The sequence below is a fragment of the Apis cerana genome, linkage group LG14, assembly GCF_029169275.1.
Source record: "Apis cerana isolate GH-2021 linkage group LG14, AcerK_1.0, whole genome shotgun sequence".
In the NCBI taxonomy this organism is placed as follows: Eukaryota; Metazoa; Arthropoda; class Insecta; order Hymenoptera; family Apidae; genus Apis; species Apis cerana.
This window is the reverse complement of record NC_083865.1, coordinates 6,710,190-6,854,368: the sequence shown is the minus strand read 5'-3', so window position 1 is coordinate 6,854,368 and position 144,179 is coordinate 6,710,190. Positions and strand designations below refer to the sequence as shown.

Below are 144,179 nucleotides of genomic sequence, written 5' to 3'. Positions count from 1 at the left end.
TTCCCTTGATTTTTCACGACGGTTGAGAAAGATGGACAGTTAAGACAATCGAAAATATCGAGGTGTGCCGCATAATTATTATTGCGGAATGGTGTTTGAAATTATTCCGTGAAAGATATTAACGTTTAAAATATTATAAAGGATATATTTCTGTAGCGAAATGCTATTATAAAGTATACTATTTATAATATTACCAAGAATTTCATTTAGAATAGCGAGAAATATTACCTCGAATAATCACGCTGATGCGAAGATGTAAAACTAAATGACAAACACCCTCCTCGAAAATTTTAATATTTGAATCTTACGAACAAACCTCGATAAGTTACTTCCATAATTTATTATCGTTCGAAATAACAATAATCGGAAATAATTGTAAATTTGCCAATCATTTCAATAAGTTTAATTACTCGATGTAATTTTACAATAAATTAAAAAAAGAAAGAGAACACATTTCCCTTTCCATCTCTCTCCAATGGCCAAACAATCAAACGCCCGATTTCTCGACACGCTGTACCGTTTTCATCCATCCTATCAACAGATTGTCCGCCACTAATTATCGAGAGCGCAAGTTCGCCAAGGATCTGGTTTTAACTGAAAGACGGAACCGCAAGAATATATCGCGGCACGTTAATGAAGGCGGAAGAAGGAAGATATCCAAGCTATTCAGGAAGCGGAGCACTCAAGAAAGTTAAGTTTACAATCAGGTACGTTGAGAGGAAAGGTAAACCTACCACCGTCCCTACAAGTTAAAACCGGCGGGCACGGCTAATGGCTCCGGGCATCAAATGACACGCGACAAAATAAAATGTCTCTTATAAAGAAGAGTTCTTATTTCGAGGAAGACATAATCACGCACATGGAGGGAAACATTTCCTCCCCTTTTTTTTTCTCTCTTTTAAAGGATCTATCCTGTAATGGAAAACCGCAAAATGGGAACGCCGTTCAATTTATGGGAACAATTAAAGCGAACGTTTTAAATATTGACTCGTTTTTGAAAGAGAGTCTCTTTTCTTTCCATTTCTTTCCTTCGAGTTTCTCAACTCGGAGCGAGCGAGATAACGTTTTATTAATCTCAAATTATTCAAGGAACAAAATTGTTCAAAATCGATTCAGAATTTTTCGTTAATTATAACTGGATTTAATTATCAATTGAATTTATTTCGATATTAATCCTTTTCTTTGATTTCTTTTTTTTTTTAGATCATAGGGATCATAGATCATTGGAAAGTACGTACAATGATTTTGTAGTAAGTACAATCTAGAAATTTCTTTTTTCCTGATGAAAATGAGAGATTATTGAATTCTGTAATTTGTCAATATCTGATTCACTTACCCTATGTTAAGCGGATCAATATAAAAATATAAAAGGAAAAGATTATCAACGATACATTCCTAAAAAAAAATTTTTATAATCGATTCCTCGCGACCTGAAATCAATTCTCCTCTTTCATTTGTTCGAAACAATTTAAGATACGCTAAACCTAAAAATAAAAATTACTCCCTTTGCTCGTATCGTCTATTACAATCCCTCGCGTGACCACCGAGACCGAGATCTTGAAAACGCTTCAGCCAAGACTATCCGAAAGATAAAAATAATTTATAGAAGAGAAATGAAGGGTGGGGGGGAGAAAAAAAGATAGAACGATGCAGCGACTTCTAGGGAAATTTATCACCCGAGTGAGATCTCTCTGCCTTAAAGAGGCGAGTATCTTGGAAAATGAGAAGCGACGTTCAAGAGAAAAAAAAGAAAAGAGAATAGAAAAGAAAAGGGAAAAAACGAGAGAGAGAAGAAGAGAGAGAAAGAAGAAGAACGATGGCGGAACGTGCATAACGTCGAAAATGACACACTTTGGCAACTTTTCGTTTCGAATCCACCGGTAGATCATTAAACGAGTAAGGAAGAAGTTTCTCTCCCCTCTATTAGTGAATGGCGAAGGGTGAAACGGTTGAAAGGCGAAGGAACATCCCGTCGATGGGGGAAGGAGGGGAGGAGGGGAAGGGTTTTCGAGACGACTTCTTGACCTTGCAACTCCTCGCCCTCGACGAGCTCGTGCTCGTTTCCGCCGATGTGAAATTACCGTGCAAACGCAATTGAAAATGCTCGCGTAAATATGATTCGAGGAGGAGCCCTGGGTAAAGAAACTGGGGGAGAAACGTTCGGGAGAAACGAGGGAGACGTGGAAATATCAGAACCAACTTTAGATTTTTGACTACCAGAGTTCTCCTTTTGAAAATATATATCGCCGATCGTGAAACAAGAATCTGAGGAAATTGTTCCAAATAATAATAATAATAATAATGATAACAATAATAATCGACACTGGGGATTAATTTCGAAACGATCGAAGATCGTAAAGAAATATTTATTTATTTGATGAATTGGAGTATTCGTAAAAAGTATTCCGAGTATTATTATCGTGAGAAAATTTAGCTGGTAACGAAATAAGTTTTTTTTAAAAATTAAACATCAATTACAAAACAACGTGTAAAATTTTGATGGTAAAATTGCTTTCGATTCGAAGGTAAAAAAAAAAGAAAAAGAGAAAAAATGATTCGAGTATAAATTAAAATTCGCGATATTAATAAATCCACTCGGATGTGTTACGCGGCTCGAATAAACGAGGAGATTAAATACATCCGCGAACGTGACGTTACGGAGCAACATCGGCCAACAATTTAATCTTCAATTGCAGGGGATATGATTTAATACGATACTTGGAAAGTAAGATGATAACTTGGCGAGTTGGGCGCTGTTTAATCGTCCAACAGAGTTCAGTAGTTGCGCACCGTGATAGTCAGACTGTTCGAGTTTCCAACAATTGAAACGGTATTAATAACAACTTCTAAACTGGTTAATGACGAACTTACTATTCATACTTGCAGCTATTCGTGCTTTGTCTCTCTCGAGAAAAAATCCTCTATCTTTTTGGCGATGATGGCGACAATTGTGGATACGCGAAATCTCGATTAATAATACAATTTTGTTCGTAACTTTTGTATATAAACTTGGCAGTCTTCCGTGGAATTTTATAAAATTTATAACATTCCGAGCGGAACGTTATTTAAAGCTTTATTAATCCTTTTGAGATATCGCAATTTTCTCGATATTTTAAATAAGAATTCCAAGATGTCTACGCAATGACACGATTGAGGTCACTAGGAAACCTTATGGATTTTTCTACATTCTACGTTTAATCTAAGATACATGACTTACTAAACTGCACTAATTGCAAAATCGATGTTGAAATAATTTTAGAGAAAAGTAGCTGATTTCTATCCTACCGATATTGTATTCTCTTCAAACAATCTCAAAGAATATTCCTCACGAAACGCCTTCTTCCCTTTGTATAATAAAATATCCCATCGATAAATCTTCACAAGAAATCTACTCGAGATACTCAATCATGGACTAACCGAATGATTCAATCCCTAATTCTTTCCTGTCTACTTTCTATCCTATCCTAAATTTTCAAGCAATTTTGAAGAATTTTACACTCCGCGATATTAAAAATATAATTGCATCAACGAATTTTTACATCCATCCCCAATTATCTACGAATTATGCGTTGCATATTTTCCACTCTCGAATTTTCGAATAATAAATAAATTCGAATAAAAGAAAACTATCGCCAAACTATTAATTAATAACATTCGCGGCGTTATTAAACGCGAGGATAAATTGAAGTAGTAACTTACCGTGATGGTCAGACGGTAGCCAGTGGATCGGTGGAAGAATCGTCGCGATTACCCGCACGACCGGTCGATCGCGTAGCGATTCATTACAAAACGGGTCACATCGCCTCTTCGTTTCACTGTGTTCATTCTTTCCTTTCCTTTTTCTTCCTTTTTCCTTTTTTTTTTCTGTTTTTCGAAGCACGATGACCCCACTTCTCTCTCTCTCTCTCTCTCTCTCTCTCTCTCTCTCTCTCTCTCTGTTTCTCGTATGGCATACTCGACTGGAAAGTCGAGGTGTCACGTGCAACACCGAGTCGACAACTCTGGCGGCCCCCACGTGACGTGTCATGTGCGTACCCGCATGAAACAGGAGCAGGTGCCATTGTCGGCAACGTCCAATTAAAAATGAATGAGCCAATGGGATCGGAGTCGGCCCCCCTCAACCGATCACAGCCTCGTTTAAAACGTGATAGGAGGATGATTGTAACCTGATAAAACGCGGCTTCCATCCGCGAATGGAGGAGGAAGAAGAGGAAGGGAAAAGAGTGGCGAGAAGGGACGATCGAAACGAATCTTTGATTTTTCGATCTCTCTCGTTTTTCTTCTTCTTCTTTTTTATTTGGAAAAGAAAAATTGGAATTTTCCTTTTTTTTTTTTCGTCTCGAAATTATAGATAAAAAGAACATATCGATCTTAGGAAATCGTATAATTACAGGGAATTAATAAAATTGTATAAAATTATATATATATATATCATAATCCTGTCTCACCGGGAAGATGAAATTTACACAAATCCATAAAAATGTTTCTTTCTTTCTCACTTTAAAAGATGAGAGCTCGAGCAAAAATGTTTATCCACTTACGAACGAAGAGCACTTGGAGACTGTGTCTGTCTAACTCTGTTAAAAAAAGAAAGGGAAAACAAAATAAAAACCCGACGATTGTTGCGACACATAAAACAGATACTCGAAATCTTAAATAGATCGTACATAGATCGTTCGGAATCCACCCAAAAGAAAAGGAAAAAAAAAAAGACGAAAATCTCGTTTCCCGAAAGGAGAAAGGCTGTGATAGATCTCGAACTTATGGATCTCGCGAAAACGAGGAACTCGACGAGTCGAAGAGGCTGGGGGAGATGAGGGGGGAAAGAGAGAGAGAGAGAGAGAGAGAGGAGGGGCGGGAGAAGAAATATAGGGAACAAATATACGGAATAATCCTCCTCTTCGAAAGACACTCCCTATCGAATTAACCTATTTTACGAATTGATTCAAAGTTACGTACGGGCCCAAGTCGTGTGCGAGGGGGTGGGGTAGGGCGGACGTCTAACACGCGCAAACTTTTGGGGGTGAGAAAAACTTTGCATCCAAAGAGGGAGCTCGTGATAAGGGGTTGTTGACTGTGCGGATGCGGACGTTAGACTGAAGCGGTGCGCTAGGATCACGTCGAGGATCGTGTTGGACGGTCATTGGCGATCGGGAGTGGCTCTTGCTCCGCGCCCCGACCGCGCATGCGCCCGAAAACCACCCCACTAACGGCTCAGCCGTTTTCCACCTTTCGCCTTTTCCCTCTCTCTCTCTCTCCCTCTCTCCCTCTTTCTCCCTCTTCCTCTATCTCTCTCTCTCTCGTATCCCTTCCTGGAGCCACCAACACACTATTCAGAGGCGCCCTCACGAGCGAAGGGTAGGGTGGATAGAGGTGATACGGTGACGAGACACCTATATGCTCGGTATATATCGGGAAGAGGGAAGAAGGAAAAGGAAACGTTGAGGAGGCAGTGGAAAAGGACGCGCGCAACCGAGAGCCTCCAACCCCTTCCTCCCCCTCCTCCTCCGTCTTCTTCTTACTTCTCTCGTAACCGTCGTCGGAAGAATGGTCGAGAGGCTCTACTACTACTACTACTACTACTACTACTACTACTACTTTCAGACTGAGGGAGAGGAATTCGCTCTCGAGAGACATATATCTGTACGATTGTTACGTAGTCTTGGTAGTCTTGGTCCTCGATAATTGACGGGCGTATTGGAAAGTGCGATGAGAATTATTGCATTTTTATTACCGTAAGTATTGTTATAGTCACGCCGTGGATCAAGCCTCGCGAAATGTTCCTCACGCGAATTGTGACGAAACAGGAGGAACCTGAAACAGGAAGAGGTTCAACGTTACATTGTTATTGCTTCTTTAACGTGCGTATACGTGTGCGAGAGAGGGGCGAGGAGGGAGAAGAGGAAGAAAGCATAGGGGGTTCGAGTTAATTACAATATTTTGTTGTGCAGAAACTTGACTTGGGGAGGAAATTCGAGATTATTAATGCCATTTCTTTCCTTTCCTCTTCTTCTCTTCCCCTTCCTTCTTTTCTAATCCGAGAAGATATCTCCTATCTTCTGATAGCGGAGCTGAAACCGATTCGAGCGTGATGTTAAAATACACGTGCGAAAGGGGAGGGGGGAGGAGACGGATAGAGAGAGAGAGAAAGAGAGAGAGAAGGAGAGTAATAATTGGTTCTGGTACTTCCCTCCAGGTTCTATTTACTATTTATTCCTGTAAATCTTTGATTGCGCCGGATGGGGATAGGTGGATAGACGATATCGGTTCCAGAGAGGGGATTGGAAAGAAGAGGTGAGGTGCGCGCGCGTTTTCGAGGCCCTCCTCCTTTCTACGATCGTACGTCGTCGTAGGAGAAAGATAAAAGGACCCCCCTTTGGTCGCACCTTCCTCTTCCTCCTTCCAGACTGCTGGCCGGAGAGGGGGGAGGGAGAGGGTAAGGAGTTCCACACACCACGGAAGAAATTTTCTTGCCGTTAAAAAAAAAAGGCGTGGGGTGCATCCATCGTGACGCAAAGCGTATGTCCTCATAAAACTTGTTTAGAATGGATTAACAATGCTGAGAATTTCGCTCGTTTCTCCCCTCCTCCCCCCGATATATTTTTTTTTCGTTCGAATTTCGTGGAGAAATGGAAAAGGGATGAGGGATTTTCTTTTTTTTTTTTTTTTTCCTAAGTCCTTGAACAGAAGGACGAACAACTAACTTCTCGTCCAACTAATAAGCGAGAAACGACACGTGACACGGCATCGTGACTATCGGGTAACGTTGTATTTTTGGGGGATAATAATAGTACACACCGTGATTATGATCGCGTGTCGTATATAATTGAATACAAGATGAATAGATGTTTTTAATAGACTGTCACATGATATATGTATATATACGCGAAAATAGTAGGTTCATCTTATGGATAGACATACGAGACGCGATATCAAAATAATTTATTTTCGAAAATACACGAGAGGGGAGCGTGATTGGCCCGTTATTTATTCGCAGAAGATAATTTCAAGGATCTGGCGGAAAATTCTGGTGGTTCGCCATTCCAAAGAAAAAGATATCGAAACGCAGATCGAAAACCCTTAACTACCATTAAACCATTGATAGAACAATCATCATTCTCCGTATACGTGGAAAAGTATTCGAGATCTCTCACCATCGAAACGACTCAACGATCAGTCAAGTAAAGTAATCGCGATAACCAAAACCCCGTAAAAATTATTTATCATTAAAGCACAAGAGCGCAAGACAGTGTTCCGAATTACGCGTAATAACGTTAATAATCGTATTATCGGATCGAAATCATACGTCGTTCGTGTGCCATTTGAACATTGAATGAACAGACATATCACGTACTGTCCGGCCGTATGATTTAGGCACTCCATGTACGAAGAGGGAGAGGGAGGGGAGAGAGAGAGAGAGAGAGATCCGGTGTACAAATTCTCACACAGTGACGCGTGTCCCAGGTATATACACGCGTCCGTCTCCCGGCCGCAGAAGCGTGATTTGTCAACCAATGAAAGGGGGATGAGGGCTAGTTAGAGCCGTATTCATTACAAATTACAGGCCGGTGGACCGGTTTTATGATACCGCAGGAACGCGAGGCGTACGTACGTACACGCGGGCTAAAGGCTTGTTTTGCGGTGGTGGCCCCTTTTAATCCGCCACAAACGTTCATTTTCCGGCCAATTATTGCTAATTTTCGTTAGAGGCAAGAAGGATTTTCAACCTTCAGCCCGGCCTGAAATCTGAACCCCTCTCCCAACCCGATCCGGCCAATCCTCTGTTTCTCGACATCCATTCACCAACGATGATCCTGCTGTTCTCGACAGCTCGAAGAAACTCTCGATTTTGATTATAATTGACAATGGACGGGTTCTCTTCGCTTAGCAATCATCGAATAGGTTTCGAATTCGCTCGAGTTTCATTTCGTGCCGTAGATAGTGAAAATTATTGTAAGATATTGTAAGATTTTCGAAAATTAATTCTAGGATCGGAGACACGAGAGGATCAAACTCGTCGAATTCATCCCTCTCGCCTTCCTCCCATTCATTCCGATCAACCCTCTCTTTAATTAAAATTAAAGAAACCTCGGACAGGTTTCATTGAATTAAGAGAAGTCAATCTGGCACACACTTCGACAGCTTCTCTTTTACACTTTGATTACAAGAATAGTTTGATTAGAGATTCGCATCGCTACTATTTTTATCAGTTTTAATCAATTTTATAATCGATACTTTCCAATAAAAAAAAAAATCTTCCAATATCGCCATCATCCTCTCTTTTCTTATATACGTATAATATCGAACGTGTAAATAATGCACCGAGCGTTAAAATAATTTAAAAGATAGCAAATAGTTTCGATAACGAGGGACAGAATCGAGGAAACTGGCCGCAGAGAATTTCTACGAGAGAGTTTCTTCAATTTTTATTCCTGCAGTAAGAAAAAAGAATACGATATATTAAATTCTTGAGCACAAGTTTTCACGAGCGTTGAAAAAAGAAGGAGAAGAAGAAGAAAAGAAAAAACGGATAGTATTCTTTGCACGATGTTTGATCTCCGCGTGCCGTTCCTATAATTTTATTGGATCCCCATTTTACGACTATGTGTAACCGTGTGACACGAGATTGTTACCCCGGATACGAGATTGACACGTTTTACTGTCTCACGTGCAAATATGACCGATATATATATATATATACGTTTAAGTGGAGCCAAGCATAATCTACTTTTCGATTTCGTTACCGCGTATCGCTTCGTTTGTCCCTCCCATTCCACGACCGTTTGTTTTCATGGAATATGAAAATTCGATGGGGAACACGGATTTTTATCCGTCTCCTTTCCTCCTCTTCTCCTCTTTTTTCTCAAACGGGTTGTTTACTTTCGCGTTATCAGCTCGATCCTGTGCAAATGGTAAAAATGGTAACGTTCATAAGGAAGATAATTTCGTTCAACTTTGGTTCAAATTTGAAAAGCTGAAGACCTCGCCTCTTTTTTTTTCGATCTAAATTTTCGATCGAAAAATATTCCATTAAATTTTATTACGATTAAAATAACAATGCGCATAAAATGTATCCTGAAATTAGATTACCTTGCTGGATCGCCAATAGAATATTATTATCTATTTCTACGAAGCAGAAAGTGTTTACTGTTCTTATCGCTGGTTCCATTTATCCCTTTCGTATCACGCAATAATATGTAATATATAGTTCCACGTGAAGTAATAAGAACAAGAAAAAATTTTGTTTCGGGGAAGAGTTGTTCCGAAAATTAATTCAAAGAAATTAATCAATCGCGAATTTATCGGCTGAGTGAGTTAACGGCCGATTACCCGATTTGAACCGGTTGATAATTCATTAATATCGCAACGAAACGTTGATAACCGGTTCCGACACTGTTCCTCGCAAATAGACCACCCTCCCTCGAAAAGCGTCCATCTACGGTTCATCCGCTAAACCGTCTGTCGCATTTAAACAGGGCCAAAAGCGTCAAGTGGCGTTAAGTCACGTCGAAATTATGCGGCATGGCAGTTTCGACAATTTTCCACCCGTTTAAACCGCAATATCTTCCCGACATCCACAACCCCCTTCCTTCCTTCCTTCCTTCCTTCCTTCCTTTCTTTCTTCCTTCCTCCTCTTCGGAGCAGCAGACAGGCTTGAAAATCTTCCACCCACGATCGGCCAACTTCTCCTCCCCCTACCTCATACCGCGTGAAAAGGATGGTGGCGACGCGTGTACGAACGTCGATTCGAGTATTTTTCATCGTCGTCGTCGTCGTCGTCGTCGCGAAGCAGATTTGGAAATTATGCAAATCTTACGAGGAGAAGCGGAGGAGGAACCCATGCGGAGCTATTCATCCCCCGGATGACTCTTTTCCCGACCCTCCAGTTTTTTTATTTTCACGCCACCCTTTGTTGCCCGCCACCCCTTTCGCGATCTTTCCTCCAATTGGATCGATGCGCTTGGTTTACGCGTCAATCCTTTTTTTTTCTTTTTGTAAATTGGAAATGCGACTTTCTCGTTCGATTTATTTATTTATTTATTTATTTGTTTCGAATTGTTTATTCATTCTTCGTCACGATACTCTTAATACTGTTCTATATCTGTTTTTAAAGAATCTTTTCCCCAATTTTTTTTTTCTTTTCTCAAGCGATCAAAGGGAAATTCCACATTTCTGGAAAATTTTCGCGTGTCTTTTTGATCGAATCAAAGTATCCTTTATCGTTCAAATGGGCAAATTACTTTTATACGATAGCCACGATAACAAGTTACGATTTATAATTACGAGCTTCATCGCTCTTTAATAAACAATGAATAAATGACGATATTCTGAAATTGCGTATTTCGATTAATAAGTAATTGACAAATATTGTCTACTGTAAATTTCACTAATTATTGAAATGATTTAATTTATCATGTATCGGGATTAATAATCAAGAAACAACAAACTCGATGAAACTAAATTTGTTTGAAAACCCAATCAACCGGAACGCGATGTACATATGTTTTATATATGTATTTTGAAACGTTCTCTATTTCGTACATGTTTTTTTTTTTTTAAATATTTATCACGTTTTGAAGCACGTTTGATCCCGTTCATTATTATAATAAACCGATAAAAATTAACACTCTCCTGGAATACTCGATAGATCCAACTATCCAATCTGTCGTTCTTCAACGACAACAAGATAATTCGTATTCGATGAAAATAGAAAACGAAACTTAATTATCCCTCCAAATGTATTTTTTAACGGACGATATTCGATATTTACGCGAGTTTTTTTTCATCATTTTTTCCAACCAAAAACTTTATGCAAAAATAAATACAACGATACAACGATAAATAAAAATTGTATATATTCAGAAATATATATTTTTGCTAAACTAAAATCGTGAAAAATTTTATTTTCATCGACAAAAGTTAAAAGAAGACTGAATAATTGTACTTTTTTTTTTTTTCCTATATTATTTATACCGTGCGCATTTTAAATAAATTCATGTTTATTTGAAACGCACGAGTAACAATAAAATTCGATCCATCGTTGTATTTTGTTTAATGCGGAACGCGATCACGGGCACGATTGATGATTCGATGACTCGGAAAACTCGGATCATCGTCGTCCAAGAAATTATCTCGTAGATAAACGAGAATGGACGAATTTGAAATGACACGGTGGGAGGGGAAAAAAAAAACGACACGAAGGAGAAGTGTGAAACGAGTATATATACCGTATACCGTAAAAGTTGCACAGTAAATTAAACTACGAAAATAGTGGGTACACGCGTCTGTCTAATGGCTTGACAAACAATACTTTATTGTGCAGTTCGTTGCACGATGTTATCCTCCTCGTGTGTGCAACCTCCGAACTTCTTTCACGACTATAATTTTCCCCAACAGCCGTTTCAACGTTTTTATCATAACACGATCAACGACGATATTTTAATAACATCAGTCTGTTCAAACAAAAAAGGAAAATTTTCCACCACTACTAATATCATCCTCGCCGTTAGTATCTTTCTATGTAAAAAATTTGGAAGCAATCTTTTCCTTTTTTTTTTTTTTTGCGTGAAATTAGACAAAAGATTTGCCCAAAATTATTTATTCAAAATTTTCCTAATAATTATTATTCAGCTCGATAACATATAGGTACAACACATTTCGATAATTTCATTTGAATTTCCGTATTTTGTACGGAAAAATTACCAAAACCGAGTCTACAGTGTTTTCTTTTTAATCAGAGTAAAATAATAATAATCATCCGATAATAAAAAAAGAATCTATTTAAAAAAAAGAAAGAATAGAAAATAATAGTCACATTTTTCATTCGACTATTGATTCGGGCAACGTTGATCACTGATAAATTTCAACGTCACCGTCACTGCTCTCCCTTTTCCTTTTTACGATTCTCTACACGCACGCACACGCACACGCATACACACAAAAGGAACACGTATATCATGGAAACACGACATACTCGTTAGCATAACGATTCAACTCGAAACTCGGATGAGCCGCACGTGCATTCGACCCTCATAAGCCAATGCATATTTATATATTTCGAAGTTGCACGGTACAATACACGTTATTAAGTAATAATCCTGTTAAATGTAACGTTAAACAGCATTAACACCCTGAACCCCACCGGCCGGATAAAACCGTACTACCGGAAACTATGTTCTTGCTCGATGGCAAACGATTCGGCATGCGAGTGTTACGGTTGATACGATCGATGATAAGTGAGAACTCACGGTTCGTTTAACGTGTAACTAACGCGGCTAACGATTCCTCCACTCGTGGAAATTTTGGAATCGCGCGCGAATTACGTAACCGGTGGATTTCTTGAATCTCAGTTTTTTCCAGATATTTTATACCATATCCGTAATCATTTAACATTCATGTGATAATTTTTTAACAGTCTTTGTATTTGATAATAATAATAACTCTTGAAAGAATATTCCAACGTATTTTGAGCTGATATTAATTTTTCATAAAGAAGATATACGAGTTTTAGTTTTCAACGAGCCAAGATTAATTATTTCGTTCCTCGACAACGATCATTTCGATGATGCTTTAAAAAAATTGATTAATTTTCTTAAAGTATCTTTCAAAATGTTCGACTCGATCTCAATTTCTGAATGGCTCATTTGTTTAAACGAACGATCTATCTTAGTTACAAAAACGAAGGAATTTGAAAATAATAAACCAAATTAAAAACATTCCCCCAACTTAACCATTGAATGAGAAGAAAAAAAGGGGGAAAGGGGAAAAGAAAAAGATATTGCAAAGAACGTTACTTAATCCACGAAACACTGATTGAACGAGGGATTTGAGTAATATAAATAAATTACAATCGGTATGATCGCTCGATACGAGGCATCGACACGAAGATGGACGGTATAAAGTGAGAAAATGGGGAACTAAAAATGGTTGACGTTATCGCGAGGCGATCCACCTATATCGGATCTCGTCTTGTCGATACAATGCGTCCCGATTTAACGAACAGCCGGACTCCGACGAGCAAGATGTTGCCGGCGATAATGCAGATGTTCAATCAACGACAAACACGACATTTCGATAACGCGCCACGGAGGGGTGCTCTGGCTCTGCAGAGAAACAAAAAAAAAAAAAAAAAGGAAAAAACAGGGGTATAGAATTGTGAACAAAAATATTACGTAACATCGTTAAACCGATGTGTTGTTATGTGTCACGAAACGTAATGGAAGTGAAGAAAGAAAGAAAGAAAGAGAGGGGAAAAAATGGTTGGAAAACGGTAAAAATGGTACTTACGTGAAAATTAGGAATTAATTACTTCTTCTTTCGCGTACGTATGAATTTTACAGTCGAGAGAGAAATTTAAAAATTAATAATTGTTTAATTATTTACACTTGGCGTAAATTTCATCGCGTAAAAGTTTTATCCTTCCACGTTTTTGAAATGTTGAAATGTGTAATACACGCGCATTTCAAAGAAAGAGACTTCTCCTAGTTTCTTTCGTCCTTTTTTTTTTTTTTTTGGTAATTTAGATAAATAGTATCAGTATTTGTTAAAACGAGTGATCGATACCGATAATTCTCGTCAGGTTTCGACTAATTCGCACGTTAAATTTGCTTTCTTGGAGATAAATATAAACGAATTGAAATGAACGCGTGTGTATAAATAAATACGGAGAAATTTCGCTCTCTTTTGAGAAAGATAAAAGGAAAAACGGAATCGATGTTGGACCTCCTTCCCTCCCCCTTTCCCCTTCCTTTCTTTGACACGTGGATACACGAGAAGGGAGAAGGAAAAGCAAATCGAGAAAACGAGGCTCTGAAAAGGTTGGCAAGATCAGACGAGGAAGATAAGGCAGGGCTCGTTGGGGTGCTTTGTGGTTTTTAACCATTCATCGCTATGATTGAAGGTTCCCCACAAATCGAGGATCAAACTAGTTCTCTATATTCGACGAAACGGGAAAATGAGAGAACCGTTTCGTTCGGCCCAATCGAGAGGATCAAAGGAGACAAATTATTATTATTATTGTTATTATTATTTTTCACGAACTGGGTGTCACCCAGTTTTCATTTGACATAACGTTGAAGATGATACTACTATTAATCCAACTCCTGATTTCAAGTAATAGAATCCTGAAATCGATGTAAATTGGCAATTATGTACATTGCGATCAATTAGAAAATTCTGTATGAAAATTTAATATTTTTAATCAACGATAACGCGAATTAACGAAACAATTTTCGTATGGAATGTAAAGTATAGAAATTATCAAGAAGAAAATATTCGTTAAAATTGTAGAAAATTCTATATATATATATATGCAATTTTCACGATATGAGGAAAGGATAGTGAAAAAGAAAACTTGTGGCTTTCAGCTGGTGGCGAAAAGATCGAAAAATAAACTTCATCAATCTTTTCGCTTGGAAACCTGTCTTTTGAACGTAAAAAGAAGGAAATATGTCCTTTGAAGTTACGAAATTGGAATATTTCTTTTTTAAGGATTTCCCGCGTGATCGATGACACTGTGCAACCGTGAATGGAAGAGCAATTATTCTTTAAGCTACTTACGATCATTAGCGATTCTTTAATTCTTCCTCTTCCACCCCGTTCCATCTGATAAAATTTCGCAATATTTAAGAATTATTATTATTTCCTTCTTTCTTCGCTCCCCTTCCAATGGCTAATATTTTTCTAATTTCGAAACTGAAACCGTGTTTCGTCAATTTCTATTTAATTTCCACTTAATTTATAATTTCTTTTTGTCCAAACTTTCACATTCAATAATTTCGATTCAATAACGAGTATTTGGCATAACGATTATTCGGATGAAAATTGAGCAATTTTTGCGAAGATAAAACACTTTAAAAAAACAGGGAATGCATAAAAAGGAATTCTTAATTAAAAAGCGACTCAATTAACGAAGCTTAAACTAATTTTCATAAAAGTGAATCTTTGTAAAATCTTTATAAAAGCAACAACTTTCTTTCTATCCGTCCTGAAATTAACTAATTTTAAGAAAAACGAATCTCTGCAACAAAAGAACAACAATTTTCTTACATCCTTGTTGAAACAAACTTTTAATTAACGCGATCATTCGGCCGGAATGCCAAGATCATCTTCTAAAATCAAATAACCACAAGTTTCGATTCATTGCAACAATATTCGTGCACATTCTTCCAAATTTTACAATTTCAAATCACATCTCTATTAATTTAATTACAAACCTTCCAAAATCAATCGTATAAATATAAATAATTCATACGACGATAATTTCCTTATCATCCATCCTTTCTTTTAGAGAGCAAGATTTTCGTTCGATCGAAAATCATTTTTTTTTTTTTTTTTTTTTCTTTAAATCAAAACTCGCGGAAGAGACTAACATCGATCGACATATCCGAAGTAATACGTCGTTATTTCGGTCTACTCGAGGCATATTGAGTGCTCGAATTTCCGTGACCTCCCCAACGGATATGTCCACTATCGCCTACGGGTTACTCGCCACTTATCGTGCCCTATTTATCATCACTGGCATATTTCAGGCGTAGGCCAGGTAATATTTAGTAGGTGCGGTTGCGTATACGCGGCCCGTATTTGCGTTGCACTTGAGTCGAGCCACGATTCTGCTCGCGTAATGACCACCTCGATTCGCCACAGATGGATTTATGTCCAATTATATTTCCTTCCTTGCGCCAAGACGAGCCCTCCCCTCCCCCCCTCCTCATAAATTGACAACCGATTATGTTTGCAAATGGTACGACAAACACGTACGTTATTCGCTCTTTGGTGTCTAATATTTGAAATAGAAATAGAAAATAACACTGTTCGCGATTAAATGAAGAAAGAATGTTAAAATTTTTGATAACAAAGGTGATCAGCGAGACGAGACGAGGAATAAAAATATAGAGAGTCGTCGAGTCATTGATTAGAGAATATTAAAAATATCTATCGAATTGTTATTATTTTATAGTAAAAACAATTGTACGATCCTATGGGCAAAACAATTCCAAGTACCTCGTTGTCAAATTGATCAAAATATTATCCATAGTTGGGATGAAATATTGCAAGAGATCGGATAATAAGAAGAAATTTGCAAGTTTTTCGAAAGAAGTTGAATTTTTTTTCTTTTTTTTTTTTTTATCTTATCCCTGTAGTGAAGCTACAACAACTTGATATCGAGCTATCGGAAACTTAATGAGAGGTCTTCTTCTTCTTCTTCTTCTTCTTCTTCTGCCCCTCCCCTCCCCCTTTTTTTTCTCCATCGAGCTAATTGAATTAGCTTTCTTGACATTTCTACGCCGTGAATACTTGGCTTCGCAACTTCCTCGAACGTAGACGCGACTAACTTTAGTTGTGATGACATATACAGTGACGTTTCAATTAAGACTTCACTTTCATTTACCCCCCGACGATTTGGTGCGTCACCCAGAAGATATTAGTTCATCGAAGCCCTTAAAATATCCCGTTTCAAGCTGTGTACACTCGAGGCACGCGATAAAACGTGGACAAACGAGTTCTGCATTACCGAATCCAATAAGGAAAGAAAAATGGTGGACACTCGATTATCGGGGTCATCAATAATCATTAGGAAAGCTTGCGGGGACGTCAATCGAAACGAGAGTTTTTCATACAAATTCTCTAATTGTTAACTCATTTAATTCTCATTCATCTTGTAATTATATATATCGATCTGAATTGAATTGTCATTTTTTTATCTACATTTAGATTTTCCGAAATTTGTCCACATTTTATTTCGACAGTTCTAAATAAAATTTCTTACCTTTCTTCCTAGGAAAAATACCCCAAAAATCAAAATATTAACGCGAATATCTTTTATAATCGTTATCTAATCTTTCTTTTTATTGCCTTGTATTGTAACGCTATTTAAAGATATATTAAAATATACATATATATATATAATTTTGAATAAATTTTAAAAAAAAGACAAAAAATATTTCAATTACTTTGTTTCAAAGGACACAATTAATTTCCTGAAACTGTATGCCGTAACAACACGTAATTGAATGTGGAATTAAAAGCTGTTAGCGCGGCACACAAAATGATCAATCTACACTTTCAATAAGAGTGATTAAAGCAATTGGACGCCACCTTTATAATATTGATTGACAGTAATTGCCAAACAACCGATGTAACTCGATAATTTATATACTCAAAATAAATTCCTCCTCCGGCGAAATTGAGTTAAAACTTTCTCACCAATTATTCCCAATAATTTGGATATCCGATCCAAGAAAAACATCTACGCGTGAATTCGTAATCGATCGTAATTAATCCAATTTCTTACGATGCGGAAAGATCAAATTCGACAGATAGATTCGATCGGTGAAATTATTGAGAAGCTGCAACTGATTCTGTATAAAAAAAAAAATTCAATAATAATATATTATGCTACAAATGGTTCAAGCATCGATTGAACTTGATTAATTTATACGAGAATAATTTTTACGATCTGCTCGATCTTTTCTTTTTTTTTTTTTTTTACGAGAAGAGCGAAAAAGATAAAATAATTGGTCACAAATGTTGAAATTAGCGCACGAGAAAACACGAATTACAGAAACGATTCATTGATTTCTCTCGTTAAACTCGTCCATTCTTTTGATCGTTAATATGAAAATTTATAATTAGGACACGAGCGGATACGAGAAATCCAAAATTGTGCGCAAATTCGTTTTCAACGGATGTGATTAAATAAATAAATACGATATTAAGTTTGCTTCGTTCGGGATAAACGGGACACCGAGATTTGGAACCGGTAAAAATGAATAAAAAAAGAGAGAAGGGGAAAACGAGTGAGAAAAATTCGGCAAAATCTGTCGTATTCTTTTCGACTTAATCGATACTTAAAATCGCGGATTATCGAGAAGACAGAAAGGAAGAGGAGGGAAAAAATTCATTCCAACGTTTCCAAATTATCAGTGAATTTTAAGTGAACGAAACATGGCGGGAGAATGGAAAAATAAAAATGGGAGGGGAAGAGAGAGGGAAGGGAATGGAATGGAAAGAAATTCGATCGCGTCCCGCGTGTTGTCCGTGTCAATTGCAAAGCCATGGGTGGGCAGATTATTGGCTCGGCACCGTGAATTCGTGAAATCAAGAGTGACGCGCCGGTGACGATGTCCCGCGGAGAAATTAGGAGTTCGTCGCCAGTCGCTAAGCGGAATTTATCGTTTCTGCGGGATCAACCGGATACCGTGGGATCCTCCCCCCTGTAAAAGGATTCTTCAATTTATGCAAGGGGTGTGTCGAACGAGCAGCTGATGACTCGAACGTTCGGGAACCTCTCTCTCTCTCTCTTTCTGTTTCGATCGATAAATTTGTAAGTCGATGACTGCGCTCGATGGATGCGGGAATGGGGGACCAGAATTGGTCAGAATTTTATTTTCTTTTCAATTTGTTAAACGGTGAGGCGACATTTTGAAATTCCATTTGCCGGTCGAATGTAAAATTAGATAGGGGTAGGAATATCTCGGTAACAAGTTGTACATACTCGTCGATTTGTATATTTGTATAAATATAATATCGAGATATTAAAAATAAAGGGAGGTATATCGAAATATTTGCTCGAAAATCTTTTTTAAAGATATCGCGAAACGTTATTAGAGTAATTTTGATATTTAATCCGCGCGTGGAGGAAGATTAATCTACGTAGCATATGGCGCTCTTTCGTTAGTTATCTACCGGTCTGACGTAAGTCAAATAGAGACAGATGTTTGTCACCGAATATGGTGAAAACTGATAGTCAAAAGTGGAAACGTTTTTTTCTTTTTTCTTTTTCAAACTTTGATATCAAAAAAAAAAATTTGTTTGACCACTCGTTGCGACACGTTTCTCGCGTATACATTCTATAATTTACAGACCAAGTAATGGTAATTTCTTGATACACGCTTTTTGAACACTCTTCTTCGCGATTTATGTCATCTGAAATAAATAATGTCGATTATATATGAATGAGATTTTGATCGACAATGCGTATATTCATCCTCGACGAATATCAAGTCAGTTTTTCATTTTTGGAGGGGGGGAGGGAGGGGAGGGATCACGATTAATGAGTCGATATAAAATATAATCTATTTCGATTATTCAATCGTTAATTGGCCGAGTAACTATTGTATTATTGTGTAAAGAGACGGACGTGTATAGTCTATTAAATAATTGATTCAAAACGAGGAACAGTTTAAATAATAGAGTACAATATTACACGTATTATTATTACGGTAAAAGGTTAAAAATTTATAACGGAATTCAATTAATAAAATTCATTCCCCCGAATTGCAAGAGTTCGCAGACTGCAATCAATTTTTCATTTATTTACCGGTTATTATGTTTATGAAATTCTAGCGAAATTCTCTTTGCAAGGATAAAAATTTAAAAATAAAAAAAAAAAAGAGGAGAGACGCGTATTCATGATTTTTCTGTTTCCATTATCTTGTTCTTTGTATGTTTTTTTTTCCTAACAATATTGTGATTAATAACATCGTGTTTTTTTTCTTTTTATTAATAATTATACCTACTATTGTCATATAAGAAATTAAGAAAATTGAACACGAAAATTAAAAATTGAAATTGAATTTTTTTGTATTCAGAATATAATTAAAATGACGTACATTTTTACGATGCATTTAACGCAAATTTTATTAAACCATCTCTCTCATTTTTCTCTGTTATATTATATTTTATATAATATTAATTCCTGTTCTATAAAAGAAAAATTGAATTGATTAAAATTTAACCATCGTCTTTCAAAATTTAAAATATATATATATATATATATATATATAACAAAATATCAATCAAAAATTTTAATTAGTCTCAAAAATTGATAATAAAGATCTCTGCAAAATACGATGACGAGTTTTATAGAACACGTTGCTCCATCTACTGAGACACAAATGTATTAAACCGAAGGAATTCAAGGAAATCAATGAGAAACACTCTTGATATTTCGCAAGTGAATTTAAATTGACAAAAAAATAAAATTGTACACATTGTTTAACGTATTTTTAGATATATCCAATAGAATTAAATCTACAAATTTTTACGAATTTTTTTCCAGAATAATTATTCATCCAAATAAAATATTAGTAAATTTTTTTCTATGATTTCTCGCTATATATTTAAATTTAGTTACAATTCCCTTCGTTTTTGTAGCACTGTTGCCTCGTTCCATTCTCAATCGATAATATCACATGCGACACGTGAATGGTAACAAAATCTATACTCGGTGTCATAAAAATGGAACATCTATTATATACCCGATCTATGCTTTTACATTTAAAAACTTGTTTTACCGTAAGAACATAGATACCAATCTGCATTGAATGTTTTTATTAATTCTCTAATTATCATGTATTATCGTGAAACGATCATTATTAACTATTTCTTCTCGGAAGAAAAATTATTAAAAAAAAAAAAAGAAAAAAAAGAGACAGATCTCAAAATTGTCAAACACGTTTCTTATGTAAAGAAAAATTTTCGTTCTTTCTTACTGCTCATATTATAAATGAATAATGAAAAATAAAAAAAATAATAATTACAGAAATAATATTTAATCAACAGTACGTTAGTTTATTACCGATTGTGAGAAATAAAATATAATTGAACAATGAATAAAAATGAAAGAAAAAAAAAAGAAAAAGAACTTATGAGACGTATACATTATATTTTCAATCTATACGATTAACAAAGAAACTATTGATTTCTGAAAGCAAGGAATGCGGTTATACAAGATTTTTTTACAAATATGCAGATGACGTTTCACCATCATCTTGAGTACCGCTCTCTAGAAAACAAGTACTTTGAAGCACTCGATCTAAATCCATCGTGTGCTTACACGACTCATTAAATGTAATCAAAAACAAAGTGCAAAGCATAGTGGAAATATCTTACGAACGTTTGCTCTGTCCAACAAGTTTGAAACCTTGATCGCGATCTAATTTGTTATATATTTTCTTAAAAAACGTTGTGTAAATAAACGTTGCAAACGTTTAATTTCTCTTAGGTGAAATTCATGTAATTAATGGTTACTTTATTATGTGTCCTCCTGATTACATGCAATAACCGCAGAAAACTTTCGCACTTTTATTATATAGAATTATATTCCCATTTCCATGAATAGTAATTAAATTTCTTTGAATTTTTCAGAAACATTACCATTCCTTCCTTTGACCACAAACCACCACTTTGCGTGTAAACGATTGAAGCGATGATTTAGACGCAAAGGAATACGTTAGAAAAAATATATTTAAAATCTGACATTGTTTATTATTTAACCATCTAATTTAATTACCACTGAAAATTAGAATTTATCAAATTAGAAAATTTATTTTCCGCTAAACTCCTGTTTATATTAATGTGTTTCGAATAATTTAAAAAATAAAAAAATAATTTTGTAAAAACTGTATAACATGAAACAAACGTTTGCATTATGTTCAGAACTGTTTTTATTATATCCAAATTTCCAAATTAATAGGAAGGAATTTCATCCTTCAACAAAGTCGTTAGAATAAACAATAAATAACTTGTGATTATAATAATAAAAATTCGCGATGGAAGCTCGTTTGATTGGTAAAATGTTCGATAAAAGATCGTTAATAATTTAAAAATATTGAAAAGAGGAAAATCTAAGGATTAATTTACGTACGTATCTATTATTAAAAAGTCATTTGTTACACGGAGAAAACTAATATTCACGTGAAACTATCAAATTTGATAAAAAAAAGGGAAAAAAATCAAGTTGCAGTAATAGAAACTTGCAGCACACGCACAGAAGACTTCGCCAATTATCTTTTTATAAACACGATCATATTTTCTCATTCTCTTTAAAAAAAAAAAAAAAAGAAATATCAATAAAAACATTTATCGTGGCCCGTTAAGCTTTCACGTATTCCTGTCTGCATGCATACTTGTCCATAAATTACAAACTGATTTAACAATATTCTCATAGGATGGACAAATTAATCGTAAGAAATATTTCGATATTCCTGATATACGTATATTTAAATCTACTTGAAATCTATTTTAAAATAATTCATCAGTATCAAATATCTACTCTATGAATATCTTCCATTTTCCCCAATTTTCTTTCTTCGACGAAACTTGTATACTTTCAAAAATCCTCCAATACAATTTTTACGCTTGCAACAATTTTGCAACGCGTAAACGACGCGTTTCGCTGCAATAAATTCGAAAAATGACTTGCAAACAAGGTTTGCAAATGAATTTGTAAAAAAATTCGATCGAGTCGAAGCGAACATTCCTCGAGCACGTTGTTCCTTTATGGAACGAGGGAAAAAAAGAAAAATCCTATGACGAATGACGGAACATCGGTTAAAAATCTTGTCGAAGAGGAACGAAAGGGGAACGCACTGGATGCATCGAATCCAATCGCCGATCGCGTTTCTTTTTCTTTCCTTTTCTTTTCTTTTTCCCTCTTTTTGCACCACTTTTTTCCTCGTACGCAAAGGTTGACGCGCTGCTCGGTATGCGGAATTAGATAAGAAAATTGTCCACGATTTTAACAACAGTCGTATAGCCTAATAACTACTGCTATCGAGTAAATTCACACGTGAGCTGTGCGTTTATCGAGTTTCGCCGATAAATCAATCCTAGAAAGTTTAATCACTTTATACCGATAAACAAGATGATACGATGCACGAGTACATCGTAAGGAACAAATCGTTTAATAATGCTTCTCACATGACGAGTGGATAAATCAAATTTTCACGGGCAAATCGAAATATCATAACTGCGCCAGTTGCATAATAACATAAGCATGCGTGGATTTGAATCGAAGGGACGATATTTTCTTCGTTTTCATCTTTTATACAGGAAGAGAAAACTTTTCCGAGTTATATTCAGAATTTTATTGTCTGAAAGTAATTAAGAGGAGCATCGCGAATCGTTAAAATCTCGAGGAAATTTTTAGATATCGGCGATTTGTCATCGATATGAATCATGGTTTGGAAGACCCGACGTCGAAACAAACATAAAAATTGGCACGTGAAAATTCCTGTAGACAGATAATAAATCATGATAATGTCGAGTGATATCGCATTATTCCTTGCCGCAAAAATATTATACTATAATATACTTTGTAAGAACAAAGAAATATCATGGATTAAATTAATGTTTAATGTTAACTTTATTTCGTTTCCTATCGCGTTTCTCGTCCCTGGACACTTTACTCCGCATGTGTAATCGGACGAATTAATGTACACAGTTATAGAAAATATGACGAAGTGGCAAGTGGAAAATGCAACTGTAACAGGTTAACGGTAGATAAAACAGTGGATCGCACAATTCTCCGTTTCATTATGCAAATTGAATCGCCACTATGAAATATCGCGGGGGAACGAGACCTGTGACAGGTGCGTATTAAACGCTTTAACGTTATAGAGAATCCGTTTAAACCCGATGAGTTCTGGTATATCTAAGAAATAAAATAAGATTTGATCGAACGTACGACCAGGATGTGCACTCGAAGCAGTTTGTCTCATTCAGATTCGATGCAGGACACGTAAAGTGGTTCGACGACTTTTTCGTATATACGGTGTCGAACCAGGTTACAACAATCGAGGGAATAACACGAAATTGCAAAAGAAAAAAAAAGAACATCTCACCATTGGAATAACAAATATACAACAGAACCTTAAAGTTCCCTTTCCAATTATCCAAATCCAAATTTGTTGTTGTAATTAAACTAAGTTATCGAAAAAGAGTTGCAAAGTTAAAAAATTGCAACGAATCTCGACGATAATATCCGATAATATCCGACTACGAGTGAGCATTGCGTAACACGAATTCGAAATTCCCGCCAGTAATTTAATTAGATTCAAAAGTACCGATTATTAAATCAAAAAAATCGCAACGGCTCTCCGATAAAAATAAACGAATATTAGAAAAAGATATCTAAATTAACAGTTCACATCAGAGCGAGAAAAAACTTCGGTCAATAGACTTCTCACGAAGTAAAACGGTGCCTCTTCACTGGAAAAGTCCTCATCGTACTGCAAAATATACACCGCTATATTCTACGCATTTGCCTTTCCAGTTCCTTCACTTCGAAACAAAATTAAATAGAGAGACAAATAATTCTCCAAATCGATCATAAATCAAAAATTAAAGCATTATATACACACACATATCTCCTTCTTCCTAGTAATAATTCGATTAACCAAAATCGTATGAAGACGACGACGCGATTGAAAATTAATTATGGGAATTTTTCGAAAACAGAAAACGTGCATCTCCTGTCGATCGTACGATCGGATAAAAGCATAAACGTAAGCGGAAGAAGTATAACGGAGCAGCGCATCGTGCAAAGAGGAAAGGAATAAAATGGCGGAAGGAGGGGGGCACCAGCGTGATTCCCGTGTAGCATCGGTCGAAGACAGAGGCAGCGCTCGCGTGCCCTGCTCGCCGATCCTTTCTGAATCGTCTCGAGCGTACAGTACCGGTTAGACAGCCACGGTGAGGCAAAGTGCCGTCGACTTACCTCCCAAACTTGGTTCCCCTGTTCTCCTCTTTCCCCGTCTTTTCGCGTCGACCACTCGTCTCGAATTCCGTGATCGGTCATGCTCACGTGAGTCTTCTTCTTCCTCTTATTCTTCTTCTTCTACGAGCCGGAGGGAGCCTCGTGTTTCGATCCATGGTCCGGGTAAGCGACAACCTGAAACATTGTTAATCGTTTTAGCTATGAACTGCCAATAGTTGTATATAGAAAGATTATTTCCTTTCGATCGGGTAAATTGGAGAGTGTTGAAGATCTTGCGAGAATTTTTATCTGCAAAGGGATTTTGGATCTGTCTAATCTTTGAAACCGCGTGTTCTTTTAAGTTTTTAAATGGAAAGGATTTAAGAATGGAAGGAATATTGTATTTCCATAATCAGGTATTAATATTTTTCAATTATCGCACAGTTTGTATGGAGAGTGAATTGTATATACATTTTTTCAATTTCTTTTTCTGCAAGAGAATGAGATTATGAGGTAGAAAAAAATTATTCATCCACGAATCGACGAATTGACAATTCTGCTTAGGAAATTTTTGTTCGAGGAGGAGGAAGCTTCAAATTTAATTATTCCCGGCATTCATATTTTCCGATGCATTCTCCAAGATATACTCCAAAACATTGTACGTGTACAAATAAGTAAACAATCGGGATCCGGTCTTGCAGAGTGCACGTGATCTGCTTAAAATAATGCGAGTTCTGTCGTGTTACATATACAGCATTCCCACTGTTGCATTATGCACAAGGCTCGATCTATCGCATACAAACGCGTATAGACACACACACGCACACACACGTACACACACGATTTGTGATGTTTGCATTTCAACCGGCTACATGACAATTAAGTCACTTGGCGATGCGGTTGTATCACGGAACGTGTTTCGGTATTCATTCATCTGGTTTATTTGTAATTCTAACGCTTTCATTAAATGTAATAATCGTCTAAATATTATAGCATGACGAATGCTCTTGGAAAAAAACGCCTTTTAGCACGCCACGTAACAATATCTCGCGTTTATTCGAAAACACACGTCAATTAAAAGCGAGCTACAAACTGAAACGTTTGCTCGTGTCATCAACCGTGAAGAAATTTCGTAATTTCTTTGTATATCTTATTCGTTTATTTATTTATTTTGTTCGTTTTTTTATTTCATTATCTCACAACATCTCGTTATTATATTATTATTTATCGCTAATGCGTTAATGATTTGTATAATGGATCGAGGAAAGTATTTCGAATGTTATATATTTTTATTTTAGTTTGTTAGTTCGATCTTTTGTTACGATCATTCTTAGGGAAAATATTTAATATTTTAATATGCAATATACTTTTTTTTGTTTTAAGATTGGATAATAACATTTTGATAAATTTTATGAACAGACTAGAAGATATTTCTGTTTGGAAAGAAATATCTATTTTGATGAGTATTTGATAAAAAATTTTAAAACTTAAGATAAGCTTCGAAATCGGTAAGACAATCGTTGGGATTACTTGTAACCAAAACGATTGATAAAACGAATCACGATTCGTAAAAATATTAATTTATCGAGTGATAATAAATGAAGAAATATACGAATACGTGAAATATTATACAATTTTATTTGTTTTCTCTATAAAAAAAACGAGTTCGATCAAAATATTTGAAATGCACTCGATGTAATGTAATTTATTTTGCAAGCTACACAATAGATGTATCGATATACCAACTATCCATTACTATTATTAAATCAGCCGTATCATTGATCAATGATCGTTGAAATAACATCGGTCGACAAAGTGGATCATTTTTAAACCACACCATTACACGTACGCTCCAATCGTCGAAATTAAAAAGATATGAATCGGAATATTCTACGCTCAATTTAGATACAATATCACAGTTCACGATATATAAAAAAGAAAAAGAAAAAAATAAATCAACGTAGGCCGTTTTTCTCGACGAATTTTTAAATTTTATATTATTTGAAAGATAATCTGTTTTATTTAAATAATTGTATTGAAGTGAATTAATTAATAAATTATTTACTACGATTACTTAATTAATTTCGATAAAAATAATACGCAATTCGATTTCCTAATATGCACATAGTTTACTTAATGTGATAATATTTGTTTGATATTTAACCCGAATTTTATTCGAGGAATTTACAAATAATGCGTTTGTTTCGAATAAATTCTTCAATTTTAATTACTAACAAACGAGCAACGTAACATCGATTGAAATAAATTACTTATCGATGCAATAATTAACTCAGCCTAGTACAGAATAATTACAATTTTTATCAATATCAATTTCAAACAATTATTCTTGAATCATCGTTTCGAGATATGAATCGGTCTGGATCGAACAAACTCGCATCATCGTTTCAAAAATCTGCTAAATACTTAAATATTATTTCCACGAATAAGTTCATCAATTTTAATTATTCGTCGATCGAAATAAATCGCTTACCTCCCTGATATAAAAATCATAATTTTTATCGATATCGATCTCAAATAATTGATATCCTCGAATCATCCGGATCGTTTCAAAATCTTCTAAATATTTATCAGATTCGAAACGATTCGAGACAAGGCACATCGTGTTGTTACTCGTCCTCTCGCTCCCTCTTTTTCTCTCTAAAGCAAACATTAAACACGTTGCAAGGAAACAGGCTGTACCTTGAACCAACGATCTTAAACGAAAGGTCAAGTACGATCTTTGGCCAGAGACGAGGAGAGGAGGGAGAGAGGAAGGAATATATCGCGGAATATTATATAGAGAAAGGTGGAAAGACTGGGCAAGGCTCGCTGTTGCAAGGAGTGTTCCTGCACCAGCATTCGATATCTACGCGCGTTACAAAAATGGGAATAACCAATGGAACCAGTTATAAATCGGGCGCACAACTTTGCGTGAATCATCAGGGAATAAATGTGCTTTCCAAACACCACACCCTGGACTCGCTCATTTCAGAAATGCATCCGTTGTTTCGCATGCATTAGGGTCGTAACCTAGAATTTCGTCCGTTGAGTTGAGCAAACGAAGGAAAAATGAATATATTTTTAATCGTTTCTAATTTTCGTTCGAGAAAGTGGATCGTTATCTTAAGAATTTCATCTTTTACGCGTAAACGGAGAAAAAAGAATATTTGGAAAATAAGAAGTATTGATATTACTCGAGATTCGCTTGCGTATAAAAAGGAAGAAAAGCAATCGGAAAAATCGAAGGAAAATAGTTCTGGTATTATTCAAAAGAGATAATGAAATATCGTTGAACTTAATTCGATGACGATAATTACTTTGCTATCGAAATAAAAATTTGGAATTTTTTAATTCTCATTCGCTGACCGAGAAAGTCCATCATCGTAAGAAATATATCCGTTATTTAACAACGATTAAAATTCCTGTAATCTGGAATTATCTCGACTTTCGCGCGTAAAAAACAAAAAAAAAGTCGAAAAATTGAAAAAAAGCGAAAATAGGAATTATATTAATACAATTATCGTTGGAGAAGTTAACGAGATTTTTCTTGGATTTAATTCATAATCGTATTAACAATCTGCGTGATAAAATAATTTAACCACAGCCAAGATATTTGTATAATATTTAATAACTCGTAATTTGTAATACTCTTGGTTGCACGAGTCCATTATGGCACTTCACATTTTTTCAAGATTGACACGACGCGTATAAAGATACCGTTAACTCGCACGTGTTGCACCATTACAGGACTAAAATAATCACGTTTAAGCAATAATCGCGTTAGCTAATAAATTAACAAATGACAAACGTGATGCAAATAAACTCGCTTGAAATCCTTTCCAGAAGATTTTTCGTGAAAAAAGAAATGAAATAGAGATATTATTTACGATTGAAAAGAATATTTTAACGAAAAGATAATTAAAAAAAAAAATAAGGAATAAATTTACTGGAAACGATAAGTTTTATGCATTAAGCATTATGTGAAATTTTCGCGTTTGAATGAACGGTTATTTACCGAGTAAACAGTACTGTATACAGAGATGAATGATCGTTTACGATGGAACGATGACCGTTACGTCTCTTTTGTAAGAATGTGATTATTCATCATTGATTACGTGAAAATTATTGCAGAAAGCATACGCGCAAATCATGATTAGAAACGGGAGAATTTATTACGTAAGGGAAAGCATGGAATTGGTTCGATACACGTCGAATTATTTTTTTGACAAGTGTAGAAACATTTTCTTTTCTTCTTTTATATTCACTACATGCCTTTCTCCTCCAATACTTTCCCTGAAAAATTGATTTCGATCGAAATTTATATTACGATATCTTTATTGGATCTCTTTCAATCCGTAATTAAATTTTATTAAACGATCTTTATAATTTCAGGTTTGCCCGATAATTGGCTAAATTTTATAATTATGTATATCGTGCAAAGATTCCAAGAAATGTTCGATTAACATCGTAAAAAAATTATTTTTTTACACGAGAGAAATTGTTCGTTTCATTAATTTCAATAATCTATCAATGCACGCGTACTTTCAAAAATTATAGTAATAATTGATCGTAAGCGATCGATTTAAAAAAAAAAAATGTATATCTCGTACGTTATTCTTATGGAAATATCTGCATTGCAACGTTACATTTGCAACTCTTGCAAAAAAAAAAGATTTCGCAATTTTATGCGACATTCCCTAAGCGAAAAAAAAGGAAAAATGATAAATCTAATTAGGTGCAACACACCGCGACGTTGCATCCTATTACGTTAATTCTTTTTTTTTTCTTTTTTTTGCATTCAGGAAACGCGTTTCCACTTCCTCCATGATCGACACCTAAATCAGATATTCGCGTGATTTGGAAAAATAACGTGTCGCGTGTAGCGATTTAATAAGATCATCGAAACACAAATGCAAATGAGATGAGAATCATCATCGTTCACGGATTATAAATCCATTAGGATTATATATGCATCTTTTTCTCTAATTCTTTCTAGCAGATGCGTTGAATTAAAACGAAATATACGTTTTAATATATACCAGTGTTTCGTAACAGAAAAGTCACTTTCGCAGCAGAATTTCTTTCACTGCCAGGTTTCCTTCTAATTGTCGTTAATTACACGCTCATTTCGAGAAGTAACTGACAAGGAAGAAAGCACATTTTCTTGGAATTCAAGTTTAATCTTGCCTCGTCCAATTTTTCCATCGTTGATTTAATTATTATTATTATTATCATTATTATCATTATTATTATTTACACCACATTAAAATATTTTATTTTTCTCGGAGTTAAAATTGATTCCAATGATTAACGCAGTTGATTAATTCCATTTTTTTTTAAATATCTAAACTATCATCAAAAAACTTGATCAAAAGTTAGGTTAGGAATTACATAACATAACATCGAGAGATCGTTTCGCGATAAATTTATCGAAATTACTGTTTGCGTGTAGAAGAAATTTAAAATTTTTGATAATATATGTTAATTTAAAACTTTTGTCGAAATATCTGTCGTTCTTTTTATTCGAGGCGGATAAACGAAGAACGAAAGAAATATAGTAATTGTCTCATGTGGATTATTTTAATGTCATAAATTATCGGTGTATAATAAACGTGGGTAAAATCTCTTCAACTTTTTCTAAACTAATTAGAAAGAAAGTGAATCGTTCTATACGATTTGTTGGGTGGTTTCGATTCACAAGATCGTGACGAATGTCTGAATAACGATCTAATAACTTTCACCAATTCTGACTATCGCTTTTTATTGCTCTCTTTCCTTTCTTACTTCACGTCGCTTGGTACAGAGAGATACCAATTTCTCTGACTGTTCTATCTCTTCATAATAAACAAAAACCGGACGAAATATCGTTAAATAACGCACGGTGAATAAAAAGTGTACAGTGCATAAATCATCGGTATATTAGAAATCCTAAATTGAATATTTTATTAAATGTAGAAATTATTACGTGATTTTAGAAAAGTAATGGGAAGGAATGTTAAATGAAACTTTAAAAAAAATTAATACGTATAAATGTATTTTAATAATCAATAAAATAAAACCGATTTCTTCGAGTAAAAGCATATAACTTTTACTCGTCGTGGGGTGTACCGTGAAGTGTAAAATTTCTAATAAGAATCCAAGCGATCAACTTCACGGTTGACAAAGAACAATAACGAACGAATACCCAAGTATTTTTTTTTTTATAGCCTTATAAAATCTATAAATCGGAATAAAGATCGATTAATTCAGAGTAATTCGAACTCGATTGAAAACGAAACGTGAAAGGTAAACGTATTTTTAATCTTCGCATCGTGCGAAATGATGAAAAACGAACGGTTCAATCTTGGAAAATTTCTTTCACAAAAAAAAAAAAAAGAAAGAAAAAAAAATCTAAAACAAAAGTGAAATTCAAACGCGATGCTCGTTCAGGCATTTCTACTCTCGCGATTTACATGAACACACGATCGTATAATCCTGTCAATGAAAAAGGAATGCACATTCCGTTCGGAATTTATTATTCGTATGGAAAAATGCATTGTCCCCTTTAACAATGATCGTTATTTGAAATTCATGCGTTTTCTTCTTTTTTTCAAGGGGACAAAGGACTGCCTCTACTCGAGATTGTCATAACAAATTAATATTTGAATAAATCTACGTTTAATAAGGTGGATAATTATTATTTTTATTCGTGATATTAATATTTGACGGATATATATATAAAAAAAAAAAGAGAAACGAAACAAAGAGAAATAAGATGCGAGGAAAAAATTTTTTCCATTTTACTATTCTCGCGCTAAATAACCGGATAGATCAATGATCTATGAAACGTCGTTTCGTCGTTCGGCTCTGAATCTTCCCGTGGCTCGTCCACGCGGTTTGACTTTCTTTCCGCACTTAATTATATCTTGCAAACTACTTTCCTTGGTTGTTAGTGCAATTGTCGTTGTCCACATCTCGTAATTACATTTCATTTCGTACCTGTTAAAATTATTCTTTTAATAAGGTGTACCATCTTTACCAACGATACCAGGAACTTTATACAATTCATTGAAATTTAATGATTCAACTTCAAATATTTAATCTCGCTTTCTTAAAAATCTCTCATTATATCTTTCATTTTTCTCTATTTCTATTTTTCTACCCTTTCTTCGAGTTGTAATAATTCCTCTTATTTATCCATTCGTTCGTTTATTTATTTTTTAACATTAAAAGGAAACCGTACTCGTAAAAATTCGTTACCAATATTTTCCTCCATTGAGAAAATAACAAGCTGCTGTTGAAACCTTGACCATTGAAATTGCTATTTAACTACTTTCAATGTATTCACGTGATCTTCTGTAGCAAAGTACAAGGATCACGTCAGCGGCTCTTTTGCCATTTCATTACGTCTTTCCAACGATCTCGGGATCACGGCAACGAAGTAATATCATGATCACCGCATCGCTTGTCGGGTATTTCGAGAAAGAATTCGGTCATGCAATCTCGTGCGCGTTTTTTTTCTTTTTTTTATCGAATAAAAAAAAATAGAGACGACGAAGATCAAATATTTTCCACGCAACAGGTACTAATACGATCAACTGTTGCGAAAAACGTGAGATAGATACGACACATGCGAGTAGATCATCTTAACATTTGGAAACACACCTGTTGCATTTTTCTTTTCCCTTCTCTTGTCGCTCCATTCCTTTTCTCTTTCATCTACGCGCCGTAGGGAATATTTGTACAAGATTGTGGATATTCTCTAGAGATCTACGATTTTTTGATTGATTCTTGAGAAATCAAAGTATGTTTAAGTAAAAATATTTAAGTAATATATCTAGATGAGATTCTAAAGGAATCTAAATCTATATTTGAAAAAGAAAAAAGAAACAGAAGAAGAGGAATTAATATTTTTAAATAAGAATATCGAAGGATCGAAATATTTATTCGAAAAATATTTTCTTGTTTCAATTTTCTGATGGATAATATTATAAGATTTCGAAGTAAGTAATATACCTGTATAAAATTCTGAAGGAATCTAAATCTACATTTAAAAAAAAAAAAAAGAAAGAAAGAGAAGAAGAGAAATTAATATTTTCAAATAAGAATATCGAAGGAATATTTATTCGAAAAATATTTTCTTGTTTCAATTTTCTGATGGATGTAAATAATGAAAGTACAAGATTTCAAAGTATACAAAAAAATTGCCATATTTTCATTGGGATTAATCTAAAAAAAATAAAGATTTAATTATAACACTCCAAATATCCATACGATCTTATTTACAAATCTAAAACACTCAAACAGCCACACTTATTTCTCTGATTCTGTTCGTCAGAAATAACCAATCGAACCAACTTTCTTTCCAAAGGATTTCCCCTGGGATCAAATGCATAACACACGTTTCTCTTATTCAAAGAAAAAGAGAAAGAAGAAAGAAAAAAAAGGAATTGGTTATCAGAAGTTAACCAAGAGATTGAAATTAATTAGATAGTAAAGTTTGTGGTAGTATATGGCAGTTGGATCATCGAATGAAATATAATGAAAAGTAGTGGTTGAATCGAACGAGGAAGCGTTAAAGAGAGTCTGTCGAGGGATGTATTGTCTGGCTTATCTGTGAATCCTCTGATCTATTCCCTGACATTGTTCGGAACCTACACACTTAAATAAACGTGGGCCGTTTCTCATTTCCATACAAAGCTGTCCCGATTGCATTCATCGGGTTATTAAAAAAACAAGTACTAATTATCAGGTACAAACTCTTTGCTGCGGGAAGTGCATTGCGCAATTTATTTCACACTTCGTGATATCCGAGGAAAACTGTGGTCAAATTTTTGAAATTGTGAAAATTGTCAAATCCTATATCCACGAAATTCTATTAAACTTGATGGAAAAGTATATAGTTTATGTCAGTTTGGTCGAATAACTCTCACTATAACCAAATTTTCGAAATTGTGAAAATTGTTAAATCATGGAAAACTATACATATATTTATGTGTCAGTTCGTGACGATCGAATCTTGATAACTCTCATGAAATTTTAAAGAAATGTTATTCGTAAGAAGAAGTGAGTAAAACGAAGAAGGAAAATTCGATGCCATCATTTCATGAGATTGAGATTCCTAAATTGCAGATAGATTCCTATTCAATTATTGTGAAAATTAAAGAAAATATCAGCAATATTTTCGAGTTAGATGAATTCCTATTGAATTATCGAGGATTTAAAAAAATTATCTCTCGTGGAGATTTTTTTCCATTTTCGTAAAAATAATTCAAATTCGTATGTTCGAATTTCTTAAGCCTTTAGAAAAAAAAAAAAATTTGGATTTTACAGCTATTTTCGAGTGGTTAATCGAGAGAAGTTCGGTTAATTGAATTTTCTCAGCACGCCAATTCGCGCGTAATAGAGCGATGCTTCGTGGTTCGTTTGGAAATTTCGATCGTTAAAAGAAATTGTGCACGTCTCTCTGCCTTCCGTTCACCTCCTTAAAGGAGTCTCTCTACGGCCGAGCAATGGCTCGTTGAATCGCCAATTGCCAAGTATTCTGGACGGTCTGATTATCGCTGTATGGCAAAACGCCATTGAAAAAACGCCCGCGAATAATTCGCCATAACGCCGTTTCTCGTGAAATCTTTTTTTTCTTTTCTTTTTTTCTTGCGTTTGCGAGATGCTTTTTCTATTTTTTTCTGTTTTTTTTCTTTTTCTTTCCCCTCGATCGATGCAGATGCAACGTCTATAAATTTTATCGAGGTTTTGTTCGAAACTTTTCACAGTTGCCCTGGTTGCATACTGATATTCGAAAGGGGGAGGGAGAGAGGTTATTTTACGCGTAAAAATCGGAAGGAGCGTTCCGCTTCGCCTTTCCAAGACCGATTGAAGTTTTGGTATTGATCACGAATTAAAAAAAAAAAATATAATAATAAAATTTGTTACGTCTTCTTGGAAGATGTCGTTGTTAAATCGATGTTAAACTTTACGCTCGAGTGAAATTCGAGCAATATGCAAGGTGCAGTGGATAAAATTAATTAGAAATATGTAGGCTATCCGAGATACAGGGTTGCATTTTACTCGATAGAATCGAACGACATTCGGTATTAAGTGTAATTCAATGAAGTGTATCGTGTATCGATGTCGTGTCCCTTCTCCAATAACATTTTAAAACCGGTGTATCGTGAATCTGATAACGTACGGGGGATCGGTTATCAGTGGATATAGAATGTACCAAGCGTCTTAGCATATCTCTATCGATTTTAAAAAAAAAAGAAAAAATCGAGGAAATCGAGTGGTAACTGTTACATTGCTCGAATTTTGTAACGGTTAACTAATACGTCCATATTTTTCTTTTTTTTTTTTTTTTTTTTTTTTTTGTTTTCTTAAATTTCTAATACACAATCCATGAAAATTTACGCAATGGTAACATTTTTTTTCAAGGAAGGAAACGACGTTACTTCTCGTGAGAATTCTTACATTTTTACATCACAAACGGTGTTGTTGTGCGAATTCGTTAAGCACGATTTCCGAGCGAAAGATTACCGCGAGAACCAGAGAAGCTTCCTGTTAATCATTAACCGTAATAACGCGCTCGGAAATTTTCTCGCTTTCGACATTAATTATCGACTTTAATCATTATAACGAATCAAATCTCTTATTATTTCTTATTTAAAAAATTGCGCAGCTCGTGTGATGATAAATAACGCTTTTGCCTGGAATAAGAAGAAAAAAGAAAATTAAAATTCTGTTCTTCTGCAAGGTAAGAATTTCATCGAACGAATTGACGAATGCGAATACTTTCCTATCTGAATTTTTCCCATTGCAGACTTTCGCAGAAACGGTTGAATTCGATATCGAAGAAAATGAGAATAATAAACCGTTACTTTTGTTTACAAAAAGTAAAATGCTCGTCACAAATCGACGTAACGAAAAATTTGTAATATTTGGAAATGGTTCCAAACATCTCTGAAAAATAAAAAAAATAATTCTCTGTTCTGTTACAATTAATTCAAAAAAAAGAAAGAAAGAAAAAAGGAGAAAAAAGAATACAACGGGTACATTCGAGCGTAACGAGTATGAAAGCAAACTGTGGTCAAAGGTTGGAAAGTAGGGCTTCGCATTATCGTGGAATTAGCACACTTTTACGGAGTCACAGGTGGCATCGAAACGAAGCGAATTCTGTGCGTCTTCTAAAACACTGTGCAAATATGTTTTTCCAACAGTCACGTAATGATGATTTAGATTAAGTAATCTATTTTACTTTTTACGTTTTAAACGTGTTCAACTCGTCAATGAGTCACGGTTATTTTTGAAGTTTGAAAGTTATCTCAATTATTTCAATATTTTTGCTTGAAAGATATGCAAATTTAAAATACCAAATCTATGAAAGTTAATATCAATAAACATTTCTTTTTTTTTTTCTTTTACGAATATAAAACGCGAATAAATTTTCTCGCGCTTCGACAAAAGGTTTCGAATCGTCATCATCAAAATATCAAAAATGCTTTTGTCTAATCGCGAAACCACCATCCTCTCGCGAGTCGAAAACGTGACAAGTTCAATTGTAATTCTTAGTAGCGTGACACGTATGAATCGAGAGATGGATTGCGGAAGTGTGAGAAGCAAAATACGCGAAGTTATCGTGACACGTTGTGTCAATTCGTGTCGGCTGCAATTTTTAACCGTTTACATTTTTATCGATGTCATTGTCGATGTGAATTCTCGCGAGAATAAATAAATAACTGAAAAAAAAAACAAATTCAGATGGATCGAAATCTGATTTTAAAATTCGCGAAAATCAATTTTGAAACTTTGATTTTAACCTTTTTCTCTGTCTCTCTCTCTCTTCTTTTACTTCTTCGTGAAGAATTAATATTGAAGATTAAATTATAATTTCTGGAATTTTTTAAATCGATTCGAAATCGTTCAAACGTATAATTAAATTTATAAATAATTATTTGTAAATTAATCGATTCGTGACATCGTATCAATTAACTGTTTCAAACACGATTCATCACGATATTTTTTTCACGAAAACATTGCAAAAGTATATAAGTCTTTATTGCAAACGTTTAATAAAGCGAGAGTTTCTTTCCTGGCCGTTGAAAAATTAATTTCCAAACGACAGTTGAAGAAGAAGAAGAAATCACAAGCTATAACAACTTATTAATAACAAAAACGACACAGGCCATTAAACAAGCTATATAAATGCTAACGCATAATAAGTTATAAGAATTCCAACAGACAGCCTCCGACTCGAAGTGACAAGTTATCCCATCATTACCGATTGACAGAGTCGGATAACGACGTACGTAAACTCTGGATGCCGGCAAGTATCATTTATCACAGGCGTAAGCGACGGTTCAAATCAACTGCAAAATTTCTCCACGGCGCGGTTTAAACCGCCCAGACTCCGCAAAACCGATCCGTGACCGACTTTGCTTTCCGCATAAAGCTCTTTTTATGCGGTTTGATTTTTCCCTCTCCCTCCCCCTCCCCCTCCCTCGGTCCAAGCAAAATTGGATCGCGCTTCCTCGAAATCGATACCGCGTTTGTTTGCCGACAGTAGAACGAAGATATTAATTCCGGTAGCCGAGAAATACAGTGTTTCGCGAGTTGGAGAGCGACCTACAGACGCTGATGCATGTTGCGATGCGTGGCATCGATCATCGATGGCAAGCGATGGGTTTAAGTCGATGCCTCGCGCAAATGCTGGAACCGTTTCTCCAGCATTGTGCAGTCATCGATTTAAATGGTTTATAGATAACGATGTGAATCGATCCAAGTAATGGGTTCAAGTGGATGCAAGTGTTGGAACGTTCCACTTCCAACAATTGTATAGTTATTGATTTAAGGGATCTATGGATGCTGATATAGGTTGCGATGCATGCAAATGATGGGTTTAAATCGATGGCTCGTGCAATGTACAATTTTCAGTATTGTGTAATCATCGGTTTAAAGGATTTATAGATGTCGAAATGTTGCGTCGATGTGTGCGTCGATGCGAGTGATGGGTTTAAGTCGATGGCATTACTTCTATCGATTTAAAAGGTCTATATATTGAAACGTGTGTGTGCGAGTGATGGGTTTAAGTGGACGCAAGTGTTGGAACATTCCACTTCCAACGATTGTGTAGTTATTGATTTGAAGGGATCTATGGATACCGATATACGTTGTATGGAAATGATGGGTTTAAATCGATTTAAAAGATCTATTCTGACGTTGCGTGTTACGAGTGATGGGTTTAATGCAATTTTGTACTTCACAACATAATAGTCATCGACTTAAATGATCTATAAATGATACGTATTATCGATACGAGCGATGAGTTTGTGATATTGTGAAAGAGATGTGTAACGTTCAACGCTATCAATGGCACACACCATACCGTTACTTGGTCATGGTGTTTGAATAAGCCATAAGCACAAATTGCGGTCAGACATTGAGAAAAATATTAATAATAATCAGAAACTCGATATTGAAAATATAATAGTGTAACGGAACGAATTTCTAACGAAGAGAATTCAATCGATAAATTATTTTATGCAACATAAAGAAACCAGTAGCGTTTGTAATTTTAAAATATCTTAATGCTGTTGATAAATATCTAAATTTACTATTAAGTCAAACGCGTACCGAAAGAGAGCTCCGTTTAATAATTCTACCTATCGAATGAAGTAGAACGTTACGTATACACAATTGTATATATTTACACAATAATCGTGAGATCTTTAACTCTTCCGTAAAAACAGATTACATTTGAAACAATTAACATAGAGATCCAGTTCACAGACTATTGTTCGTAACGGTAGGCTCTAGTACATGGTTTAAACATTGCACAGCGATACTATGCCCATTGATACCACTCACTCTACCGTTACAGGCATACCGTCGCTCAGGAAGGATTAAAACAGCGGAACGACGTGTATACGTGTGATTGGAAAAGCCTTTGACCTTTCACTGTATCCAGTTTGTCATTCTACCGCTATTAAATCACGCTGTGTAAAAATAACGAATTTCTCCACCTATTAATTTATTTTCTAATTAATGCTCTTGTAACGTGCAATTTGAAACTGTTATAAATTAGAGAATTTCATGTTGTCGAGATAGTGTGTCAAAAAGTTTTAAAATCGTAATTCAAATTTCACGCGAATTTCACGGGGGAAGTTTTTCACAAGGAATTTAGCGTAGATTTCTTGTTGCGAAATACGATGATAATACACAATCATTTTAAAAGTAATCAAGATTTTTTTTAGCTTCTACAATTTGAGAACTATGAGAAATTTATCAATGCCTATGACAAAATTTGATGAATGAAAAATAATTACCTACCCGATCTAACATCAAAATTTTATAATGTTATAAAAATTCAATCTAAGTTTAAAAATTCCAAGTTAAAAATTTCATACACCGCGGATGTTTCGTGAATTAGCTCAAGATAAAAATATCACGAGATTTCACATTTAACACCGATAATTTAATAAGCATGGATGAGCTTAGAAACATTTTCAAATTAGGTTAAGAAGTTCCATACGAAGTTCTTTAATAAACTAGCAACAACATTTTACATCCATATATAATAAAACTAATTTACAACTAGAGATAGATTTAAAAAATGCTCGAAGCAATTTTTAAACACTTCCTACTTTATACTGTGAATATTACATGATACTCTCGACAGTCGTAATTTCACAGATTGCCATAAAGAATATATTGCAAGAAGATTCAACGCCTTCAAACAGAGTTGATCTCTCGTCTCAAATTTTGCAAATTCAAATGCAAAATTCGCGCTCAACTTACATCCAGTCAGAAACTGAATAACAGATAATAATAATAGATCCGTTAAATTAAACGAGAGATTCAATTGCGATCGATAATCATTAAAATAATGAAATTTCCATAGCCAATCGCAGCTGAGAGAAGCCACGAAGTTGGTTACTTGGCCGGCTTATGCGTCACATTAGATGCAGTCAAGTATTGTCCAAGGCAATTGGACATCATGACGCAGCTCTAACAGACATTATTTTACAGAGGTGGGCCTTTAAGCCAATTTCACGTCGGGTTTCCTCGCTCTAATACCCCTATCGCACCACGTGACTTCTCGGCCAATGCTTATTGTTTACCATCGATACCTGTGATCGAATTAGAAAGTGAAATCGTAATAAAGAGGGGAAAAAAAAAGAAAAAAAAAAGAAAGAAGAAAGAAAAATTGAAGAAAAAATCGTGGATGAATGGTACATATTTTTCACTTCAGAGAGAAAGGGAGGTTACGATTATCCAGAACAATAATCTGTGATCGATGGAATAAAATAAGTGGAATGCTTTCGAAACAAGATATTTGTGGAAGAGGAATCATCGATCTGTGAAATTGACAGGATTCTCCTCGTCGTGTTCCAAGACACTAATTATCGTTTTCAGCAAATAAATTCTTCGCGTATTCCTTTGGGAAATAAGAATCTCCAATGGAGGAATTCGTTTAAAAGTTTGTTAGGAATTTTCAAAAATTCGATTTATTCTCCTCTCTCCTCTCTGATGATAAAGTTTATCTCAAATCTCGAAAAAAAATAAATAAATAAAAAGTATTCTCGAATTATTATTATTATTATATTATATTATATCATGATGTAAGAGGAAGAAGACGAAGGAAAAATTGATTTCGCTTGAGCGCGCCGAAAAGAATGTGGAACGCGGTTAAAAATAAGTAAATAAATAAACATGGTTGTTTCGTGAAACGTTATTACCATTACGATTTAATGGAGCGATGTTCAAAACGCGTAATCGGAAATTCGCGAGGCAAGTTATTCCATAAATGCCAAACGCAAACAGAGGCAGAGAGAGAGAGAGAGAGAGAGAGAGAGAGAGAGAGAGAGAGAGAGAGAGAGAGAGAGAGAGAGAGAGAGAGAGAGAGATCAGTGCGTTTGACACACTTCACGCGGTTGAACGTGACCGGGCGGCCATGCACCATAATTAACACCTGCACGCTCGCTTACAAGATTATGAAATTATCTTTTCCCCGCTCCTCTGAATTTACATTTGAAAGCAAAATATGGAAATCTTAATCGCACGATAGTTACACCTTGCATTTTTTTACTTACATTTACGTTATAATAAATCTTTTAATTAATAAAGTTTTGAATAAAGCCTAACGTAAACAAAGTTACCATTTACCATTTAGTCCGTGTTCGCGAAATATTAACTCTATCCGTTCGTCTGGGTTCTGCTTTGGATTAATTCCCCGTCGAATTCGTCGAACCGTGAACATTTTATTTTGGACAATACGATGCGATTCAATTCTTTCTTTCGAGATTTCAAGATCGAGAAGATTTCGTTGGATAATATTGAAAAGAAAGAAATTGAAAATGAAAAATAAAAATTTGAAGGAATAAGGATAAGACACGAGCGATATTTTCTGATCGATAAAAGTTAGTTACATCTTTATCATTCTGTCGATTGATTATTGCATATCATCCGTGAACTATAAATGTCTCGTTTAATTTCGCGTTACAAAATGTCATTCGAAACCACGAGTGGCTTCGATCCTTGGGCGGCTTCATCTACCAGCATAAATCACCTATTATCCTATCTAAACACCTTGTAAAAGCAGAAACGCAAAAAAAACATAGTTTTAATAATTGAACGGACTTAATCTTGTTCCACATCCTTTCCCTAACACTTTTTCTTCCAATTAAGGAAACATCAAAAAAATACCGCATATAATAATTCGAAAAAATTAAAATTAATCCACCCACGATTATTTGCAATTTATTAAGAAAAATTTTAAATACGATACTTTTGATAAAATATAGAATCGATTTTATGCATTTGTAGAAAATTTCAATGTCCAAAAATCAATAAAAAAATTGCAAAGAATCGTAAGAATCATACACGTTATAATAATATACGAAAAGTAAAATTTTCACTTCGCTCCAATTTTTTTATCAATTGCATCTGCCAAAATTTAAATTTGCCCATCCATTGATTATAATAATATTTACTATAAGGAACTCTAATAAATTTCAACGACGTAATACCAAACATAATGTATCCGCAAATCAATAAAAATAACGTATTTAAATCCATCTATTTGTAGGAAATCTACTTATCCAATATCCAAATCTACTTTCCGATCCAATCAGAGTTAATTAGCTAGCACTGTAATAATATATATCTCGTTTCAAGATTCTCCTCCACGGCTTAAATTCATATTATACATCCCGATCTACGGCCCGATCTTTTATTATCGAGTTAATAATAATATGAAAATGACAGGAGAACACGTGGCCTTACTGGATGCCTTCTTACGAGACCTATTTCCGATGAGAAAGAGGAGAAATGCGCCGGTCTTACCCCCTAATCCTATTAGGGAGTTAACAGGTATTTGGTTAGAAGACGAGCGACTCAGTCGTATTTCACACCTGGCCAAGTGAACAAGTGTTCCACTCATAGTAATCGACCCGTGATTTTCGTCCATTTTATTTCCTTAAATGAGGGATCGAGATTCACCGAAATCTCGAGCGTGAACGACGACGAAATGGGTGATATAATCGGTCAGTAGAAAAAAAAAAAAAAAAAAAGAATCAAAGAAAAATAGTGAGAGAGTGAAAGAGATCTTTGAATATTCTTTTTTTCTCACAAATTTTCTCACGGTGATCGATCGTCGAATGGAGGTTCGAATAGGGGAAAGTGTATTTAGACGGTGAAATTCGTAATATCGTTGTTGGGGGATGAAAATTTCAACGTTTTTTTCTATTCTATCGTATTTGGGACGATTGAAATTTTTACTCAATAAGAACGAGTAAATTTGATTACGTTAAAAAGATATGTTACGTAAGCTGCTTAGAAAATTCGAAATAAATAATCTTCGTCCCATATTTTTCTAATATTTTGCTTCTTGATGGAAATGGATAGAAATTATCTATACTATTGAAATTTATTTATATATGAAATTTGCTTTGAAAAGATTCAATTTCAAGACTTCAACAGTTACAACAGTGACGACTTTTCTTCTCGCGGTTCACCGCAACTTTCTACGGGAAGGAATTAGTTCACCACTTGGTTGAAGTTTCCTTCATCTATTAAACTCGATAAATACATAATACGGAATGTTATTACCATCGCTCTTCATGCGCACAGTGATAATTCAAATATAATTTCTCCTTGCTAAATAAATAAAACGATGATAGTTGAAATTTGTACCAAAATCTATTTGTACTCGAATTAAACATCGAATCACTGTCAATATAAATATTTAACAATTTCCATTTTCTATTTTAGATATTCCACTCGATATTCCATTCACTGATACTAAATAATCATCGTGCCAATATGATAATATTTAATAATCTCCTATTTTAAATATTATATTCCATCCGATATTCTATTATTAATAAATAATCAATTTGATCAATAACATTTAGTAATTCCCATTTTTAGATATTTTCTATTATTGTTTATTTTTTCCTTTTTCTTTTTTCATTCCAGAAATGACCGGTGGAGGAACCAATATGGCGTACCACGGTCTCAGTCAACACGTGAACTTCGACGTGATACCAGATCCCGGTGATCGTTTTATCTTGGAGGAATTGATCGGCGAGGGGACATACGGGGCGGTTTACAGCGCACACTGCAACGAAACCGAGAAGAAAGTGGCGATTAAAATTTTGGAGAACGTCGCGGACAATGTGGAGGAAATCGAGGAAGAGTATCTGGTGCTGAGAGACCTGAGCCATCACCCTAATATCCCCCTCTTCTACGGATTGTTCTTGAAAAGAGCGAAGCCTACTCAGGAGGAGGACCAATTATGGTTCGTCATGGAGGTATCGTCACTCTAATCTCGAATAAAATACCATTATTGGTCCATTTCCTTTCCATTTCTTTCTTTTGGAACTAGAAAAAAAATATATAAAATGTTATTTCGACGATAGTTGTGCACTGGAGGTTCGGTGACCGACCTGGCCCAAGGCTTGAAGAAGAAAGGAAAACGCCTAACGGACGACCAAATAGCTTACATCCTCAGAGAAACGGTCGAGGCGTTAATTTATTTGCATAGCCGTCACTGCATGCACCGTGACGTTAAAGGCCACAATATATTGCTCACTGAAGATGCCCACGTGAAACTGGTTGATTTTGGCGTGTCGTCTCACCTCGTCGCCACGCTCGCGAGAAAGAACACCTCGGTCGGGACACCGTATTGGATGGCGCCCGAGGTAAACTACAATCAAGCGATCCGATATAGTAAATTATACGATCAACTTTTACCTCGTTGAAATACGTCACATACATTATTATAGTAAAGGAGTAGAATTTAGAAAACCGAAGATAGAATCAGAATGATTTGTTACAATGTCATTGCGATTTCTCTTCTCGTTTATTCTTTCCAATCTGTCCAATCGATCCCTATTTTCTCTGGAATCTTTGAAAATGCAGACTATAGATAGAACGAAAAGACTAACATCGGATAGAATTTTTGCAAGAAGTAGAAAGAATTTTAGGTATGTATCGATTTGGATGAAATGACGATTGAATAAAATTGGGAAAACAGGTGATAGCTTGCGAGCAACAACTAGATTCCTCGTACGACTCCCGATGCGACGTATGGTCGATTGGAATAACAGCGATCGAGCTGGCTGAGGGCGACCCACCTCTCTCGGAACTCCATCCCATGAGGGCGCTGTTTCAAATCCCTAGAAATCCACCGCCGTCCCTCAAGAATCCGGACATCCATACCCCGGAATTGGTGGACTTCATCACGGAATGTTTGGTGAAAGATCTGGAGCACAGGCCGTTCGCCAGCGAATTGAAGGAGCATCCCCTGTTAATCAACATCGAGCCTTCGGTGGAGAAAATTCGGGACGAGCTTCGCGGGGAGATCAATCGGCAGAGGGTCGAAGGCAGGGTGCACAGGCAGCCCGAGGTGACCACCAAGCATGGAAAATTGAAGACTTATCGAAAGGCCAAAGCGGAGAAGATGTACATGGACGACTTGGCCGCTTTGGATATGCTCTCGGAGGACGGTATTGTCGACCAGTTGCAGCACAGATACGAGCAAGCTCAAATATATACTTATATAGGGGATATACTCGTCGCTGTTAACCCCTTCACGAGTTTGGGACTGTACACCGGCATCGTGAGTAATAAATAAAATAAATTTTTATTTTGCGAGAGGAAAGAATGTGCTCCCCTTCCTGTTCGATCAGAGAGCGAGAAAGTGTATTTTAATTTTATTTTGAGTTCGCTTATTGCCCGAGTGTGACGAGAATTTGAATTAATCTGGACAGGAGCAAAAGAGGTACAAGGGTCAAGCGAGATCCGACAATCCGCCGCACATTTTCGCGGTGGCCGACGCCGCGTATCAAGCGTTGTTGCATCAGCGGCAAAATCAAGCGATCGTGATCAGCGGCGAGTCGGGGGCGGGGAAAACCGAGAGCGCGAATCTGCTGTTGAAACAACTGGTGTACCTCAGCAAAGCACCGAATCGGAACTTGGAGGAGAGGATCCTTCAAATAAATCCGATAATGGAGGCGTTTGGTAACGCGACCACCGGGATTAACGCCAACTCGTCCAGATTTGGCAAATACTTGGACCTGACCATGACCAAAGGCGGTAAGGTGACAGGCGCCAGGATATACGTGTATCTGTTGGAACAATCTCGAGTCGTCGCTCAAGCCGAGTAAGTTTTTCTCAGTCTGTGTCAATGTTTATGTGTATAGATTTTTAATCGACTAATCGATTTCGTGTTTCAGAGGGGAGCGTAATTTTCATATATTTTATTACATGTACGATGGCCTGGAGGCGGACGGCCGCCTCTCTGAATTCCACTTGGATCTCAATCTTCGAAAGAATCATCGATTCTTGACCGACCATTGTCAAACGTCTCAAACGCATATAGACAAGTTCCAACAGTTGAAAGCCGGGTTTAAACTGCTTGGATTTCAAGACGGGGAGGTTGATACGGTGTATCGTATCCTGGCAGCTATACTTCATCTCGGTGATATCGAGTTTGGCGAAGTGGCCAGCGAGGATAACACCGATAACAAGAGCCACGTGATTCACGTCGAGCCTTTGCGTACAGGTGAAAATGTTTCTTCCTTTTCTTTCTTTTGCCATGTACGCAAATCGAATTTCTAGAAAGCGATAAAATAAAGAGTAGTCGGAGCTGGGCATTGAAAATTTCGAATAAAGTTACTTTTAAGCAAAAAATAATATCAATACTCTGCATAAACGACGAAATCAAAATTTCCACACTGTCCAATATATTTCTTCCATTTCATTTCCGATTATTATTATTATATCTTGAAATTATCCAAGTATTACCTTATTCAAGGAATTTCGATAACTTAAACTCAACGATCCCCGATCCACGTATTTCCACCATCTTTCAGAATCGACGAAATCCCTTAAAAGACTCAACACCTTATACGTAAACTTCCAAAATTTCCACAACATCATATTCCAACTTTCATTTCATTCTCGAAAAGAAGGGAAGAGAATGTATCGAACGTGTATTATCACGGTTTCAGTCTCGCAATTGCTCGGCGTGGAGGAGAGCGATCTTCTGGAGGCATTGACATCGAACTCGGTTATGACCAGGGGCGAGACGATCACGCGAAACAATACAGTCGCCGAGGCTTGCGCGGCGAGGGACGCGATGGCGAAAGGGCTGTACGGCCGATTGTTCGACTGGATGGTCAATCAAATCAATTGTTTGCTGTGTTTCACTCGGTCGCCGAGCTACGAGCCGCTCGCGATCGGCCTCCTCGACATATTCGGCTTCGAGAACTTCCCCCGCAACTCGTTCGAGCAACTGTGCATCAACATAGCCAACGAGCAGATACAGTATTATTTCAATCAGCATATCTTCACGTGGGAGCAGCAGGAATACATGGCGGAGGGGATACCGGTCGATCTGGTCGAGTTCTCGGACAACAGGCCCGTGCTCGACATGCTGCTCAGCAAGCCTATGGGGCTACTCGCTCTGCTGGACGAGGAGAGCCGATTTCCAAGATCCACCAACAAATCTCTGATCGGTACTTTCCGCAATTCCTCGCTTTTTAAATCTTTACGGATGAATTTAACTCGATAATCGCGATTTCGTGATTTTGTTTGAATAATTATTCAATGTGCCGAGAAATTTGTTATGTACGATGAGGAGATCGATAAACGATTTGTTGCAGAGAAATTTCACAACAATATCAAGTCGAAGTTCTACGTGAGGCCGAAATCGGACGCGGTTTGTTTCGCGGTCCACCATTTCGCTGGACGCGTGGTTTACCAAGCGGAAGGGTTCCTGGAAAAGAACAGAAACTTCCTCCCTCCTGAAGTCATCCAGCTCGTCAGACAATCCCAGTACGACATGGTCCGTTTCCTGTTCCAATGCCCGATCACGAAGACCGGCAATTTGTATTCAGCTGTACATGACACCGATTCCAAGAAATTGTCACAATCGAATCAAAATACCAAGGTACTTGTCAAATTTTATATTTTTCAACCGATCCAACTATTTTCAATTTCTGTTTTCACAATCCAAGAAATTAAATCAATTTTAATTTATTTAATCCCGATGACGCAATTGAAATTTCCTGTTCCACAGGAATTGAAGAGAAATGAGAAATGTTTTCATCGCATTTTTGATTTCGTTACAATATTTCGCCACTTCCTTCGATTTTTAATATTATATCGATATGGAACTGCATAAATTCTTTCTTCTTCTTTTTCTTTTCTTTTTACATCAGGAACGTTACTCGAGTCGAGGGCTAGCGTCTCAATCCAGAGCCCAGCAAACCGTGGCAACTTACTTCCGATACTCTCTAATGGACCTGCTGCAGAAGATGGTGTCCGGATCGCCGCAGTTCGTACGATGTATAAAGCCGAACGACTCGAGGAGCCCGCGTTTCTTCGACAAGGAGAAAGTGGTGAAGCAATTGAGATACACGGGGGTGTTGGAGACGATAAGGATCAGACAGAATGGATTCTCGCATAGGATACCGTTCAACGAATTTTTGAAACGGTATGCAAACTCTTGAATGTCAAAATATAATAGAAAAAAATAAATATTTGATTAATTCGATACTTTAATCAATCTAACGATCGATCCATTGTTAACCGATTTGAAATTCAAATCGAATTTGTCACATCTAGTTCCATTATTATCATTCTGTTCTGAACGAATTTTAAAAACAAACTTCAAATATGTTACTCGTTCGAGAATTGACTCAAGAATCCAATGAATTACTGTACGTGTCTTAGTTAAAGAGTCATTGTAAAAGTAAATCGATCATATCTGGATTAAAATTCAAATCTGCTACTATTTTTAATTTTGTCGAATTTGCAAAAGATGGATTATATTTAAATGGATCGATTATATCTTTATTTACAGATACTGTTTCTTGGCATTCGGCTACGACGAACGTGTAATAGCTAATCGCGACAATTGTCGGCTACTTCTGATTCGTCTGAAAATGGACGGATGGGCATTGGGTCGAACGAAAGTTTTCCTCAAATATTATCACGTCGAGTTCCTATCCAAGATGTACGAGGAACAATTGAAGAAGATCATCATGGTCCAGGCGTGCATCCGTCGATGGCTCGCCAGGATCAGATTCAAGAAACAGAAATGGCAGTTCGCCGTGTCCGTTGTGACTTTACAACGTCACATACGCGGGTGGTTGTCGAGAAAACATTTCTTGCAGGAGATGAAAAAGAAACACGAGAAGGAGGAAGCAACTGTTCTACAAAAAATGCTGGGTAAAATTAAAATTTTATTTAAAGGAGACAAAGACAAATTTTTTTAATATCGTGTGCATTTAACGGATAATACAAATATGAATTAAAATGTTTGTCCACAGAGGAACAGAAAAAGGAAGAGGAAGCTAAAAAGGAAGAGGAGAACGAAAACGAAGAGGAATCAAATGAACCGGAGATGGATAATGCCGCGACAATAATACAGAGTCGTAATTTCATTTTTTTTTTTTTTAAATTCTCCAATAAAACGAAAACTTGACGAAAAATTAATTTAAAACATTTCTCTCCTTTCTCAGATTTCAGAGGATACACGATTCGTAAACGCTTCGGACCTGAATTGGAAGAGAAGTTCAAGACGATCTTGAACAATTACAACGATAAATTCGAGGCGCATAACGCGTTGTTGCGCGAAGGATTGAAGAACGAAGAAGCGGCGTTCATCGTTCAACGATGGTACAAGAAAGAGGAAAAGGTGAAGAAGAAGAAATCGGTAAATGATCCGATCCATTACAAATTAAGGCAAGCCGATCTCATACAATTTTCTCAAAATGTGAGTAAAATCTATTTTAAAATCCGAGGTGTTAATATATTTGGATTCCTCCTCCGGAATCGACTCTTTAAAAATTAAAACCCGATTCAAGATTTATTTTACATCGAACTTCGTCAAAAGAAACGTAAAATCAAACGTATTTAATACAATTTACATTATTTAAATCCCTTCCAAACATCGATCTATTTGCTCACTTCGTGACAAGATCCAAATCCGGAAAAGAAAAATTTCCTCGAGTTCGATATTAATTCGATGAACGAATTCGTAATAATAATTTTTTAAATTGAAAAAAAAACCATCCACTCGAATATATTGACACCCCAAATAAATCCAATCCTCGTGATATTTAAATTGTGCTATGGGAACGGTACGAAAGATACACATGAAAAATCAAGAAGTGCACAAGAATCTGCGGCACAACAAGCCAGGGATACGGATAAACGAGATAGAGGAGCCGCCGCCTGATTACACGCGGCCGGAAGGATTCGGCATGGTGCAGCCCATCCTGCAATATCGAAGTGGAAATCAAGTGGAGGGGGAGGAGACGATCAAGTACTATCGTGACTTGAAGGATGAGATGAGCAGGTAAATAGACGTAACGCTTTATAACGATCGATTACAAACGTTTCTCATCACGCGTGAATGGTGAAATTCGAATGCTCAATTTTCCAATGCTTTTGGCACTCGCATCGAAAGTGGTTCGGACTTCGAAGACGAAGAAGTTGGCTGGGACTTACCGTTGATACAGCTAGAAAATGACATTCATCCATTGACGAGGTATATTCGTAGATGATTTTCGCGGATTTCTTTAATTTTTTATCCATTATCTCGTAAGAGTTGAATATTTGTGAAACTTGCTTACTTTGAATCTAGCCTCCAATATATTCCAATTTCTATTTCGAATCAGATAATTAGATTTTTTTATCATAGAATAATATATAGTCTTGTATTTTAGAAATTTCTAAATTAGTATGTGTCTAGATATCCATTTGTAAGAAGTACTCGTTTGTACCAATTTTCTTTGAATCCTTGAATCGAATCCTTCGTTTACTTCTCTATTAGACGCTCATAAGAGTTGTTATTTGAAAGTTGTCGTAGAATCCTAATCCAACGAGCGTTAAAACTCAAGTTAAAAAGACGTTTATAAAGAATTTTCCTCAAAATTTATAAAATTAGATAAAGCTTAAAATTCAGGCTAAGAAGATGATAGATAAGATGATAGATGGGCTCACACGGATGTGCGTGCGTGCAAAACAAATAGGGAATTGGAAAATGACAGAATTAATTTCGAATTCAGGAATCAAATGGGACAGATTCTGGAAGTGAACACCGAGAGGAGAGAACGTTTGGAAGCTCAGGGCGACTTTGCGATAGCAACGGAGCAACAACTCTCAGATGTATGGCACAAAGCTTTGACAAATCCAACCGAGAATCAACAACAAGAGAGCTTTCAGAACAGAGTGGGGTAAATTGAAACTTTCTCCTTCTTTTTCTTGGTTCAATTTTTTTCGAGTTTAAATTAAACCAACACTTCGCTTCGATTATTATCTTTTCTTTCGTTATTATTATTATTATTGTTGTTGTTGTTGTTATTTATTTATTTATCAATTTCTTCGCAACTGCATCGCCATGCAAATAAGGAATATCGAATTTAATTAATCGTATTCGATTAGTATATAAGTTCTACTAATCTTTCGTTGTGTTTCTGTACATTGCCAGAGGTATCATGGCAAACTTCCAGGTAAAATAACAAACTTACGCCATTTGTAGAACGTATTCACAACCTATAGAGGTGTGAGACTCGATTTCGTTTAGATACTTTTGATTTGTAGATTTTTTATGTAAATACGAGAGAAAATATTATCGAGATTATTATTTTTTTCTTTTTCATACTTTTAATTCATTTAAGACGGAACAATTGTAGAACTCTTGTAACCTAATAATATCTAATTGAAACTATAATTTATATTTAAAAAAAAAAAACATATAAATCTAACAATTAAATTAAAATTTCTACATTCTCGAGTATACACCTTACAGATTACTACATTCTCGTCGTGTTACTTCAACCGTTTTATTTTTCTCCGCTTACGTTACATCGATCCAAGTAGTATTAAAATCGACAAATACCAAAATGGTACCTCTGGTACCCGAAACCAGATCCCCTTATTAAAAAGATCGTTCGTTCTTGTCAGGTCAAGGATTAATCACGCGGCTGGCAAAGACATGCGGTTCCCAGAAAGATATCAACACCGTGGACAACAATCTTCAGTCGACCCTTCGAATACCAACCATACAAACGGCCTACGATTCAAACGCATCGACATACGCAATTTTGTGAACGAACGGCAACAGGCATACGGCGGCCGGCAACAACTACGGCCCGCCAACGGGCACCAAATCCCGTTCAAGGGTGGTTCTAACTTTACAAACGGGCAAGCAGCGTTTGTTAACGGTCACGTCCCTTTAAATAATCATCACGGATCCGCGAACGGGCACGAAACCACAATTAACGGCCATCCGACCACGGTTAATGAACATCCATCGGCGAACAATGCGGCCAAAGGGCCTCCCACTAACGGGTATCGAAATATCATCACCGGTTGCCAGAACGGGTTGTTCATTAATAAAATGGTGGTCGGTGATGATCTGATCAAACCGTCGAAAATAAGCAACGGTCTTAAGAGCAACGGTTGCGTTAAAGCGATACAGGCTAAAGGGAACGACAATTCGAAGAAGCATAGGCAAGTGGCGGTGAATGGGGATAACAATAAGAGGAGGAGCGATCGATTGATTAATTGTCAGAACGCTATCAATGGGAGATTGGGGGGGAGGAAAGAGGTGGAGAAAGAAACGGGATTTGGGATTCCAAACGATCTTAGGCAAATTCTGAAGCCTACCGTTCAGAAACGGCAAGAGATATTCAAGGTGGATTACGATCCGGAGGATATCAATGGGCCGTATAATTTCAGACAGTTATTGAGACCGGCTGAATACCTTCCCACCGAATCTTTGAGAAAAAGGAAGGGCGGCTTGGCCTGCAACGGAGTTCCACCTTCAAAGGACGAACTTCCTAAGAAACACGTGAAAAGAAGAGCGCCGTTGGCACCAAATCAAAATAAGATCGTTAACGGGAAAAAATGAGTTTGAAGAAAGATACGTTCGAATGATTCCTTAGAAGTGTTTTATAGTTATTCTACGAGCACTGTTACTCGTTAGGTAAATGTAGAATAAGTATTGAGCGTATACGAATTCCGTAGAAAGGATGTTTTTAAGGATACATGAGCACAGAAATGATAGAAATCGTTTAACGAAGATTTGAAGAAAGGATGGAACACGAGTTACAAATTGATTTTTATCCGATTAATGTATGCATATGAGAACAATGTGTAACTAAATTTCTTTTAGGAAAAATTTTCATTTAATTGGAATTTTAATTTTTCCTTTTTATTCGAGTTGCAAATAATGATTTGGAAAATTATGTGATTTTTTTTTATTTTATCTCTTTAATTTTGCGAATCTTTTTCTTAAACGTATGAAAAATTTGCTTTTCAATGCAAAAAATGGATTGAAAAATTATAATTCGTGATAAATTTATTTATTCTAATTAAAAAAAATCACATATATTCCTCATATTTTATTTCATAATTGTTATTTGTTATTCTCTCTCGACCAATTTAAAAATTCGATTTTTTGTATAATAATGTGTAGAAAAAAAAATTTATTTATTTAATAGAATGGCTGCTTAACGAAACACGTCTTAAGAATATCATATATTTAGAACTAGTCATGTGTAGCTTTACAAATATTAGATATGTTCGATAGCGTTAAAATAAATATCGTTCACGAAAATTTATGTTTCAAATACGTATAAGTTCCAACATATTTACAAGATATAATTTATATTATTAATAAAGCTGATAAAGTTGCTCATTAGTATCTCGCCTCGTTGAACATTTATTAATATGTCTTAATTAATGGCTAAATATTTACTAAATCTTAATATTAGTAATTATAACTAGTATGTATTTCGAGAAAATATACTTATGTAAATAAAATCCTCATAGTAGCAAAACTATTTTATCATTATATTATAATCAAATATATATTTTCCTATATTATCTTTTCAAAAATAATAACCTTATGCAGTTTTATAATACGAAAATATTCTCGTATTATATTTCTCTAATACGAAAACATGATTTCGAACACGGCGCAAAAAATGTAACATTTCTTTTAACACGATATATCTTACAGTATATACTACCACAAGTATTTTTCATCATATTGTTTGACCTTTTCGATGATTTGCAATATATTCTACATTTCTACGTTTCGTTTAACACGATTTCGATGTAATATAATACGAATTAATCGTATTACAATTGAATGTATGTATATTATTCAATATTTTAACGATATTGATTTGTAATTAGCATTAAAAATTATTTCAAAGCATGTGACGCAGAATTTCATATTCGTATTCAATGCAATGGCGCGCAAAACGAGAGCAAATTCAAAGTTACGTACCTTCTTTTCGATGTCACTGTTGATTCCACGATAAACGCATCTCCAGTCCACGCATTTCGTTCTCAGGGCACACAACACACGTTATACACCATTTTTCTTTATATTTTACGCAAAATTTATAATTTTAAACGTAATAAAACACACAATACAAGACGAGTAACGAACGACTTGCTTCCGAACGACGCCACCACATGAATCAACTGAATGGCAGAAGATGGCGCTGCTGCTTCTTCTTGAAACTTGCTGCATAGTTACACGATGAGTAGTTTCGGCTAGTGGCCGTCCCAACTGAATGTCGCTAGCGTCGTTGATTACCAGAAGAACGATTGGCTAGCGATTCGACTAGAGAGGCATCTAGGGAAATAAGTGGAATCGCACGAGTGTTGTGAGAGGGTAGTGAGGACGCACGAGAAGCAAGAGGGGTACAACGAACCCCTCTAGGCTCGGTTCGAGTCTACGGAGCTCGGAGTTGTGTTCGAATCATGGCGACACCCGACCCCGTAGACCCAGCCACCCTAGAGATAAAGACCCGTAGCATAGAACAGACACTACACCCACTAGTAAAGCAGGTAAGACAATTTATCGGAAATCGGAGAAAAAGAATGTTTATTTGCTCTAATCACTTGATTTTTATTTGAGCCGCTTACAATCCTAGCTTTTAATCGCGATAGGTTAAGGTCTTACCCCGGCTTACCTCGATGCGTTACATTCTGTTGCACGGCACTCGATATCGCCTATAGAATATGACCATGCTTGTATACGTGTTTATCTATAACGTTACTCTGCATATACGTGTGTATCGTACACGTGTATGAGAGTGTATAAACGCGACAGATGCATGTATTCGTAAAGAAAGGAGAGAACCGCGTATATGACAGAGAAAGAGTGAATGTAAGACAAGCGAGAAACTAGTGAATGTGCGACGAGGATAAACAAGCGTGCCGGTCGCGCTTAGGAACGGGATAGATATATAGAAGGAGCGTGTATGCGGGGGATTAAGTGTTACTTAAGACAAAGAACGTGCAGCATTAACCATTCCTTCGATATCGATTTAATCTTAACGAAAGTATCTTTTTTAGGCCATAGGTTTTAGTTTTAAAAAGAAACATCATTGTATTTGACAGTTCTCACGCCGGGCATGTGCTTTCTATCATCGAGCGACTGAACTGCCACGCGCTCAAAGTAACAGATATTTTGGTACTCCTTCGTTCTCTCGCATCTCTCCTCCTTCTGTTGTCTAACATTTTTATTCTACTTTTTTTTTATCGTGGCTATATACATACCTTTACATATATATTTGTCGGGAATAACATGACTTGTGTTTCGTGCCGCGGCGTCGATTTCGAGCTTTCGTAAAATTATGACGAATTTTTTCGTTGTATGTAATCGCAGCGTATACCTTATAATTTGTGTGCATGGTCGTGAGTACACGTAAAAGCATGCCTATAAGAGTCAAAGGACGTTGTAAAAAGTGAAGAACTTGTAAAAAATTTTAATTGAATGAATTCGGCGGGACTAGTGCACGGAACGCGAGCAAAATACTATATTACTACGACAGTAAATACAATATCTAGATCAAACAATAATTTAAAACTAAATTAAAACTTTTTCTCTTTTTTGGGCCGAATTTAAAACATATATTTTTTGGAAATTACTTTTTGGTTTAATTTTGAATCATTAAAATGAAATTATAACGAATTAAATATATAAAGTAACAAACTTCAGTCGTATGATAAATTAGAGATTCAACTTTTTTTTATTTTTAGCTTCTACATTACTAATTTCAGAAATGAAAAAAGATCACGAAAATTTTCGATCGTTTTATAACCAGATCAGTTCAAAGTTATAAATGATTGATTTTTCATAAATATCATATCTATTTTTATGGTAAGTCAATTTAAATTATTCCATAAATTTTTTTTATTATTTTAATATTTATGGAATATAATTTATAGAAATATTATTTAAATAATAACAAAATCATTTGATTAAATTAAATTCTTTGATAACATTAGATAATTAAAAGTTTTAGAATTTGTATATATCAATTGCACAAATGTATTTCATCACATATATGTATATATATATGTATATATGCACATTTATACAACACACACGATATAATTTATATATTATAATTATAATATTTAATTTTAACCTTATTTTAATATTTATAAATGATTAAAATAAATGATAAATAACAATACATAATATCAGTATAATATATCATAATAATAATTATGAAATAAATTAATTAAGTAATTAGATAGGATTAATTTGACCATTAAACGAAATTATTCAAAAATATAGAATTTTTGAATAGATTTATCATTTATAGAAATTATATATTTTTAAAATAAAGTTGAATAAAAGATAAAACTTATAATAATATCGTATCCTATCGTATCGCTTAAAATATATACCGAAAAATCTGCTCTTTTTATCAAGTGAAATTCAATCCATCTTCTTTTTCGAGTATACTTCAAAGAAGACGTGTCTTTAAAAGAAATCTGAATTGACGATAGTCTTGTATTACTGTCATTTAAAATCTCCTCCTCCAAAATAGTCAAACACGAAACTCATAATCAAAGCATAAAAAATACATCAAAAATCCCAATGGATTCTCTTTATCGAGGATCCATTTAATTTATCAATCATCGATTTAGTTTTTTTTTTTTTACTTTACTTTTCACTTTTCTCCTCTCTCAAGCTAATCATACCTAATAATTTTAGAATACCAATAATCGGCACAAGTTACTATCTGAATTTTATCTTTATTTAGAAATATATATATGTAAATAAATAAATAAAAAATAATTATTGAAAATTAAAAATTTAAATTTCTTCATTTTCAACTCACAAATTAGCGAATCGTCACATTATTTCTAAATAAAAAAATTCATTGGCAAGATTAAATGCAAAAGGCGCGTTTCTTTAAAAAAAAAAAAAAAGGGAAAGAATTTTTACTTTATACCTAGCAGAAGTGATCGATCGGTCCAATTAAACGACCATCGTTTACGAAAGTGTCGCAATGAAAATCATTTCAAGTGAAAATGAAATATCAACCGATCATGAACCAACTTTTGTGCAATCGTTAACCGATATTTCGACGATGTTGGTACATCATTCGTACGCGTGTCCGCAAAGAAATGCGGAATTGGTATGTATTGGTTAAACCTCTTAGGATAGAGAAAGCGCGCGAGTGTCTGGTGCATGACACAGGAGGCGATCGTTACGGACTACAGCCACTTGTTAGAGCTCCGTCTAGCCAACCCCCGATTCTTTCCTCTATCTTCCTTCTTTCACCTCTTCTTCTTTTCCCCAACCACTCTCCCTTCCTCTGACAGCGACCTTCGACCTACACTTTTTGCACAACCCTTTCCACCCTGATTCTGAGTGGTGGTCGGACTGCGGTCAATGTTTTATTGACCATCGCCTACTTCGTTCGTTGGTATACCGCGATCGTTTCACTGCCCTGCTCGATTCTCCTTCCTTTGATTTCAATTACGAGCCAATCAAGGAATTTTGCGGTTTTAATTTGATCTTTGGTCGATTAATTTTTGGCGTTTAAATTGTGCAGGATGCCTTGATGTATCCCTTGGTATACAGGGAGTGAGTATTGATATATAAATATCAATAATATCTTGGATAGATAATGTCAATGAGATATCGATAATACATCGATAATCGATGGCTTTAATGCAGGATTGAAATTATCGTATTGTTCTATTGTTCTTTGTTAATAAGAATAGGTAATTGTTTTTTGTAGTTGATTGGTTAATATTGTAAATTTCGTTGTTTGAAATTTATATCTTCTTTTATTATTCTCTAGGCTACATTAATTTTGCCTATTTTGAAAATTGGAAATCTTATTATCTATCAATAAGATTATCAAATTTTTATTATTGTTTACTATTGTGATTAATCGATTATTTTAATCGAGTAATTTTATAAAGTATAAAAGTTTGAGAATTTTAGTTGAATCAATGTTTGTTTTTTTCCACAATTTCTTCCTCGTAGTTCTTATTATTCAAGGCAAATTCAAGAAATTTCCAGGAATACTTCAATTAACCCTAGTTCAACGCTTGAACTGCGGCTCTGATATCATCGACGTGTTAAAATTAATGACTGCAGGCTGTACATCATCTCTCAATTGTAAATGCAAATTAGAGGCTAACTATGGAACAATCTCTCGACGAATATTAACATCATAAAATTTTAATCCCGCAAAGCTAATTGCAAAACATAATCCCTTCATTTTTATTGATTAACAGAATAAGACTGAGAAATTTTATTATCTCTTATTTTTCATTATATTATAAAATAATCTTCTCTGTTCACCTATTCTTCTATCGTTCGTGAATTTTTCAGAAAAATAACTTTCACTTTGATTTTGCTGCTGCATCAAAGCAATCACGGTTTTAAAAAGATTCTTTCATCGATGTTTCTCATTTTTCAGTATTATATAAGCGATCACGTTTATTTTTCATCCAGGAAGATAATTGAAAAAACCGTATCTTCAAAAAAATAATTATTTCACGTATAAAATTCGACGCTCCTATTATATACGCCTGAAATTTTATTTTATAAATTGAAATATTTTTAAATTAAACTTCTGATTCAATGTTGTTATAATCCAGAGAATAAAATTTTCTTATTTACGTTTTATTAATTCTTATCAATATTTGCAATTGTGTACGTATGTCGTTAAACGAGGACAAGAGTTTTTATTGAAAAAAATCGACACACATTCGTAAACCACCGATGTCTAATGAAAATTCCTCGAGTGACACACTTGAACGCTTCAATTAACCTCGATCTTCGACTCTCGCAGTGACCCATTACTGACATGTTACGATCAGTGACTATGGTATGAAGACTTCCGCAGTGCACGTCCTTGGTATATACACGAGAAAAGATAAACGATAATAATAGGACGTTAAAACATCTCGAAAGATGTGTATTTACCGCCACTTTAACAAACTTGTTCATCTCACGATCGTAAATCTCCTTAAAATGCTCTTTTATTAGAAACGAACATCTCTTTCCAATTTTTCTTTATATTAAGCTCGTTTATCTTTCTCCTTCATTTTATTGAGCATAACCTTTATTTTTATTTATATAGTTCTTCCATATTATCGTTCAAAGTACAGACACTGAGCTCGAATACAAAAAGATTATTTAAACTTCTGGCTCTTCTGAATATGAAAATATTAAATAAACTGAAATTTTTACTTCTTCTTTGTATACTTTGCAGTTAATTGTTTTGTGTTCACAAATTCAGATATACGTCTTCATTTTGAAATTATATTTTATTTTATCATTTAAAATAAATACAAATACATTTGATTATATAATGCATCCTTTACATTTCTTTTTGAATTTATGTATTTCGATTTTCTTAATTTATTTTTCTTTTTGGAACGTGTTATAGACAGTCCCCTGTCTGCGTCTTAATAAACTGTATGATTAGGTTCGAGAAGAATTCGTATATTTACATTGACTCGAAGTAACTTTATCAGTAAATTTTCTACTGGAAAATTAGTTTTTGTTCTCGATGTTACCGAAAGCTTCGAAAAGACAGAACTTTTCCTGACAAGTGCGCCCAGTGAACTGTAATTTACGGCCTCAAAAAGCAATCCCCAGGCCTTAAGATCCTCTCCACATATAAAGTCACTTATAAAGTCTGATTTAACGATTTTTTTTTAAAATTCCTCCAATTTTTCGTACGATTTCAGGAAACGTTTTAATTTTATTTCGCTTTATTTCACGATAATTATTCCTCTGTATCATTAATCTTTAGCATTTCTTTCCTTTTTCATTTGGATAATTATATAAGGAAGTAAAATCGAAGAATTGTTTCCAGCATTTCTGCTGAAAAGAATTGAACGCGTAGAAAGTGTTACAGAGTAAAAAGGAGGAAAAGATAGAGTCGAAGCTGGATGCAATTTAGGGTGGTAATCAACGAGGTGTCTCTCGAGTTGGAGTGTAATCCTTTGCCTATTGGGACAATCGATATCCTCGTTAGGATCCACTTGTCCGTTTGAACTTCCAAGTTCATCATTGATGTTTGTATCGAATAAAGAAGCTCGATTTATAAAACAATTACGAAATCGTACAAATTATCGTAATTTTTCTCTCCCTTTTTTTCTATCGCCATAATAAAAAGAATCGTATTATACCATTTTGTCATAATATTTTCGTTAAAATTTTACACAACATTTTCCAGCCTTCACATGTTTTTCTTCTGGATACTTACTTAGAAGTTCAAAAGATACAGCGATGAAGCCGAAATCCGTAAGAAGCTTTCAGAACTCGAGATTTATGCGCTCAAGAAATTTTAATCGTTCGTTAAAATTCATCTGTTTCTCTTATTTTCACCCTCGCGCTCTTTCTATTCTCCTCCAACTTTTTTAATGACTTTGATCACTCGACCGATTCGTATTCCATCGATCCATCATCGGTTACAATTTAATATATTTTTATTCGATACATTTTTCTCTCTCTTTTTTTTTGGAGCCTCGTGCAAACAGCCGTCGGCAAATAGAATTGAAGGAAAGAAATATACTGGTTGCACGAGACGAAGATATTTTTCGTTCGCATGCAGAGCAAATATGCCAGAAGCTATCGAACAAACTAATATTGACCGTCGGTTTATCCAGTGATAGTGAAACTTGGTTCAACGTTTTCGCTCGAGGTAAGAAGAACTCGTGTCCTACTGGACTTAGAATTTTTCCATATATCGTTTCGTATGATTTCGATAAACGAGAACAAAACTTCAGAGATAACGTACGTCTCCAATTTATTTCTTCTTCTCGTTCTATTCTTTTATTACTTCTCAAAATTGTACTTCAATTCTAAAATTGTAAAACATTGGAAATATTTATTGAAGTGATATTAATCAGAATTGTAACCGTCAATGATCAATCACAGTTTCGCCAGTTATTAGAATTGAAGGATAATCAGCTTCGATAATTACGTTACATTAGGTGTATTAATTTGACATTTATTCCGACGGGAATTCAGTGAAATTTTCCGAGACAGGCAATGAATCTAGTCGAGTTATCGAACTTTGTGGAAACTTTGCTTCCAATAAATCGTATCCTCGATTTAACTCTTACAATTGCTCGTATCACTTCTCTTGTATAAAGTTAAAACAAAGTTAAGAAGTTGAATTAAATGTCGCGTAATTTTGAACGTCTTAACGCGCGATATCATCTTCTTGCATCGACTTATCGATCTCGATCCAACAAAGATAAATTCATATTCGTTTAACGAATTATAATTCTTCTTTCTTTCCGTTCCTCCTCTTCGTTCGTTCTTTTTATTTCACTTATTTTTTAAATCAATTAATTAAATCGATTAAAAAAGCTCAAAATCCATTATTACGTGCACATTCTTCTAATATCCCTCTTACATTCCGTACGACAACGATCGCCATTATAAACTCAGGATAAATCCTAATTTTCGAAACGACGAGATTTCTAACCGTGATAAAAGGCGTTAAACAGCGTGGCGATTAAATTAAAAGCGACGTAATACAGTTGGCCGAGCGCGATAATCCATTAACAGCGAATCTTGCAAATTTCAATCTTCAACATCGCCGCAAAAATGTCCACTCCATTCCATTTTTTATCTCTCGTGTGTGTGTTAGATCCGGGATCCGGATAAATTGCTCGTATCGGTAACCATTGTGCAACGAGAAAAATTATCAGCTTGTTCTTCTATCTTGAGTGTGTACAAATTTTACGTGATGATTTTGTATTTTATATTTACATTAAGATGAATCTTAATTTTCTTCGCATCGAAACGTTGTTATCGTGAAATTGTATAAAATTAATTCCAAATGTATATGTATGTTTTTTATTTCGTGTCGTTTTAAATTGTTTTTTTTTTTGGATTTGCTATCGATTCGATCATTGATAATATTTATTCAACGTAGAGCGATGTAGAGTTCGAATCGAGGGTTAATTAAATTTCGATTAAAGCCTCGAAATTCGAAACATTAATTTTATCCATAAAGAGGATTTTCAAGATTAATTATCAGTTTTGGTGTATTTAAACGTATAATTTAATAATCTAGTCGTGGCTAATCGTCACGCAGATTATACGAATGAAAATTTAATTATGAATCAAGGTTGATCATCAAATATATTTCAATTATCGCGCTTAATCTCTTGTGTTAATGAAACGCGACTGTACGCCATTAAGAGTTATATTTTGAATAATTTTAATTTTATCTTTCATCAATTCGTATCTATCCGCACATCAGCGAAAATTATAACGAAATATCTTGGAAATATCGACGATGTGAATTGCGTTGAACATCATCTTCTATCATACATATCATATCACGCGCAATAACCATAATTCAATTTCTTCTTGGAGAAGAAATAGAAAGAAAATACAGGCAAATGGCGCGATTTATTTTTTCTCTTTTTTCCTTTCCTCGAAAAAAAAAAAATTCACCGGTTCACCGATCGTGAGGGAAGATCGTTCAATGAAAATCCAAGCGTATTCGTGACGTTTCACATTGTCTGGAACTCGCTTTTGTTATTCGGTCGGAAGAAAAGTCGGCGCTGCGGAGGAGGCTGGATCGAAACTGCACAAATGCGAATCGTTTCGAGCAAAAGACGGTGAGAAAATACGGGCCGATTGTAACGAGGATATCGGAAATTTTACCGTGTTGTTTCTCTGTTTTTCTCGAATCGCAAAATTTTCACGAATTAATTCTCGTTCGATCGTTATCGTTCGAGAAATTTTAGAATTTTTAAGAAGGAGAGAGGAATCGTTTTGAAAAATTTATCCTTTTTGGACTAGAAGCAATGCAAGTATAAGCGATCGAATATCGCGTTCGTGAAATTTCTTCTTTAAATTTCTTCTCGATAAAATTAAAATGGAGCAAGGTCAACCAGATTTGGCAGATAAATTTACAGAATTCCAAGGACGAGAAGGGCATAGTTGCATACATCTTGCTATCGTTTCCACGTGTATCTCTTTTATATCTTTCGAACGAATTATTCTTCCAAGAACAACTGCAATATTCTCCTCACAAGATGCAAGAAGGATGAGTTGGCTCTCGTTTGCGATGAAAACGCGAGACGGCTACACGTGAGTTATGGGAGGCAAAGTGGAGCAGTCAATAAAGAAAGAAAGCTGGGAAGGGGAGGGAAATAAGGGAAAAAAGTGATCGAGATGATTGCGAAGTTTTCTGGCAAAGTGGGGTATTACGCTTTCTTGTTTCTCGTTATTTTAATTTCCGGTCTCCAGATATTCCATAACACTCGACGTCAACTTCGCATAAATCAGTGATAAAAAACGCGATAAAACGATTGAATTTACATTTGCACGTACAAAACTCGTATTCTCATTTCGTATTGTATTCTATTGGATTATATTTTTAATTACGCCCATATTACATATCATATATTCGTAGAAGCGATCGTAACACAACGTTTAATTAAAAATAAAACAAAAAGTGAGGAGAGATTTTGATCGATTAAAAGGAAAGAATTTTATTTTTCGCAAAATCGATCAAATTTGTTAAATTTTGATAAATATCGCGTATGAATAAGCAATCAACCTCGATAATCGATTTGGCTTCCAAGTGGATTTGCACAATTTCCAATTAATTTGGAAAATTAAAAGCTGAATATCCATCTGTGAAATTTATTTAATTTTAACCGAGGTAATGAACTTGGCTTCTCTACCCTATATATGTATGATGCTTATAAATATCTCAAGTACAAATATTTTTGATAAAACGCATTAATTAAATTCTTAATGTTTAAAAACAAGTTGTGAAATCCTTTATATCAGAAGAAAAGGAGAATATCCTTTACATTTTAATTGAATATCATTAAATCACCTTAAACGACGTGTTAAATTTTTCTCATACAACTTTTATATTTCCACGAATATGCAAATCTTCGAATCTGATCTATTTAAAATCGCGATAGAGATAAACGCAAACAGAATTTCAAAAGTATAATCCTTTCGATCCTTGTCTTATCCGGATAGACCCTCCTCCTTCCCCCAATTTCTCTTTATGCAGCGATACAACAGTAGCGCAGATGAATAATCAAATGGAACAAAAGTAAACGAGGAGAGAAAAGGGGTATTGATAAAACAAGGGGAGAAGTATGATTTATCTCGCGGAAATAACGGCAGGTTTGCCGACAAGTACGGGAAGAAATATAGTATGGGGAACAAGAAGGAAAATATATAAAGTTGAAGTGGGTCGTCTGCGAAAGAAAATTCGTGATATTCTTCCCCCGTTGTGTTTCCGTTATCTCTTCGACTCGCTTATGGAAGCGTCATCTCTGTCAAGCTCTGAATATAGCTCTGAATACTCCGATACAAGGGATTGATCCGGATGGAATTTGCGTTTTACCGTCCCGAAGGAGCGAGCGCGCAAATTTCACGAAAATTCCTCGGTCAGAACTTTCGACCTTTTCTAAACTCATCCCCATTTCCCGCTTGTTCCCCGAAAGAAAAAAAAAATTCCTAACTTCTTCCCCCCCTTCCTCGCTACTATTTCTAGCGGAATATTTTAATAAGACTTTACGAGAATTAATGGAGAAACGTGGGAATAAAAAAAAAAATGACACTCATTCGTTTCGTAAACGTGTATAAAAATTCGTGGGAAAGAAAAGAAGAAAGAAACAGGGGTCGAAATGAAATTTTCGATCGATCGTGAAAATTTGAATAACGATTTCTCGATTATTATCATATAAGAAAAAAAAAATTATTCTTAACTTTAATTTTAATTTTATTTTAAGAAAATAAAAAGTTGATCCAATGCATAAGTCGAGCGAATACCTTTCATTTAACTTAATCGTGATCGTAACGAAATATTCCAATTCCCTTCCTCTCAAATTTCATTTCCAGCGGGGAATTTATTAGATATCGTATCACTTGTCGCGCAAAATATCTCACGTATCTCGACCATGCGCTTCAACGCAATAATAATAATAATAATAATAACAACAACACTGTAAATATTATTCCACGGTATCGCGAGGAAAACACGCAGGGGAATAATATCGTTTCGCCGTTTATTATAGATCGAGGAAAAAAGGGGGAGACGTATACGTCGTTATCTGTCTATCGTGAATCTTCGAAAAAGAGAGAGAAAAAAGAAAGAGAATAAAGTAATATGGAAGGTGTCCATACTTGCTGGAGCGACCGAAATAATGGCCATGGTTTCTGGTGTTGAGAATTGCGCCGCTTTTGTTTTTATTTTCCTTTTTTTTTTTCTTTTTTTACGTTTAGAAAGTAGTACGAATATGAAATCAGCGCGGCTGCACGAGATCACGAGATACTTTTCACTCAACGGAATGTACGATATGTGTATATGTTCTAGGCTCTCGTCTTCGACCGACAATTGTTGTAGGAGAAACAATTGAGTTCATAGGTATAATGGGTTCTTCCATGGTAAGTCTTTAGCGGAACAATGTTCCATCGATTATCGTAATCGCTACTTACGTGTCGTGTAACACTATTAGAAAGTTACTTAGACCATTAGCGGTATTCAGAGTGGTGTTTTTACGTGTGCATAGAGAGAGAGAGAGAGAGAGAGAGAGAAAGGAATAGACTGAGCTTAATTGGATATTTAGACGATTGTTTATGGAAAGACGAATTTTACCAATTTTGCCACGATCTCGAGATATTTATTGTTTGATTCAGTTTCAAAAAAAGAAATAAGATTTCCATCGAGATCTGAAATTGATTCTTGTAATATAAATTTTATTTTTACTTTTCGGATGATATTTTCATCTTTTTTTTTTTTCCTTTGAATCTCTTTTAAGCTAATTTGAATATTCGTTTAGATAAATGGAAATGCCTCGAATCTATTTTCCCTCCGGTTTAACAATTAAATTGCTGAAAAATCATGGAAATGGGTAAGATTTGCTTATTCACGAACAATTATCAACATTTCTTTCCAAGCTTTCGCACAAGTTGTTGCGTCACTGTATAGAGATCGATGTAATTAGAGGCGAGGAAGAATAAATGAAGCATTATATGGTTGGAAATTTTGTTGTGCTGGCATAGAGATACGTAGAGAAAATGTTTATTATGTCGATTGTTGTTTATGATTAGAGAGAGAGAGAGAGAGAAAGAGAAGACAAGGTATCTAATTGTCGCCATATTTGTGTCTCTTTTTCTTTTTTTTTTTTTTCTCTCCCTAAATTCCTCCGCCATATTTTATATATATTCTTTCACACGTAGTTTTCTCAGGAACGAAGCATGAATTTCGGGATTATGCAGTTCGGTTTACTGTGCTGATACGTTGTTTTACATTAGAGTTAGAGGAGTTTTTCCAAGTTTCCGCCAGTCGCTAGAAAGAACGGTTCTTTCGACGTGGCGAATTTTTCTCTCTTTCTCTTCTGTCTTGGTGAAGTAGCAGAAGTTTTAAACATTGTTTCCTTCTTTTGTTCTCGGTGAAGTTGGCGTCGTCGAAAGCGTATCGTAATTTAAAGAGTCGGAGAGAATTCTTAAAGCTATCTCGGCAATTTTCGAATGGAGTTCTCCCTCCCCCTTCTCTCCTTTTTTTTTATTCATTTTTTAAGTAACAATGGAAATTTTACCGTTTCTTGTGTAATCCTTTTTTAAACCGGCTCTCCGTTGATCTCTTATTTTTCATCGATATCAAAATAAAGCAGTACTTAAATAATCGATACTTGTAAAGAATATATCTGTATTTCATTTTTTTTTTTTTTTTTATAGAAATTATCAGCAATTTTCAGAACGAACGTAGTCCAAAATTATTAAAGAAATTACTTATCTAAATAAAAAATACTCCCAGCTAATATTTAATCTCCTAATAACACTTGGAGTAAAATGTTATTTTCCCATTTTCTCCATTTTCCCCAAAGCGTCCTAATTCTTCGAAACGTCATTGGATTATCGCGCAATTCGACGAATTCCCATTCTCTCTCCCCCTCTCTCGAAGAAAATTTTCATTACATAAAAATAACCATTTGGGAGGAAGAGAAAGAGAGACCCAGCTTCCGAACGTCGTTTCCTTTTTCTCCTTTTCCCTCCGCGCGGCGCGAATTAGCTAATGGAGGAGGTGAAATGCATCATCGGGAGGGGAGGGTTGGATTAAATCGAATCGTTCCCGTGAATAAGTATCCCATTAAACGGCGATCCAAAGTCGCGAGCCACGCTTTGAAATATTATTTTTCCGATGGCCGCCGTAAAACATAGGCTGGATCCGATACGTCTGAAACTCGTGTATAAAGGGGTTCATAAAAATGGAGCCGGCCAAGCTGTTTACGTAATGGAGGGGGAGGCTATTTTGTTGTTACCTAGCAAGCAAAAGATTGATTAATCTTAAATCTCGTTATTGACGAATAAATCCTGGTGGAATTATAATTATTACAACGATAATGGATTTAAAAAGAAGAGGCAATTTCAAGTCGGGACTTCGTTCAATTTTAAAATATTTTCTTTTTTTTCTTTTTCAAGTTGAGCTTGCACTCGTTAAACCCGTGCAATTTGTGTAATTTGTTGGAGGTTAAAGAAGCAGCGTAATTGATGGTAGGGATGAGAGAGATTAGATTCCGGCTATCCGCTGCAATGGAATTCCTCGTTTCCTCTGAAACGTGTCGCGTTTGATACGTAAGAAAATATACGTACATACATTCCCGTGGAAAGATGTTTCTCTGTGGCTTGTGATATTTACTTCTCTCGATCTTTTATATATATATATATATACATAGAAAGAGAGAAAGAGAGAGAGCAATGTATACTCTTTTATCAAACAAAAACCGATTTCCTGCTTTCCACGAAATCCATTCTAGGAATCCATTACTAGGAACTTGGCATCTCTATTATGATGCGATATACGCACCACGTGATATTATATCCAAATAAAAAAATATTTATTTATTCTCGCGCTGAAGAAACCAATACTAAAAGTATTGGTTCGAATTTTGTTAAAATATCGTGGAGAACGTGATATAAAGAAAAGAAAAAAAAAATTTTAACAAATCCCAATTTTAATTTGTAATATCGCCTGTATAGGTAATAAGAAAGATCTTAAAATTATCTTATCTCCGATAACCCATTCATAGAAATAAATCCTCACTTTCAAGAAATATCCATCCCTCTCAGAATCTTCCTATGTATCAATTAGGAATTGTAAAATGCTAATCGCGCCTCGCGCGAAACGTATTTAATTTAATCCCTCGAAAGGAGATGAGAAAACGATCGTTCTCTAATAATATATTGGAGGAAAAGTGTCGGTTTCTTCTCGAAATTTCTCTCCCCTTTATTTCACCCGGGTTCGACGCGGGTGGAAAAGTCCTTGGTGTGGCCGTGAGGCCACCGCGAATATGGTACAACGGTCACGTATTCTTCCTACCCACGGCATTTCTCCTTTTACAAATCGCACCGCTTTTGTCTCATTTTTGCCGTTCCCTCTCCTTCCACAATTTTCTTCGTTCTGTCGCTTCTCTCTTCTCGAAACCTATCCCGCTTCATTTCTCTTCCTTTCGTGGAAAATATAGCAGGGGGAAATATTGCGAAGCGAGAATATTGCGAAAAATAATCGGGGGAATATTGGAAGTAAAGTTTTTCTTTTTCTTGCCACTGTCGAGAAATCATAGTTTGGTTTGAGGAAAAAATATTTTCTTCTTTCTCTGTGATTCTCGAGAGGAAGAAGAATGATAAAAAAAAATAAAAGAAAGAAAGAAAGGAGAACGTGGGAGAGGGTGATAAATAGAAAAGATGAAAAGATGGGAATGGGGAGGGGAAAATATGAGATGATGAGGGGAGAGGGAGAGAAAAAGAATAGTGAAGGAAGAATAAACATCTTCTTTTTCAACCCCCTGTTTCAAACGTAAACGTATTTTTGCGTTAAACTATTAAACATTTTTCAAGTAGACGATAGTTTCATACGTATTCGAAAAGAGAAGTTTTAGAAACTTTAGATTCCCACAATTATTTATTATCGTTAATTAAAGACGTGTGTTTAAATTTTTTAAAAATCCTTTTCTACTCAACAGCAAAGATAAGATTTTCTGGTTATCGACTTTCAAGCGTTAAATGGCTCGTCTTATATTCTGCAATTTTTATTACTTATTGAAAAATTAGCTTAAAAAATATTACGACTCTTATTTCGTTTCATTTATTTTTTTTTCTTTTCTTTCTAGATTTATTTACAATTGTATCAATTTCTGTAACTGGAGAATGATAATTCGAATCGTTCCTTTCGCCTTCTATATTCAAAAAAAAATTTTTTTTTTCTGCTCCATTTCGTATTCCCCTTCGCGTTTCATTCTGAGAGAAATCTCACGCCCACGACGCTTGGCTTCTACGATGTCGTTTTATCCTTGAGAAGAAAATACGTGGATACACTGTTCCATGATTATAATAATATAGAGCTTCCTGGTCTTATCATAATTCCCATTCCCCACAAATGTTCCATAACGTTCCTTCATAAAAATGTTTTTTTGTTCGTGCAGAAATTGTTAGATAAGCTCGCTACTTTTCCTCTTTCCTTACGAATTAAAATGTAATGTAAACAAAATACGGTACTTTTGGTTAAAATACGATAAATTACTATTAAAATTACCAGCGACTTTGTTTATTCTTCTCAAAGATGGATTTGAATTTTAAACTCTATCTTTCGCAATCGTTTTGAAAAACGATTCTCTTTCAAATTAGTTGAAAAATTTTTTAGATCTTTTTTTTCTTCCAGAAGAAATAGTGTTCCGTAAAAACATCGTTCGATGATCCCTTAATCGTTTCTAACGCAGTACGCCGAAGTTTTTCAAATTACTCGTGGAACTTCATTGAAAACTTCATTTATATTGGGATGAATTTCTTTTCAAACTTATTCGATTTCTCAAGCAATTAAAATCACCAAAGAGATATCGTGTAATAATCCCGTCGACAAACGTGTTGAATTACGATATCAAATATACGCAAAATTTAATACCATGTATTATTATCAAATGAAAAAATTAATGAATAATATAAATGAATAATATGAATTTAATCGATATATTCGAGAAAATGAATTTTCAAGATATATCTTAGAGATATAATTAATTCTTAATACGTGTTCGATTAGATAGATGGATAAAGTTAAAAGAAATGTTATAGAAATTGTTTATCCCAAAATATTCCAACGTTTTATTTTATATTATCGTATATGAACTAAAATATAAATGATTTAATTTGAAAATTGAGTGGAATGTTAATTAAATTAACAAACGGACCTGAATAAATCATTTGATGAATGAAATTTCTATCGAGTATTCAAATATTCGAAGAAATATTTCACGTGTTTCTTTAAATATACAGAAAATCGATTTTGCGTATTTATATAAAATTACTCGCAAAAGACACGTGGAAAAGATTTAACAAAAGAAGAAGTGCGTGAAATCCCGTGCCAAATATTTTTATCCATCGTTTCGACTCACGTTTTGTATCATAAAACACTCTTAATGGTTCGATAATCGAATATTTGTCGCCGGTTTTCCACCGAACACGTAAAAGTCTAACCCCCCAGATTTACGAGCACGTTGGATAAATAAGGATCACGCTGTTATTTACGATCTTCCATTACACCATCTCGATTAACAGGGATTCCCTCTTCTCTTTCACAAATCTCTTTGTCAAAAGCAAAATTTTAGCGAGCAAAAAAATTAAATCGCGTCAAGTTCACCTAGTTAAAATTGCGCATGATTGTGTGTAAATTTTAATTAGATAGATTACGTTAAAGAGACGAAGCTAAGTTGAATTTTCGTTTCGAGTCAAGAAAAAAGATTCAAAATTATCTCTCTATCCTCGTTTAAAATAGAATAGAAACGAATATATCCAAGAATTTTCTAGATCATTTTACAAACAAATTGCACGGAAACGTGTATATCTAGTGTACCAAAGAATCGGCCAAAGATTCGAGATAAGGATAACGGAATAGCGGACTTTAGAAACTAGAAGCAACTGTGATGATTTTATTCTTCTCGATTCTCAACTCCAAATAGAAGCAAGAAAAGAAAAAAGAACAAGAAATAACCAAAAATTCCTTAAATTCTTGTATGGATAGATTCGAAGAGAATGGAATGAAAATGAATCATATCGAGGAACATCTCGAAAAGGATCGAAAAACCAAAAGAACATTCTCCTATCAAACTTAACAAACTCGCGCGTTTTTGCGTCCAAAAATAAACCAAACGAAGGAAGAATAGGAGAAGAAACGAATAAAAATACCCTCGATAAGAATTCCTTGGATACCCCTCCACAACAAAGACAGAGAGAGAGACGCATAAATTCAAGCTGGCAGAAGGTGGATCCCACGAAGGAATGGAGAAGCTCAAGAATCTCCAAACTACCCAGCCTGCATATCGCAAGATACGAAATCCATCTCGACCTTTGTTTAAATAAAAAAAGAAAAATCGTAAACCGGACAAACTCCCGCGCTTCGAGCCAACGCTCGAGGAGGATAGAATAAAGAATGGGCAAAAAATACCCTAGATAAAACTCCCTAGATAATAGAATTCCCATCTAGGTAGGTGACAGAACCTTGCAAGAAAAAGAAAGATATATATATATATATATATATAAAGAAACTCGGATAAATCCAAGACGGAGAGATGTTAGAAGAGCGGCGAAGAGTTGGTCGACGAAGATTGGAAAGGAAACGGTCGGACGGGAAGAAAGGAAACGAAGGGACGTGCGAAAATGACGATTTCGCGGGCGAAAGTACGGGCCTGCCGGCGTATTGATTGTCGGTCGGTCGTCGAGTAGAGTCAGCGCGCCTGTGCTCCAACGTTTCAACGCGGAGGGAAAGGGACAGAAGCGGGGCGGGCGAGCCAGTGACGAAGAGAGTACGCGGCCGAGGGCGCACGGAGGGCGGAGAAAGATCGGGTGGAGGGAGAGAGAGAGAGAGGGTTACACAGAGAGGGTAACGAAAAGGGGGAGAGACAGGCTCGCACCCATGGTCCTGCTTCCACCGTGTTCGCTTTCGAGTCCAGTCTTCCCCTGGGCACTCGACAGGCCGGTACCTGTCTTCTTCCGAACCGAACACGCGCTCTGTCGTCTCCTCGCATCGTAGCCTACCTCCACACACACACATATATATACATACATGCGCACAGCACGCATACACGTATGCAACCAATGCGGAGAAGCGTAGAGAGAGAGAAGGAGACCCGTGGACACGCGTCTCGAGCCACGTACGAGTCTGCATGAGTACACACACGAGAAGTTTAGCTGTCGCGTTGTATATATAAATGTATGTGTGTGCACGATATATGAGGATAAAGTTGGAGGGATATCAAGCAGGGAGTGGATGTAGGGGAGAGTAACACGCGGGCGCGCACACGTAGAAAAACACGAGCCGCGCACCCACATGTCTACTCACACTGTGCACACGCGTATGCGAGAGACCGAGCCGCGCAACAACGAGTGGTCGTCGTCGTCTTCTTCTTCGAACACGTTCTCGTGGAATCGTGGCCACCTTGCGCCACGCGGCACAGAAGGAAACGAGCGAGACCGGAACAACGTTAGAGAGGGAGAAACTGAACGAAGATTCGCCCCTTCGTTTCAATATCTATCCCCGTTGAGCGATCGAAGATTCTACGATCAGATTGGAGGAACATTTTTAACGAGCAAGAATGCAAGACGAGAGAAAAGGGAGAGATAGATATATATATATATACATATCTCGAATCGGTGAGCAGTGAATGAAAATTGATATCGGGATATATCTGGCAGTTGGAGAGACACTACTAATATTCTTCGAGATTCGATCGAATAATCGTCACCGTGAATCCTAAGATCCTAGCGCTGCATCCGACAGGAGCTAGATATCTCGATGTTAACCCGGTCTGCGTTCACCCGTGAATAGGAGAGATTGATCCGAAGAATCGAGAGGAGATATGACCATCGAGTCTCGTTGAATCGAAACGAGCAATCGTTTCGAGGGGGAAAGGAATAATAATAATAATTTATCGAGTGGATTCGTAGGGAGAAATTATCGGTGGAGGAAGGTGGGTCGTACACCTCCGTTTTTTAAAGACGACGAACTTTTTAAGTCGGGTTCATCGTACCATTCACATCTTCGTTGTGAAGACAAGTTCTGAGCCTGTGGCAGCAGCCTACAAGAAACAGTGATCTTCCTGCAGATATATGTATATATACGTACATACATAAACGTCTATTTTTGGTTCTTGTTTCGGTTCGAAAGCCCATTGTTCCATTGGGTCTGGCAATATTAAGCAGAGAGAGAGAGAGAGAGAGATAAATAATAGGAATAATCCTCGTAACACAGGAGAAAGAGAGCACACTTGTTAACGAACGACAACACCTGCACCGAGAGAGATTAAATTATTTCTATATATAGAGATATATATATAAAATAAAAGAAGAAAGAAAACACACATATCTTAATCACGTTGACGATTCATAGTATATTTTGATCATATATTACGTAACAAGAGAGAAAGAGAGAGAGAGAGAGTGTGTGTGCGTGCGTGAGATAGATCAATCAGACAAATCAACCAGGCACAATAATAAGGACGATAAGAAGTATACATATACATATATATATATACATAGAGAAAGAGAGAGAAAGAAGGGTAGATATCGTGTGATTAATAGAGGAAGAGAGGAAGGAAAAGGATCATCGTTTCAACCTGATTGTCACGTAATAATTGCCCACATGCCTGCCGCATTCTATCGACGTGACAGAAGCATGTACGACTGTGACATGATCCCTGATCGTCAGGTATGTTGTATATCTTGCTTTTCAATCTCAATTTTTTTTTTCCATGTGAAAAAAAATGCCGTCGTCTCACTCTGAGAAGTTGAATCGTGAGATCGATTTGCATTATGAAAGAAGTGTGGGTATAAGAATCGTGGTAAATCGATAAAGTGTATTTTGGTCGAAAAGAAGAAGAAAAAAAGGTAATGGCACGTATTAAGAGACGTATTGGATTGAAGTGGTTAGATATTAAAAATTCGAATCTTTTTTTTTTCTGAAAAGTAAAGATATAAATTACTCGAAATTGTATTAAATAGCAAATTTAAAAAGATAAGTAATAGAAGAGGAAGTACTTACGTATATTTTTTTAAAAAAGAATTTTCTCTTATTACCTCGAAGAAAATAGTATCTTGTCTCTTATAAATAGGATTACTTCCGTATCTTCCATTAACTGATCAAATTTCTTTTTAAGAGCACATATAATTTCTTTTTAAGAGAACAATGTTCCAAAGATTGGGTTAATGCTTTATCACTTTAAAAAGTAAAAAAAATAAAGTTGCAAAGAATATTTTTTATCTTCTCGCTCTTTGCGACTTTTTTCTATTTTGTTCATTCGTCCTCTGAATCCATGAATCTGAAATATAAAAAGTCCATTATTTTGTTATTTTGAATCCCGTTTTAAATATCCCGTTTAAAAATAAAGAATCGTACGATTGTCCATCCGTGTAATTTAATCGAATTACGATATTTTCTTTGAGAATTTGAAAATCCAATAACGACAACATCGGCGAACGAAATAATTTGTCTGAAAATATAATTTTGAAAGCGTATACGCAAGAACAACCGTGTAACAATTTCGAAACCGGTCGGATAAGTGAAATTTTCTTGATAAATTCTCGCTAAATCCTCGATATAGGCCACGAACAAAATGGATTGTTAAATCCCATGATGATTGTCGTAACGCAGAGCAGAAAAATGAACGTTCCCCTTTGTAATCATATTTTAAACGTTCTCTTTTTTCTTTTTTTTTTTTTTTTTTTAGAAATACGGAAGGAAATGTTTTTTCAAAACGAGAAAAAGATATCGTTTCGTTACAAATTACTCTTGTAACGAATAAATTACTACGAATAAAAGATTCGTTCGTGTTGAAATATTCATTCGATTTTAAAATTAGCAATTCTTAAAAATCCGAGAGAAAATAAATCAAAGAGGAGGAATACGTCCCATTCTTCGATCGATGAATTATCGAAAGTTCATTTGAGGATTCAATTTTAGAAATTGGTAATTTTTGAAAAATTTAAGAAAATTTTCTCTTTTATTTTTTTTATCTTCGAACGAATTTTTTTCGTCGAGCAAAATGTACAAAGGTGGTTAAAAATTAAATGGAGCAAGGTCTGACGAATATCGTGGAAAATCCTTTGTAATCAAGCGGGCTCGTTACACGATCTAATTATGCTCATGTTCCAAAATTATTCTCTCTTCTTCCGTAAGATTTCGATTCACATTGTAAGATAATCTCGTAGAGAAAAGGAAAATTCAGTGTAGCTTTGATCGAGAACACAAATGTATGCGTATACCATCATTTTGCCAATAAACACGTATGGAATAAAAATGAGAGAAAATAGAGGTGGAAGATGGGAGGAAGATAGCTCGAGGAATAAATCTAAAACGGTGACCTCGTTTCTTCAAAACTAGAAGCTTCCAACCTCTCTTTCGTTTCGTGTGACGCTCTAAGAATTCGAAAATTGAACCTTCGACGAATTCTCATTTATTCCGTTCGAGGAATAAAAGAAAGAAAAGGTTGGATTCCCAAGAAAAGTTTCCTCGTAATTTCCGGCTAATGGTTAATATTCGTCTTCGACTCGAGGATTCATTTCAGCTCGCTTCAAGATCAAAAATTATCGTTATATAAAGAAAGATATTATTACGCCCTTTTCTCTGTAAAATTTTAATTACATTGTATATATTAAGAATTGTGATATAAAAATTACTGGTCGCGAGGAAAAGGATTCTCGAGATCCTGAAAATTTAATATTCGTCAGAGAGACATGTGCGAAACGAAACGAACACGGTTTCAATCGTGATTGCAAGATTGCAAGAAATCCCTATAATAATCCGCGTGTGTAGAATATTCAATTGAGTACCTGAATTACTTCCACTGATTTCCCTCTCCTCCGTATCCCCCGGGTTGGCCAATTGATTAATCAAAGAACGCGAGTTCCCTGTAAAAGAGAATATCCCAATATTAATTTAATTTTCAAGAATTCATAGAATTCCTATCTAAAAATCGAAATGAAACGAAATTTCAGATTTAACGTTACGAAATATTAATTAAATCCTGAAAAATTTCGCTTTGATAATCCGGGTTTATTTTCTATCTCCAACTTAAAACTCTATCTGTATAGAAAAATTCGAAAATTCAAAAGATCGAATAAGACTGGACGAGAGAAATTCATTCCTAGAAGAATGAATAGCAAAGATCAAACCAAAGGTATTTCTTTTTTTTGAGCAATGTCGTGGATTGTTGAGCCGGTCTCTCGAATACGACCCTCGAATCCCCTTCATTTTTAGGCTGAATCCCCAGAGGAGGAAACCGCCCTCCCTCCGCCATTCCGTGTGTCTTTTCTCCTTAAGGAAGTTAAGGCGGCCAACTTGATGCCACCTCGGTGAACCGAATTTCGTACCGACCTCGCCATTAAACCCTGCTTTATTACTTCCTACCACCGACATCTCAAACAGATATTCGATATCTGTTGGAAGAAATTATTCGGGCTTCGGCGGCGAAGGTGTGCTCCGTTTCTCATTGGTATTTCATTTCACATTTCAAAGATATCCAAGAATTGAAATTGAAAATTAATACGAAATACGAGAAACCGATTTTTTTTTTTTTTTATAAGGATAAGCGTGAGTTGATCGATGTTTTTATTACGATGGAAAAAGAGTGGGGATTCGCAATAGATCTTGTTGAAAGATTGTGTTATTTATGGGGACTCTGTTCATCGAATTTGAACAGGCTCGTTCAAAATATATAATCTGTTAAGCGAATAATTTTCCAATTTGAATATATATATGCTTTTTGTATTTTTGCATTTTGTTTGATATTTTTTTTTTATCGATAAATAACGATTAAGAAATTTTGTTTTGAACGGAGAATATTGCGTTTGATCATATTTAGATTTATTAATATCTATTTATCGTTGGGGAATAGAATTGCGAGGGAGAAAATTTGAATTTTTAAAATATACAAATTAAAAGGATTTAATTAGAAATAATGTAAGAGGAATTAATTTACCGCGAAAATTTGTGACATAATCGTTCTCTCTCATCGTGCTATCAATAAGTATTTAATGACGAGGCATGAAAATTGCTTAGGGGTTGAACGTTTCGTAATCGCCATTGAATTGAAAGTAGTTACATAAATGTTTTACATTCTCGCTGCAAAATTGCCAGGTATAATTCGAATACTGTTAATTATGAAGTTAATCACGGGATTAATTATCCATTTCCCGCTTAAGTGATTAAACTTAGGGACTGGCGTCGATCAATCGTCCATTCCAACAATCTTTCAAGGCGTGTTACATTTATTAATCCGAGAATAAAAAAAAAATCAATTCCATGAATATTTCTGCCGATGTTATTATTATTATTTTTTTATTTTTTATTCTCCTTTCTTTTCTTTTTTAAAATAAAATTCAGGATTCGAAAAATAATTGACGAATAACATTCACGGAATTTTCATTAGAACTTTCTCGCTGTAATAAATAAAATATTCACAATTTTGATTAATACAAACACTTTCAAAAGAACAATTTCTTTTTTTTTTTAAATATTATTTCACGCGTAATTGCGCAACTAGGATTCTTCTGAATTTGTGACAACTCTCATCTTCCCCTATTTATCCTAATAACTTTTCTCAATTCGTACTTTTCCAATATCTCTCCCCCCTCTTCTCACAAATTTAACCGAAATCTTCACAAACACACACAAAGAAAATAACATATTAAAATTACGTTCTCACTTCTCTCCCCCTCCACCTAAGGCGAATAGTAATTTTAACCGTGGATAATGTACGTTCGAGTTAATATCCCGAAAATCCCCGGAAGCAAGATTATCTGTTAATTAAAATTCTCTCGAAATTCAGGTTGTCCCAATTCCGCGAAAATCCTCGCGATCGTTCTTCGAAGCCGAAAAGGAAGAGAGAAAGAAAGGGGAGGGGAGGGGGAAAGAGAGAGAAGATTGAAAAGAAAGGTTGGTCTGTCACCAGGGGATGACAATTTTGCAATGATGCTCCAGGATTCGCGATACTGCTATGTAAACAAAGATACAGCGCGCAGGGTTAACGTAATCCGTTTATCCATGATTGGATTCCAAGTGATTCCGTAGATATGCCACGGAAGACGACGATTCGACGTCGTTGTAACGAGCCGCTGTACCCTGAAATCGATGCCTCTGACGATTCGATGAAATCGTATATTGTAAAACGATGCGATCATTAAAATCAATCGCGAGAGCGGGGGCCCCTCCGCGATTATGCGAATCGTGCGCGAGATTAGCATGGGTGAAGCGGCAAAAGTTGAGCTTGAAAAACTTTTTTTACTTCGTAGCATTGATAACTAAGAGATGAGTAAGTAATAATCGCGTGCCCGATCGATGGGAAAGATTGTGAAAATATGTGAAAGTTATAGGATAAATTTGTGTTCGAAATTATAGAAAACAACAAGGATTTTATTTTTTATCTTTTGAAATAGCCGAGTGTCGAAATAAGAAATAATACAAATAAGGAGTTTTTAAATAGAGATCCTGATGGATGATGGAGAAATATTTTATAATACTGTTGCTTACTTGTTGTACTAGAAAATAAATTTGAAATAGAATATTTAAATAATAAAATAAATCCTATGAAAATCCTATCTCGTCTTTCTTGTAATATTTTATCCTTAACAAAAAAAAAAAATTAAGGAAAGAATTATATTCTTTCATCTTCGTAAATTCTTCTCTCCCTAGAAATCTTTTAAGAAAAAATCTATAATCACCATGCAATGGATAAAAATATTTCACAATAAAAAAGGAGAGGAAGGGGAGGAATGAGGGGTGGAAATGAGCACAAAGTGTTGAACAACCGAGAAAAAGGTAAGACGAAACTGTCTCATCGGCTCGTCCTTTTCAACTTCTTAACTTCGTGAGATTGAAAATTAGTCGGTGTTCCAATTATCCAAAGAGAGAGACGAAACCAAAGTTTCGGAATACGTTTCCTTTTGCCTTCTCTCTCTCTCTCTCTCTCTCGATTTCTTTCCTTCCCTCGAAACTTGTTCTTCGTCTTCGAAGTGGTAAACGTTACAACGGACAAGCGGACAAAGGGTGGAAACATGGCAGAAGCAAATTGACCGGGATGATTCATTTTCATCGATTTCCCCTAAACTCGTTTCACAGGAGTGAAATCCTGATGGTGGAGTGGCGCGATGACCAGCGACCAACTTCTGGTCATTCGTCGTTTATCCAAGTGAAATTGACTTCCATCCGAGCAATTTAACGAGGATTACACGGAGGAGGAGGAGGAGGAGGATATCCACGCGACCGTCACGAATTCTACTTTGTTTTTCTGATGGCTGGAAAATTGGATGGAATTTGCCTCGTTTCGAACGAAGAATCTTCGACGCGCCATTTCGATCATCGGAAAAGTTAACGCTGTTATGTTATATTGAGCGAAGGGCGCGAAATTGGGCCGAATATCAATCTACAAGTGTAATATCTTTCCGAGATATTGTGAAAATTCTCGACTTCTTCGAGCCCTCCGTTTTGAGGATTACTTTTTACCTGTTTCGATAAAGAAGAAGAAAAAAGAAATATTCGAATATTTTTTTTTTAAACTATCTTTCAACGTGAATTTTATTATTGAAATTAATAACTTTCATTGTTTCGTTACGATTGTGATTGATACGTTTCTCTTTTCCTGGGCTGTTAAAAATTTTGAGAAAATTCCAGGATACTTATCGAAGCCTCCTCTTTGAATGAAACGTGCAGTGATTGCCTCGTTTTTATCCCTTTTTTCCTTGAGAAAAGAAATTAGATAGACTTGGAAAAGAATTGTCAAAAGTTGTGCCAAGTCGGGATTTTTTAAAGTAGAATTGAAATTTCTAAAATTGTTTACTCCTTTTTCCACATTTTAGAATTCCAAATGTGTCGCAAATGAACTGTCAATAATTTCGAAAGGACGATTCGTCAACTTTTTTAACCTTATGGAGAAAACGTTTCACGCTCTTTTTCCAAGAATTCAACAAGAAAGGACATTTTACACCGTCATTTACAAATTGGTTACTTAATCCTTAATTACCCAAAGCTTTCCCAAAGTCTTTATTTACAATCACCTTGCAATTTTTCTCTACCTTTTTCCCCCTGTACGTTTCTACAGAGGTGGGTAATTAGGTTAAATCCTTCCGTTACGTACGCGATTAAAATGTTCTGAAAAACAACATTGTCGCAGTGTTCCCTCGGGCTATTAATCAATTTTAACTCGACCACCGTCTCTTCCTCCCTCTGCAAACATTCGGACGTAGAAAAAGCGAGAAATTCTCTCTTTCTCTCTTTTTTTAAATTACGAGTGAGAAATTACTTATAAATGTTCAACGCTCGTTTATGTATACTTTATTACATTTAATAATAACGAAAAATAAAAAGAAAGAAAAACAATTGAGTTATTCTCTCAATTTTAACTCGACTACCATCTCTACAAATATTTGAGAGAGAGAGAGAAAGAGAGAAAGAAGGAGAATGTACAAATAAAGTCACATTTAGAAGTTACTTCCTTTAAAAAAGAAAAAAGAAAAAAAAAGAAGTTACTTTTATCCGCAACTTTTCATTCAACTCGTCTCATTGCTAATCCAAAGTGCAAAGAATAACCCCAACTTTCATAATACGATATAATACGAAGAAACTGGAAACGCACTCGTCGACAACCTGTTCGAATAAAAATACAAGCTACTTCGTAACAACGACCTAACGAAAGAAAGAAAGGGAAGGAAAAACAGAGAAGGATAAAGGAGAAAGCGAAACATCTTCCTAAGGTAAAAAAGAAAAAGAAGACAGAGGCAGAGATATTTCCATCCCGGTTAAGGTGTATTCTCCAGAAGCCATTTTCCTTCTTCCTCGCGAACGAAACGGGAAGAGGAGACAAAGAAGGCTTCGTGGCCGATGTTCAGACTTTAATAAGCTGCTGCCGTTTTTCCACATTTCGTTATTTCGACGAGAAAAAGAAGAAAAGGGAAAAAATGGAAGGGGGAGAGGGATAAACAACGACGCAAGCGACGCACAATGGATGGTAGACGAGAGGGAAGAACGAGTTGAAAACTCGTGTCGTACGAATGGGGTGGTGGACCCCGATAAAATGGCGAGATGAGGAAGCTCTGTGACGGATGGCGTGAACGGTGTAAAGGCACGGCTCATGCATCTTTTATAAGGGGTGGATACCGAAGGGACATCGTGAGTAATCGTGTGACACGTGGATGGATTGAGGAGAGAAGGTAGTAGAAATCAAGAGGAAATGACGAAGGTTGGATCTTGCGCACGCCGGATGGCCACTCGCTTCTGAGAGCCTCTGTAACATACCCTTAATTAAGTGGATTAAGTGAGTTTTATAGTTACCTTGTTTTTCATCCCTCTCCACCCGTGATCGTTCAAACGAATCTTTTATTCCTTCGATTTCGAGATAATATATCGAACGGTCTTGATCGAGATCGATGCCTCCGATTATTTTGTCGAATATGCTTATTTTTCAAGGGGGAAAAAAATAACTAGTTTTTGAAAGAGAAGACAAGATACGAGGTAAAATAACGAGGGAAAATTTGCTTCTTTCTACGAAATTTTAACAGTATTCTGTACTTCGCTCGTAATTTCAAATTTTTGTATTGTCGCGATTTCCCACCTTTAGCCACGTACCCTTATTATCCATTCGTAATAGATGTAAAATAAAACTGCACAAGTGAAACGTTCTAAAACAATTATTCGAATTTTTATTATTTTTTATTTCTTCCTAAATTAAAACGTAGCTCTTTATTATTTTTACGGCTGAATGGGATGAAAAGGAAGAAACGAGATAACGAAATATGTATATGCAAAGTCGAATATTTTAACGAGGAACGAGATGTAAAAAAAACTTTTCGGTGACTTACTTTTGGGTGGGAAAGAAAAAGAAAAAAAAAAAAAATAAAGTAATATAACGTAACGCGAGATTGTTTACGGACATGTGGCCTCTCACTTTGAGAGGCTCTACAACCCTAATTAACACTGAATTGAATATTCACAACCTTTTTCAACTAACTGTCACGACAAGGTCCGTCTTTCCACGATAAATTAAAGCGGTTTTACAAAGCCGCTGCAGGTGGTATCGTTCTCAACGGAGTGCCATGTTCTCTCCTAACTTCCGTTTTCGCCTGTATCTCGCCGCAACGAGTTTGATTAATCGTAACGTTTCAAATTTTACGATGTATTCTTTTTTTTTTTTTATTATATTTTTATTTTGTTTTATTGTCTTTCGACATCCGTGCAACTTTTTAAAAGATAATTTTAATATTTATATTCACGAAAAAATATTTTTCCCCTTGTTCCATTTTCATTTTTATTAATGTTTACGCGTGTTATTTCTTTTATATTTCACCATTCAATAAAATTTTTCAACCCACCATTTATTCTTTTTAATCGAATCTCTTTTTTTCGTCACCGCAAATATTTCCATTCTTCTTTAAATTAAATATTGTCGACTGGTTTTCTAGAAAAATTATTATTAAAAACAACGACATCTGTATAATTGATTTACCTCTTTCCTTCGTTTTCCATTGAATCCATTTTCGAAAGAATGGAAGAAATATGCGTATAATATAAATCAAACAAGCACACGTGCGAATACCTTTATTATTATTTATTATCGCATCACGATTATCACGATAATTTTATTATGTAAAATTATGCAAACGCTCACGTTGCACACGCATTAATTATTATATACTAATTGCGCCGTTCTCGAAATGCAGTCAAAAGTTCTAAAAAAAAAAAAAAATACGAGTCCCTCCCTCCCCAAAAAAAGAGAAAAGCGAAAAAAGGGAAAAAACAAAAGATGAAAGGGTGGCTGGCGACGAAAACGTTCGTGGAAATTCATGAGAAGGGCGTGTCGAATAACGCGCGCGTCTCCAAGAGTGTGGAGGAAATTAATTGGCAGCAGTCAGGAAAAACCTTGGAAATTTATTCCGTGAAAGGAATTCGCGGGCTTAGAAGAAAACTTAATTCGTGAACTTGGCTCGTTAGATAGAGAGGCTCGAGTGTGAGTGGCTCGAGAAGGCGTCGCTGATTAAAGCCAGGATTCGTGATGCCACGTTTCGCATAATTTGTGTTTTCCAGTATTACGAGGGTGGTTCAACGTTAATTCGTCTCGCCACCACGCTTGTGTTTCAAGCCCTTGTGCACGGGCTTAAATTCGGATTAATACCGCGTATCTATTATTAATAACGTCAACGAACTCGGTGATAAATGGGCCGATGATAATTTTGCACATTCGCGGGATCTCGGGGGGGACATTTGTAGAATAAGTGGTGGAATAAATACCTTGTGTTATTGCCACAGATTGTGGAATTTTCATGCAAATACATATTTTTCATATTACGTATGTTTTGCATATTTTCTATAAATACAGGATGTTCCACTGCAGATGAAAAATTATTATTAATTGACGTAATTTAGTCGAACTGAACAACTTACTAGAGTCTCAAACGTATCGTCAACGTACGTCGTAAGCAATACGTATTCTTTCAGAAATAAATTTATTTATCTCGCGATTCAATTTGATAAAAAAACTCGATTAAAAATTAGTAAAACTTTGAGCCGCTGTAACTCCGAAGCTAGCGACTTTCGATCAACTAATGAACGATCGTAAGAAGCGCAGAACCTTGCTCTTCGAAACGCTTTTTCGTTTATCTCGATACGAGTTCCGGTTCTCGAGATATTATCCTGTAAAGAAAAGATAATTTTTAATCACTTAATCTTTCACACTATTAAATCGTATTAAAATTAGGAAAACTTTGAACCGCTATATCTCCGAAGATGGTAACTTCCGGTCAACTAATGAACGATCGTTGGAAGCGCAGAACCTTCCTCTTTAAAACCCTTTTTCGTTTATCTCGATACGACTTCCGGTTTCCGAGATATCGTCGTGTAAAGAGAAGGGTAATTTTTTGATCGTTTACTATCTCCATCCTTGTCCCTTACTCGGACCTCTCGCTCGCACCTTCTCTCACTGACCTATCCCAATTCCCAGACAAGCGACAGACGCGATTCCTGGAAGTTGGTAGTATTTCCAGGAAAAAATGCAGGATCGAGGTTCCATTCATATTCTTCACACCGACTTAAGTACTACGGACACTTTGAGCCTTTGTATCTCGATAACCAATCGAGATATCGGAATGAAACAAAAAGGAGGTTCAATGGCATGGTTCTCTCTATTTCCTGGCCGAGTTTTGACGAGAGAATTTATAGTTCTTTTTTCGTGTTTTTTAAAAGAATAGTCGAAGTTTTACTCGTGAGTAACATTTTTTTCGATACGAATTAATGTTGTATTTTCACTTCGTTGAAAATTCAATTTATAAACAATGAAAAGAGAAAGAATTAAAATTTAACAAGCAAATATTCGACATTTACGTCTAATCTGTCATAACTGGGATATCACAATATCCAATGTTCTGAATATTAATTGTAAAGGCCGTAAATTCTGAATTCTATAATGTAGTGGTGTATCAAAATATAGGACGCGTCATTTAACAGTAACGTTTCCAGTTTCTACGAGAATTTCCACTGCTTCATATTCTTGAAACGTCTCTTGATACGATCGACTGTCGTCAGGAATTGGTTTGAATTTCGTTTCATTGCAAAAAATAGAATGAATCGATATACTTCTTAATTTTTGAAATATCGATAATATACAATAATTCTAATTAACCAAACTTTTATTTATCCGTGTTATTTTAAACTCATCTTTTCCGATATTTATTCATTGGCGAATTTTTAAGGACTCGAAAATCTTTTCCTGTGAAAAATGGAACAAATAAAATCCTGGAAGAAGAATTTTCAGAGAATTTAATATACTTTTTCGCATTAATATCGGTGAAATAATGCCGATAAATATTTCTCGATAAATTTTAACCTCTCTCACGCCTTCTGCCATCGTGGATGAAAACTTGGCCGGAAGTTCGCACGGCCGACAACGTTCCACCACGTAAATTTATTTGTTCGATATATATATATAAAGAGGCCACACAACGAATTCCTCGCATAAGTTCATCTTTCCTTTCACGTTTCGACGAAAGTTATTACCTCGGGATTATACACGAACCTCGATGCAATTTGTTTGCCATCATGCAAATTTCTATGGTAACAGTTGAGCGATTAATTTCGTGACTGAGCGATAAGTGTTAATGAAATTGAAAGAACGAGGTTTGTATTTTATTTCGCGCGATTAATCTCAATTACAAAAATATAGTAATAATTAAAAGATCAAATATCTTTGTCTTTCTATTTAAAGGAAAAAAAAATTGTCTCAACGAAAACTTGGTTATTATCGCCATTTTCAACTTGTTGCGCAAGAAAGACCGTTTTAACGCACTTTTTAATTAATCAATTACCTTCCATAAAAATTACAAGGATTAAGAATTAAACGAGAAGAAAGAACTTTCATCTCGACGACAAGCAAAATTTCTCCGCCATTTTAACTTCCTTCACTGGGTAACCAAAGATTGTTTGACGTAAACTCTTAAAAAGAAGTTTCTCAAGACATTTTTTTCGACATTAAATATTCAAAAAATATTCAATAAATTCAATCTCAAACAAATCTTTCCACAACGTAAAATATTTAATCGATTCCTAGTTGATCCTCGATTCATTTTTTACATCTCTATTTACAATTCGAGCTTCAAACTTAACCTGCAAACGAATATCACGTTTAATAATCCGTGTTGCTGCTGAAATTCTGAAATTCCGTGAAATTTCTCCCAATTCGTTCCGTTGCAACCTACCATTGATATCCTCCCAGAAGGGAATGCTGTTTGTCGCGATATCGATCTCGAAGAGGAGAAAATAATCGAGATAAGTAAGGGGATTAAAAAAGTCTCGACATCCCGATGCACCAGACGAATGCACCAGAATGTATCTTTTATCCTTTCCACGATTGCGGCCATCAATTGCGGGAAAACATGTGTCGCTGAGGGATGGTAAACGCTGTAGATACCTAGAAAGGGGAAAAACAGGAGAGAAAAACGGCATGTCTCTCTAATTCCCGGTTGGAATCTCAGTCAACAGTCGTCATTGTTTGCCCATCCTCTCTCCCTCTCCCTCTCCCTCTCGTATCCACCCTCGGGCGATATTAAAATCTTCCACGTGCTCGACAGGGAGAGGAGGGGAGGGTTGGCGAGTCCATGGTATCACGACCACAATGCGTGCACGTCGCACGGTATATAACTCGGTTGCAACGTCGTGTGCCGACACGCGACATTCGACAATGGTTCAACGTATGGATCCGAGCTGGGTACAGTATCTTTGGAAAGTGCGCGAGCGAAGTGCTGAGCTATCGAATCGAGGAGAAAAAGAAAAGGATCTGCGACGATATTTCTTTCTTCAAGATCTTTATTCCTTAAGATTCGATATTAATCTTTCATCATCAAGATGAACAATTTGGTTCTTTCTCAGAGAGAGAGAATAACACGTTTTGATAATGGAAATTTTTAGAAATTTCCGGGGAATTAACAGAATTGGAAATTATTGTTATCGGTTCCACCAATTAATAAATTGTCAATTTGATCAAATTTATACATCGTTTATATCGATCACAATGATATCTGATTATGTACGTTAGTGTACGTTCAACTGATGGTATTGGTATTCCTGGTCATGTATCCGCCCACGTGAACACGTATTTGTACACGCACACGCGTGCAAGTTCATTCGATTGTACGCATTCACGTTGTGAAACAATAGTCTCGAGTTCGTCCCGATATATCCCCCTCCTCCCTCTACCTCTTCCCTCTGTCAATTTCTCTTTCATTTCTTCCATTGCTCCCTTCCCGACGCTTCTCATGCAAATGGTACGGTCTTTGCCTGGTCCATTATTATTATTTTTTTTTTCCCCCTCCTGTTTTCTTATCTCTTTACACGGACTTTTCATTCCTTTCTTACTCGCCAACCTCAACGATTATCCCGACTCTGCCCCAGTTTTCGTCCTCTTCTTCGCGCCTTATTTCTTCACGTAGTTATATTTCTCTCCGCATAATTTTATTCTTTGTTTCTTTTTTTTCATCTCAGCCAATGATGAAATATGTATCGTGGAATATTTGACGCGGAATTGGAATTATTTTATATTGTAATAAGTCAGATACTTTGAATAAATAAATATCTGGAATATTAGTAATTTAGAAATTAGTAATCATTCTACGAGAAATTCTGCAAAAATATCTCAATATAACTACCGAATCTTTTTTAAAAAGAACTTGTTCCATTCCTCGTTATCCGTCATGTTTTCTGCCCTCGTTCATTTCTCTCTCTCGAAATCCTTTCAAGACGAATATCGTCTAATTATATGGAAAACGTATATACAAATTTTATTCTTTGCTTCTTCTTTTTTTTTCCTTTTCATTGATCTCAGCCAACATATGAAAAATGTATCGCGAAATATCTGTTGCGATTGGAATCATTTTATACCAACACTCGAGCGACACTTCGTAAATAAATAAACTTGGAACATCAATAATTAAATTACTCGGTAAATTACGGATACTCGTTCGAATCATTGTACGAAAAATCAATTGTGCAAAATCTTCTTTTAAAATGAACAAATTTACTCCATTATCTCTATATTTTCTGCCCTCGTTCATCCCCCTCTATATATATATCTCTCTCTAGAAATCGTTTCAAAACGAATATCGATTAAAACTCATCGTCTAATTGTATGGAAAACGTATATACAAATTTTATTCTTTGTTTCTTCTTTTTTTTTTTCCTTTTCATTGATCTCAGCCAACACATTGTTGGAATCACTTTATACCAAATATCAATAATTAAATTACTCGTTAAATTGTGAATATTTGTTCGAATCATTGCACGAAAAATCAATTGTGCAAAATCTTCTTTTAAAATGAACAAATTTACTCCATTATCTCTATATTTTCTGCCCTCGTTCATCCCCCTCTATATATATATCTCTCTCTAGAAATCGTTTCAAAACGAATATCGATTAAAACTCATCGTCTAATTGTATGGAAAACGTATATACAAATTTTATTCTTTGTTTCTTCTTTTTTTTTTTCCTTTTCATTGATCTCAGCCAACACATTGTTGGAATCACTTTATACCAAATATCAATAATTAAATTACTCGTTAAATTGTGAATATTTGTTCGAATCATTGCACGAAAAATCAATTGTGCAAAATCTTCTTTTAAAATAAACAGACTTACTCCATTATCCCTATATTTTCTGCCCTCGTTCGTCCCCCTCTACATATCTCTCTCTAGAAATCGTTTCAAGACGAATGTCGGTTAAAACGCATCGTCTAATTGTGCGGAAAACGAGGCGTGTGTCGAGTATATAGAATCTTCTCGCCCGAAGCGACAAGGTAACGGGGTTACGCTTGTGTGCACCTTTCTTGAATACATCGTTCGCCATTTATACACCGCCCGTGCGGAGGCGGCACGGGAAGAAAGATCACAGTCTGCCGGTCGTTAGCCGGCAGACAAAACAATCCGTGGATGGATGCTTTCCATTGCGAGGAAGAATTTGCTGCATGTAGATACGTAGCTTGTCTTTCATGCGACACACGCGTATACAAGGAGAGATGGAACATTAATTAGAAGGAGGTTTGAATCGGTTGGTAAATAATAAGGATGCCTTTCTAAGCATCTCGTTTTCTATACGCTTTCGGTTATTTCCATATTGCTGGTGGCTGGTTACAAGATCGATCACATTCGAGGATTGGAAATGTATCACGGGATATATGTGTATATATATATATATTTATATTTTTTTTTCTTTTATATTCAAATGAGGACAACCCAACGGTTAGTAATTAGAGGGCAGGGATAATTTTTCGAGGCTTTTTGTTTTTTTTCTTTTTTTAATTTCAATTAATGTTTTAAAGGGATATTTTAATATGGGTATGAAAAGGATGGTTAAACGAGAATGGGAATATCTATGGATGAATATTGGAGACTGGAAATTTAATTTTCAGATTCGTTATGTTCGGATATCCGATACTTTCGAAATGCTTTTTCTTTTTTTTATCGACCACTGGAAAAAAATATGGTCCAAATTTTAATCACCAATTATATTTGAATCGTAATAATTTACGTGATCAGTTTTCTATCTGAAAAATATCTTTTTCCAATATTTTTAAGAATTGTGTATAAAGGAATATTTCACATCCCTTGAAATGATCGATATAAATTCTTTTTGGCGGTGAATTAGCTACGTATCCCATTCCAGTATAAAATATATCAGCCTTTGTACGTGATGTATGGAATCTATATATTGTATTCGTGGAAATTCGACCAATTTACCGGAGTTAATCTGCATGAATAGTTGCTTTTTAAATGGGTGTTTCATTCGCGGCTAGAATGGTAACCTGGAATACAGCCAGCCGATTGTTACACACTAATTTTATTCTCGTTAGCGTAGGAGTCCATGGAATATAATTTTTTTATTACGTTTTTATACATTTTGTATCCTTCGACTCGTGAAAAATTTTCGATAATCGCTTTGATATCGATGTGACGAAGCACGTGTTATTTTTTTCTAAAGCATGTTGCTGTACCTTTTGTAAATTCTTATTTATTTGGAAATAGAATTTGTAAAATTTCTTACGTAATATGTATTCAATGTATTATTAGGATTTTTGTTTGAATGAGAAATGTATGTGTGCAAGATAAATATTTAAAAAAAATAATAAATTTTTATTTAGATTCCATTATTTTACGAAGATATGATGAATTTATACGAGCATCTGTAGTTGTTCGATTTACAATTAATTTGAACTTTAATAAAGTAGATTTCTATGATATAGAAAATATGGTAGATAATTGCAAATATTAATTCCTCTAAATTAATTTTTAATCTCGTACCAAGAGGATTTTCTATGTGTTAAACGACCTAGTTAACAGGTTAACTCTCTCGAGCTTGGAATAATAAAATTAAAAAAAAGAAAAAACCAGATTTCCAGAAATAGGAACATTCTGAAATCTCTATAATCTTAGTTTCAGACTAAGCTCGATTTTTATTTTCTCCAATTTTGGAAAGAGCTGACGTTAATTCTAATTTTTTAATTACTGACTCATATTAATTTCTCTTTGCACACATTGCATACGTTGCGGTAATTGAATAAAAATAATCTCTCTCGAGTACTTCAACTCTTCTCGTGTATCTATCCTTATTTAATCCTCATTAATATTATACAATTTAGAAATGGCGATTCTTCTAAAATTTCCTAAAATATTTAAAGATCGATATCGAACAATTTAAATAGACACTTTGCAATATCAAAAAATAATTAATTCCCAGAATTAATCGCCTTATATTTTTCCTCAAAGATATCCACTGAATATAAAATTTAGCATGTTAAATCTACCTGAAATATTTAAAAATCAATTTTAATAAAATATACCGTGAAATAATGTGCCATTGAATTTATCGTGAGAAAGGCTCACGTCATCTTCCCTCTGATTTAACCATTTAACGTCTCTCGTTAATTAATTTTCCAATTTTCAATTCGTTTCCTCCCTTTCTGATTCTTTCAGATTTCCACATTAGTGTCGCACAGAGAACGTCCGCTATGTTCGGACAGAAGTCTCCGTGCTGTTGCCAGAGTCGGGCAAGCGGTGAACCTGGCTGTGGAGAGGTTCGTCACCGTTGGCGAAACGATCGCGGATGGAAATCCAGAGATCAGGGACGACATGTACCAGGCGTGCAAGAGGGCGAGAGATGCTGGTGAGTTCACATTGTTCCGACTGTAAATTATGCAAACTATTTGTCGGGTTCAAGGGGATTTAGCGAGTTGTGAGACGATTCGTTATACCTCAATTATCTCTACGATGTTTTATTACACAGAGGAATATTCGATTCCATTCAAAACGGGATGAATTTTGTGAGGATGTTGCAAAATGTTTTATCGCAAATCATGCAGATTCTTATTGATATTTTATCGAAAAGTTGAAGATATAAATCGTTTTATACATTTTTTTTCAAATTTTTCCTTATATCCAAGGTTAATTAAAAGATCTTGCGGATATCTCTTTTGAAAATTTAATATCGAAAGATGTATCTCGTCGAGGATAATTCTCGAAAAGTGAGTAATGGTAACTAGTCGTTGGTGAATTTTCGTAAAAAAAAAAAAAAGAAAGAAAAAAGAAACATCGTTAAGCAAATAGAGGTGTTCTAAAAAGCCGTGCGAAGATTGTAAAGCGGCTCGAAAGATATAAAGACGTTTGTCACGAGTTGTCGCTTCTAAAAGCTGAAAGGATATCTCTCAGCAGGTATTCATGCCAACGGTGACATTCAGAGAAATGTACTCATTGTTACTTCCAACAAGTTTTACTCGTGCTTGACTTCGCCTTGCTCTCTTGACAGTTAAGAGTTGGTGTATCAATACCGGCTACAGCGGTTCTGCTCTACTGGAAATAAAATCTTTGATAAAAACCCGCCATCTCGAAAAATCTCTCCTTCTGTCAACCACTCATTTTTCCTCGAATAATTCTTTGTAACAACTTTGGAAAATTCGTAGTAATTTTGTCGAGCGAGTTGACATTTAATGACACTACTTGGATAACAATTGAACGGTGAATCTTCGAATCGACTAAAATATCCCTCAACAATTGTAACGATCCATCTCGAAACTTGATTATAAGCGTATTAAAATTACCAAAACTTCGAACCGCTTTAATTCCAAGAATAATGATTCTCGGCCAACGAATGAACGATCATTAAAAGCGTGGAACTTTCCCCTTTAAAATGCTCTCTCGTTTATTTCAATACGACTTTCGAGTCCCGAAATATCATCGTGTAAAGAGTATCGTAAATTTATTTATTTACCGTTAAACCCTATTAAAATTGAGCCGCTGTAACTCTGAAGATAATGACTTCCGGCCATCAAGTGAAAGATCGTTAGAAGCGCAGAACCTTCCTCTTTAAAACGCTTTTTCGTTTATCTCGATACGACTTCCGCTTGCCGAGATATCATCGTTTAAAGAGAAGGATAATTTTTTAATCGTTTACTATCTCCATCTTTGTCCCTTACTCGGATCTCTCGCTCGCATCTTCTCTCACTGACCTATTCCAAGCTCCAGACAAGTGACAGACAGTATTCCTGGAAAAAACATAACACGCATAAGAAAAAATATATAATATAGGTCACCGAGTTCATTCATAATTTTTTTACTATCTTAAGGATACTTGAGATACTTGAGACCTTGTATTCTTGCAATCAATTGAGATATCGGGATGAAACAAGAAAGGAGGTTTAATAGCATAGTTTTTTCTATTTCTTGAGTGGATTTTTAATTCCTTGTCACGTTTCTTTCACTTTCTGTCATATAAAAAGTTGAAGTTTGTAACTTTGCATCAATGATGTGTTATTGTGATGTAAGATATACAAGGATATAATTTAATATATATTTTACGTGTCATTTTCAGTATGTTTGAACATATTTAGATGAAAATCCGCAGTCTCAAAGGAGATATTTTTATATTTTACGAGAGAAAAGTTTTAAATTTGTCAAGTTATTTCTCCATAGCGAAGTATGATTGAAACGGTTATTTTGATAGCTATAAAATTTTTTCATTTTTCTCTTCGACATCGACATTTGACATCGAAGCGTACCATTTTGTATCTATGCCAGGACGACATATAGAGACAAAAATGGACTTGTCGATCTTTTTCTCATATCTGATTCTTTACATTTCAATTCTATAAATGTGCAATTCAAAAATAATAAATTCTTTTTATTGTTTAAACTTTTCGAGAATTGAATTTATCTATTTTTATTTTTAAAATCTCAAACACAAATTCAACAAATTCGATTCCAATGCAAAATTGAAGTCATTTATCCGAGTAAAAAATATTAGAGAAACAATAATGAGAAACAAGGAGCAGGTGAAAATGATTGCATAACTTTTCTAAAACTGAAATCTGCTAAAGAGAATATTTTGCTACGGATGCAAAAGGGAGCAGACATTTGTGTCACCTCTCATTAAAACTTTGAGTTTAATACTTGCAAACATTAGATCATAACGATAATAATATTCGTAATCTCTAAAAGTTTGTCCAAACAACGCGTGAGAATCTGAAATTGTAACTATAAATTCAACAATTAAATATAAACTTAATAATTGAAGCTGGTACTTTTTCAGTAATAAAAATAAATTATACATATACCTTGTCACGAACTCTATACTTGTCTCTATCTCTCTCTTTCTTTCTGTCCAATGTTTGTTTTCACTGAAACTTTTTTATCGATTGAACGAAGTTGCACATGATATCGATGAACTAGTGATACAACCTAAAAAAAAAAAAAAAAAAATAAATCAACGCAATAAAACAAATGAAACGTGATGAATTTTTTCTCGAATGAAGTTTTACGAACGTTTCTATGATTCGAGAAAACGTTATTATATATCTTTATTATATATCATATTATATATCAGGTTTTAATAATATTTTATTTCGAATTTCCTTAAACGCGATAAATAATTTTTACGAGTTTGAGATAAAATTTAATAACACTTTAGATTAATAAAAAGTCTTTACCGATTTATAATCTTTTATGGCCTCGAGATAAAATTTGAGAACACTTTATGCCACTGCCACGTTTGCCACTTTATAAATGATACAAAGATTATCGCTATATTGACTGCAGATTTTATTCCTCGTATTGCATCATCAGTCATCCAGTTTATCGATATCCTTCACAAAAGAACCAAACTTTCAATTCCAAAATGCTGCACACAATTATCTTGATGATAACTTTTTTCTAAATTTTCTTAATCCTCTCATAAATCAAACTTTACAATAAATATTTACATAGATCAAACATTCCAACCTCGAAATAATCCACCCGCAATTTTCTTCAATCATAACTTTTTTCTTAATCCTTAATCCCATAATCATAGATCAAACGTTGCTTCAAAATTACTCTTTGCGCGCAATCTTCTTCTTGAAGACAACTTTCAAAACCTAAAAAAAAAAAGAAAAAATATTAAAAAGAATTATCATAATTTCAATTCGTCGACGTGATCTCGCCATCCTTCTGGCCTTTCCTCCCCGATTCTCGCGTCTGAACAAAAACATTTCTCCCAGATCTATAATACGAAGGAGAACGCCTCCGGCTGAAAGCTTCGAGAGGATATAAATGCAAACTCTCGTATGCAAGTTTGCGGGGTGGTAAGAATACGCGTGAAGGGAGGGAGGGGATGGTACGCGCTTAGGGCGAGACAATCCTCTGAAAAGCACTTCGCAACGTATCCGTCCTCCTCGGTTTGATTCATCGAGCCCCTTTCTCTATATACGAATCGCGGGACGACAATGACAATGGCCGAGCAAAAACCGTGGTCCAAAATTTTCCCTCCGGCTATTTTATCGACGGTGATAAAATTTGATCGCGTGCATCGCTCGATGATGCATTGTGCTCGACGCGCAAAGTTTTTCGGGCGAGAATTAGATTCGGAATGAACGAAGCATTTTATTTTTGGAAGGATGGAGTCAGAATTACTGCGTTATATCGAAATCCAATTTTGAAATTGGAATTGTTTGCAATCGTTTGGAATTGTTTCGTGTGTGCGTGTAAAATTTTCGGAGAAATGGAGATTTAAACGTTTACACGTGGCTTAGGGATTATTTTAGGAGGATGGAGTCGGTGTATTATTACGTGATTGAAATCCAATTTGGAAATTGGAATTGTTTCCGATTGTTTGACGATGTATAATGCTTCCGCGCAATTTTCTTCGATTAAACAACTTGCGAAGCCTTTGGAAACAAGAGAAACGAAACGTTGAAAATCCGGAAAACAATTTTTATAGTTGTGTTTCACGCTGGAAATGGAAATTTTGAATCAGAATTTAAATATTACGTGTCCATTTTTAACGTCCACGTGTAAATTTCTTTAAATATTGAATTTTAAAATGAAATATTTATCCAATTATTTTTTGCTCAATATTAATCAAAGGATTAAAAAAATGGCAAATAAAATTCTTTGAAAATTACACCAGATAGGTCTGTTTTTTTTTTTTTTTTAACAATCGAATTAACAAGCAAATCAGCGAAAGAAATATGTATAAACTGAAAAACGATTCCAATTCCATTTCGTCGACAATTTCCATCACAAATGAATTGTTTAATCTCCGCGGCTGAAGGAAAAAAAAAACAGGATTTTCATCAGAAAAAAAAAGAATATTTCTGGGGATTTAAAAAAATTCCCGATTCGAAGTATCAGCGACACGATGTTAAATTCAAATACGGATATGTTTCACGTGAAGAGAGAACATTTGCCACGTCGAATGTTCCCCGGTGGTAATATCGAAAAAAAAAAAAAAAAAAACTCGAATAAACTCGTGCGATCGTGTCCTTTGTTTCGTTTCGAATAAATTTCGTTTTGAATAATCCACGTGATAAATCATATATTTCTCGCGTGAAGTCGCGTTTTCTTTCTTTTTTTCATTTCTTCCACGTTGTGTGAACGCGAGAAAAAAAAATATATGCATATATATATATATATTTATACATATATCTCGAAATGGCCGGTGGTACACGATGACCCATATTCCAACTTGGTCCTTGAAAGATTTTTCGCTGTCTCAAGTGGAGCCTTGAGCAATGTCTTCCTCGGATGAAAAACAACCGAAAAATGTTCCATTTTTGGCTAATCGTTTTTCTCGTTTTTTTCACGATTAATTAAAGCGAGAGAGGATTCTTAAGAAATGCACGACTCTTATATATTTTCGAGAAAATTGGTGTGCAAAGTTGCCTGCAAACGTTTAAAAGTATTAGTCGATAAATTATATATATATATATACATATATATATATATATATATATATATATATATATATATATATATACATACTAGAATGTAATAATTTCTCGTAGAAGAATATCTATTTTAATTATTTTTTTTTTTAATTAAAATTCTTCTAGGTTTTCTAGGATGAATTAATTTTGTATCGTTTTAACTTACGGTCGAAAATTTAGAATCACTAATTTTAAGATTACTATTCTTTAACTTTAAAAAAATTTTTATAGAAAATCTATCTATTTATAGTTCTAGTTTTTCTAACTAATTATTTAAGAATTGAAAATTATTTCAAATAAATTATTTAACGACGATATAATTGTGCACTGATAAATAAATAAAGTTTGACGATTATACACAACCCAAGGATCAACTTTCAAAGCATTTCAAACATTGGTGCAAAATATACTAATCTAAACAGAGTTATTAAACTCAAAGAGAAAAGATTACTTAAAATCATCTTATTACATAGATTAAGATTATCCCAGATATTTGCCGATATTTTTTTTCCCCCTCCACATTTTTCAGAATCCAAAAGTTTTCCTTGCAAAGTACCCTCGAAGAGAGTACTCGAAACAAACAACTCACTTTACTCTGACCTATATTTTTACTCGTTCTTATTACGTTATTACGCCATTACACGATTCATCGTGGGCTTTACTTCCATGCTTTCCCAACTGATATTATCATTTATAATATTATTGCTTATTCGAAGTTCAATTATGTATCAATACTTACGCCATTATTTTTCCGCGTTGGTATCTTTAAATATTATTATTACAATTATTGGTACAAGTATTTCTCTCGTAAATAAAAAAAAGAGAAACATATTTATTACTTTATACTCCAAATATTTATTTTTTTTACCAAATAATAAAATACTCAAGATTTAAAATAATCGATTCAAGGATGGAAGAAATTAAACAAAGTTTACTTCGAAATTGTTTAAATTTGTAAATGCCAAAGGAATAATACTGCTGGTATCTGAATCAGAACGATACTTATCACATCTATTCTGAATAATCCTAATCTTGTAAATGATATCACGAAGGACTAATTCATTACGACGTGACACGCAACGTATCCGAATTAATCTTCTGTCATTATCTGATCACTCGACTCGATCCAATTGAACGTATTTTCTTACATGTGGATATAATATAACCAGATACAATTATAAACGGTTCGATTGAGACACGATTAAATTGCAAAATAAAGAAAAAAGATCATTTTATAGAGAATTAGTTATCGATCACGTTTCGAATAATTCGCCGTTTAATCGAATTTATCCAAGCCAATACGCAAATGAAGCGCATCAACTCCACTTTGTTGTTCTTGATAAAATAATAAACTGTCGAGTTTACGTTCGGAAACATTCGACAAACTCGATGACTCGATGGCGTTATTCAACGATGAACGTATGCCAAATTGAATAATTTTATTAGTAACTCGACCGCGAATGCGTTCAAATGTATTTTCTCGCCGTACGAATTAACCGAAAATCGTATTGTTGACAAGTAAAAGTAAAAGTAATTTATTTTCTTCCAATTATTTTCTTCGTGCTTCCAACTTTTCACGATCGATAAATTTTAATTATTCATAACAACATTTGATCATTGTCTTATTGATTAAAACCTTCCATTCAACCCCCTCCCTCCATTTAGATGATAAATTTTCTTTGCTCGAAAGGATCCACGTATTTCGTAATATAAGCGAAATGAAACGAATCGAACAAACGAGTTTCCTTTGCTCGGGAAAACGGATTAAATTCCTCGCTCGAGCACGAGGAAAATTGATGAAAAATCAATCAACCGCTTTAAAAAAAAAAAAAAAGAAGAATCGTCTTCGCGAATAATTTGATTAAAATAAAACTCGCGCGGATCAATCGTTGGGAAGATACGCGTTTGATACACGCGGCGCTATAGCAATCAGGCCATGATTAATTGCTAATTGGGACTGGTAATAGGAACGATGGGGAGTCTGGACGCGGATCCGCAGGAAATTGCGGCGATTTCGTCCGCAAGAACGATTGCTCCCCTCCGCCGGACGATAATTTACGATACACGGACTCGAAAATTTCACGATGAATTCGAGCTGTTGTACTTCACGCCCTCCCTGACACACACACACACGCACGCTGTATTCACGGCTGACATCGTGAACGGGAGAGGAATAAGTTTTGTACGGGGCCAACTAAATTTCCTCGCGTTGTCCCAGATATCCTAAATTGGTAACGGGATAACGAAATAATTTCATGGATAAAATCTCGAGTAACGACCTTTGCCTCCTTGTCTCCCTTCTATGCTCAATATGATTTAATGTGTGTGTGTGTGTGCTCGTCAGTTTTTATCGGAATTAAATAAGACTAATAAAGTTTGTCCGCAGTGGAAGAGGAAGAGGATGAAAGATTTTTAGAATAATATCAGATATTGTAAGAAAACTTTGATGCAATTTTTATTTCTTGTTAAACGTGGAATCGATTTCTAACTTTTGTACTTCTACATGCACGCATAATTTTGTGATATAACTATTTTAACTTATATATGTGCACGCACAATATCATAATACGAATCTCCAGGTTGATTTTAAAAATAATCTCTCTCGAAAATAAAAAATACCGAATCACTTCTTAAAACTCGAACCGAACAAATATTTGCGCGTTGCCGTTCTATTCTCTGTCTAAAATCAGAGTCTGAAATTCAGATCTGGCGTGGAACAATGAACAGATAGTATCGAGTAAACGAGAGTAACAAGGGAAAATGTAGTACGAGGTCGAAAGTCAAGAGGTTTGGACGATGTTAGTTAAGAGGACAAAGGGTGAGAGAGAGAGAGAGAAGAGAAGAATGGAAAAACAAGGAGAAATGTTTGAAGACGACGGAACGAGAAGATTTAAACGGCTCGTTCCATTCAAATCGAGAACGATTTCCATAGAATCTCTTTATTTCTTGTTTTTCTTTTGAATCGATTAATATTTCGCGAATTTAACGAGTACCCTATCTCATGAAAATGCAATGGCCTCGAACCTGGCGCCGAATAATACAGGATCGAGCACTTAATAATTGGAATCATCGCTTCGAAGGTGTCACGTGTATATAATTATTCGATTCGTATTTCGAGATTGTCCCTCTCAATCCATTTGATATTAAACTGTATATTTATATTTACGGTGCAATGGCTGAATGCAATTTTTAAAAAAACAGATACTTCAACGTCGATTAAACTTTCAGCTTAGAGATTATAACTAAAAAATTTCATTAAAATCATCGATCGAGATTTTCTACATAAAAAAAAAAAGAGGAAGAAGAAGAGAGAAGGGAATTTCTTTGTTGAACCATCTGAAATTGAATTGTAACGTGCAAGAAGAACGAGCATATAAGCGAGCGTGAAGGCAGTTTAACCTCCAATTGCAGTCTTTGCTTCCATGAAACGGAGCGGTTTCAAATGTTTCGTAGTCTTGGAGTGCTTTGCGGACAAAGATGAGCCCCGGAAAAAGAGTGGAAGGGAAGTAAGGCAGAGCAACACGGGTCGAGAAAGTGGCGGAATGCCAACCGATATATTGCGAGCAATATGCATAAATTTCGGAATCTAGCCATCTTATAATATTATCTTATATTTATTTATCTTTTGTTCAAATTCATCAATTATTCTTTTCTTAATTTTATTATTCGTGGATCACGTTCTTTGTCATTCTTTCCAGTTTTTTTTCTTTTTCTTTTTCTTTTCTTAAAGTCTCAATCTGATAATTATTAGATCGCGGGTTTTTATGCAAACAAATAATTTTATGTGAAATACAAAAGTTTTGTTCGCAAAGTATTGGAAATTTAAATAACGTTTCTTTCTTTCAGAAATTATCTACAAATTATTGTAATTATTAATTCAGAATTAATCCTGGATAAAAGAGATTTTCAATCATCACAAAAAAAATGACTATTAAATTATAATTACCTCGTTCATCCAGATTTAAGACTCAACAAATTTTAGCAACTTACTTTACGAATTAAATTTCGTCTGATTAAATTTTTTCCTTTGGTTTATTTTTCTCTTTTGTTCGTCAATTAAGGATATCGAGGCTCGATATCGATCGAAGAAGGATCGAAAATCGTGACACGATTTGGAAGCTCCAGTTTTTTTTTTTTTTTTGTCTTTCACTGTCGTCGTCCACTAATAACCGCATCGATCAACAAGAAACGGTAACTTCTTCCACAGACAGTGTACCCTTACGATAGACGGCACTCTATGCTATTTTTATCCGGGCTACCTTTTAAGATCGGGTCAAGCCAACGTGCAAAACATTTATTAACCTCCAAGAAGCATTTTCTAAAGACGAAGAATCAGGCCGGGTGCATTGTTTTCTCGCGTATCTATTACATTATATTATATTACATTCGTACAATTTTTCACCATTTTCATTTTTCACTGGAACATAATCTTGAATTTTCTCCAATTTTTCTCTAAATAGATCTGTACCCTAATCGGTTATCAAAAAAATTCGCGCATCTTAATAACTTATATCTTCAAAAGAAATCACAATCTTTTTCAATATTTTCTTCAAATCTCAAACCCTCTTGTAAATATTATTTCCAATTGAAATTACGCACAAACGATAATCAATGCGACGATATTCGAATTTTCATTAAAATTAGATTTTTCAAAAAAAAGAAAGATCTAAAGACTCTTGTTTTCCACGCGCGAGAAACGGAAGACGAATCTCGTCGAACTTGAATCGTTTGATATCTGTGCCACGTGTTTGCCACGTTGCTCTATTGGCAGCCGATTTCATATTGCGACACGCGTGACGCACAGTCCCGAAGGATTAATCAGAATTGGCGGAAGGAACGTCGTTGGCATATTTCACGTCGATAGATATGCCTACCGTTGGTAATTCCCTCTGGGGAAGGATTCATTTTTCACGGGCGGCAGAATTTCGTGAATTTTCCAACTTTAACGCGCCGTTTGATAATTGGTGAAACGAATCGGGAACGGATCGCGCCATTTCGATTTCATTCGAATAATTGCCCCGTTGAATTCATCCATGAGCGCGAAAATTTATCGTGAAATTTCGTTGCGAATCGAAGAAGTAAATTTGTAACGATGCTCTCCATTCTCTTCGATTATTGAAATTCCAATTGTCTTTCTATTATGCGGTGTTGTATTTTTTTTATTTTGATCATCTTGTAAGAGAAGTTTTCCCATTTTTAATTTAAATTCAGCGTCATACGTTTTAATAGATCAAACGTAGAATCAATTCTACGTGGAAAAGAGATGATATTTTGAATTTTTACGCCTAAACCTTTGCCAAAAGAATAATTCTTCTCGCAGATTTTGATCGCAACGACATATTGATCGCTTCAACGATCGATGTCGATCCATCGCCACAAGTTTTCACCACCAGTGAATTGATTTATTATCGTTTATGGATCCTTAGAAATGGACCATGGATTTTCGTTGATTTATCTATGTCCATTGTCACGACAAAGGATCAATGGTACCAAACTACCAATCGGTGAACTGGGTTATACGCAATGCGCCTATATTGCGGTGCGGCGATATCTGTAATCCTCTGCTCTCGAATTTACATGAGAAACTGTATAGGGAGGATGATCCAATTCCGTCCAATGTGTATATATACATATATGTGTGTGTATATGTGTATATATATGTACAAATAACGAATTATTTCCAATTTGTAAAAATACTGTGATGGAAAATACTGTTGATTGTTTCTCTGTTTTGTAAAACAGAGGATCCTGCACGTTTATTATAAATGGAGATTAGTTCAAGTGTATAAATTTTCTCGTTCCATTTTTCATATAGATTCATAACTGATTGCTTATTATCGAAATGTAGATATGCTTGTTTTTCCTATCCTCTTGAAATAATATTTGAAATTAAGATTGATTAGAGAATATCTTTCTGATTTCTAATTTATTACAAAATGTTGAAATCGTTGTGGCAAAATTTATCAGTTTCATCCAATCTGATATTTAATCAGAAACGGGGTTGAATCATTTTTCAACGTTGAAATTAAATTACATCTTGCTTAAATTCGAAAAAATTTCGAGTTAAATATCTGTAGCAAACGATTTAATCGTGAGAGTAATACAACTTTCCTAAACTAAACATCGTTACCGCTCCCTTCCTTCGCTCAATTTTCTTGCAGAGAAACAACATAACGAATGCTTGGATTGCTTTCGATTATCGTTAAGCTTCGATGCGATTGCTCTTCTCCTCCCTCGATTACGCGCCGTATTTCGAAGAGGTTCTCTCTTTCTCTCCACGATTTTTATTCCTTCTCGGTTTAATCCGGCCAATCGAGATTGTCGCCGATGCGTCCATCGAGGAAAGTAGCTCGCTTTAAAATTTAAATAATTCGAACTAATCTTTCCTTTGCTCCAGATATCCTGCGCAAATTATGTGAAATTATACTTACGTGAAAAAAAAATATTGTCCGAGTCTTCAAGCATAATCACTATAATTGCAACTTCCTTTAATTGTACCCGAAATCAATTTGAGATTAATGATATGCAATATCACGTTGTATTGTTATTTAAGAATCAATTAATTGGAAGGAAAGAACTTCGTATTCTTACTCTTTTCTTTTCTAGAAAGAAACTTTCATCATAAAATCTTTGTCGAGGAAAAATGGGCAAGATTTCCTATTATAAAAATAGCATTGTATCGAATTAAACCTGATATTAATCAAGAAAATAAGAAGAGAATTTTCGAAATAGTTGAAGAATAACGTTGGATGATGTTTAGACACTTTAAACTCGAAAGATTCGAGTCGTTACGAGTTGCTTTCCCTTTCGTTGAACAATTCGCGTCAGATAGAAAGAAAGAGAAAAATAGTACGCGCGTTATCGAATCAGGATGCAATGCAATGCACTTGTGCGATTGTTAAATTGGGTCAAGGGGGATTGCATGGCGTACTTGATTCTCGATCTGCATAAAGCATCGTAAGGTTTCTCTATCAAGGCAGCTGAACTGATCACATTACACCGAACCTCCTCTACTAGGTTACCACTATTCGAGTGAAACTGTAGAGTAGTGTAAATGTAAATTCTCAGGACACGTTCTTTTGAGAATCAATATGATTCCAGAGAACAATGTAAGGATCAGAGAAATGCAAAAATAAGGGGTTCAAGCTTATTTATTCGAGTTTGGATGAAGCGAGACGAAGGATAGGGGAGGAGTATAATGTGAGAGAAAGTGTTTCACTTTTGTTTTTTATTTGCTCTTTTTAGAAATCGATCTATCAAAGTTCTACTAATATATTAAAATTCTGTCAGCAAACAAAAAGAAAATTTTTTAAATATAAAAAAACCTTTAAATCGATTTCTATACGATCGACGTAAAGAAGAGGAAACGTGATAATTTAATTGTTCTATCCAGGATCTTATCTAGTCTTTCTACTTCGTTTGCTGCTTGTGTTGGGTAAAATAGTTGAATACAGAAACGTTATCTGGTTACGCTTCGTTAAACATCTTCGACATTTATTATAATCCGAAAGATCTTTACGTTATCGATACGATATCGCGTCAGAAATAGATAAAAAAAAAAATTCTCTCCCTTTTTAAACGCGTCGTCTTTTCGATTTGTCAAAATTCGTAGAAAAATAATTCGAAGGGTCTAATTTCTAAATTTCTAAAATTTCTACCCACCTTTTTTTATATCATCGAACGATAATTTTTATGAAAGAATATTAATCGACTAGTTGGAGGAAAAAAAATATATTTTACACGACAACATAATACAAAGATATCATTAATTCGCGTTATATAAGAAAATTATATTAAAATTAAGAATAAAATTAAGATAATATAACATTTTGAAAGAAAGGATAAAGTTAGCGTCGCGAAATTAATATTATAAACTATATGAGCTGTAATATGGATGTTAATGAAAATAAGTAACCGCCGTAATACGGGGCAAATTCTATTATAAATTTTATACCTTCCTCCCCCTCCCCCTTCCATAAAAGTTTTGCCGCGCCGTGGTGGATGGCTTCCTGTTCCCTTCAGTAACGAACCAGCACACATCTTGAAACTTTATTTTTGTCGGTGTATTGACTAGGCGTGAAAATTTACGGGAGTATCAACTTCTGTACTCGTACGTCCGCGCGAAACTTTCCAATAAGTAATAGAACCGAGACGAGCTCGTAAATAAAACGTTCTCCACGTTGTCATTTTAAGGCAAAATGATAAAAGTAAGGCTAAATGATAAAATTCTTCCAACGATTGTTGATACAAATTTTTTTTCACGAATTAATCTTGTCACGAACGCGACGAGAGATCTGAATTTTATTTATTAAATGAAAATATGTTGGATGAGAGAATTGTGAATAATAAAGTGGAATAAAATATTAATAGACAAATTATTCGCCAAAAGTGGAACAAGTTTGTAGGAGAAGTTTTAGAGAGTTTATGATTTAGGGTACAGTAACCATCGAAGAGAATATTCATGAGAAAGTTGTACGTGCTATAAATATATATTTATACGCATTGATACTCTGAAATAATATAATAATGATATTTTTTTCAAATTTTTGTTGTTCGAGATTTTTAAAATATGAAAAGTTATAAACTGATTACAAATATATTTACACGTCATTTTTTTCTCTTTCGAATTCTAAGCTTTATTTTATCTTCGAGTAAAATCTATATCTATAAAAATTCGAAAATAAAAGAATTCGTTCGAAAACATACATAAATTTTGGATCTAAAAATTCCTCGTCTTTCTAAATCGAGGTTACATCGAAGATAAAAATCAAAGGATTTATGACATTCTGTTCTCCTATAGGAACGAATTTTATTTATAGTCAAAACTTGAATATAACAATCCGAATTCGTTGAATATATAACTTAAAAAAAAAAAACTAACAATAAAAGCTTTAATCTCGGAATGAAGAATTTTCTCTAAATCTTTGCTTCAGAAAGAGGAAAATTACGATTTTCGCGATCCGAAATAACAAAGTGGATATCGAAACAAAACGGTTTAACGATCATAAATTTACTGTCCAATATTTTTACGATTAATTAAAAAGCGCGGAAGAAAAGAGAATATCGAGAAAATTTCTCTTGAAGGGAAAAATTAAGTCACGTTTGCAAAAAAGAAAAAAAAATAGTATGATAAAGGTGACAAAAAAAACGTGTTTGACGGATGATTAAAAAGACGTTTATAAATTTTATAGCTGGTGCGATTGATCGATTTGTATATTCATAAATGCGCAGGTTCAAAGAGAAAGATTACACGAATACAACGAATCTGACTTCTGATTTTTATTATATTCGAAAATTAACGTGTATAAATTTTATTAATTCTTGCAATAATTCGAAAATATCGGCATAAACTAATAAATTTTTTGATAGGAAAATTTGGAGAATTTGAAGGATGTTGCAGCAATATACGAGTTGAATTATTCTTGAAAATATCGAACTTTCTAAATTATAATTTATACGAATTGATGTAAAATTATTTCTGATTTAATTTTTGTAGTATAGGAAAAAATAAAGTTCAAATATTATTGCGTTCCTTGATATTTTATTTAAAAGAAATAAAATATCAAGATCAGTAAATTTTAGTTTTTTCAATAGTGGAAAAATTGTCTAATATATCTTTAATCTAAGTAATATATATTGTATATATTGTAAAATTTTGACTGTAAAAATTCGATAAAGAATTAAGGAATTGAGGATATCGATTTTCTTTCAATTTAAAAAGGATCTCTACTACTAATTTCCTGATGAAAAATATTGAAAGAACTGAGGGATAATCTGCAAAGTTTCGAAGAAAAATTTCTTCCAAAGAAATCTCATTTGATAAATCGTAACAGAAATAAATTAACAAAAAAAGAAATAATAAGGAAGAACGGAGTTTTGTATAGTTAGTCGTAGTGGAAACTGCTTACAAGCATGGAACAGACATGCCATTATGGTGGAACACCTGTGTATCCACTTTACTGTATCCCGTGTATATTACGGAATGCTGAAAAATAGAAGTTAAAATATCCATCTAGATACACATATATGTAGCTTAAAAACGTGTACCAATATGCAGAAAGTATGCATTTTGCTACACAAGACTCTCTCATGCAATATTTATCAACCGTTATCCGAGTTTATTAAGTTTCTAAAAAAAAAAACCAACCTATGCACTCTTTATCCTTCTACAAATATTTACAAAATATTTTATAAACATTCGTTTTAATTATCATTTTTATTCGAATCGAAACAAATGATTGTAAATTTCGAATTGCAAAGAAATTTCGTCTCGAAAAATCCATCGTATGAATTCGATCGTGTGAACGATTCACTAATTTCTACATATTAAATTCAATGTATTAAAACATGTAATAACACGACGGAATGAAGGTAACAGAGAAAAAAAGAATTAGAGAATTCAATTCAGTTTTTAATTAAAGAAAGCGACGATGTTCTTTAAAAGTGGAAACCGGGGAGCAAGAAAAATGTAATCAATATTCTTCGCGTTACACGTTGAACGCGTTCCACAAGATGATAAATATTCATATGCGTGGGATGAAAGGAAATTCGATGATATTGGCGGCGAGATGCATGGCGGCAGAGACGTCCAAAGGGATCGTAACGTGTGCGTGTGCACTAGACATCCATTTGCATACAACGAGTCCGCATATAATATCCGGAGGGCATGTGTTAATCCTTCTCACTTTACGCCCCATCACACGCCTTTCCATCCACGAAATAAATTCGAAAATTTTCGCCCCCAAATTGAAATTATCCACCACCATTTAATGGATCGTAATCTTACGTACATCTCTCACTTCGTAGCATGGGAATCGCAGAGCGAGGAAGGAGGTGGAAATGGCTGAACGATGGTGGAACGAATAACGTTGTTGCAGGCTCGGCGATCGAAAAATTATGCGAGTGCGCGACGGAGGACAGCCTAGCTGACCGAGGCTCCGTCGTGAGGGCTGCGAGATGCCTCCTCGGCTCCGTGACGAAGGTCCTCCTTCTGGCCGATATCGTTGTGGTGAAGCAGCTTCTCCTCGCGAAGAAGAAGGTCGCCCGTAGCCTCGGCCGCCTCGAAAGCGTCTCCAACTTCACCGAATTCGTCAAGGCTTTCAGCCAGTTCGGGGCGGAAATGGTGGAATTGGCGCATTTGACGGGTGATCGCCAAGTAAGTGATTCCGTTTCCTTCCAATCTTTACCCGGTTTCTTTCGTTTCGATCCAAATCAGATTTTCTGCTTGAAACGAATCTCGCTCGCAAATTAATTTCTATATTTTAATATTGTATTCTTGTTGCACGAAAAGGAATTTATTTATTATTCCAAAGAAATATGAAAAGGTTAAATCTGATTAGAAATACCGAGTTTACGGTGAAGAAAATACTTGTTAAAAGAGAAGTTTAATTACGCATTAAAATATCGTTGAATAGTTGAATAGTTTATTTTTATTGTATGTTAAAATTGATTCTTTTCTTTTTATATTCACAGTTTGAGTCACGCATCGCAATCTCGAGAATAATATTAATGCGTTTGTATTAGTCCAGTCATGATGAAATCGGAGTACAATCGAGACAGAGATTGATTCAGGCATCTACATTAATCCTCATTCGACTCATTTAACGTGAATCATGGTTCTTGACAGCTTTGTAATTAGTATTCCGAGTTCATACGTTACCATTCTATTTTGCACGGCTTTCAACGTCCCCCCACTCGTATCCTATTGCTAATAGAACAATCTAAATAGAGATAAATCAATGCTCCCTTCGTGAAGGAGACGCGATTAAAAAAGGATAATATTTAATATTGAACGAGTTCAGAGATAAAATTTGAAACTCTGTGCTAAAACAAGTGCTGCCCGATACTATTCAAATACTAGATACTTTAAAAATAGAAATGTAACGCAATATTGTAATACAATTATAAGAATTACCAGATAGAATAATTGAAACTTTATTTTGATGATCAGATGAAGTTCGTGTTATTCCTTCTTTCTTCACTTTTTTCATTTCATAGGCTTTCACGCAGATTTCAAATCGGTTAATAACACGTTCATAAACAAATCAATTAGAAAATTGTTAGTGACAATTAAGATGTATCGATCTATTATTACCTATAAAATTTATCCATCTTATCTTAATATACGTCGCCATCAAGAGGTGGTTGACCTCGGTTCGATTTCCCTTAGTAATCACCGGAATTACGTTTACGATGTCGCGAATGCAAGGGGCAAATAGCAACACGTGGGCCAGGAATGAATGGAGGGAACGTTTGGAAATTTCAGAATGACTTGAAAGACGAGAGGCGAAGGGCGCAGATGGCAGCGGCTCGCCAAGTTTTGGAGAGGAGTACCATGATGCTGCTCACGTCCAGCAAAACCTGCCTTAGGCATCCGGAGTGTCCGTCTGCCAGAGAGAACAGAGACACCGTTTTCTGCCAGATGCGAAGGGCCATGGACTTGATACATTACGTGGTCAAAGACGGTGTCCTCGATTGCAGCGAGTCCCAGTCTTACTCCAATTCCCAGGTAAATGGTTGGAAATATTCTGAGATGGATACAAATTATTCTGAAATAATTGTATCAAACGTTAAATAAAATTGGAATAGATTGGAGATAATAAGTAAATGAAACTACAATGAATCGAATTGTATTAGTAAAGAAGATTTGATAATTATATTACTATTCTTATATTTGCATAAGAATAGTTTATAATTTTTATAAATAATTAATTATATACGTTTTAATGTATATTATGTTATTATTTTAAATTTTGAGCGAAAAGAATATGAAAAATTTTACACGATATAGGTAAAAATCTTCTAAAAAGAAATGTTTAAAAAAATACTAAATTTATAGCGTTATTTAAAATCAGAAAAAAGTAAAATTTTAATTTTTGGATCCACCTTTGAGAGAGGCAAATACGAAAAAAAGAAGAGATCGTAAAGTGATCGTAAATATTGTAAAAATTGTAACAAAATAACGTGATCAAAATTTTAGATCTAAGTTTCCGTTGCATATTTCTGTAGAAATGTAAAATATGTGCATCATCTGTACACACGTTAGATGCAAACACAATTCCAACAACAAGAATTTGTTGTTGCAACGTGATTATACATTCATGAAATTTTCAACGCTACGAAACGATGAATATTATACTTTGGTTATGAACGAGAATACATTTCAGAATATATACAGAAACAATGTTGTAGGAAGTAGAAAGAAAACATTTACGATGAAATACATTCGAGATCCTGGATCGAATCCAAACAGCTTTCATTTGCCAAATTCTTTTTTTCCACGTTTAACCCATAACGTACGATGGAGTTAAATTTTTCGTGACCTTGACTCGTTTTTCGAGACAAGAAAAAATAGATGAAACTACGAAACTGTCTTTGCCAAAATGGGAGAAAAAAATATAATAGTTTTTTCATACCTAAGTTTTCCTTGACTTGTTTAAGTAGAATAGATCAATAGGTGGTCAGGCGTATAAGAAACGCCATTGTCAAAACTTGAAATTTCCAAAATTTCTGAAGAAATTATCAAAGAAAATATTAATTCTTTACATGTAATAATTATTGGCACGAAATTATTGTAAAATAATTTAAAAAAAAAATAATGAAACTATAAAAATTATAAATATGTAAATTACACCTTAAATTATTTAATTATTACCTTGTCTTTTTTATTGTGATTTTATATAAAGGTTTTTCAAGGTAACAAACTGTCCATTATTAAGTTTCGATGTAGACGAGGTGAAAATCCTATCTAATCAATTTCGTGAAAATTGAGGATGGGTGGTTACGTTGACCTCAAATTATGTGTGTCAGTCGCAGTTCCTTGCTCCGATGATTAATTACGAAGTTCTTATTACGTTCAGTTATTACTGAAAGCAAAAAAGCACTTGATAAATATCATCCTTCTATTTTAATCTTGAAAGACTGGACAAAAATCCGTGATTAAAATACATTTTAATAGAAAACTTATTATTAAAAATATCGAGAATGCATACTTACTTAATAAAAAAAGACCAAGTAACCATCTATTTAATATCGAAAAGATAGCACAACAACAAAATTTCGCAATAAAATTTCAATAACATTCCGCGTAACGATATTCTTAATAATAATAATAAAATGTCGAGAAAAAGAATATAACGAAATGTAAAAATTATCATCGATAATTTTGTAAATACTTTTGCAAAACAAAATCAAAAACAAAAAAGTAACTCGGCATAAGGGAAGCGCGTGCATTTCGAAATATATTTTGTATCATTCCATTTCACGAGCTGACACGACTTTTCGACGCCGTCTAAATCGACAAGGGAGAGGGAGGAGTTTGCTCTTGCAAGTGGATGCATGTTCAAAATTTAAGAAATATCTCCAGCACAATGGAATGGATGGGATGTATTGACAGAAATGCGAATTGATATCGTAGCACGATTAAGGATAGGTGCATAGCAAGCGACGCCGAAATGGATGTCATAAACGTTGCGGTGCATTCTTCGCCACGTGCCAAATTGCAGCTGGCGCATTAATGCGTCGATATAATTTCAATTTCTTGCCAATTGCACACGGGATACCGGCCAAATCTTCCCGCCATTCCAACAATTAATTTGACAATAGAAATTTATTTGCTCTTCCCGTGAGCGTTAATAACTCAACTTCATTTGACTCATTAATTCATTATTATGCACTCCGTTGCAAGAAAATACGATGAATGTATTTGAGATTATTTCAATCTTTGCAAGTAGGATAATAAATAATTTTAATTATTACAATTAATAATAAAACTAACTAATTGTATACAATATAGTTTTGTTTTTATATTATATTTTTCTTTTTGGATTGCATTTCTCATGTCAAAGCTTTTTAATATTGAATAGATGCATTTCCAACTTTTAGATTCTATTGAAGCTAATTTCTTTCAATAAATATTTCACAAATTTAAATAATTCAATATTCTTCGAATATATTTTAACATTAAAGAGCATTCAATATTCTAATACTTCTTTTCGATTCTTTCCAAAATTTCAATCCAAATTTTTGAATAAATTTTTAAATAAAATATATATATATATATAAATGTTTTATTTCGTAACAATTGTTTCCCTCAACGTACTTCGATAACCTTTTCCCTCGAACGAAGCGTGTTATACAATGAAGTTCGATTGGAAGTTCGATAAAGCCTTAAAGTGCTAATGAAAAATTTATAACGTGCAGATTGACCGATAATCGAAGAGATTTGAAAGGAAATATGGATCGAGGTGCTCGGTCACGTTCAAGGATCCCGTGCGAATAATTACAAACTAGAAGAATGCATAGTTAATCGACGCCATATTGCATACCTGAATGCACCCTTGGTTAAATGGGATCGGTATCTATGCTGACCTTAGACCAAGCCTCTATATTTAGTTATGGCGTGCCATTAAAGCTCCACGTGGTATCTCGATATCTCCCTGTAAACACAGAGATTGTTTATCACGTGCATGATCAAGCTTGAAACGATCCTCCTGCTCTTCCTCTTCCTCTTCTTCTTCTTCTTCCTTCTCCTCTTCTTTTTTTAAAACATTTTTTCTAAAAGCAATTTACGAACGAATATGAATAGAAAATAAATATAAATTATATAATAATAAAATCACAGCGAGTAATCCAAACAAACGTGATACTTTTTAAATAGAAACTTAAGGAAAATTAATGTAATAGAAGATTGAGGTGAAAATATAACGATTATCGCGCATCAGAAGGATCATAAATCAAAAATCTCATTATTCTCTTGGTGCAGAGGAAAGTTAAATATTTGGAAGAATAGGTTGTACGTCTGTAAACCTGGCCACCCTTTTGGAGGGTGAATACCTGGGCTGATCTCGATTATTAATTTTCAGAGTCCACAGCAGGAGGATTGGGACAGCAGCACGGCGTTCTCCGCGTTGAAACACTTCGAGAGGTTGGTCGAAACCACAAGAATGACTCTCCTAGGACCGGGTTGTCGAGAGACCCTCACCGCCGCGTTAGACACCGTCATCGAGAGGACGCAGGATTTCACTGACAGCGCATACACGAGCCACGAGCACAGAGAGAATATACTTTTGCTTTGCGATCGGGCGCAACTCGAACTCAACACCCTCCTGCGAATTGGTAACAGTATGGTAAGAGTATTTTCTCTCTTTGCCACTTTATGAACTTGTGTCGAGAGACGAGCACATAATTAAGGCTAAACATAAAATCTATCGATTTATAGAATGCACGTTAATGCACAAAGAATTTTGAAATGAAATGAAATAAAATTTAGAACTAATCAATGGTAACTCCAGTTTTTGTACGTTTCTACATTGAGTAAAAAATACACATACATATATATTATATATATATATAAATGTATAAAATATTTGTTTAAATCATGAAAATGTACGTGCTCGTTAAGAGAATATCGAAGCGAATAATGAAAGGATTAATATTACGTGTTAGAATTACGAAGGCGGTGGTGGATCTCCGAGTTCTGAAATGGAGCAAGCCGTTCTGGGAGTGTTACGTACCACCAGGGATCTTCGCCAGCAGCTGTGCACGACCACAATGGAACAAGCGGCTGATCTTGGACAGGTAACTAAAGCGGGTCAGGAACTTGTGTCAACGATCAGGAACGTCGCTTTGGCCAACGACAGATATCTTCTTCAAGAGAGCAACGAGAAATTTCGCGAATACATTGAACACATTCTCGAGGTGAGCGTATCCGCAATTAAATCTTTTTAAATGTAAATACAAGTATTTTAAATTATCCTTCCTCCTTTTTTAAATTTAAAAATTATTTCGATATATAATATAATTACCAAAGATTTTTGTTTCTCCTTTATTCTATTTTTAATTCTATTTTAATTCTATTTTTAAACGATATTTAATAATTTGACGTATTGATTAATAACAGGTGTGCAAAATGCTGAGACACGTCGCGCTCTCGGAATCATTGCAAGTTTCGGCGAAGTTCACTGAAATCAACTTGAGAATATACGGCCCTCAAGTGGTGACAGCGGCGTACACTTTGGCGAGACATCCTACGAGTAAAATCGCCAAGGAAAACCTGGAAGGTAAATTATTAACGCATATTATCTCTCTCTCTTTCTCTCTCTCTTTAAAGTATAAAATATCGAATCCACTCGTTCCAGTATTCGCTGATATGTGGCAGTGGCTCATGACCGACGTGACCACAGTGGCGAAAGACGTGTTGGAATTAAACCAAAATCGACCGGAGAAACAAGTTTACATGTCATTGCCACGGCCTGGAGTAAGTGTCAGTCAATTAAAATTTTTATAAACATACCAGATTTAATCCGATTGAATTATTAAACGACATTGAACATGCGCGTTTACACCGATTCGATGTTATTCCAGAAACACGGAACAACGAGCAAGCCGTTGAAACCGGTGAAATTGGACAGCGAGGAGCAGGCGAAGATCGCGAAGGCCGGCCTCGAGATGAAGCTGATCACATCCGAGATGGACGCGGAAACGGAGAAGTGGCAGGAGAGCGGCAGCGCGCTCGAGGAGAACAACGACATAGTGAAACGCGCCAAGAACATGTCCTCGATGGCGTTCTCCATGTACCAGTTCACAAGGGGCGAAGGGGCGTTGAAGACAACCCAAGATCTGTTCACCCAAGCTGAGTATTTCGCCGAGGAGGCGAACAGATTGTACAAGGTTGTGAGACAATTCAGCTATCAGGTATGTATCAGTTGCCGAGGCAACGTAGATAATTCAGAGCTGAAAACTGAAATATATATACACATTTTCTTTAATTGGACTGATGTTCAGATGCCTATAGTATATACGCTGTGTAACGTGTAAACAACAATCCATTATTACACGTTACGCGTATATACATCATCCTTATTTTTATGATCATACTCTCTTACCCATTGTTTATTATTATTATTATTATTATTATTATTACTATTATTATTATTATTATCATTATTATTATTATCATTATTATTATTATTATTATTATTATTATTACGGATTCTATACTGGACTTGATTCCGAGTTTTTTGATCCTTGCTATATTCGAGATATTTTTCCTTCAATTTCGCTAATTGAGTTTCGTTTTGACGTAATTGCCACGCTAGAGCTACTTTGAATCCTTGAAATTTCTCACTCTTTGGAAAATTCGGATATACGTGTCTTCTTCTATCTTTGAATCTTGATAGATTTTCCTTTCCTTTCTCTTTCTTTCCTTCCTTCCGTTCTTTTTTTTTTCTTTCTTTCTTTCTTTCTTTCTTTTTCATTCGATCGGTTTTTTCAACGCGAACGACGTGATTAAATTTAATTGGTGGAAGAACAATGGAAGTGTAACGTTTCCAAATGGATTGGAAGTAGCTCGGGCGCGAATTATTAGCATTAGACATGTTCGAATTAACACGTTTGCTGCCCTTTCGACCCTCCTAGCTAGGCCGAATATACATAGTTTTACCCGAAACCATTTTGATCTTTCTATACTCTTCTTAAAAGAAATGAAAAAAAAAAAAAAAAAAGAGATACGCTAACCTTGTAATATATTCTTGTATTATGATACCCTTTTTTTGACCCTCGCTCTTTGAATGCCTCCATCCAGGTAACTCTTTCTCTCTTTACTTTAGACCCTCGTTGGGCTAATAGAGATTCGCCTTGTACAGATCGTTCTCTCATTGCATTGATATATATATATACCGCTCTTGCGAAAATCATTTTTTAACCAGTTGCTGTTAAATGTTGTTCATTTCTCTTTTTTACATATATATATATATACTACATCACTCTACTACATATATCTCTTCTTATACATTATACTATTTAATACCACATATGCAAACTAATTAATTAATGTTGCTATGCAAGACCGTTTGAACACCTGTTGTATGATTCATCTCAAACAGTCGTTACTTTGAATGGCGTAGTGTTAATTGTACATATACTTCTTTCTTTTATTCCCTTCTTCCAATGAAGAGAGCACGTTTCACCAAGAGCGACGTTTTCCATTTCTCATACTGACTTATATGGCAATAAAAAGTAAATTATTATCACTAGGCAATCGATCGATTCTATATATGAACAGTATTCGTTGGCTAATTGAAAAATAATCATTTCTATAACAAGATAGAAATACTTGAACGATCAATCATCAAAATATTTATATTATTCTTCTTGTGTCAAGTTTCATATGACAGAAACTTGAAACGATGAAGAATGCATCAATTAAAAGAAAAGAAAAGAAGATATTTCGATACTTAAAAGATATGTATATACAGTGTAATAAATCAAGTTTAAAAATTAATTAAGAAAGCTTATGTAAGAATTTATAATAATCCGATCAAGTAGCCAGAATTATTTTTTTAATCACGTTGGTCAGTTTTACAGCAAGATACTCTAACTACTGTCATTTTGATACTACTTTTTTTTTTAGACATATACCGTTCTATTCTATTCACCTTCCACACCACCAAATCAACTATGATCATTATTTTGTTGGTAAAATCTATTTTGTGTACGTACATTTACGACTTTTTTGTGTACGATTAGTAAGGTGTGTTTTAGATGCTACGGGAATGCTTCCGTCTGTGGACGACGTCTATGTGCATTGTGGTCCCCCTCCTTCCACTATCTGGGGCATGACTATTAATGTCTCAGTTTTTGCAAGCTTCTTCAAATTTCACTATTCTTCTTTATCATTCGGGAAATCAGCTAAAATGAAATTTTATCCTATCTCTCCAATATCCATAAGGAAATGAATATCTTTTAAATTTCTCAAACATTTAATTCTGAGAAAAAAATAGAAGTTAGATTCGTTTTAATTTAAACACTGGTTAACAAAAATTCTAAAACAAACGAATGTTACAAACGATTGTTTTGAATTAAAATAAAAAGCTTACAAAAAATTTAAGCTTCAAAGATTCATTTTAGCTGCAATTGTTTGGGAAAAACGTTTTATGCGTAAGTTTGAAATAAATAGTGAAGCGAGAAGCTAGCAAAAACAGCAAGGTCTGTACTAATTCACTGTCATTCACACAGTCACTCTCTAATATTCTCGAACAACTAACACTTTCTTTTCAAACTTCTTGCATTGTGTTTCATTAGGACGGATAGAAGATATACTTTTTTTTTCTTAATTTATTAGATGCAATTTTTTACAAGTATCCAAGATATATATATATATATATATATACATACGTATTTCAAAGTACTACTTTCTTACTAGTCGATCAATAAAATAATAATAGAATCAGGCATTGCTTTAAAGAGTTATTCGAATACGCTACATATGTAAAACATTGCATATCGCAGGGCAAATGTGATTGGTGTTCTTCAACGATTCTTTCATACAGGAATAAGCTATATAGAAATATATAAAAAAAGAAAATTTATCGATTAGAATCCTTCAATTAAAACGATCGTCCAATTCGATTAATTACTCGAAAGAACGAAAAAATTTAATTTACCACCATCAACAGCAACAACTTCGAACCAACAGAAACAACATCCAATATAAATTTATGCGATTAAACGAAAGCGATTAAATTTTTCTTCTATTTTTAAATTTTCGAAAATATATCTCGATATGAACTTACGAATAATATATACACTTACAAGTAATAACAATAATTATAAAATAATCCAAAGGAAATAAAAATAGACAACGAAGAGATTTATACATTATTCGAAACGTTTTTAAAAATCGTTGAAAAATAATTCACGAGCACGTTTGCCTTGCGACACGGTTAAAGACGTAAGTTTGTATACGATGTTGTATGGGTACAGGTACCAGGTGGCCCGCACAAGAAAGAACTTTTGGAAAATCTGGATCGTGTGCCAACGTACGTCCAACAGCTTCAATTCACCGTGAAGAACCCCACGGTCGGAAAGGCGGCCACTTTTACAAAAGTCGACAACGTGATACAAGAGACTAAAAATTTAATGAACGTGATTTCGAAAGTGGTCACCACGTGTTTCGTCTGCGCTACAAAGGTAAGATACGTTGATCACGTTTTTTGTTTTAATCCACACAACACGGGGAAAAAACGATGTCGATGTCGCATTCAATATTTTCTTTCGATTTCACAATTTTGCCTTTTGTTTAGAATTTTTCACTTTTTACGTTTTTTCTTTTTTCCTTCCTTTCTTTTTTTTTTATTTTTCTTGCTCGAAAGGCAGAATTATTCAGTCTTTTGTTGTTTTGTTGTTTTTTAAAAAGTAGATTTATTAACGACCATGCGGGGAGAGTTACTTAAATATTTTTCTTTGTTCGAAAGTTAAAGCTGATCGAACGGAGGAGGTATTTTTTTATCGTAGCTAGCTTCGTTACAGTAGATGACATATCTCGATTTTTAAGCAAATTTAAGTAGTATCACGTATGTTATATTATTAAGTAACGAAAGATCGTTTCTCTCTCTCCCAATATTTCTCATACAAATTATTTAACAATTCGATAGCTATTTTCCTCCTTTTTTTCCAAAAAAAAAATCTCGTAATCAAAATCATTTCTCAGTTTTTATAATCATGGAAATTTTCTATTCGAACGTACGAAAAACACCTCAAGAACGATCCCATCGAGGAAAAATTTCGAGTTTATCTCTACAAGAGGGAAATATTCGGGGAGGGTGAGCAGAGGCGCGCATAGAGTCGTCAAGTGTTCTACATATATCCTTCCATGCACCCGTCGAATAGCACAATGTCACGATGCCGCAGTACGTGGAGCTGAGCCCAACGGTGCCTGGCCTAGCCGAAGAGGATTGCTTGTACCCGGTTAGCCCCCAATTGCTACCGTCCATCAGTCCCTACGTGCAACCCCATCCCCTCACATCCGCCCAATTGCACAACATTCTGAGAGGTCCAAACTTCAACTTTTCCCAATTGTTCAATTACAACAACACGTTGGCAAACAACACAACTCCCACAACGGCGACGAGGAACACGGCGTCCTTCGTCCATCCTTCCGTCCTTCCATACTCGTCACCGATCACGTCCACTCCCAGTTGCGGGCCGCAGGCTCCCTATTGCCTGCAGAATCTACAATTGTTGCAGCTGCAGCTGCAACAGGCACAGCTGCAGCACCTAAGACACGCCACTCTGCCGAGATAACACAGACTTTCGTTGCACCGCCAACGTGCGCTCTTCACGCGAAGCCACAACGCGAAGCGTTGCCTCTTTACGTTGCACAGGTTCGACTTTCGTTTTACTTTTTTTTTTCTCTCTCTCTCTCTCCCTCTCCCAACCCTTTTTCTTTTCGTTTTGTTCTCTCTTTTTGTTTCTTGTTCTCTCCGCTTTTATATTCTTCGCTCTTGATCCTTCATCACGATCGATCGAATTTTCTTGTCTTTGAATTTTTAGCGAAATCGAGACGATTAAAATTGTGTGAACTTTTATTGCGATATAAATTTCGCTATTTTTTTCTCGATATTTCAAAAATTTATTATTCATGTATAAAAAATTCCAAGTAAGGAATCCATTTCAATTTCAACTTTTTAGATCTCTTGCTTTTCATTCATCTTTTTCAAAAATCCAATTATCAATTGTAAATACGTTGAATATTATATTGAAAATTATAAATATCGTTGAGAATTAAATTTTCTGAGATCCATTTGGTTTGATCGATCGTCTTGGAACATTTTTCCTTTCTTTTATTTCACACGATGCATATTTTACGCGTAGGCTTTGTTTTATCGCTCTAATAAGTTGGCTAAAGAGTTTTTTCTTCTTTTTTCTTCTTCTTTTTCTTATCACACTTTTGCAGACATTTTTTTCCACGAGTATGAACGAGCTTTAATAACAAGGTACATCTTGACAATGTTCAACAATGTAATCCATGGCACGAAGAGGAAACTGATTTAATCAATCTGGTTTTTACTGGTTTTTTTTACAGTTATCTTTACAGGAATGGGCCATATTTCGAAACGAATAATTTGTTATTCGTTTCTTTCTATTTTTTTCAATTAATCTCAAATAACTTTTTAATTTGTCGAAAGCAGCAAAATATTTAATAACGCTTATTCCTCGATGTGATACTAAAATAATTTTCAATAATTTTAGAATGACGATTTGTATGATGTTTGGATTTTTTTTTCCCCTCCGAGTTCAACAATTTTTGTGCGACCAAGTATAACAATTTTCATCTTTCACGATAAGTGTCTCTCATTAACAATTGCGACAATCAACTAATTCATTTTTTCGATTGAAAAATAATTTAAATTAATTATTAAACAGATTATCGATACGTTGGACGAAAATATTTTCAATCAATCAAATTTGAATAGAAATTATTATAACTTTTAATATAATATAATAATCGACTCAGGGGATAGAGGAATGCGCGCACTTTACGATATTTTTTATTTCACATCGATATTTCAATCTATTCTCAAAATTTCGTACAAACTTTCAACAAAACTTCGAAGTTTAATAATAGAATCGCGTGTCCCCATTTTTTCCTAGAATTGCGTACGAGCGATAGTAAAAGAAAAAAAACACTAGCTAGTGACAAAGTTGGGACGGAATCAATGAATGGGGTTGAATGAAAGACCTGAGACAAAGACAGCGAGATAAACGTATGGAAAATTACGTTTCGCTTCAAACAGCGATATCTTGGGGACAAAAAGAGATATCGATGTGAATCGAAAAAAGTATCGAAGAGCAAATATCGCACTTTTGAACAGCATTAATTCTATTTCGAAAATTTTGATAATTTTGAAATTATGATCGTTCGAATTTCACGATTCGTGATTCTTTTGCTCCTATAATAATATGTATAATTCATCAATTCTATCTTTCTGAAATTCAATTTCTATCCAAAAAAAAAAAATCAACACACGAAAACAAAATTTGAATATCGAATATCTGAAAAATAATCCAAATATTCTCGTCCAACGTATCAACGCACTCTCCTTAACCCCCTCATTCAATTTAAAATGATTGCCAAAATTGATACTCAATAATCGGCGATCGAAGAAATTAAGAATAAAGTTGCTCGGATAATTCATTTTCGATCCGATTCGCATCGAACGGCGAAAAAGTAACTTTATTCTTGCCAAATTTCTTTCTCCTTCCCCTTCGAAGAAGCATCGATCACATCGGTGAACCCTCGATAATCTCTGGGGCCTGATCTTTTCCAGTACAACCTGGATTTCCGAGGTCTGTCGGCGCGTGGGGCCGGCGGCTCGCCGTACAGGGGCGGAGAGGGTGCAGGCGCCGACGGCGACGGTGGCGGTGCTGGTGTCGACGGCAGCAAGACGGGCTCCGCCCCCGGCAGCGACCCGTCCGTCTGACAGTTTGGGATGGCCCGACGGGCCAAGGGGGACGCTCGCCGCACCCGGGTCTCCTTTCTACTTTTCTAGGAAGAACCCTCGCCTGCCCCAACGAAACGTACACGTCTCGCTCCCCCCACTTCGTTCTTCGAGCACGAGATTTTTCTTCTTTCTATCTCGTTTCGATTTTTTTTTTCTTTTTTTAATCCCCTGACTCGCGACGTTCCCGTTGGAGATTTTGTTTGTTAATTGATGATTTTTTCATCTTTGAATATGTTTCTTGCCGATAAAATCGAGATCTTATTAATTTTGAATGGGTCACGTTGCATTTCAATGGATCAATTCCGTTTAAAAAAGAAAAAGAAAAATCTGTTCGAAGAGGAAAGTTCGAAGTAACGTTGCATTTCAATGGATTAATTCCGTAATTCCGATTTGCAAAAATGCAATAACAAAGAAGATGAATGTTCGAAACTTTTCAAAAACTTGAAAATATTCATCTGCTGCTGATCGTAATCGGAGCAGAAACGAATTCAATTCCGGTATCTCGTTCATCTCTCGAAAATGCGGCGAAACACGAGCGCAAAATAAATGTAATTTTCGTTAAATGAACGAGGGGACGAAAGTATGGATAAAGTCTATCGTATTATCGGTGCTACAGGGCCAATCGACTGGCTTCCTGATTTAACTAAGAATTTACCTTAGATGATAAGCGGATCGAAGCGCGATAATTTCTTACAGAAAAAAAAAAGCACACTTCAATTTGTATCCAACGACGTTTCGTACTTTGAGACGAGGAAACGTTGCTTTTCAAACGAGGCATTTTAAATTTAGAATATTATCGACGTGTACGTTTCTTCGATAAACATGCTTCGAGCACAAGCTGCTATCCCAGCGAGATTAGTACACGTTTTAAAATTATATAAATATATATATATATATGCGTTGCTCAATACAATAGAAAGGAAGAAAGAAAAGAAAAAGAAAAGAAAAAAAATGAATATTAACGGGGCTTCTCGGCTCGAGTCACAACCACGCTCGTGTGAAAGCGAGGTTCGAAGACTGCTTCTTGTGACTGCCATAGGGGCATGACACGAAACAAAGGGGAGAACATGACGAGATGTTTAGGCACGCTTTTGCACAAAAAGAAAGAAAGAGAACAAACGCACGCGTCAAATCGTGCGCCATGAAAAATTCTAACACGCATGATCCATCTTTGTCGAAGATTAAAATTTTACTTCTCGCTCGCTTTTATTATTCGTTTCGAAACGTCGATTTTTCTTTTTTTTTTTTTTCAACGAGTGAAATATCCTTTCAACTTTTTCAAACAAGTTTTTGTTTCAACAATTCTGTTTAAGAAATCGTGTTCGCTTCGAGCACGAATATCGAAAATCGATCTAATAAGAATGCTGATTCTTCATATTTGGAGGAATTTCATCGTGCTCGTAAATCTCTTGGACTGGTTATTGGTTTCCAGGTATTCGTGTAAAAATATCTATGCGATACTTCGATGCCAACATTTGTCGTTTTTTAACATTGCTTCGGATATTTTTTTTGCGCCATCGTGTTTCTTTTTGCAATTCCGAGCAAAGTGGAATCGTAAAGAAATACTTTCCAAGAGGGACTTATAAATTTGCACGATCAAATTTCGAATTGACAATGGCAATAATGGCAGCCATATCGAAGAAGAAATGGACGTTTGCGATGCGAACGGGGAAACGGCTAATTAAGAATCGCTTTTACGCTGCTTTTTATTACAACAGGCTCTTTCGTCGAAACGTAGAGAGCAACGATCCATACGACGCAAGATTGAACGCGATTGTCATAGCGGCAGAGCAAAAAAAAAAAAAAGAAAAAAGTGCAGCACGTTTCGTCGCTCGATTATTTCGCTCGAAAACTTTTGTATAAAGAGAGAGATCGAGTTTCTCGATTCTTCAAACTAATCCGTGATAATATTTCTCCTTAATATTATTATTATACATATATTTTTCGGTAATTTATTCGCTAATTTATTCACGCATATCGTCGAAACGTGCTGTCGAGACTCGCTTTGAATATTCCAGCAATTAATCGATATCTATTTAACATCCGGCGAAATAATCAACACTTCTATCTATCTACTTGCTTATTAATCGAACGTCTGCTATGCGAGCGTGGAATTGGATCCGTTCGAGAGGGCGAACCACTTCGAAGAAACACAAACGTTTCAACGAATCGAGGAGGAATGAAAATGAAACCGATTAGCTTGAATTCGAGAATTGGTTCGAGAATTTTTATCTCGCAGGGAGCTGAAGAGAGCCAAGTAAACGATTTCCTTTTGCGTTAAAAATCGCACGATTTGGAAACAAGATTATAATACACTCTCTTCGACTTTCCTCGCCGAGGATCGAATTTGACCGACAGTGATCGAATTCCACGCGGAAAAAGAGAATGGAGAGGCTGTTCCTTTCACGCGAATCAGATCATCTTTCGCTTTCTGCACTCGCTACACACGCCGGGGAGCAAAAGTACGCTGCAAGCAAGAAATATTTTTCTGCGGCTCGACTGGAAAAACGCAAAGAGCACACAGGCTTGAACGGGGCAGGAGGCGGTCCGTTGAGGGTGACCTGGGGGCGGCAGCAGGGCGGTCAGGGACGTACTTTGTGGCAAAGACACCATGACACTCACTGTCCGAAATCTCGTGGCTCGAGCTCCGTTACGTGTCGTTGGAATCTCGTTGCTTGGCTCGACTCGGTGAAACGAGTGCCCTTCTCCTTTCAAAATTTTTCTTCAATTCTCCTCGATGAATTATCTTCGTTTGATCGATTCGAGCCACACTGGACAGAGGTTTTTAGAGGAGAAACTTTCTTCACGGTGCCACAAAATTAACACGCGCAATTGAAATATTCGCGCAGAGTCGTCTTTGAAACCGCTGACGAAATTATCGAACGTTCGTCCTGTCTCGATGACACGAGAGAATATCTAAGAAACATCGAGACTCGATTTATATTAATACCGATATACCGCGAGGATGTGCACGAAGAACGCAATCTTGGATTATCTTTTTTGTACGCGAGATACAGTATGATCAATTTGAAAACATTATTTTAAATTTTCCAGAATTCTCTCCAAGATGAGAAAAATCGCATTCGTTTCAAACTCTTCGATCCGTGAGTAACTTAATGGACAACTGTATTTCGTATAAAAATATTAATCCAGATATATCGCAATAAGTGTTCTTCGTAGTGCGCGAGAACGGTTGAATAATGACCGGAAGTCACAGGCAATAATTTCATTGGATCCGCTCGATCGAACGATCGTCCCCGTGATCTTCCACGAATACAAATTCTCTGGTCGCAAATTGAACGGGACAAATTCGACGACTAGAGCGAAGCCAAATCCAAAGACAGTAAATAAGTAAATAAATAAATAAAATAAGAATAATTAGAAGGGGGGGAAAAAAAGTATAATCACGCTTTCGGGTCAAGTCATTTCATCATATAAATTAAACGAATTAAACGATCGTAAACGTTACTTATATTAATTAATACGTTGAACTTGTGCGTTCAACAGGCGACAAGTAAAAACCGCAAGAATCGTATGTACATAGAGCCATATTAAGTATAACGCGAGCTAAACGTCGACCAGTCATGCATTTCTCGTACTTACAAATATGTGTGTGTGTGTTTGTGTGTGTGTGTTTGTGTGTAGATATATATACATATATATATACACATATATATGTATATGTATATATATATATATATAGAGGATCGATTCTGTATATGTATTATATACAGAGTTGGCACAAAGAATGTAATACTGTACCGACCACACACAGGATTATATGCGAATATAATAGATATACGTAGATATACGTGGTCGATGATTTGCAAAGTCGTGAGGTTTTGTTCGTGAGGAATAAATAGTATAGTCATTGCAATAACGATATTCATTATAATAATCTATAACCGGATGTATCGATCGACTCTTCCTCATCGATCGGAGGAAGATCGTATAAAATATTGATACGGCCATGGACGTAAATGGGATACAATTGTCGGAAATCGTTTTTTTTTTGTATATGATGATCTTAGAATTTCGATAACGATAAAAGTGATGATATCATAGATGATATCGATCCTCATCACGTGTCACGTTGCAGATAATATTCGATAATATATATTATCGCGTCGTATAAAATATATCGGCTTCCAAGCTTCACTTTTTAACGATAAGATTACATTTCGATTCGATTCTCGGCTGCCCGTGTCGTCCATTTTCGTTCCATTACGTGCATACGGGTCATCCGTAGCCCACTTCTTCTGATCGAAATCGGCCGATTTCCAAAATCCGTGAACGATCGTATCCATCGATCGTTCAACGATTATACAATGCATTGACGATTGCAAGAAAAATCTGTACGAACAATCGTACAACTCCGACGATATGTCCTCTCGAATCTGTATTGTAAGTACGCGGTATTAACTTGTTCACAGCGCGACGAAAATCGCCTCTAATCGATGAGGAAACGTCGATCAAGATCCTCGAGATGTTCCTAGAGTGTGATTACGCGGATGGCGTACGCGTAACCTCGCAGGAAGACATTTAATAACCGACGTTGTTATGATAAGTTGTGCGCGACGCGTTTGTACAAACTCTGTATCATACTTTAACCGCGATCTTTAGAAGTATATATTATTATTATTATTATTATTTATTATTATTATTATTATTATTATAGAGTTCGGTCAAATTGTTAAAGGGGATAAGCTTAAGTTCTTTTGTATAAAACGGCACAAATGTATTTTGTAAGGAAGGGTGTGAGTTTCGACCGTAAGTCGTTGAATTTTCTCGTTTCATCCAAAAAAAGAAAAGAAGAAAAAGAAGGAATATTGTATCGCTGATAATTCAGTGAGAAGATAGAAACGATTCTCGAAACTGGGTGGTCAGGTCTCTGATGATTTGTTTAAGATAAGTGTCAAAGTGTTCGATAGTAATTGGTAGTGATTGGTAGATTAGTTATCGTAAGGAAAAAACTAATTTAGCAAGCCTTGTTCGATTTATCTATTTGATTGATTCGTTTCATCCTGAAATGCGTATGTGTGTGTGTGTGTGCGTGTGTGTTTTCTTTTTCTTTTTTTAAGTTCTGATTATAGTAAAAAAGACGGGATCTTTAGATTTAACGAATATATTTCGCGCGCATCGATTCGCTGTCTCTGACGAATGGAATTGAAACAAAAGGATACAAGATTAATGATTCCAGAAGCATCGATATTTTTGGATACTTGGATTATTCCATAAATCTTGTGTAAAGGGATAAATATATATTTGACCATCTTTCGACCAAGCATCATCCTTGATGATGTTTGTGCAATAGATTGCAAATCTTCTCGTCTAATGGAAAATAAAATGTTTTCACGATGTTTCAAATTAGGTGATTCAAATCGTTTCCATTCTTCATTTCGTGAATTCTTCCACAAATCTTTCGATCCTCCATAGACAAATAATATCTTTCTTGCATTCTACTGGAAGATTGGTTCCTATATATTATAGGCTTTCGAAGAGAATCTGAAAAAATTCGCTCGTTACTTTAGGATCAAAATAAATATCAACAAGTTCATACAATTGTTCGTTTAATCATTTTCAATTTCTATAATATTTCTCCAACGATAAAAAAAATAAAAAGATAAAGGTTTGCTCGCCTATAGAAAATTGAAATTTCGAAATCGATTCAAGGTTCGATACCTTCGAGATCTGGCAGCATAGTTTCGCCTAGGATCGGCTTCGTTGTTTCCTACTCGAAGCGGAGTTCTCATCTCTCGTATTGAAACATTAAATTAAAATTACGATACAGGTGGTGATAGTACACGTAATAGTTCATTCTAGTCGTTGCATAGTGGTCAGTTGATAAGTGTAATCGTAATATCGATAATATCATTAGGTATATCGTAACAGTAATTAAAATTAAACGAAATATCGAGACGATACGCTAGCATCCACGATCGTTAATGGCGTTTACCCCGGTTAGTTATTAATCGCCGGAAGCTTGGCATTCGATTCCAAGAAAAAAAAAAAGAAAAAAATATCTCATCATTTTTCGTTTCACCAGAGCGACATCGTAGTTTCCACTCTTTTTTATTTACTCATTCGTCTCTCGAATTTACCATATTTAACTCTACCTCAATTCGTAGCTTAGCCACCATCTCTGAAACAAAAAAAAAAAAAAAAACGAAAGAAAAAGGAGAAGTCTCTTTTCGCAAGAACATCGTTCACATTATACAGTCAGACATTTTTCAATCATCGATCGCTGCTAAATTATTTAAGAAATAGAAAATTGAAAATAAAAAAAAAACGATTCGAACGATTATTAGAAAAAAGAAAATCTAGTGGAAATCTTTTAGAAGAGAAACGAAGAATGAAAATTTTTGTCGCGTAAATTAGAAAAAAATAAAAATAAAAAAAAACAGAAGAGAGGCGATATTAGATACGAGTAGAAGTGAACGTAGTAATACTCGATTTAATTTCGATCGAATAATTTCATAGAATATTCTTTTTTTTTTCTTTTCTTTTCTTTTTTTTTTTTTTTTCCACAAAAAGATGATCAACAACAATGACTGTCGCACGTTGATCGAAGCAACGCGCGAGACACGCACGCATGCTATTTCCAAGAGCTGATCGTTGCCATCGATTGTGCCTATCTTCTTCTAAACGTTAAAACAGAATTTTTACTTACGAGAATAGAAAAAGGGGGGGCGGGGAAAAAAACCATGCCTGTATACGCGTAATTAAGAAAAATGCACGTAATAATCGTACGACGTTCGCTTTGTGGCTGTTGTTCATGCTCTGAAACAAAAAAAAAAAAATAATAAGAGAGGGAAGGGGAGGAGGAAAAAGAAAAAGAAAAAAAAACACGTAACCGGCGTTAGTGGTAACGAGAACGAAGTACGCATAGTGCAAATTGTAATGTTAATCTTAATATATATATATATATAGACGTATGTGCATAATATACTTATTACGTAATTAATTAAAAGAATAGCGACAACAACTGCTGTTGGTTGGACTATTTCGTGCCTGTGGTGTAATAACATTATCGGTGATCGATATTTCATTGTCTTCGGATTTTTTTATTTGGAAGAAAAAAAAAACAGGAAAGAAAGAATAGGAAAAGGGAAGGTGGTGGGGAAAAATCTGCTTTGCGATTGTACACCCGCAATGAGAAACGTGATTCGTACCGTTTTGGAAAGTGAACGATTAGATATTCGATCGTTTTTTCGAAAAATTTCATTGGATTCGATTGATCGTGAGATTTTTTTATCTTTTCTACCTTTTCTTAAAACGTGTTTATTTTTCAGTTTTATCCGATAACAAAATACCAATCATTTCCAGAAAATTAATCAAATCGTATTATAATTTTTTAATAATCGACAACTCGTAAGTTAGATTAGGATTATTGGTAAAAATTTAGTAAAAAAGAAAAGTGAGAATTAAAATTTTTTCAGAAAATTGATTCTAAATCTTGAGTTGCATATTTTTTTTTTTCGATTAATCATTATTTCGCTCGTTCAATAAACTAATCCGGCCAAAACGATCGAATATTTGAGAAAATAAATCGGTTCACAAGGCGATCGCGTCATAAATCGCGAACAATCAATATTCAACAATCGTAGTCTTTCCATTTTTTAATAATCTAGTGGATCACATAGATATATATACTATCATGCTTCGTCGTATCCGTTGGTCCTACGTTAGTCGAAATGATTCTAGAACAAATATCGATGACAATAATTTCGGGTAATTGCTTTCACGTCTATTTTGGCGAACACTTGGTCCCGATGAAAAAAAAAGAAAAAAAAAAAGAAAAAAGAAAAAAAGATAAAAAAAAAAGAAAGAAAAATAAAAAGAAAATCTTGAAATGAAACAGGAACGTGTGTATATTTTTTAAAAGTTATTTGATCGCAATGCCGTTGAATCTCGAAATGTACCGATTTTTGAATGATCGTCAATAATCGAAGTTTCACACAAGGGATTTTTGATATTTTTCTGGATGTATAAAGACGATTTTTCTTGTGTCGAACAGTTGTTCGATCGTAGGTGACGTGAAAGTAAAGTTGGTGTTAATGGTGCGATGCCTGTATTCTTTTTCTTTTCTCTCTCTCTCTCTATCTCTCTCTTTCTCTCTCTCTTTTTCTTAAATTGAAAATCACGGGGAAGAAACGATGTAGTTTTTAGATTTAATCCATCTTTAGGGTTCAATTACTTTGATCATAAAGTATCGAGAAAGTATTGAAAATTCCTTTAATTAGAATTTTAGTAACGAATAAATAATTGCAATAGATATAACTATAAATATTTTGCTTTTTTCAAGAAATTATAAACGATATGATAAAATTCATTATTTATTATAATAGTGGAAATTATGTAGCGAAAAGAATTTCGTAACGTAATTTTAATAACAGAAGTACAAAATAATCTTTTAAACTAACTTAAAATATGAATTATGAATATAATAAGTGTCTATTAAGAAAGAAATACGCGAAAATATTCTAGTCACTGCTATAGAAATAATTTTTGTAGTACGTACATTCAATATATAATCTATCATTGTATTCTAACGAATAGAAACAAACTATTTAATACTATTTAATTGATAAAAGAGAGAAATTTTTAAATGAATAAAAAATTCGTAATCCTTCCATATAACAAAAAAAAAAAGAAAGGAAAAGAAAAGAAATAGAAAATCATGAGATCGCACCATTTTAACACCAACTTTATTAATTTTCTGAAATTTTCTTCTCGCTCATAGAACCTCTCACGCAAACAAATTCCCCCATTACATATAATTAGATAATACAAACAATTAATTAATACAAAAGAATGAATAACGATGATAAACGAAATTATTCGATCCTCTCTTTTCAATCATAACTCTCTGTAATAAATCGCATTCGTCGAAACAAAATTCATTCGAAAACTCTTCAACTATAATACTATATACATATATATATGTATATATACACGTGTATATTTATGAGCTTATAGTAATTATAAAATAATATCGACAAGAAAACATCGATAGATCATTGAATAGATAGTAGCTAGATCTATCTTTTCTTGATATATCCTCCACGGATTTGATTCTTGATATCTCTCTATAGTTGATAAAGAAAAAAAAGAAAAAAAAAATGCAACACACACACACGTACACCAGAAGAAATAATTCGTATTATATTTATCTCTGAATCGATTTTATTCGAAGCTATACTTGTATAATCTTTAAAAAAGGAGAAAAAGAAAAAAAAATATATATATATATACATATATATATACAGTGCGTGAACTCAGCGCGAGGAAATAAAATATAGATTTTTCTACATTTTATTATTGCGACTGATCGATGTTAAAAATAACTAACACGACTGCAATTTCCCGCGATTTTAAAAGTCGTCGAACGATTTATTGCACGACGCGATTTACAAATATTATATATATATATGAATATACATAAGTATACACATGAATGTAGCTGTTATATAACAAAAAAAAATTACTTTTTCTCGGGACTGACAAAAAATTTCGGTATCCACTAGACGGTCAATTGAGAACACGATGTAAATGTGCACGAACCGTAGTCGTATAGCAGAATCTTCTTTTCTCTATTTGTAATTCTACTAAAGAGGAAGAAAGGAAAAAAAAAAGAAAAAAAGAGAGAATGAGAGAAGTCGTGCGAGACGTGTTTCCTCGAGATTTTTTCAAACTTTGCCTAATCAATTTCTTACCAAATGTCCACTTCGAGCCCGTCGACAAACGTAATATTATTAATCGCGACAAGTGGTGAATAACAATTACGTGAAACTCAAGAATTTTTTTTTTAAACAGAGAAAAAGCATTTTTAATTTTTTAAAAAATTTTTAAGAATAAAATTATAGTTTATAGTTCGTATTCCAAAAGTTAATTATAAATTATTCTTTCATTTCAATCATACACAAACAATGTGTATTCAAACGTATTTCCAATGACAATCCAACGAAGAGCGTTAGTTCTAAATGCGTGATTTAAAATAGAAACGGAAGGAATCGAAGAGTACACGTCGATTGTTTTCACCCCTAGTCATGTGAATCGATCTTCCATTTCGAAAAACAAAAAAACAAAAAAAACAAAAAAAAGTAAAATAAATCACGTTTCGACGATTTTTCGAGACAAAGAATCTTTTCTCTCTTAATATCTATATTAATATATACATGTCCGAGCAAAGTGTCCTAATCTTATATCTCGTGAGTGAATCTTACATTGACGAAATACAAGCGAATTTTCGATCGTTAAGGGATGGATGATGAATAGATCGAATTATTGGAGGGATGGAATTCGTGAAATCGATTCATTGCATTCTGAATTATTTTCAGAAGTTTTCAAAGAATCGATAACAAAATCGAACATTTCCAATTAATTTCTTCCAATTGTCTTCAATAATTCATCACATCGTAAACATAACCGTGAAACATGACTCAACTTGAGAAAAAAAATTTCTATTGCAATCTGTAAGTGCTCGTAATGTTGTATTAACATCGAGCCGAAAGAAACAGCTTCCAACGTGAAATTGCATGGCAAGAAATCAAATGCCATTAAGAGACGAAAAAAGGAAAAAAATAAGCACTCTATCATTTTTGTCGCTATTTCTTTCTCTTCTCTTCGTTCAACTGTTCAACGTGGGGCTGTGATTGTCACCAAAAAAAAAAAAACAAAAAGAACCTTAAATAGAAAAAAAAATTGAAAAAAAAAAAGAAAAATAAAATGGCCGTAGCACGATGCGGGGTAAATTGTTTCGAAATAGTCGTATATTCATTTTTACTCTTTCTTTCTCGACATACTTTCATGATAGATAAGATCGTTCAGGAATGACGAAAGTTTACGATCCGCATTTTCGCGTGATTTCGTCTGAACAAACGCCTTCATAGTTCATATACGGTCTTCCCATCGATGCTTGAACGTTTCCTTGTTAAAAGATTAATTTGTAATAAGGAAGTGGTAGATAAAAAAAAAACACGATGAGATTTCTAATTGTGAATCTTTTTAAAGAAAAATGATTTGTTTTATTCGTGGTAGGTTTTACGCTTCGAATTATTGTGTGTTAGATATATGTGTAATGATTGAGAGAAAGAGAGAGAATAATAAAATAATAATAATGAGAGCGAGAGAGAGAGAGAGAGAGAGAGAGAAAAAGAGAATGAGAGAGAGGGAGAGAGAGAGAGTGTGTGTGTATTGAAAATAAAAAAAAAAAATAACGCTTACCTACCTACGATAATTTATTACCGACCGTTTTATTTGTATCGACGATATATGACGAAAAGTATCGATCGTAGACGAATTTAGCGTAGATAGGTTTCGTACTTCGTATTTATTGAACATTACTAAATCCATTATATATCAAGTATCTCATGTATTGGAGCCGAAGAGGACAATTGAAAATAAATAATTGTAACCAAACATGATGATTCTTTTTATTTTTCCTTTGAGCTCCAACAAATAGTATTTTTTAATTGAAGTTATGTTTTTTATAGAGAATATTAATCTGTGTTAACTAATGAATTAAACTTTAAAAAAAAAATAATAAATAAACTTTTGTAGATTCTTTATGCGTCGATTTACAAAAAAATTAATAAAATGCTTTAAATCTTGAAACTATTTAACTTTTATTGGAAATGTTTTTTTTTTTAATATTATTACTATCGAAAACAGCTTTTGCTAAAAAACAAATAAAAAAAATATGTAAGAAATGACGCTAAGTTTCAAATTTTATTTTAATTTATCTTACTTTTGAATTATATATTATTTCTACTGCTCAAGAGATGGTGCTGATTGTCAATTTTTATTCTATTTCTATCCTTCTCTCATTATTTTCTGTCTTTATCTTTTTATATTTCATTTGCAACTCTGGAGATGGCGCTGATTTCACAATTTTTATTCTATTTATGTCTTTTTTTCATTATTTGCTTTCTACGTATATTTCACTTTAAAAAAGATTTAATTCTGTAAAATTAAAATATTCAAAATATACGCTATATAAAACGTACCTTATGCAAATACTATACGAAATTCTTACTTATTTGAAGTTATTAAAATATTTAAAGATAACTATAAATTTGGGGAAATAATTTGACGATCGTTGTTTTGTTTCGTTCAAATGTCAAATGCCATTTTGTTAAATTTTCTGGTAATGACGGAACGACAGATAAATTTTTTGCTGATATTAATGACAATTTGGTTGATGCACGAAACTGCTAGAATCTTGAACAACATGAAATGAAGTATTGGTATAATATTAAAAAAAAAAATCCTCATTTTATATAAAACAAATTAAATATCATTGATTATACAATACAAAATTAAGATATATATCATTATTTTTAAAAAACGATAATGGATGAATTTTATAAGAATATTTCGCAACAATACGGTATAATAAAATATCTTAATGATAAAGTTCCTTTCCCGAGGAAATTTAAAATGATTCCTTTCTGAAATTGAATCCAAACTGATCACACTTGTAACGTAAAATTTTTGCCAACTGTGGTGGACCACAATAAAAGATCGTTACTTTGCCTTTTTTCTGATCCTGAAGATGTTTGAACACCTTATCCCAATTTGGTCGGCCAGCATTCGTCCGTGTCTTCAAACCTGTTATAAGATCCCGTTTTTCCTGAAAGATTATCCTCATGGAATAATACAATTCTTCATTGCAAGATCATCATTTTATTTATTATTATTTCTGAGTCATAAAATCTTGAAGAAAAATTTTTTTCATAGAAGAAACAAAAAATGAAATTTATTATTTGTACCATTTGATGAACCAAATCCATAGCCAATTGTAAAGTTACAGCTTTCATGTCACTTTTTTGTAAAGCACTGGTAATATACATATGCATCTCAAGAAAACGTTCCATGGCGTCACCTAATTCTGCTTGTTCCATTTCCAATTGAGATAATAAATTTACAAACCATTCGAAGGATCGTTGATCTCTGTTGATCCAAAAGAAATCAACCTGAAAAAAATGTTAAATATTGTATTTATATATTAATTACTAATTATTTTATATATATTAATATTATTATTAATATATTATGTATTTGTATTACATAAAAATTTTATTGATATATATAATGAACAAATATATTAAATGAAGAATTGAAATTTTAAATAAACATTTCATTTATGTACATTTCATTTTTCTAATAGCAAATAAATATCTCTTTCTATATATAAAATTAAACGTATAAATTTTATTATTAAATAAAAATTTATATATATGCCTTTCGAAGATGCATCACAGTAGGAGGAATTTCACTAGCCCACGAGAATTTGCAATTTGGACAAGTGTGTCTAGCTTTCCAATAACGATGCATGATAGACTGTAATATGGAAGCAAAAGGTGTGACTCCGATTCCAGTTGCAATTAAAACTGCATGTTGAGCTTGGAATATATGGCTTGAAGGAGCTCCGTATGGTCCATCCAAGAAAATCTAAATAAATTGTTTATTAATCTAAATATTATTTTTTATTAATTAGATTATTAAATAAAATTATTCTTAAATAATAAAATAAGAAATGATCAAAAGAAATTCATATCATGATTTCAAAATAAAAATTTCACATTTATTTAAACACCACCTCCAATGGTTTTCCAACAGTATAGTTCACTGAATGAGAAATTGAGTCAAACTCAATATCGTTATGGTTCTTTTTTGAATTTTCTTCGAATTTCATTTGCAATCTACCCTCCTCTGCTGCCGATTGAATCGTGCTTAAATTATTGGACTGTTTTCTTCTGTATTCTTGTATTGCTATTTAATCAAAAACAAAATTCGATTAATTTGAAAAAATTATATGCAGAAAAGTGTTTCACATTTTTATTTTTAAAAATTTATAAATTTTTTAAACTTACTATTTTTATCGCCTGATTCTAATTCATATTTTTCTAGACTTGGAGTCTTGAAAGCAATTATAGTGGGTTTATTCCTCATGTATCGAAAACTTTGCGCCAATCCTTTATTCTGAGGACTTGAATAGACCTCGTTTAAAGATTTCAAACGTGCATCGCGTATCTGACGTTCGTTGAAATTTCTCTCTGATTCTGATCTTGTATAATCACGAAGTCTGTCGAACAAATATACAATGGAATGTTATAAAATTATTCTACTAAATAATTAGAAAAATAATATTACATTCTAATACAAATATAATACAATATATATGAAATTATAAATAATTTATAATTAAATTACGCAATTAATCGATCATTTTTCTTTTTCTCTGGTAGCATGTCAGGTACAGATACAGATTTCTCCAAAGGCATCTTGCTAACGAGCAATGAATGAAGCTTCCGGTTATTTGATATTTTTTTAACATCCGTTATACCTGTACATGTACAGAAATTTATCAGGGAATCAAACATAAAATGCTGTAAAAGATAGAATAATTTAATAATAATTTAAAAAGCGAAGAAACTTAAAAATACCAATTTTGGGACTCAAGTAATTTTGAATAAATTTGAATAAATTACCAATTGCAGACTGAGGCGATTGTATTTTTTCATCATCAGAAACAAACACAGGATTATCAAAACTACGATGATTCCTACTTGGAATGAGTGAAAGAAATTTCTCATTCACTTTTCCATTCATGGACCTGGAATTGACAAAAAAAAATGTGAGACTAATAGATTATTACATACTATTCAATCTTTCTTTCATCTACAAATATTTCATCTATAAATATTGAATAAAATATCATTTGAATTAAAATTCTATGTATGTTCAATTTTATTCATATGATAGTAAATTATACTTTTATTTCGTAAATTAATATTCTGTAAATTGATTAAAATGAATTATGATGAATGAATTAATTATTACGTTATCGCATACGAAACTCACACTGATTCAGAAACATTTGGATTACTGCGATTCTCAATTGGAAATATATTATCCCTTTGAAGTTTCATCTGCTCCTTTTCAAAGTATGAGTAAAGACTATTGGTCCACTCACCCACTGCTCGAATGTGAAGCCATATATAATCTATTAAAATAAAAAATAAAATAAAAATAAAATAAAAAAAACGTTTGAAATATTATTCTAGCTCGAAATTTTCTGAAAATAAAAAATTTTCTTTTTTTTTCGTGTATTTTTAATTACGAGCTTATTATTAACATTAATAAATTAATTATTTGAACCTTCTTGTTCTGGAGCGCTGCTAATAGTGAATGGATGCCATTCGTAACGAGCTATGACAGGAATATTCACGAAGACGTAATCACCAGGATGAAAAACGAAATGTGGAGGCCTCTTGATAACCAAATGCGTGACTTTCGATGGTAGAAGAAGACCTGAGCTTATGTACGTTTTTCCTAATTGTGAACGAGACCAGGCAATTCTACGTATTCTTTCCAATAAATATATTGAGCCTGGTCCTATGAACCATTTCCAAAAATTCGGTGCATGTAATATGACTAATATCCAGTATGGTATGTACAACAAATGTGACCAGTAAAATACCTGTAAAATATTAATAAATTAGAGAATTAAGAAAATTTAAAAACAAAGATAAATAACAAGATATAATTCTAAAATATTTTAAAACATTGACAAACAGAAGATTAAATTTAACGTGCAAATTGTCAAAGTGTATGTATTTTTTTCTTGATACAATACTAATTGCAATTGGCGACAATTAAAAATTAAAAATTACTTATAACCTCGAAACATCCACCACGTCGAACAAACGGCATCGAACATATCATTATTACGAGAAAAAGGATGATAAGAATGAATCCAGTTGGATTTGCATAGCCTCCTACGAGACCAAACAGAGCAGGTCGACTCGTCAATAACCACTCGGATAATGTATAATTATTGTGATTAAGAATTTTGTCATAGACAACAATAGTACCTGGAAAATATTGAATCTTGAGAAAGATTTAAAAGAAAAGAGAAATCTTTGCCTTTATCTTCTATGCTTCGTACCAAAATTAAGAAGATGCATCAACGTGTGAGTTATGCTGAAGACACAGATTAAACCTCCAGTCACTTTGTGCAGATAAATATGTTGATCCAATGGCAATACAGAATTGAAACCGTGAGTTCGTAGAAAGGTGATGCACTGACGCAACATAAGAACCAGGATGAAGCTGCAGTTGAAATTCAAGCACTGGCCTGTATTAAAAATATATCTTCTTCTGATTATACATCTTCATTAATATTACATCTGCTACAACTTGCAATTGCATGCAACGCAATCTCTTTAATTCATATATAAAATTTTTATATAAATTCATTTAATTCAACTTGTATAAAATGATCTTTACCACAGGCACGAGCAAGCATAACATAACCATTGGACTTTCTGTACTCGTAGAGTCTCGACACGAATAAAGACACATTGATCAGGATAAAGATCGAGATGAAAACGATGTAAACGTAATTGTTCTTCATGTATGGCTTCGTCAATTGATAAGGATGCAACGAAGCGAGGAATTGCAAACGTGATTTTCTCTTCGATTCTGGTTTTGGTGGTACTAGCCATCGATCGATACTAGGTTAAAATAAATAAATAAATATTTCCTAATTAATAGCATGAGAGCGTAACGATGAAATATTATCCACCTGATTGAAAGATTCTCTAAAAGTCCTTCGTGTTTCTCTAATTGTTTCTTCAAAGCTTCGAAAGTAATGGCGCCTCGATTAGACTGATCAGCATCGTCGAACAAAGCCATGGTTAATTCCTCGATTTGTTCCTCGCTAAATCGTATTCCATTTTCCTCCAAACAAGCTCTCATCACGTGTTCCAACTCGCGAAGTTGTATCAATCCATCGCCTTTCCATATAAAATAAATACATTTTGAATAAATTTTTAATTGGGATAATAATAAAAAACAATAATTTTGATCAATCATTTCAAATGTTATTTTTATACCATCAATATCGTAAACCTTGAACAGGAATTTTATCTTGTCGTCAGGGCTTTTCCCTGCAAACTGATGCATAGCATCGACGAACTCCTGGAGAGATATAGTTCCAGAATTATCCTTGTCGAAAATTTGGAACACTCTGTCGGTGAAGAACGGCTGAGGAAGTAATATTTTTTTTTTATTAAAATTTTAGGATATTTTAAAGATAAGATTCATTCAAAGTTTGATTCAAACTTCAAAAGAGGAAATAAAACTGATATTGCAAATTCGAAAATGAAAAATACTTATGCCTTCTGCCTACGTTCTTCGAAGTGACGATTTTGTTGAATTCTTCGCGCCTAATTTCCTTCTCGTTGCCCACCGTCTGTTTGAAGATCTTTTCCAACCATTCCAGACTTCGCTTGTCGAATCCAGCGAGCGGCCTTTGAAATTTTACGAAAGATTAACGAATATCTATCAGATATCTTATAAACTTTATTTAAAAAAAAACAATAAGAATTGTTAATTCATTCTATTTGCATCATAGTAAAGAAAAATGAAGAATAAAATAAACACAAGCAACATTATTATCTAAGTAGCTAGAATTAGAACAATGCAGACGTATCTTTGATATGAAATATAAGTAGTATAGGTACATTCTAATCAGACGTGAAGCATACACGAAATAGATTTATAGAATAGCATCATTATTAGAATAGCATCATTATTATTATTAAGTTTGGATTTTTTTTAATAAAATGACTTGAAAAATCCTAAAAATATCATATATCTATTTCTTATTTATTTCAAGGAAAAGAACAAGACAGAATAATCCTTATTCGAAGCATATCAAATTCATCACTAACAAATTAAAATGTTTTATCTAGTATTTTTTTTTTTTTGTTTATTTTTCAAGATATTATTGCCATGTGTCATAAAGGAAGTATATATATACATTTATGTTTGAAATGTTAAATGGAACATTTTAATAAAGGAATTAAAGGAAAGTTGCGCACCACTGATATTACCTATTGTTTTGATTTGTCAATGATACAGTTTTAGAGGTGAAATACATAAAAAAATAACGAAACAATGGAAGTGTGAGTTGGCAACAAGCAGAGTGGAAAAGAATTTTGAAATATTCTGTCGGCAGTCAATATTATTGAAGACACGTGTATAGATCTTTGCCATTTTTACTTTATAAGCTTAAAGTGAACAGTTCCTTCTATTCTTTTAATAATATTTAATTTATATCAAAATCAAGATTGTTTTATTTTACTATCGTTTTTAATATTTTAATATTATGTGTTTAATCATGAAAGTGGATTAAAATGCAAGAATACAAGAACAACAGAACTTTGAGAAGATGAATCTCTGCAGAAGTAATTAATCACAACTTGAAACTATTTTAAGTGATTTAAATATTTCTCCACTTTGGAGGAAAAAGTTCGATAAAAGAGTAATCGAGGAATAATTGCATGTACAATATTCTTCTCAAAAAGAACGAAACATTAAAGAACAATTGAAATTATCAAATTTTTGTCCAAAAATAAATTTAAAGATAAATTTATCAAAAAAAAAATTCAAAAAGTACAATTAGACAATTAACAAAATAATCCTGCTGTGTTCTCCAAAAAATATTTTGAGATTGTTACATGAAAATATATGATATTCAATGGAATCGAAGTAAGTAAAAATTATTATTCATACTATTTATAGAATTAATGTCAAAAAATTAATATTCGATATAAATGAAATTGAAAAAATTGATTTTAAAATTTTGATGGCGTACGTACACGATAATCGACATTTTGTTACGAAAACATCAATATTTCTTCACTGAATTTCACGTATTAGATTTTGTGTGAATATAAAAAAAATCTGTACCGTATTTTTTCGATATGATCGTAGAAAGTATCCACGTTGAATTTAACTTGAGAAGAAAGAAGAATATAATTGTCATCGATTTCGAATATTTTTTCAAAATATAAATATAAATGTTTAAAATGTTTAAAATGATAGAAGAGAAATATTTATCAAAATGGAAGAGAAAAAAAAGAGAGATACTCTGGATATGGAAAAAATAAAAAGTAGAAAATGCAGGTAATTTTTTCGAAGTATTCAAAATATTTGGAGTAAAAGAAAGAAGAAGAAGAAGAATGTCAGATGAAGAATAGAGAAAAGGAAGAAAAAGAGATAAGATAAAGAAAAATTATCAAAAATGAAACGAACAAATTTTCTTTCTTTCTTTTCGATTTATCTTTTCCAAGAATAATAGAACAAGCAGAATATCCCTTTTACGATTTTATAAATTTAATAGTAATACGTAGACATTTGTAGATTGATTTTCTGTTTCTAGTCAATCTCTATTAAGAATCGTAAAGAAACGATTTGAAAGTTTTCATCTTCGCAATTGACAAGGCAAACAATGCTGTATCGAAAAATATCACGAAAATGAATTAAGTGATATCCAAAAATGGAGAAATAATTCGAAATGTAGATTCTTTAATTAACAAGAATAAATAATGCGACATTGAAAAATAGAAATTAGGAGAAATATCCATGAAAAAAAGTAATAAAACATAATGGACAATTAACAACCAGCGCAATTTAAAAGATTCAAAGCATCTTTTTTGACTTCGAAGAAGATCCCCAAGCTATCATCGAGAACTTGATGACAATTTTTCGAAAACAAGACATCAACATTATAGATAAGAATCCTTAACATTATAAATCTGTAAGTTTTTATACATATTTTATGCATCTTCATTTTTAATTTTATTTTCAGATAATTATTATTTACAGATGTTACGTTATATTAATGATTGTAATGATGAACTCAACAAGTATCTAGAAATCAAAAAGATATTCGATACAAACATTTTTCTATGACAATGATTTATACGTTATATATGTTATTATTCTAAACGCTAACTAGACTTTTTAATATTTAATTTTTTGACATTTAAAACAACATGTGATTTTAAATATAAATTTGAGAAACACGAAAGATGAAAATCTTCGAGAATAAAGACAAAATTCAATGGAAAATAAATGGAATTTTCTTCATAAATTAGAAATCTATTCTGTAATTATTAATTCCTCATATCGTTCTTATAAAAATTGAAAAAGTCGCAAAATAATCATTTATAAATAAAAATAAATTAAATTGTTATTAGATAAAATTGCAATATCAAAATCACCTTGTATCGCTGATGTTCGAAAGAAATTCCATGATTTGAAAGGATGTGATGTATCCCAAATTTTCTTCATCGATTCGTCGAAATAATTTATCTACAATCTGTAACATGCAAGAAACGAATGATTAAAAATTGTAATAATAATCGTATATGATTGTAAATTTAAAGTGAACATTAATGAATCTTTTTTATAATTTAAAAAAAAATAATATAATTAATATATCGAATTACCTCTTTGGTAGAAAATATTTGTTGAAATTTCTCAAAAGTTACTGGATTATCACAGCATATGGAATATGCAACATTCTCGAATTGAATGATGAGATCATTTGATTTTTCATTTCTATTAAAATAAAATAATTTATTTTAACGTAGCGTTTATTTATAAATTTTTAAAATAATCATAAGATATTAATTAATTCTTACTTCAATCTTCCCTTTAAAAATTCGATCCATTCATCTTGCGTTAATATTTTGTCTCCATTTCGATCGAATAACGAGAATAACTTTTCCATCAATGTCTGAAATTTATTTAATTCTTACAATTAGAAGAAAAACATTAAAATCGATAATTTATTTAAAAAAAGACCAAAATATTTTAAAATTTAAAATATCTAAATTTTAAATACTCAAAATTCATCCATTTAAATATGAATAATATTTGAACTTAAATAACCCAAAATTCCAAATAATCAAAATTTGTAATAATAATATTTCGATCAAAATTAAATGATTTAATATTTCGAGTATTCGAAATTTAGATATCCATAAATCTTAACAATAATAATCATCACTAATAATTTTAATAATATTATTAATAATACGAAATATCTTCTCTATCAGTAATCGTGAGAATTAGCAACGCATTAAACGATCTCTTGTCTCATTTCTGACTCGAAAGAAACGAATTATCATCGAAAAGAAATTAATCAATCACAAGTACGACGAAACAACGAGCTGGACGTGCTCGACATGCTGGAGGCGTGAAGGCTGATTGGCCGAGGGCAATCGGCCACCTTGATCGAAATCTCTACCCGATCTCGATGAATCTTGCCGTTTCCTTTCGATCCTCAGGGTATCCTTCTTCCTCGAACAATAATCCTTCGATATTATATATTAAATCATTCCTCTTCTCGACAACGATTTGCTTTTAATGAAAACACAATCATTCTCTTGTCTTGATTCCCATCATTTTCTCGCCGTTACTGTTTTCAATTGAGTTGTTCTATGAATTCTTTTTTTTTTTTTTTGGATCAAATCATTGATTATTGATTATTTTTTTCGGATTTCGATCTGTTTGAAATGATAAAGACGTTGTATCGCGATTATTTACAAAATATTTTCAGATATATTCGAATATATTAAGCAGAAATACATTTGTGAGTAAAAATTGTTTTTGAATTTTCAATATTTGTATATTTTGTTTAAATAAAAATATCTGCAATTATAATATTCATATTCTGATACAAATATAACGTAATGTTCATGTATTATATACGAATAAATGTAAATAGGACGAAAATATTGTATACAAATATCTCGAGTGAAAAAAGAAAGGAACACTGCTTTGGCCTTGACCTTTTTAATAAAGATTAATATAGAATAAGATATTTCATTCATTGGAAACGGAATTAAAATGAAATTCTTTCATATATTTCCAATAGTGACAGTTTTAGAGGAATTATATAATCGCGTTTTATTAATTTACATAACGAAGACATTGTTGAAACAAAAATAAAATATAAACAGACAAATAGAATAAAGAGGGAAAAAAAAGCAAAATTTCAATAAAAATATTCCAATATTTTAATAAATTTTTAATGAACTTATAAATAATAATAATAATAATAATGAACAAATAAATAATAATTTTAAGCAAAAGAATTAATTTTTTTCCTCGTTTAAATAATATTTATTTATTAATTTACATAAATGACAAAAATAAAAATTTTAATAAGTATATCCCTCTTTAATTATTTGATTATTGAAAACAAAAATATTCACCGAATCTTGTAAAAGTTGTTTAAACGCTTCTCTGTTGTAACGAGCCACGCCATTCACCCCAATTATATGAGAACATTCTTCCAATGTAGTCGCTCTTCTTCTTTCAACTAAACAGTCTTTTTCCATACAGCTATCTTCATTTTCCATTTTTTTTTAATCTTCCTCAAAACTTCTATTATAATTAACAAATAATTCCTTCGATCATTAAAAAGAAAAAGAAACTAATATCACTAAAACAATTCACAAAAAGTTCATTTTAATTGTAAAAAAATATTCACTTCAAATTTCTTCATCGAACTCTTAATATTTTGAAGAAAATTAACGAATCAAATATACTTTCACATAAACTTATTTATTCTTTCTAAATATTCGTAATAGAAATTTCTTTATTAACAACTCAAGGAAAATTTTTCTCGAAAAAAAAAATGATAATTCCTCAGCTTCTAAAACAATATAAAATTTTAATTAATTAATCGTTATTTGATGTTGAATTAATTAATACTTTTATTAATTCAAGAAAGAATAACAGACTATTACGATCACAGTGTTTACAACACGATAAACGAATCGATCCAATCGGCCGACAGATCCAAACTAACGAACGAAAATCGTTGATATCGATGAATCCTGTGAAATCCCCATCGCTTCAGATTCAGAATTCTCAGAGGAGAGGGATGCCTTTCGATTTCAATAAAGACCATACGTTCAAATACAAAGAAACAGACGGACATATGTTACAATACAAACAAACCAACCTTTCACTTCTTCATGAGTCATCGCTTCTTTTTTTGGTCCCTTCCATTTTTTTTTCGATTCGCTTTCTTTTTCTGCTTTCCATCTTCTCCCTTTTCTGTTTTATTCTAACATCTCTCTTCTTTTCCTTATTAAATATCGATTGCATGAAAATCAGAATCAATTAAATTAAATGAGATCATCTACATTTTATTATCTCTTTATTATTTCATAAAAAAAATCTCACAGAAAAGACAGAAAAAATTATTAACATAAGTAATTCCGACATAAATAAAAATTCATAAATAAATTCTTCTTTCGATGTATGTTTACAAAACGTTCAAACTTTTGATCATTATTAATAATTCAATAAATCTTAACTAATAATCTAACGAATATCAAAATAAAAAAATAATCATTGAAATCGCGTGCGCAGCCAATTAGCTCATCTTATTTGCTATAAAATTTATAATTGTATCAAGGATACGATTATGAATAATATAGTAAATAATAATGATTTTCCAGGTCTCACCGCGTGGAGGTTGCTGCGAACTGGAGACCCACCCTATCCACGATCCCATCCACCCTCCTTTACGCAAAAATTTATTTAAAATCAATAATAAATAAATCTTCCTTTTGATATAAATTTGCAAAACGTTCAGATCCTTCGATCGTTGTGCAAAACAAACAGCAAAAGGAATTCTAAAGAAACCGGCGCGGAAGACTAAACGTGAAGATAAAATTAAAATTAAAAGATTTTCTATCAATATTTTACATTTCCATCGGTAGGAAAATGAAAAATGATCGATAGTAAAAAGCGTGCGCAAAAAAAAAAAGAAAAAAAATAAGCAAAATAAGCATCCCAAAAAGCGTTACACCATTTTACCCATCTACAGTGTCTACTTTTCTACAATACACTACTTTATTTAATAAACCCTTGATCGTGCATGCACTTAATTCTAAATACGTTTTCTTTAATCAGTATCATACAATCTTCTGTTCCTGTAACAAGAAATCCTGAAACAAATTTAAATAAAAAATATAACATTAACATTTTACTTATTCTAAAAGTTCTTTTCGTATTTCCTATCTATATAAGCATTCAAACATTTTGTTTCTAACTCTGCCTATTGAACATCTAACAAATTCTCTTCATATCAACATTCATACTCATTGAAGACACACAATTTTCAAAAAAATTTATGAAATGACATGAAACCACAAGAGGAGATCAGTACATACTAATGATGGTTAGTGAACAAAGTCACTAATGCAAAATCAAGTATCAAGTACTTGTTTATAGTGAGGAAATTGAGGAATTAAGGATGGCAAAATGATCATATTGCCTTGAAAAATAGGGAATATTTGTTTGGAAAACGAATCAGAGTGGGAAAAGCGAGGTTGCTTTTTTTAATAATAAAAAGAAGAAGAAGAAAAGAACATCGTTTATAAATCCCATTTATCAAAAAGCTAAATGTTTCGTCTATGATCTACCCTCTACCTAATATAAAACGAATTGATGATGATGAAGTAATCCGTACCATTGAAAGCTGAAGAAAATTCCTGAAACAGATTATGAACAGAATTAGTGAACAACAGAATTAGTGAAATAACAACAATAATAAAGGTAATTAATTTATAGCAAATGAGGATCACACATTATTTCGTATCTATTTTTTCTTGTTTATTTTCTTCAATTCATACCTGTAACAAACTCAATTATTGGATTAGTAATTAAAAAATAATTTACATCTAGGAATAAAAAAAATATTAAATAAAAAAAAAAAATCAAATTATCAAAATGTTGTTAAGCAATTCATGATTTTAAATGAAAGATATTCATCGATAAAAAAAACATTTTAAATAAAAACATTTTTTAACAATAAACAAATGCTCTTAATAAGGGGGATGCTGAAAAGAGAAAAACGACAAAAAGGTAACCAGAAGGGTTACCAAAATAATTATCCACTCAATGTAAATCCGAACAAACCGTGAGTGGAATTTTTTTTATTTCGCA

General features: G+C 34.2%; 3 protein-coding genes and 4 long non-coding RNA genes across 39 annotated transcripts; 3 read left to right on the top strand and 4 right to left on the bottom strand.

Moving 5' to 3' along the window:
• Window positions 1-24,528: 24,528 nt before the first annotated feature.
• LOC108004131 (myosin-IIIb) lies at window positions 24,529-52,815 on the top strand. Of its 5 annotated transcripts, XM_062084378.1 has the most exons (17): window positions 41,837-41,997; window positions 42,932-43,266; window positions 43,375-43,656; window positions 43,992-44,576; window positions 44,728-45,119; window positions 45,193-45,521; window positions 45,970-46,476; window positions 46,624-46,910; window positions 47,182-47,456; window positions 47,826-48,193; window positions 48,295-48,399; window positions 48,487-48,740; window positions 49,117-49,325; window positions 49,437-49,517; window positions 50,038-50,205; window positions 50,460-50,481; window positions 50,936-52,815. In XM_062084378.1, the coding sequence occupies exons 1-17, from the start codon at window positions 41,982-41,984 to the stop codon at window positions 50,945-50,947; spliced, it is 4,227 nt and encodes a 1,408-aa protein (XP_061940362.1). In that variant the 5' UTR covers window positions 41,837-41,981; the 3' UTR covers window positions 50,948-52,815. The 5 variants fall into 5 exon arrangements, with proteins under 5 accessions (XP_061940360.1, XP_061940362.1, XP_061940359.1 ...); XM_062084376.1 differs by lacking the exons at window positions 41,837-41,997; window positions 50,460-50,481 and adding an exon at window positions 24,529-24,664; XM_062084375.1 differs by lacking the exon at window positions 50,460-50,481 and having other exon boundaries at window positions 48,295-48,396.
• Window positions 52,816-53,703: 888 nt separating this feature from the next.
• LOC108004132 (alpha-catulin) lies at window positions 53,704-122,687 on the top strand. 6 transcript variants are annotated; one of them, XM_062084401.1, is made up of 12 exons: window positions 53,770-53,839; window positions 64,636-64,706; window positions 89,804-89,993; window positions 105,942-106,219; window positions 107,330-107,572; window positions 110,928-111,191; window positions 111,511-111,762; window positions 111,965-112,124; window positions 112,203-112,321; window positions 112,429-112,758; window positions 115,828-116,034; window positions 116,734-117,566. In XM_062084401.1, exons 2-12 carry the CDS (start codon window positions 64,692-64,694, stop codon window positions 117,145-117,147), a joined length of 2,472 nt encoding a protein of 823 aa, XP_061940385.1. In that variant the 5' UTR covers window positions 53,770-53,839; window positions 64,636-64,691; the 3' UTR covers window positions 117,148-117,566. The 6 variants fall into 6 exon arrangements, with proteins under 6 accessions (XP_061940387.1, XP_061940383.1, XP_061940385.1 ...); XM_062084403.1 differs by lacking the exons at window positions 64,636-64,706; window positions 116,734-117,566 and adding an exon at window positions 119,175-122,687 and having other exon boundaries at window positions 53,704-53,839; XM_062084399.1 differs by lacking the exon at window positions 64,636-64,706 and having other exon boundaries at window positions 53,704-53,839.
• LOC133667252 (uncharacterized) lies at window positions 89,877-94,591 on the bottom strand. 3 transcript variants are annotated; one of them, XR_009832578.1, is made up of 4 exons: window positions 92,809-94,591; window positions 92,437-92,560; window positions 91,095-91,368; window positions 89,877-90,013 (listed from the first exon to the last, which is right to left on the bottom strand). It is a non-coding gene; the product is annotated as an uncharacterized LOC133667252 (long non-coding RNA). The 3 variants fall into 3 exon arrangements; XR_009832577.1 differs by lacking the exon at window positions 89,877-90,013 and having other exon boundaries at window positions 90,675-91,368; window positions 92,809-92,964; window positions 93,082-94,591; XR_009832576.1 differs by lacking the exon at window positions 89,877-90,013 and having other exon boundaries at window positions 90,675-91,368.
• Window positions 101,133-101,563, bottom strand: LOC133667311 (uncharacterized). The gene is made up of 2 exons (XR_009832683.1): window positions 101,496-101,563; window positions 101,133-101,417 (listed from the first exon to the last, which is right to left on the bottom strand). It is a non-coding gene; the product is annotated as an uncharacterized LOC133667311 (long non-coding RNA).
• On the bottom strand, window positions 106,478-111,034 carry LOC108004134 (uncharacterized). Of its 2 annotated transcripts, none has more exons than XR_009832575.1 (5): window positions 110,899-111,034; window positions 110,391-110,619; window positions 108,719-108,929; window positions 108,480-108,573; window positions 106,478-107,612 (listed from the first exon to the last, which is right to left on the bottom strand). It is a non-coding gene; the product is annotated as an uncharacterized LOC108004134 (long non-coding RNA). The 2 variants fall into 2 exon arrangements; XR_009832574.1 differs by having other exon boundaries at window positions 110,391-110,501.
• LOC108004147 (NADPH oxidase 5) lies at window positions 113,516-142,741 on the bottom strand. Of its 21 annotated transcripts, none has more exons than XR_009832569.1 (24): window positions 142,186-142,741; window positions 141,962-142,108; window positions 141,431-141,873; window positions 139,853-139,947; window positions 139,658-139,769; window positions 139,430-139,527; window positions 136,549-136,669; window positions 136,253-136,403; window positions 135,943-136,153; window positions 135,645-135,871; window positions 135,304-135,492; window positions 135,036-135,229; window positions 134,514-134,835; window positions 134,217-134,358; window positions 133,844-133,968; window positions 133,566-133,698; window positions 133,226-133,437; window positions 132,952-133,124; window positions 132,594-132,803; window positions 132,122-132,325; window positions 131,881-131,982; window positions 131,386-131,570; window positions 131,098-131,312; window positions 113,516-131,027 (listed from the first exon to the last, which is right to left on the bottom strand). XR_009832569.1 is itself a non-coding variant. In XM_062084390.1 (23 exons), the coding sequence occupies exons 3-23, from the start codon at window positions 141,575-141,577 to the stop codon at window positions 125,461-125,463; spliced, it is 3,303 nt and encodes a 1,100-aa protein (XP_061940374.1). In that variant the 5' UTR covers window positions 141,578-141,873; window positions 141,962-142,108; window positions 142,186-142,741; the 3' UTR covers window positions 113,516-125,460. The 21 variants fall into 21 exon arrangements, 17 of the variants coding, with proteins under 17 accessions (XP_061940374.1, XP_061940371.1, XP_061940369.1 ...); XR_009832567.1 differs by lacking the exons at window positions 131,098-131,312; window positions 131,386-131,570 and having other exon boundaries at window positions 113,516-124,853; window positions 125,031-125,490; window positions 126,019-126,128; XR_009832568.1 differs by having other exon boundaries at window positions 131,098-131,570.
• Window positions 137,396-139,436, top strand: LOC133667251 (uncharacterized). Its single transcript, XR_009832573.1, has 3 exons — window positions 137,396-137,912; window positions 138,138-138,963; window positions 139,032-139,436. It is a non-coding gene; the product is annotated as an uncharacterized LOC133667251 (long non-coding RNA).
• Window positions 142,742-144,179: the final 1,438 nt, after the last annotated feature.

Excerpts from the sequence above, each read along its gene's own strand:
- LOC108004132 (XM_062084399.1), top strand. The coding sequence starts at position 53,753 with ATGGCGACACCCGACCCCGTAGACCCAGCCACCCTAGAGATAAAGACC. Across the intron at positions 106,220-107,329 it reads ATTTGACGGGTGATCGCCAA|AATGACTTGAAAGACGAGAG; the intron begins GTAAGTGATTCC and ends TGGAAATTTCAG. Across the intron at positions 112,322-112,428 it reads TGTCATTGCCACGGCCTGGA|AAACACGGAACAACGAGCAA; the intron begins GTAAGTGTCAGT and ends ATGTTATTCCAG.
- LOC108004131 (XM_062084374.1), top strand. Across the intron at positions 45,120-45,192 it reads CGAGTCGTCGCTCAAGCCGA|AGGGGAGCGTAATTTTCATA; the intron begins GTAAGTTTTTCT and ends TTCGTGTTTCAG. Across the intron at positions 48,400-48,486 it reads CGCGACAATAATACAGAGTC|ATTTCAGAGGATACACGATT; the intron begins GTAATTTCATTT and ends CTCCTTTCTCAG.
- LOC108004147 (XM_062084386.1), bottom strand. The coding sequence starts at position 141,577 with ATGGAAAATGAAGATAGCTGTATGGAAAAAGACTGTTTAGTTGAAAGA. Across the intron at positions 139,948-141,430 it reads AACAACTTTTACAAGATTCG|ACATTGATGGAAAAGTTATT; the intron begins GTGAATATTTTT and ends AATAAATTTCAG. Across the intron at positions 136,670-139,429 it reads TCGAACATCAGCGATACAAG|GCCGCTCGCTGGATTCGACA; the intron begins GTGATTTTGATA and ends AAAATTTCAAAG.